The 144,179-nt window shown below is 44.8% G+C and overlaps 4 protein-coding genes and 2 non-coding genes across 7 annotated transcripts; 3 read left to right on the top strand and 3 right to left on the bottom strand.

The window, feature by feature from the left end:
- Window positions 1-9: 9 nt before the first annotated feature.
- On the bottom strand, window positions 10-75 carry LOC120914815. Its single transcript, XR_005743821.1, has one exon. It is a non-coding gene; the product is annotated as a small nucleolar RNA SNORD52 (small nucleolar RNA).
- Window positions 76-14,503: 14,428 nt separating this feature from the next.
- On the bottom strand, window positions 14,504-14,569 carry LOC120914814. Its single transcript, XR_005743820.1, has one exon. It is a non-coding gene; the product is annotated as a small nucleolar RNA SNORD52 (small nucleolar RNA).
- Window positions 14,570-26,502: 11,933 nt separating this feature from the next.
- On the top strand, window positions 26,503-70,667 carry DDX39B (DExD-box helicase 39B). Its single transcript, XM_040323090.1, has 11 exons — window positions 26,503-26,609; window positions 42,390-42,633; window positions 44,213-44,340; window positions 44,430-44,522; window positions 47,517-47,700; window positions 49,096-49,214; window positions 60,948-61,079; window positions 66,304-66,413; window positions 66,570-66,714; window positions 69,401-69,548; window positions 70,037-70,667. Exons 2-11 carry the CDS (start codon window positions 42,423-42,425, stop codon window positions 70,051-70,053), a joined length of 1,287 nt encoding a protein of 428 aa, XP_040179024.1. The 5' UTR covers window positions 26,503-26,609; window positions 42,390-42,422; the 3' UTR covers window positions 70,054-70,667.
- A 7,179-nt stretch (window positions 70,668-77,846) lies between these two features.
- DXO (decapping exoribonuclease) lies at window positions 77,847-106,849 on the bottom strand. Of its 2 annotated transcripts, none has more exons than XM_040323087.1 (7): window positions 106,749-106,849; window positions 101,139-101,523; window positions 96,284-96,510; window positions 94,669-94,888; window positions 78,551-78,686; window positions 78,372-78,466; window positions 77,847-78,295 (listed from the first exon to the last, which is right to left on the bottom strand). In XM_040323087.1, the coding sequence occupies exons 1-7, from the start codon at window positions 106,765-106,767 to the stop codon at window positions 78,184-78,186; spliced, it is 1,194 nt and encodes a 397-aa protein (XP_040179021.1). In that variant the 5' UTR covers window positions 106,768-106,849; the 3' UTR covers window positions 77,847-78,183. The 2 variants fall into 2 exon arrangements, with proteins under 2 accessions (XP_040179021.1, XP_040179020.1); XM_040323086.1 differs by having other exon boundaries at window positions 106,703-106,764.
- A 69-nt stretch (window positions 106,850-106,918) lies between these two features.
- Window positions 106,919-118,640, top strand: STK19 (serine/threonine kinase 19). The gene is made up of 7 exons (XM_040323089.1): window positions 106,919-107,025; window positions 108,486-108,637; window positions 109,514-109,659; window positions 112,648-112,883; window positions 114,857-114,954; window positions 115,397-115,544; window positions 118,413-118,640. Exons 2-7 carry the CDS (start codon window positions 108,529-108,531, stop codon window positions 118,456-118,458), a joined length of 783 nt encoding a protein of 260 aa, XP_040179023.1. The 5' UTR covers window positions 106,919-107,025; window positions 108,486-108,528; the 3' UTR covers window positions 118,459-118,640.
- Window positions 118,641-127,328: 8,688 nt separating this feature from the next.
- Window positions 127,329-143,698, top strand: NEU1 (neuraminidase 1). Its single transcript, XM_040323085.1, has 6 exons — window positions 127,329-127,565; window positions 138,535-138,727; window positions 140,971-141,233; window positions 141,415-141,597; window positions 141,714-141,933; window positions 143,372-143,698. Exons 1-6 carry the CDS (start codon window positions 127,473-127,475, stop codon window positions 143,587-143,589), a joined length of 1,170 nt encoding a protein of 389 aa, XP_040179019.1. The 5' UTR covers window positions 127,329-127,472; the 3' UTR covers window positions 143,590-143,698.
- The last annotated feature ends 481 nt before the right edge of the window (window positions 143,699-144,179 follow it).

The raw sequence follows: 144,179 nt of genomic DNA, 5'->3' as shown, positions 1-144,179 counted from the left end.
TAGACAAGTGTGTCAGAGCGTTTACTAAGGCATCAGAATCTATTCAGAGACTCTAGTCTAAGTGTCATCATTCACACTTGTTTCCAGTCAATAGTACGATTCCTTCCAGTTCAACCCACAACTCCTCTTAAACTTACTCCAAGCTGCTTGAAACCACTTTATAACCAAGACCTGATCCATTTGCACAGAATATAACACATTAAGTTGGGTTTCAGAATATACTGAAGACACATGGCCCAAAGACAGGCCTGGATTATAATTGTAATATTGTTTACAGCAAGGTCTTGGAAATGTACCTTTTAAAATAACCACTCCAGGCAGAATCTAGGGAAAAAACATACAAAAAAGAAAACCGTGTTAAAATGGAATGGAAATGCAATAATAAAAAAAAAACCAAAAAAAAAAAACCACTAAAATATAGAAGTAAGCCCTCGTTCACATGGAATGTGGCTTTGAAATTGTGTAAATTAATCTGAAATCGCTCGATTTCAAAGCCATGTCAGTGCAACGTGGACGACATCATGCACAGATGTCTATGCAAGTCACACCTGAAAATTGCCAAAAAGTAGTGCAGGAGCTTTTTCAAATTGATGTGGCACCGCAAAGTGAGCAGCACACCGATTTGAACAGTGCCATTGTTGACCAAGGAACTTCTAAACATTGGACATGTGTCCGACACCAGGAATCACTCCGAAAAACATTTCAGTAGGATTACCAACCATCTAGATGTAGGGGTGCAACGGATCGTCACCGATCCGTGATCCGAACGGGTCACCCCGTTCGGATCGGCACACCACACGATCCGCGGAGCGCTCCGGAGGCTCGGCCGTAGGAAAGTCCCCGGCTTAGGCCTAGCTCCGGAGCGGCGGCCATCTTGCTCCATTCCCGTGTGCTTGTCAGAGCACAGTGTGACACGCCTCAGCGCGCTCACTACAGACCCGGAACTGCCTACAGACATGTGGAGACAGCGTCGGTGAGCTCTGCACCTGCAGGTAGGAGCTACACCATCACCTGGGGAGCATGTCTGTACACCAGGGTGGAGGGGGTGACACCAGGGTGGAGGGGGGTGGATAGTGATTAGGTGGGTGTAACAAGATTTGTATTTTTTTTGCTGATCCGAGGATCGATCCGTGATTTTTTTGATCCGTTGCACCCCTATCTAGATGCCATCACATCCATGAGCATGGAAATGGGGGCTGCAGCGTTGTGTTTTTCTGCCAAAGAGATACTGCTCCTAGATGCAGTGGCAGTGGGGGGGATTTCTTGGCTATAAACTCCTGCGTGTTGATGGACACAAAAGCCAACATGCAAGAAAGTTAAGAGGTGGGGGGGACAGACACCTTTAAGGTGTATGAACTCCCACAAGGTAAGGGGAACCTATAACCTACAATGTGGCAGTGCTGGGCACAAACCACCATGTGTGGGAGGAGGCAGGAAAACCTGTTATATATAAAATTTGCTTTCAAGTCTGCAGAGTATTGCCAGTGCATAGAACGGGCTGTGCCTAGCCTCCTGCAGACCACCCAGTTAGATTTATACAGATCTATTGTGCTGGCAGAAGTGAATATATAGTACATGAACACTACATGTGGCTTATCAGAACGCTGCGGAAATGACATCAAAGTATATCAGTTCATAAATACGTCATCATGTAGAGACCACACAATGTAATGATAGAAACAGGAGGCAGTGTCACAAAGCTTACACCTACCCATTTATTCCAAGGTCATCATTTCTGGATCCTGACCTGCAAGAGAAAGCCATTAATCTCCCAGCAATGGTTATTTTATCAACAGCTGCAAAGACTTGTGTAAATATGCACCACATTGGGGTTTGACTCATGTAGACTATTTTTCACTAAGGTTCTGTATGTCATTTGATTGCACTTCAGGGCCCATTATGAGTGGTATTCTCAGACTTGGAGAATACTTGTGAAACTACATGTCTAGTTGAACAAATGTATTACTGCTATAAGACCATGTACTATGAGAATGGGATGAGGTCATTGTTTGTGAAACAATAATTTTACAATAAAAAAATCACATGCTTCAGTTTTAGAATGGTTTTCATAACAGCAGCCAAATGAACTACAGAGAACCTCAAGTGTGTTGCACACCTGGGATAAGGTAGCTTCAGTTGTCACGATTTACCATAAGGAATTGTGTAATCTGAGTGTATCAGAGCGTATATAAATGAACTTCACAAAGTTTCAGATATTTTTGTCATCACCTACACTCAGACCATCAAGATCCAGAACAGAAATTATGTGGGGGGGGGCAGAATCAGAACTGCTTTGCAAACCTCAGAGGAAAGATGGCAAAATCGGTAAGACTCATTGCAGAGTTCGGGGGAACTCTAAACTGCAACTCCAACCAAAATAAATTGGGTAGAACGATGCTGCAGGAATTCCACTGATGCCCAAGTCACATAATTTAAAGTGGAGTTCCACACAAAAGTGGTAGATTTGTGGGTGTTCCAGACTTCTTTTGCGCCTCAAAAGCAAAGGCACAGTCTGTTCAACTTTAAATATAAGGGGGGGGGGGGGTTGCTTTACAAGGCAGATATACATACAGTGCCAACATGTTCTTACCTTGGCCAAATCTGAAGACCGGCAGACTTTACAGCATGTACTAGTCAAGGAGACCTATAACAAGAACAGAATGTGTTAGCCACAAATGAACGGAGAGAACATGAACACAATCGTGTGCGTGCGTTTGGGGGCGTTCACCGTTAAAGCTCCCCCTTAACCTTGCAGCAATTGGTATTTTATTAACAGCTGCAAATGAAGTGCAGAGGCCAAGACTTGTGTAAATATTCATACATTTTTTAATTGTTCTTATTACAACCACAACAGCAGCCAAATTAACTACAGAGAACCTTAACAGTCTGTGTTGCACACCTGGGATAAGGTAGCAGCAGTTATAGTGTATCAGAACAGCGTATATAAAATTGAACTTCACAAAGTTTCAGAGCATTTCATCATCACCTACACTCAGACTATTTAGATCAGATTTTTTGGGGGTCAGCATCAGAACTTCTTTGTAAACCTTAGAGGGAAGACGGCAAAATCAATAAGACTCACTGCAGAGTTCAGGGAACTCCAACCAAAACAATTTGGGTAGAACGATGCTGCAGGAATTCCAGGGATGCCCAAGTCGCATATCAAATTTGTATAAAAAAACATTTCGCTTCCTGCATTTATGTGGCAGTTTCCAGCAAAGCAGAAGCTTCATAAGTCTGGAGTACAGGCAGGGGTAGATTTGTGGGTGTTAGACTTCTTTTGCTCCTCAAAAGCTCAGTCTGCTCAACTTTAAATATAACATTTTAAGAAAAGTGCTTCTGAAGCTTACCCAAGCATACAGAATGGGAAAAAAATAAAAAACTTTACAAGGCAGATCTCAGTCTGGCAACATCAAAAATCAGATGTTAGACTGAATATATAAAACCGTTCCAACTTGTTCTTACCTTGGCCAGCTCTGGAGACCGGCAGACTTGACAGCAGCAGGTACCAGTCAGGGAAACCTATTATGAGAACAGAATGGGTTAGCCACAAATGAATGTAGAGAACATGAACATCCCATATACAGGTGGCTCATCAGAACGCTGCGGAAATGACATCAAAGTTTATCAGTTCATAAATACGTCATCATGTAGAGACCACACAATGCAATGATAGAAACAGGTTTCACAATGATTTCACTTACCCAATTTCTTTCAAGGCCATCATTTCTGAATCCTGACCTGCAAGAGAAAGGCACAACATAAGATCTCAGCACAAGCCAAAACAGATCTGCAATGCATCACTTTAATATACAAAGGGGTAGATTTTCAGGGGTGCCCAACGGGGGCCACATGTGGCCCGCAGAGCCTCCTGATGTGGCCCGCAACCTTCTCTGGAATGGTGTGGTTAGCAAGCCCAGATTATAGTTTGCCAACCCACCATCCCTGAGCATTATAGTGTTGTGAATGAAGATGGCTGTAGAGGAAGCAAGCGGCATTATACCAAATGCTGGTTTAACCTGCAGGTTTGGTGCGCTTTAAGACAGTGCACCACACCTGCAGGATATAATGGAAGTCCATCGGAAAGTGCAGCTAACCCGCTGGAAAGCCACAGGTGCACTGCTCTGCACCTGTGGGTAAACCACAGCACATCAGTGTGAAAGCAGCCTTATGCCTCATACACACAGTAGGTTTTTCTGGCAGTGTGTATGCTCCATGGCAGTTTTCAAGACAGGAAAACAGCCAGGAATCCCAGCAGGAAGAATGAGAGCATGTCTTCTATTTTCCTGCCGGGATTCCTGGCCAAAGCTCTCGTGACAGTTTTCCTGCTAGGAAAACCAGCAGTGTGTAGGGGGGGTTTGGGTAGAGAAGCTGCCGAACAGGTTCTGTTTTCCCAGCCGTAAAAACTAATCATGTGTACGAGGCATTTGGGCCCTTTCACACAATCAGTTTGACCCAATCGGACCCTCCATTCATCTCTATGGAACAGCAGATGTAAAACAGACTTGTGTCGTTTACACCCACCTCCAATCCACAAAAAAAAAAAAAAAAAAAAAAAAAACCCACACAGAAGGGTATCTGTCCCCTACCATATGGGTGGATCGGAGAGCCCATATTGTGGCCCACGACCAATTAAGTTGCTCAAGTGGCTCTCGCTCTTCAAAGAGGTTGGGCACCCCCTGGTCCATGCAAACTCAAACAAGATGCTGAACTTTTTCAATGCACAGCTGTATACAGGGCTCGACAAACCCAGAAAATGCATCCAACACCTGGGCTTTGACAACCCATTCACTGTTGCATTGCCCCATAGATGCAGTTCTCAACACACCCCCCCATTTACGGCAGGCAAGCAGCAGGGCTCACTTGTCAGGTAGAAGTATTTGGGCAGCTCCTCTTGACAGATTGCTTCCACACATGCAGGTAAAGCAACTATACATCTCTATATCAGCATAACAGGTGCCACAGGGTAGAGGGGAGGGAGGAGAGTAACCACATGTGTGCACTCCTCCCCATCTTGTTCCTGACCTGGAAGCGACATGTAGGACGTCACTTCTGGGTCACTGTTGAGTTGCCCCAGCCAGCAGGGAAAGAATGTAATGCAGTGCGATATGCATTACATTCAGTGGAGCACAGGGGAGACATGCAGGGTCTTTTAGTCCCTGCATGTCTAAGAGAACCTGTAAAAAAAAAAAAAAAGTTAAGTTCTTATAAAAATGTATTGCTTTCAAGTCTACAGCGCATTGCCAGGGCAGTCAGTGTGTTGCGGGGGCTGTGCCCAGGTAGGTTCATGAACATCACATTTACAGGGTGTCTTATCAGAACGCTGCGGAAATGACATCAAAGTATATCAGTTCATAAATACGTCATCATGTAAAGACCACACAATATAATAGAAACAGGTGGTGCCAACGCTCAAACTTACCCATTTATTCCAAGGTCATCATTTCTGGATCCTGACCTGCAAGAAAGGCACAACATAAGATCTCAGCACAACCCAAAACAAACATGCAATGCAGCACTTTAAGAAACTATTAACATAGGGCAGGGATTGATGACCCCCAGGCCACGACAGCGACAAAGTTCAGCCCCGATGCCTGACTACTCCTCACCGCTATGTGAGCCTGGGCTCTGCTTGCCCATCTGATGCCGGGCAGAAGGGACGGACAAGAGTTGACACATCTGCTCTCCTCCCCCTTCTAGTTGTTGACCTGAAAGTGACATCACTTCTGGGTCCCCGTTGACAGTTTCCCCAGCCATCAAAACAAAGAATTGTAAAAATGTGGCTCAGCTGCCTGTTTTATGACCCCCCCCCCCCATGCTGCTAGCACTGGTAAAGGGACTGGAAATATTTACTTGTTTCATTTATTTTTAAACAAATTTCTTCAGTTACAGACCTACTCCAAAATGATGTCAACATCCCAGAAGTCTTTAGGAAGGGAGGGGTTTTCTTGGCTAAACACACCCTCCTGCCTGAGACAATGGCAGATGGATGACAGAAAGTAAATGCTACATGTACCAACCATCTGCCCCCATAAATGCTGGGGGGGGGGGGTTTAAGCAAACTAAAGCATGGAGACATGGACAAATGGGGACGTTGGCTTTGAATATTAAAATTAGTTCAATAGAATTTTTGGTTTGTGGAGCCCAGTGCAACCAAAAATGGTCTCAGGTGAGAACTTAATGAGTCTTTAACATGCCATTAGCTTTGTTAGGACCCGTTTACATCTCAGCGTAGCAAAACCATGCAATTCTGGAACAATCTCAAAATGTGCAACACGTGTTCAGCTGCCATCCATTGTTAAGTTATCATGCCATGGTTTACCATAACAATGAGATGTGTAATCTGAGTGCATCAGAGCGTTTACTTGAACATCAGAGATTTCAGAGACTCTAGTCAAGGTGTCATCACATAGACTCAGACCATTTAGAGAACAGATTTAGGGGGGTGGAGGATCAGTACTGCTTTGTAAACCTTGAGGGAAGACCAAACAGAAAAGGGACGGCAGAAAATAACTGGAGAAGACGGAGTCTACCCCCATTTTTTCCCCCTTCTCCATAAACCTTGTTGTCAGACTATAGACATGTTTATCCCAAGCATTTAGGAATTTGAAGTTGCCAATTTGTAGCTCCTGAGTAAAAAAATTCACGACTCGCACGATCAAAAGCACTCAGAAGACTGCTGCAGTTGGCTGGTCTATGCACACCATTTCCCACAGTAGTAAAGTAGTCTTTGGCTTTGTGCTAGCGGCTTCCAGCACTTCCTGGATGGTCCAGAAACCCTGGGGAGGTCAAAGCATGTGTGCTCCTTCATCAGGCCTGATGAGTGCTTTTTATCTTTTGAACTTGTAAGTTGCCAATTTGTTGTAATTAGGAATGAGCTCCGGCGTGTTCGCACACTCCATGTGCAGAGCCCGCCAGGAAGTCTGCACGGCGCTGCGCTGATCACAGGCAGTGAGTCCTTTCCCGATCTCTGCAGACGAGCATCAGGACAATGTCTCCCTGGCTGTGATTAGCACAGCGCCGTGCCGACTTCATGGCGGGCTCTGCACATGGAGTGTGCGAACACGCCGGAGCTCATCCCTAGTAGTAATGTTTATCTTTTTTTTTTTTTTTTAACGCAAACATGCTACACTCAGAAGGTGCTGCTTGCTCTCCTAATGCCTTACAAGAGGATTCTCTAGCTCCTCAGCAGCCACTGAGCCAAGCACTCCTATCAGATACAGAGACTGTATGTGCCAAAAAAAAGCAGATGTTAGACTAAACATAAACAGTGCCAACTTGTTCTTACCTTGGCCAACGCTGAAGACCAGCAGACTTGACAGCAGGTACTAGTCAAGGAAACCTATTACAAGAACAGAATGGGTTAGCCACAAATCAATGCAGAGAACGTGTGCGTGTATGCATTAAGCTCCATTTTAGAGGGGGGGGGGGGAGGAGAATAGAGTGAGGCTCCGTGCAGCCGCATTGCTGGACGGTGGGACAAGCAAGTGCGTTAAAAGTCAGCAGCTACGCTTTTTGTAGCTGCCGACTTAATGAAGAAGAAGAAGAAGAAAAAAAGAAAAAAAAAAAAGAAAAAAAAAAAGCCTGGAACTCTGCCTTAAGCACAGTTGTCTATATCAAATTGGCATAAAAACCATTTTGCTTCCCGCAAAACGGCATCTTCCATAAGCCTGGAGTAGAGGCAGGGGTAGATTTGTGGGTGTTACCAGACTTCTTTTGCCCCTCAACTTTAAATATAAAATTTTAAGAAAAGTGCTTCTGAAGTTTACACAAGCATACAGAAGAATGGGGGGGGGGGGGGGGGTTGCTTTACAAGGCAGATATGCCGAAATGTTCTTACCTTGGCCAACTCTGAAGACCGGCAGACTTTACAGCATGTACTAGTCAAGGAGACCTATTACAAGAACAGAATGGGTTAGCCACAAATGGAGAGAACATGAACACAGTCATAGTGTGCGTTTGGGGGGGGGGGGGGGGGTTCACCTTTAAGCTCCCCCTTCACCTTGCAGCAATGGCTATTTTATTAACAGCTGCAAAGGAAGTGCAGAGGCCAAGACTTATGAAAACAATTCTAAAATTGATGAATATTTACACTACAACCACAACAGCAGCCAAATGAACTACAGAGAACCTTAACAGTCTGTGTTGCACACCTGGAATAAGGTAGCTGCAGTTGTCATGATTTACCATAAGGATTGGTGTAATCTGGGTGTATCAGAACAGCGTATATAAAAGTGAACTTCATAAAGCGCCCAGAGGCGATTCAGTTCGCATGTGCCGCGCTATATAAGTTTTTCATTCATTCATAAAGTTTCAGAGAGTGTCATCATCACCTACACTCAGACTATTTAGATCAGATTTTTTGGGGGTCAGAATCAGAACTGCTTTGTAAACCTCACTGAGGGGAGACAGCAAAACCAATAAGAATCACTGCAGAGTTCAGGGAACTTTAAACTTCAACCAACACAATTTGGGTAGAACGATGCTGCTTCAGGAATTCCACTGATGCCCAAGTCACACATCTTAAGCATGGTTGTCTTATCAAATTGATATAAAAAAACCATTTCACTTCCTGCACCTGTGTCAGTTTCCAGCAAAGCAGCGTCTTCCATAAGGTTGGGATAGATTTGTGGGTGTTGGGCTTCTTTTGCTCCTGAAAAGCAAAGGGACAGTCGGCTCAACTTTAAATATAAATTTTAAGAAAAGTGCTTCTAAAGCTTACACAAGCATAGAGAAGAATGGGAATACAATTACTTTACAGGGCAGATCTCAATCTGCCATCAAAAATCAGTTAGACTGAATATATAAACAGTGCCAACTTGTTCTTACCTTGGCCATCTCTGGAGACTTGACAGCAGCAGGTACCAGTCAGGGAAACCTATTATAAGAACAGGATGGGTTAGCCACAAATGAATGTAGAGAACATGAACATCACATGTACAGGTGGCTCATCAGAACGCTGCGGAAATGACATCAAAGTATATCAGTTCATAAATACGTCATCATGTAGAGACCACACAAGGGGTTGTCAACCCTCCTTTTTCAACTTAATGCATCCTATGTGCTCTTCCTCTACACGCCGTTATCTGCTCTTGTTTGGATAGATTGAGTGCAGCGCAGCCATTGGCTCCGGCTGCTGTCAATCAAATCCAATGATGCAGGCGCTGGTGGGGCCCCCCCAAGTCGTACATTGGTGGCTATATCCGCCAAATGCTGGACTCATGAGCACGCCCGCAAGGTATCCGACTGCTGCAAAGCTTCGGATCTGGTAACCCAGAAGCGCCATGACATCACTTCCCGGATTACTGGCATAAAGTGGTTGTAAGCCCTTTTTTTCTAACTTTATGCTACAGGCAAGGCTATATTAAGGCTTACCTGTATCTACCCTGATATCTCCTAAACCTGCACAGTTTAGGAAATATCCCCATGTGTCAAAGTCATCGGCACATGCGCACTGGGGCAAACTAAAGCAATGGCACCTACGTGCCTTTACTTCAGTCTTTGCGCCTTTACCGGCAGCTCCTGCGCGAGTGATGTCATCGCTGACAATCACTGTGTTGGAACTGAAATACCCAGAAGCAACTCCAGGATGACATGTCGGCGGCCGGAGGGGGAGACGTGGACCGCTTCCATCGGAGGCAATACATAATGAGCTAGTATGCGATGAATACTAGCTCATTATGCCTTTGTCTTGCAGGGTGTTTTTTTTGAGGGTTTACTTCCTCTGTAAAGGCACCAGTTTTAAAAAAGAGAAAGCATTAAAAAAACACCCATCTTGGTTTTTGATATTTCCAAGTGCAGAGGAGGGATTGGGGCGGTCTTTATACACCCCCCCCCCCCCCCCCGATTCCTCCATAAAGAGTACCTGTCACTGCCTATTACTGTCACAAGGGATGTTTACATTCCTTGTGACAGAAATAACCGATTTTTTTAAATCTACAGAATATGACTGGACAATATCTGCCATCAGCCGGAGAGGTTGCTGAAATATTGGTATAATAGCGGTCAACCCTGCTTTAAAAAGGTGTTGTAAAGGTTTGTTTTCTAAATAGGTTCCTTTAAGCTAGTGCATTGTTGGTTCACTTACCTTTTCCTTCCATTTCCCTTCTAAATGTTTTTCTTTGTCTGAATTTCTCACTTCCTGTTCCTCCTCAGTAAGCTTGCCCCCATCATCCGAGTCATTCTGTTGGGGGTTAGTCAGCCTGCTCGCCCCCTCCCTTGGGACTACATCCCCGCAGGGAGACACTGAATACAGGGATGTAGTCCCAAGGAAGGGGGTGAGCACACTGACCAACCCCCAGCCAGGACGACTCGGGTTATGGGGACAAGCTTACCGAGGAGGAACAGGAAGCGAGGCATTCAAAGAAATAACATTTTTTAGAAGGGAAATCGAAGGAAAAGGTAAGTGAACCAACAATGCACTAGCTTAAAGGAACCTATTTAGAAAATAAAACAAAGACTCACTAGGGGAAATTACCGATCTTTTGTTAATACATTGCATGAACAGAAAATCAGCTTTTCCCTCCCTGACAGGACCGGGAGCTGTGCGTTTACACATACAGCTCCCGGTCCCCGCTCTGCAACGAGCGATCGATTATGCCCGCGCCCCTAGTGGCCAGCGCGAGAGCCGACGTAGAGCTACGGGCTCTTGCGCAGGGGAGCCAACCCGCCGCCGTAAAACGATGGCGGCAAGTAGTTAAATCAGTCTCCTCCCACAGCAAGATCACATCGTCTATGTATCTCCTGTAAAAGGATAAGGACTGGTTCCTATTTTGAAAAATACTTTCATGTTTCCATTTATTAAAGGGGTTGTAAAGACAAAAATATTTTCCTCTTAAATTAAAGTCTGACAGTAGCTGATAAAGTAAAAAGTAATGTTTTTCATTATAACTAGTTTGATACCTGTTGAAATCGAGCTGTTTTATTCACCTCCGTCACGCCTGAATCATTATTCTCACTGACTTCCTGGTTTGCGGTGCGCATTCATTCTTGCTACATCATGGCCTAATGAGAACTACAGTTCCCATTAGGCTTAGCCTCCATGCCTGTGAGGGATAAGAGAGCATCTTCACACAGGGCTGTAGTCATAGGGAGGGGGTGAGCACATTCTGCTTTCCACCATGCAAAACGGCTCAGATGCTGGTGGAAAGCAAGAAGAGGATGGAAAGGAAATGGCATTTTCAAACCTGGATTACTGTATTTTGGAGGTCAAAAGGAAAAACGAGGTAAGTGATATTTAAATGCTCTAGCTTACAGCAATCAATTAATGTTCCTTTAAGTACCACATTTGCAACACTGGGAGCATAACGCGCTCCCATAGCTACTCTAATTTGGCAATAGGTTATTGGCCCAGAAAAAATTATTACTCATTGCCAAATCCAAGCCTCTAATCAAATATTTAATCTGACCAAGCTTAGATTGTTTGATAAGTGCCCACTTCAATGCATCCACATGTCGAATGTTTGTATACAAAGACTCAATATCTACTGTGACCTTGAGTCGTCTTCAGTGGGTCGAGTGGACTGAAGTGCTATAATAAGTTCCGTACTCTGAGGTAGGAGGGATACTAGAGGTTTAAAATAACCATCTAGATATTCTCCCAACCGTGAATATAAGGACTCAATCCCCCTTATAATGGGTCGCCCTGGAGGAAGGTCCCTATTTTTATGTACTCTGTACATTACTGGCACTTTGGGAGCTTGAATCATAAGATATTTTGCTTCTTTCTGGTCTAAAATGTGTTTAACCAATCCTTCAGTTATCCAATATTGTAGTAATAACTTAATTGGACTGTAGGATTCGCATTTATGGGTCTATACGTAGTAGTGTCATCAAGTAGTCTCTGCATTTCTACATAGTAGTATTCTCTAGACAAGAGAAAGGCTGACCGCAGGTAGGAGTCAGGCCACATAAAGCCTGCCCTCCTTTCACCTCCTCCGTTGTCGTCTGGGTCTCGTGTCCCACCCACCCTTTCATTTATTCTTGGTATGCCCCCTTTCAGGCATACCGTCCAGGTGACCTCGGCACACTTTAGGTCAATGTTCTTGGGTTCTGTGGTCCGTTCCATCCACAGGTTGACTACGAGTACAACAATAATCCTCCCTGGTCAGCGGGTCTGACTACTATTTGCTTATTATCTTCAAGCGTCTTAATACCTCGCCTAATATGGTGACTAGAGAACAGTTTTGAGATTTCCATCTCCCTTACCTCATCTTGCACCATATTTCTATATGGTGATTAGTACCTTTTTTAGGGTTAAATACCAAATTATTTGGTAATACCACTATGTAGGTGGGTAGGGTTTTGACTCCCCACCCTTACACTTGTGGTCTGCCCTGCAAAATGTTTTTTTTTTTATATATTTAATTTGCAAATATATGTTTATCAATATTAATAAAAACTTCAAACTTATCAATGTTTTTGTCTGGTGAAAATTTTAGTCCTTTGTCAAGGACTTCCAATTCTTTATCTGAGAGATGTACTTTTGCCAAGTTAAAGATCCCTTCAATTAACTGGTTCTTTTTCATTCTGCCTCTTCCTAGTTTTCCTCTTTCCTCATATTCTTTTGGATATTGTTGGGATTTGGGAGGAATACCATGAGGCTCCTTCCATCCAATAAAGTGCCCATAAGAACCAGATCCGATCTGTTGCACTTACTTCCAATTTGATGGGCTTTATATACCAATTTCTTGCATTATGAAGGAATCAGAATTTAGAATAAAAAATAAATGATAGTCATAGGACCATACGCCTTTTTATGGGGGTGGAGGGTTGTCAGTCATCCTGTCTAAACACAACAGGGGGGAGATCACTGTACAAACATCACTTGTTTTAGTACAGCAGTTTGTCTTCTAGTTTTTTTTACCAACAATGAACAATCCATTCACAAACAAGACAATATAGATTAAAATTTGTTTATTACAGTTAACCCATTTCTCAGTGGAAGAGTTTCTCTATGCACTGCATCGTACACAATCACATGGTCTGGACTCCATTACAAGCTCAGCCTTCAAATGATGGGAACACCTATGGAGGAAAAACAAATCATGAACAGGCTGCATACAATTCTTGCTTATACAGAAGTTAGTATCTAGTCAAATTGTAACCATTGCTTAGAGGCAGTTTAAAAATTCTATGTTTTTTTTGTAAGGCAGTAGTAATTCCCATGGCATGTGTTGCTGCTTTCTGTCATACCCGATTGGGGTTTCATTCTATAGGATTAGAACACAGGTGTTAAAGGGCACCAATGCTGGCATTGCGATCACACCTCGCATGCATTCATTGCAATGCCATAGGATATGATGTTGCATTTTGAAACAAAAAAACAAAACAAAAAAAAAAACAAAAAAAAAAAAGTTAACTGCAGCTCGCTATGGGGGCACCTGAACAGACACAGAGCCCTGACCCCAATCCTCTTCCGATTGGTTAGCTGACTGACAGCAGGAGCCAAATGGCGCTGGTGTTTCTCAGCCAATCAGGAAGGAGAAGACAAACGGACACAGCAGGCACAAAGCCATCAGGAATATCCAGCTACCTAGGGGACCATCCATGTCCTGTCACTTTAGCACTGACCTAAAGTGTTATTACAAGTATATTCTAGGATTATGTTCCTAAAAAAAAGTAACACTGCTACTGCCATGTGTACCATAAAATCTGTCAAAAAGGCCCCAAACAATTCTTACACCAGGAACTGCAAAAAACAAAATATTAAAAACGCAGCCCAAGGTTACAGTGCTTGCTGCCAATCTGGATCCAAGTGCATGGTCATTTGAGTTTATGGCGTGTCAGAGCGTTTACTAATGCATCAGAATCTATTCAGAGACTCTAGTCTAAGTGTCATCATCCACGCTTTTAAAAAATTCTAAATTGGAGCAGGCGAGGAAAGTAGAATACTTACACTGACACAAAATATTCTTCTCCAGAGCCAACTGCTACACCTGGGGACACAAATGGAGACAATTGTTACAGCATGCATAATCCATTATCACAAATGGTCAGTCACTTTCATGGGAGGCAAAGCCATACCATCTGAAGAGGGAGCGTACTAACTTTTCAGCAACTGTCACCTGAAACATTGCCGCTAAGCAGCTACTGGAAATTGTATTTTAAGTCAAATACCATTTTTTTCTGTGCACAGTAGCTTTCCCCCCCCATCACAAGCTCATATGTTCTGTAAGCTACATAAGAGGCAGTAGGGGAAACCACTGTTACAAGGGAGCAAGTGGTAAACACCTGAACTGAGAAATATTTGCAGGGGCCAGGGAGCACCAAACCAGCAGAAAGTCAAATATATTCGCACAATTTTGATGAGTCTTTAAACAATGCCTGTGTATTCTTAAGGTCTATGGACCTGAAGTTGCATCAAAGGGGGACCAAAGTTGTGCAGGCACTACTTTAAAGACCGATATGAACGGTACAACTAGTGGAAACCAAGTCATAGAATGCAAGTTACTTGCCAAGCAACACCTCATTTGGCATTCTATTCTACTGGTGCTAGACAAGTGTGTCAGAGCGTTTACTAAGGCATCAGAATCTATTCAGAGACTCTAGTCTAAGTGTCATCATTCACACTTGTTTCCAGTCAATACTATGATTCCTTCCAGTTCAACCCACAACTCCTCTTAAACTTACTCCAAGCTGCTTGAAACCACTTTATAACCAAGACCTGATCCATTTGCACAGAATATAACACATTAAGCTGGGTTTCAGAATATACCGCAGACACATGGCCCAATGACAGGCCTGGATAATAATTGTAATATTGTTTACAGTAAGGTCTTGGAAATTTACCTTTTAAAATGACCACTCCAGGCAGCATCTAGGGAAAAAACATACAAGAAAAAAAAAAAGTGTTAAAATGGAATGGAAATGCAATAAAAAAAAATAAAAAAAACACACAAATATAGAAGTAAGCACTTGTTCACATGGAATGTGGCTTTGAAATTGTGCAAATTAATCTGAAATCGCACGATTTCAAAGCCAGCACAGATGTCTATGCAAGTCACACCTGAAAATTGCCAAAAAGTAGTGCAGGAGCTACTTTTTCAAATTGACGTGGTACTGCACCGATTTGAACAGTGCCATTGTTGACTAAGGAACTTTTAGACAACATTGGACATGTGTCTGAAACCAGGAATCACTCCAAAAACATTCAGTAGGATTACTAACCATCTAGATGGCATCACATCCATGAGCATGGAAATGGGGGCTGCAGCAGCAGAACTGTCAAGCCCAAGCAGACTTTGACATTGTCATTTGTGACCATTGAACATGCAAGCACTAAATGCGCTTTTGCATTTTATAGGCGTTGTGTTTTTCTGCCAAAGATACTGCTCCTAGATGCGGGGGGGGGGGGGGGGGGGAGAATTTCTTGTCTATAAACTCATGTGTGTTCAGACACAAAAGCCAACATGCAAGGGAGTTTAGAGCGGGGGGGGGGGGGGACAGACACCCTTAAGGCGCATGACCTCCCACAAGGTAAGGGGAACCTATGACCTACCATATGGCAGTGCTGGGCACAAACCACCATGTGTGGGAGGAGGCAGGAAAACCTGTCAATATATATATATATATATATATATATATATATATACATACACACACACACAATTTTGACATGTTTTCCTGCCTCCTCCCACACATGGTGGTTTGTGCCCAGCACTGCCATATGGTAGGTCATAGGTTCCCCTTACCTTGTGGGAGTTCATGCGCCTTAAGGGTGTCTGTCCCGTCCCCCCCCCCCCCCCTCTTAACTCCCTTGCATGTTTGCATATACAGATGTATATTGTGAAACCATCACTTCTAGTTGAACAAATGTATTACTGTTATACGACCATGTACCAAGAACGGGATGATATTGTTTGTGAAACAATTTTACAAAAAAATATAAAAATCACATGCTTGTTTTAGAATGGTTTTCATTACAACCACAACATCAGCCAAATGAACTGCAGAGAACCTTAACAGTCTGTGTTGCACAACTGGAATAAGGTAGCTTCAGTTGTCATGATTTACCATAAGGAATTGTGTAATCTGAGTGCATCAGAGCGTATATAAATGAACTTCACAAAGTTTCAGAGATTTTTCGTCATCACCTACACTCAGACTATTGAGAACAGATTTTTGGGGGTCAGAATAAGAACTGCTTTGTAAACATCACAGAGGGAAGATGGCGAAAGCAATAAGACTCACTGCAGAGTTTGGGGAACGCTAAACTGCAACCAAAACAATTTGGGTAGAACGATGCTGCAGGAATTCCACTGATGCCCAAGTCACATATCTTAAAGTGGAGCTCCACCCAAAAGTGCTAGATTTGTGGGTGTTGCCAGAATTATTTTGCTCCTTAAAAGCAGTCTGATCAACTTTAAATATACTTAAGAAAGGTGCTTCTGAAGTTTACTCAAGCATACAGAAGAATGGGGGGGGGGGGGATTGCTTTACAAGGCAGATATACATACAGCGCCGACATTCTTACCTTGGCCAACTCTGAAGACCAGCAGACTTTACAGCATGTACTAGTCAAGGAGACCTATTACAAGAACAGAATGGGTTAGCCACAAATAAATGGAGAGAACATGAACACAATCATCGCGTTTGGGTGGGGGTCACCGTTAAGCTCTCCCTTAACCTTGCAGCAATTGTTATTTTATTAACAGCTGCAAAGGAAGTGCAGAGGCCAAGACTTGTCAATATAAATCAATTTTAGAATTGCTCATTACAACAGCAGCCAAATGAACTACAGAGAACCTTAACAGTCTGTTGCACACCTGGAATAAGGTAGCTGCAGTTGTCATTTACCATAAGGATTGGTGTAATCTGAGTGTATCAGAACAGCGTATATAAAAGTGAACTTCACAAAGTTTCAGAGCATTTCATCATCACCTACACTCAGACTATTTAGAACAGATTTTTTGGGGGTCAGAATCAGAACTGTTTTAAACCTCACAGAGGGAAGACAGCAAAATCAATAAGACTCACTGCAGAGTTCAGGGAACTCTAAACTGCAACCAAAACAATTTGGGTAGAACGATGCTGCAGGAATTCCACTGATGCCCAAGTCACATATCTTATCAAATTTGTATAAAAAAAAAAAAAAAAAAAAAAACATTGTTTTCCGCATCTGTGTGGCAGTTTCCAGCAAAGCAGAAGCTTCATAAGTCTGGAGTACAGGCAGGGGTAGATTTGTGGGTGTTAGACTTTTGCTCCTCAAAAGCAAAAGGGACAGTCTGCTCAACTTTAAATATCAAATTTTAAGAAAAGTGCTTCTGAAGCTTACACAAGCATACAGAACGGGAATAAAAAAAACACTTTACAGGGCAGATCTCAGTCTGGCAACATTCAAAAAAAAAAAAAAAAAAAATCAGAAATGTTAGACTGAATATGAACAGTGCCAACTTGTTCTTACCTTGGCCAGCTCTGGAGACCGGCAAACTTGACAGCAGGTACCAGTCGGGGAAACCTGTTACAAAAATGATAGGTTAGCCACAAATTATTGTAGAGTACATGAGCATCCCATATACGGGTGGCTTGTCAGAACGCTGCGGAAATGGCATCAAAGTAGATCAGTTCATAAATACGTCATCATGTAGAGCCCACACATTGTAATGATGGAAGCAGGTTTCACAATGATTTCACTTACCCCAATTTATTCCAAGGCCATCATTTCTGAATCCTGAGCTGCAAGAGAAAGGCACAACATAAGATCTCAGCACAAGCCAAAACAGATCTGAAATTAATATACAAAGGGGTAGACTGTCTATGCAAACTCTGGAACAAGATGCTAAACTGCTCAACAAAGCCAGAAAATGCACCTGGGCTTTGACAACCCATTCACTGCTGCATTGCCCGATATATGCAGTTCTGGGCACTGGGCAGGTCACCTCCCCCCCCCCCCCCCCCCCCCAATTTAGCCCTACTGCAGGCAAGCAGCAGGGCTCACTTGTCAGGTAGACGTATTTGGGCAGGTCTTCAGGCCAGATTGCTTCCACACATGCAGGTAAAGCAACTATACATCTCTCCATCAGCATAACAGGAGTAGGCACATGTCTGCACTCCTCCCCATCTTGTTCCGGAAGCGACATGTAGGACGTCACTTCTGGGTCACCCTTGAGTTGCCCCAGCATGGCAGGGAATTAATGTAATGCAGTGCGATATTCAGTGGAGCACAGGGGAGACATGCAGGTCTTAGTCTCTGCATGTCTCAAAGAGAACCTGTCAAAAATTTTTTTTTTTTTATAAAAATGTAGTCTACAGCGCATTGCCAGGGCAGTCAGTGTGTTGAGGGGCAGTGCCTAGGTAGGTTCATACTGATCTATTGCGCTGGCAGAAGTAAATGTAGAATACATGATCAGATGTACAAGTGGCTTATCAGAACGCTGCGGAAATGACATCAAAGTATATCAGTTCATAAATACGTCATCATGTAAAGACCACACAATTTAATAGAAACAGGTGGTGCCAACGCTCAGACTTACCCATTTATTCCAAGGTAATCATTCCAAGGTCATCATTTCTGGATCCTGACCTGGAAGAGAACAAAGGTACGACATAAGATCTCAGCACAAGCCAAAACATGCAATGCAGCACTTTAAGAAACTATAAACATAGGGCAGGGATTGATAACCCCCAGGCCACAACAGCGACAAAGTTCAGCCCTGACTGCTCCCCACCGCTTGCCCATCTATGGGCCTAAGAATGGCCTAATGGGTGCTGCTGGGCAGACGGGAGGAATGAGTTGACACGTCCACTCTTCTCCCCTTCTAGTTTGGTGGAAGTGACATCACTTCCAGGTCCCCGCTAACAGTTTCCCCAGCCATCAAAACCAAGAAAGGTTTGTACAAATGTGGCTCAGGGGGGGGGGGTTTTAAGCTCAAACTAAAGCATGGAGACATTGACAGATGGGGAAGTTACCTTTGAATATTAAAAATTAGTTCAATAGCATTTTTGGTTTGTGGAACCCAGTGCAGTGCACCCAAAAACGTCTCAGATGAGAACTTAATGAGTCTTAAACATGCCATTAGCTTTGTTAGGCCCCAGTTTACATCTCAGCGTAGCAAAATCGTGCAATTGTGGAACATCCTCAAAATGTGCAACACAGCTAACATCTATTGTTAACAGTCATCATGCCATGGTTTACCACAACAATGAGGTGTAATCTGAGTGTATCAGAGCGTTTACTTGAACATCAGAGTTGTCAGAGACTCTAGTCAAGGTGTCATCACATAGACTCAGACCGTTTAGATAACAGATTTAGGGGGTGGAGGATCAGAACCGCTTTGTAAACCTCCAGGGAGAAACAAACAGAAAAGTGACAGCAGAAAATAACTGGAGAGTTACCCCATTTTTCCCCCCCTTCTCTATTAACCTTGTTGTCAGACTATGGGCACGTTTATCCCAAGCATGTTTGAAGTTGCCAATTTGTAGCTCAGAGGAAAAAAATTCACGACTTGCACGATCAAAAGCACTCAGAAGACTGCTGCAATTGGCCGGTCTATGCACGCCATTTCCCACAGTAGTAAAGTAGTTTTTGGCAGTGCTAGCGGCTTCCAGCACTTCCTGGATGGTCCAGAAACCCTGGGGAGGTCAAAGCATGTGTGCTCCATCAGGCCTGATGAGTGCTTTTTATCTTTTGAACTTGTAAGTTGCCAATTTGTTGTAATTGGAATGAGCTCCGGCGTGTTCGCACTTCCGCGAGGAAGTCGGCATGGCGCTGCGCTAATCACAGGCAGGGAGACATTTCCTGATCTCTGCAGCCGAGTATCGGGACAATGTCTGTCTGTGATTAGTACAGCGCCGTGCTGACTTCCTGGCGGGCTCTGCACATGGAGTGTGCGAACATGCCAGAGCTCATCCCTAGTAGTAATGTTTATCTTTTTTTTTTTACGCAAAAATGCTACACTCAGAAGGCGCTGCTTGCTCTCCTTAATGCCTTAGAAGAAGAGGATTCTCTAGCTCCTCAGCAGCAACTGAGCCAAGCACTCCTATCAGATACAGAGACTGTCTATGTGCCTTTAGCCCCATTGATTGTAAGCTCTAACGAGCAGGGCCCTCTGATCATTCCTGTATTAAATTGTACTGTAACTATAATGTCTTCCCTGATGTTGTAAAGCGCTGCGTAAACTGTTGGCGCTATATAAATCCTGTATAATAATAATAATTATTAACACTTTTACAGTGTTAACTTAATAGTGCACCAGATTACCCCTCCAAGAAAAGTGCTTCTGAAGCTTACACAAGCATACAGAAGAATGGAAGACACAGCAGATTAGCTCAGTCTGCCAACATAAAAAAGCAGATGTTTATTCTAACAGTGCCAACTTGTTCTTACCTTGGCCAACTCTGAAGACCAGCAGACTTGACAGCAGGTACCAGTCAAGGAAACCTATTACAAGAACAGAAAGGGTTAGCCACAAATCAATGGAGAGAAAGTGTGCGTGTATGCATTAAGCTCCATTGTCCCCATCAAGTTCCACTTTAACCCCCACAGCAATGGTTATTCTATTACCAGCTGCAAAGGCCAAGACTTGTCTAAATATTTATCACATGCGTCAATTTTATAGAATTGTTCTCATTACAACCATAGCAGCAGCCAAATGAACTACAGAGGAGCTCAACAGTCTGTTGCACACATGGGATAAGTTAGCTGAAGTTGTCAATTACCATAGGGAATGATGTAATCTGAGTGTATCAGAGCGTATATAAATAAACTTCACAAAGTTTCAGAGATTTTCGTCATCACCTACACTCAGACCATTTAGATTCAGAGAACAGATTTTTGGTGGTGGGGGGGGGTTCAGAATCAGAACAGCTTTGTAAACCTCAGAGGGAAGATGGCAAAAATCAATAAGACCCACTGCAGCGTTCAGGGAACTCTAACTGCAACCAAAAACAATTTGGGTAGAAAAATGCCGCAAAAATTCCACTGATGCCCAAGTCACATCTTAAAGTGGAGTTCCACCCAAAAAAAAACACTCCTTGCCTTATATGCAAAATGTGGCATGTAAATTTTTTTGTGTGTAGTCTTCCTGTCCCACTTCTGACTATGCACCACCTAGGCAGCCCCTCCCTCTCCGTAATCTTCCGAGACATGTCACAGAAGATTACCTGTCCACTCAGAGAGTGCAGCACGTGGCCCAGCCGTGAAGCCGCCACGGGTGGGTGCCCACAGTTTCAATGGAAGGGTCAGAGGGGGAGTGAGGTTCCATGTGGCCACATCGCTGGACTGTGGGACAAGCAAGTGTCTTTTTAAAGTCAGCAGCAACTTTTTGTAGCTGCTGACTTAATGAGAAAAAAAAAAAAAAAAAAAAAGCCTGGAACACACCGCTTTAAACATAGTTGTCTCTCAAATTGGTATAAACCATGTTGCTTCCTGCAAAGCAGCATCTTCCACAAGTCTGGAGTACAGGCAATGGGTAGATTTGTGGGTGTTACCAGACTTCTTTTGCTCCTCAAAAGCACAATCTGCCAACTTTAGATATAAAGGTTTTAAGAAAAGTGCTTCTAAAGGCAGATATACATACAGTGCCGACATGTTCTTACCTTGGCCAACTCTGAAGACCAGCAGACTTTACAGCATGTGCTAGTCAAGGAGACCTATTACAAGAACAGAATGGGTTAGCCACAAATGAATGGAGAGAACATGAAAACAATCATGGTGTGTGCATGTGTGTTTGGGGGTTCACCTTTAAGCTCCCCTTTCACCTTGCAGCAATGGTTATTTTATTAACGGCTGCAAATGAAGTGCAGAGGCCAAGACTTATGTAAATATTCATCAATTTTAGAATTGTTCTCATTACAACCACAACAGCAGCCAAATATACTACAGAGGACGTTAAGTCTGTTGCACACCTGAAATAAGGTAGCTGCAGTTGTCATTTACCATAAGGAATGGTGTAATCTGAGTGTATCAGAACAGCGTATATAAAAGTGAACTTCACAAAGTTTCAGAGCATTTCATCATCACCTACACTCAGACCATTTAGATCAGATTTTTTGGGGGTCAGACTCAGAACCGCTTTGTAAACCTCACAGAGGGGAGACAGCAAAACCAATAAGAATCACTGCAGAGTTCAGGGAACTCTAAACTTCAACCAACACAATTTGGGTAGAATGATGCTGCTCCAGGAATTCCACTGATGCCCAAGTCACATCTTAAGCATGGTTGTCTTATCAAATTGATATAAAAACCATTTCGCTTCCTGTACCTGTGTGGCAGTTTCCAGCAAAGCAGCGTCTTCCATAAGGTTTGGATAGATTTGTGGGTGTTGGGCTTCTTTTGCTCCTCAAAAGCAAAGGGACAGTCGGCTCAACTTTAAATGTACATTTTATGAAAAGTGCTTCTAAAGCTTACACAAGCATAGAGAAGAATGGGGGGGGGGAATACTTTACAAGGCAGATCTCAGTCTGCCATAAAAAAAAAAAAAAAAAAAAAAACAGATGTTAAACTGAATATATAAACAGTGCCAACTTGTTCTTACCTTGGCCATCTCTGGAGACCAGCAGACTTGACAGCAGCAGGTACCACTCAGGGAAACCTATTATAAGAACAGAATGGGTTAGCCACAAATGAATGTAGAGAACATGAACATCACATGTACAGGTGGCTCATCAGAACGCTGCGGAAATGACATCAAAGTATATCAGTTCATAAATACGTCATCATGTAGAGACCACACAAGGGGTTGTAAACCCTCCTGTTTTTTTCACCTTAATGCATTAAAGAGGTTGCAAAGGTTAGTCTTTATTTTCTAAATTGGTTCCTTTAAGCGACTTCCCTTCTAAAAAAAAAAAAAAAAAAATATTTTCTTTGTCTGAATTTCTCACTTCCTGTTCCTCCTTAGTAAGCTTGCCCCCATCATCCGAGACGTTCTGGGATGTAGTCCCAAGGGAGAGCACGCTGACTAACCCCCAGCTGGAACGGCTCAAATGATGGGGGCAAGCTTACTGAGGAGGAACAGGAAGTAAGAAATTTAGACAAAGAAAATTGTTTTTTTTTTTAGAAGGGAAGTCGCTTAAAAGAACAAATTTAGAAAATAAAAGACGAACCTTTGCAACCCCTTTAATGCATGAAGGTGAAAAAAAAAATTTAGAAGGGAAATGGAAGGAAAAGGTAAAAGAACCAACAATGCACTAGCATAATGGAACCTATTTAGAAAATAAAAAACAAACCTTTACAACCCCTTTAAAACGTGAACAAAACCAGAGCTCTGGCAGGGAAAGGAATGGAGGATAAGTTCACCTTTGGTAAGATGTTACACCCCTAAGATTTTATTATTTCTTTACCTTTTAAGCTGGCTCCAAGATTAAAGGAGTTGCAAAGTTAAAAGTTCTCACCTTAATGCATCCTATGTATTAAGGTGAAAAAAAAACTTCAGGCAATACCGCCCCCCCTCGTTATACTTACCTGGCCCCTCGAATGTCCCACGCTCAGCCCCGACAAGCTCTTCGCCGCTCAGCCGGGCCATTGATTGGCTAGAGCAGATGAATTGAAAGCAGCGCAGCCATTGGTTGGCGCTGCTGTCAATCGCATCCAATGATGTAGCACACCTGGGGGGCAGAGGGGATACAGTGAGCGGCTATAGCGGGATCACGCCTGCAAGGACTCCACATGGCCCCCCACATTACAATACAATTATGCCTATTATGTTTTTTTTATGCTGTACATACCTCGGTACAGCTAATTCACCCGCGGCTTCCGGGTTGCGAGTCCTGCGGGAGTGGGCGTTCCTAACTTGCTGGTGATGGACGTGATGACCAAAAACGAGCTCTCCCCGTAACGTAAGCTGCGTCACGATTGCCGAAAGGAGCCGAACGGCGGTGCGCAGGCGCAGTATAGCGGCGACTCGCCGTTCGGCTCCTTTCGCGACGGGGGGAGCTCGTTTTTGGTCATCACGTCAATCACCAGCAAGTTAGGAACGCCCACTCCCGCGGGACTCGCAACCTGGAAGCCACGGGTGTATTAGCTGTACCAAGGTATGTACAGCATAAAAAAAAACATAATAGGCATAATTGTATTGTAATGTGGGGGGCCATTGTAATACTAGAAAGTGGTTTTTAGGGAGAACCTCCAATTTAATGTGTGGAGTTCTAGCACGGGGGGGGTGTTAGGGGAAAGACCAGACAGCCGCCGAGGGACCCCCGAAGACGTGGATCGGGGCCACTCTGTGCAAAACGAGCTGCACAGTGGAGGCAAGTAGAACATGTTTATTTTATAAAAACAATTTTTTTTACAAACCCTTTAAAAGCAAACTTGCCACGCCCCGTCATAGGGGTAGACTGCATGCAATCTCAGGAGCAAGGATGCTAAACTGTTATTGCAGATTTCATAGGAAAGCTGGACTACTGTGACAGCACACAGGCACCATTTCCTTTAATGCCCCCCCCTCCCCAAACTGACAGGGGTGCATTGTCACAGTTTGCCGCCTATCCTAGAATGCTCCGGAAGTCACGTGGCAGCCAACTGCGCATGCGTTCCAAATGCATTCACGACAATGCACACCAGTGAAACCTCGGTCGGCATCCAGGCTCTTTCCTTAACATCCCCGTGGATTGGAGGATGTTAAAAAAAAAAGAGCCAGGAGGCCGAGCGAGCCATCCGAGCAAAGCGAGGACGTGAGGCCACTTTCCTCTAACTCCACGTCGCCCTGAATGCCGGATTCGCTGTTGTGTACTGTCGAAAATCCATTGGAACGCATCGCACTTGTGTTTGGAACGCATCCCGCATACGCAGTTGGCCGCCACTTGACTTCCGCAACATTCTAGGATAGGCAGCAAACTGACACTACAGGGGCAATGCCAGGTACACAACGATAGGATCTATACCAGGTAATGTCACACACTCCTAGGAAGGGAGGAGCAGGTCAGACATTGTTGAAATACGGATCTAGATCATTGTTTACTTGCTTTGTTGTCCAAATTGCACCAAATAAAAGTAAATAGTGATCAGGAAGCCAATAGAGAACATGCACATCTCTTAGGAAGCCATGTGATAAGCAGATCATGGAGGGAGAAGACACCTGGGGGCCCAACCACCTCAATACAAGCTGCACATCACACCCAGGACTCACCTACTGGAAATATCCCATGGGAAACACTCCCAGCATACATCTCCATCTACACAGGAGCCTAGCGAGGCGGCTCATGACCGGATGGTGGGGATAGGCGCATGGATTGGCCTGCAGGGCGAGCCCACCAAACCCTTGCAACGTCCATCTTTGTGCTCCACAGCCCGGAAAGGAAGTGGAAAGCAAGGTCTGCCTTTATATCCCCCTGCAAGGACCTCCCTCTTCTGACGGTGCAGTGTCATATTCTGCTCCCTATCGCAGAGTGCGGCGGAAGTCACGTGGCGGACAACTGCGCATGCGCAATGCGTTCCAACGGCAAATGCGATGCCCTGCAAGGACCCCCCTCTTCTGACGGTCCTCATTAATATCACCCTGCAAGGACCTTCCTCCTCTGACGGCCTTCATTAATATCACCCTGCAAGGACCTCCCTTCATAAACGGTTGCCTTTAGTTCGCCCTGAACGTACCCCCCACCCCAAAAGCTCCTATCTCCCCTGTCTTTTTTTTTTATCGCCCTGCAAGCTCTCTTCTGACAGTCTTCCTTTATATCGCCCTGCAAGCTCTCCTCTGAGAGCCTGTTTTTATATCGCCCTGCAAGGACCTCCGCTGTGCGCTTGCTTTTTTTTTTATTTATATTTTTTATCACCCTTCAAGGACCTTCGCTGAGAGCTGCCGTGTTCTATCAGATTAGCTGATCTTATAGGACACATGATCCCCAAGGAGGTCGTTGCAGGTGTTATAAGCTCAGTTTACTATTAATAAAATAAGCGTGAAATGCATGACTGAGTGAAACAAGATGTCCGCTTGCCGCCTTCTCACTGTATCCTTACTGTGGACGAGTGTGGGGTGTAGCAAGATGGCGGCGATATAACGTCACTTCCGTTACAAAATCTGACAGATCGCCTAAGCTGACTAAACCCATGATGATGTAGCTAGGCATTAGGCAGGCTTTCAAGGGAGGTCCTTGCAGGGTGATATAAAGGCGGGATTTCAGAGGCGGTTATTGTAGGGGAATTTACAGGCAGGATCTCAGAGGAGCTTATTATAGGGAAATATACAGACATGACCTCAGAGGAGGCCTGTGCAGGGCGATATAAAGGCAGGTGCAAACGCCTGTGTGTATATCACCCTGCAAAGACCTCTTGCTATGAGCGTTCCATCCGACCGAAGTGGATCAAGGATTTGTGACAGAATTTAGCTGTCTTATGTACTGCCTGATCCAAAATACTATGTAATAGTATCGTAACGCAGTAAATGTGATATTACCTCCAGATACCTGAAAGAGGATATATGTTTTGAAAAGAAAATGCCAAACCCAAATGTTGAATACGGCTTGTGTCTAAAGTCTACAGTACTCTTTTGAGCACTTATATTAGACTCCACAGCAATTTATGTTACAGGCACAACGCTGGGCAGTCTCGGTTGGCACACGCGTTCCGGGGTTCTTATTCGCTTTTGCCAACCAACCACTCCCCGCCGGAAGTAGATTCCCGGAGCTTGGCGCCGTTTTCCTGACTCCCTCCTCAGAGAAGAAGGATTAGAGAACAGGTAAGGGATGTGGAATCCGATGGATATCGGCGCCATCCTCACCTGTAGAGCGAAGTTCTCCCCCTGTGTACGGAGAGGAGGCTCTGTACTGCCTGGAGCACCATAGAGTTGTGTCAGGGGGATGATAGAGATCCAAGATGGAGGCGCTGCGGTTTTGACATTCCTAGAGGGGCAGACAGGCTGCCAGCTTGGTTATGACTATGGGGGGCCGCCTGGGGCTGTGCTGGGCTTGGGCTTGTATGATATGGTGGGAGGGGGAGGAGCCTAAGGATATGCAAACTAAAGAGGAACTGCAGTCTGCTCACATCATTTGTAATAAAAACATCTTTGCCATTCTGAAGCTTCCCTCCAAGCACTTTATATATTATTTTATATAAACTGCGATTCTGTACTTGCCACATATGCTGCAGAAATCTCCCTCCACTGAGTCTGGTTGCAGCCATTATAACTGTGGGCAGCAGAAGATGCTGCCTGATCACTTCTTGGATTTACACAGAGGCGCACACCTCCAGCTCTCATTGGCCCTCTTCTGACTCATCCCCCCCCTCCCTTCTTGGCAAGCTTGTGCAAATTCTCTGGCTAATCCCATACCTGGGCAGCCCCACCAATGACCAGTGGGGGGTGGTTCTACGTACCGATCTCCCTGTGTGGCTTTTTTTTTATAAAGCAGCTGACAGCATCTTCTCTCTCCTGCGGCTTTCAGCTGCTTTAATCACTTGCTTACTGGGCACTTAAACCCCCCCCCCCCCCCCCACACAGACCAAATTTCAGCGCTGATGCACTTTGAATGACAATTGCGCGGTCATACAACACTGTAAGCAGATTACACCCCCCCCCCCCACAAATAGAGCTTTCTTTTGGTGGTATTTGATCACCTCTGCGGATTTTCTTCTATGTTAAAAAAAAATAAAAAGTCTGAATTTAAAAAAAAAATATATATATTTTTTATATATTGTTATAAAATTTAGCAAACAAGTAATTTTTCTCCTTCATTGATGGGCACTGATGGGTGCTACTGGTGGGCACTGAGAAGTGGCACTAATAGGTGGCAGTGATAGGCACTGATCGCCTTTGGTAGGTTACACTGCTAGGTGGCACTGGTTGGCCCCAGTAGTGGGCATTTATAGGTGGCACTGGTTGGCCCCAGTAGTGGGCATTTATAGGTGGCACTGATTGGCCCCAATAGTGGGCATTGATAGGTGGCACTGATTGGCCCCAATAGTGGGCATTGATAGGTGGCACTGATTGGCCCCAATAGTGGGCATTGATAGGTGGCACTGATTGGCCCCAATAGTGGGCATTGATAGGTGGCACAGAGGCCCCAATAGTGGGCATTGATAGGTGGCACAGAGGCCCCAATAGTGGGCATTGATAGGTGGCACAGAGGCCCCAATAGTGGGCATTGATAGGTGGCACAGAGGCCCCAATAGTGGGCATTGATAGGTGGCACAGATTGGCCCCAATAGTGGGCATTGATAGGTGGCACTGGTTGGCCCCAATAGTGGGCATTGATAGGTGGCACTGGCAAGGGGTACAGATTGGCACACACGAGGCAGATGTGCCTCCTTCCACTTCGAGATCGATGTCCCTTGCACCTAAGCCAGTGATCGGCTTTTTTTTCCTCCTCATGCTGTTAGCATGAGGAGAAAAAAAAAAAAAAATTACAGAGGTTTGTTTACATCACATGATCAGCTGTCATTGGCTGACAGCTGATCACGTGGTAAGGGACCCGGACCTTTACTCGGATCCATGATCACAGCGCACGCGCAAAGGGGAGGACGGCTATAGCACGGACCCCTAGTGGTCAATTGAAAGCTATACAGGGAGATCGGTGCTTGTAACTACTGCACCGATCATCCCCAACTGTCTCCCGTGTCTTCCTCCAGTCAACCCCTCCCCTAGTCACAGATCTGTCAGAATGGAGAGCGGAGGAAGTAGAGTGACCACATTTCCAAACTGTCATTCAGGGACACACCCCCTCTCTCACCTTCCCCCAAAAAAGATGAGGGAGGTAGCAGGTTGTCAGGTGAATGTGCCACTTGCCACCAGATGCAGTGCCTCTTGCCGCCCATAGCCTGCCACCAGATGCAGTGCCTCTTGCCGCCCATAGCCTGCCACCAGATGCAGTGCCTCTTGCCGCCCATAGCCTGCCACCAGATGCAGTGCCTCTTGCCGCCCATAGCCTGCCACCAGATGCAGTGCCTCTTGCCGCCCATAGCCTGCCACCAGATGCAGTGGCCACTGTCACTCCCTCTGCATGAGCCTCGGGCATAGAAGAAAAGGAGTGGCGTCACTATCTGGAGAGTGAAGATCACACCAGTTCCTGCTGCTTGCCGCTGGGTGCCAGAGAAGGAGGAGGTGCCGAGGTGAGGACAGCAGTGCTGCTCTAGGCGCAGACCTCGCTCCTGGTCTCACTGTCTGAGAGTAAATTGTCACTGGCTGCAAGATACCAGGCAACACTGGCCCTAGCAACCAGTTCTGAAAATGTAGTTACTAGTTAGTAGGGGGTGGCTGTGTCCTCTATTTCATTCCGGGACATTGTATTGTCCCAGGAATGAAGGTGCCCGGGACCAGGGACAGACATGTCAATTGCGGGACAGTCCCGGGCAATCCGGGACATGTGGGCACCCTAGGAGGAAGGAGTCGGTAAATCTGTCATTTAGCGGCTCCTTCCTTTTCTGAATGATCAGTCACTGACACTGTCCATCCATAACCGAGCATCGTTAACTGTGCTTCATGTTATGAATGGAGAGGAGCCGCTGTCTCCTGTCCATTCATCTTCAGTGCAGCTGAGGCTGCAGGGAAAGTGACTGGGGGATCTGTGTCCTCGGTTCCTTTCCCTGTCCCAAGGGGAGATGTCAGGGGTCTGTTTTGAAACCTGATACCTCACCAAAGCCCCCCCAACAGGGCTGATAAAAAAAAAAAAGTTAAATTGTAAAAACAACGACATCGTCAACCCGTCCCCATAAGAAAGCATTGTAAAACAAATATATATTGTGTCAGATCCCACTGTCACTGTGTGATTTGGAGGGGGCTGTGGGCTGGCCTCCTACCCACAGACTGTGGCCCAGCAGAGAACGGGAGATTTGGAGGGCTATTTGCCGCCTCCCATCACCTGGAGAAGATGTCACCTCCAGACATTTGTGTCCGCGGTCGCCGGTTCATTGGAACCAGGTGAACGCGGTATCTGTGGCTGGGCTCATGGAGTCCTTTCCGGCTACCTAAATAAACCCTGTTGGCCCGGCTGGGCTAAATATATACTTTTATTCCACATACAATGTACTTTTAGCTGATAAAGGCATATAGAAGATGGCAGTGTTCCCAAAGCGTGGGGCTACGAGACTTGGGGACAAAATGGCGTTGGGATCATGTAATTAATGGTCCCGAGATCAGCTGCATCCCATCCCCCCTTTCCTTATTGTGGTAATTATGTTGGGTCATGACATGTAGACAAAGGATCTGGAGACGCCTCCCAGCAGGGGATGTGTAAGGAGGGGCTGACCGCTTATCATAATCCCTTGGTGTGTTTCAACTGTAGTTTCTCTTTCAATGTACAAGTGTTGAGTTCCCATTGGTTCTTCCTTGTCCCCCTACCCCCTCTATGACAAGGCTAAGGGGAGTGTCCCTAACTGTGTTTTAAAGGTGTATGTTTTGTATTTAATAAACATTTGATTCTCTGCATGTTTAACCCTCAACACCTGTGTGGTTTCCTTGTGATTGAGGGGTTAAAGCGGTTGTATACCCTGTTATTTTTTTTTTTACACCTGTAAAGGAAAATCCATAATGAGCTAGAATGCACCACATACTAGCTCATTATGAAATACTTACCTTAAAACGAGGTGAAGAGAACTTACCTGGTCATCTTGCTCCAGCGCGTTTTCCAGGTATCGCCACTCCAGAGCTGTGATTGGCTGGAGCGGCAATGACGTCACTCCCACGCATGCGGCAAACCAGCAAGGTCCGGCGGCAGCCGGCCCTTTAGCCGAGGATCCCCGCTGCAATCAGCGGTGCATTGCGGGGGGAATATCTCCTAAACTGCTCAGGTTTAGGAGATATTCTTTATACCTACAGGAAAGCCTTATTATAGGCTTACCTGTAGGTAAAAGTAAAAAAGTGGGGTATACAACCACTTTAACCGGTTAACGCCCGCCCACTGTATATATACAGTGATACCTCGGTTCACGAACTTAATTCGTGAACTGACTCTGGTCGCGAACCGAATTGGTTGTGAACCGAGGCACATTTTCCCATAGGGTTCAATGTAAATCCAGTTAATCCGTGCTGACCTTTTTTTGGGGGTTTTTGAAGCACAAAAATATGAAACAAATTACAATACACATTAGTACAGTATAGTAATGTATAAAGAGAGGACACTAACCTTGCTTGAGATGACTTCTGGCATGGAGGAAGGCAGGTGGGAGGCAGTTATTGTTTGGAGGGAGAGTCCCCCTCCATAAGGACATCAGGGGGATCTCCTTCAGTGAACTGTACAATACAGCAAGGACAGTACTGTATGTGCTAAAAAGCACACCAAAAATCAAAAAATCACTCAAAATGTTTGCAGAGTACTCACAGTACTTCTTTCTGTGTGTCTTCTTCTCTCCACGGTCTTCCTACAGAAAGTCACGACCATGTGACAGCCGGGAAATAGCATTAAAATGGCTGCGGCTCCTGTTCGTGAACCGAGGCGGAGTTCGTGAACCGGAGCATATTTTTATGAACTTTCCTGTTCGTGAACCGAGTTGTTCGTGAACAGAAGCGTTCGTGAACCGAGGTATCACTGTACGTCCTCTTTTTAAAGATGGATATCTCGGTAACGGCAGCAGCTGCTGCCACAACCGAGGTATCCATCTCTTCAGTGGGCGGGCGTGTAAACAATAACGGCGGTCTCCGCGGCGGATTCGCCTGTTTATATTCCTTGTAATAGGAATAAAAGTGATACATTTTTTTTTTATTTCAGTGTAAAAAATTATAAAATCAATAAAAATAAATAAGAAAACAAAAAAATTGTTTTTTTTAAAGCACCCCGTCCCGACGAGCTCGCGCGCAGAAGTGAACGCATACGCGATTAGCGCCCGCATATGAAAATGGTGTTCAAACCACACAAGTGAGGTATCGCCGCGATCGTTAGAGCGAGAGCAATAATTATAGCCCTAGACTCTGTAGCGCAAAAAATGCAACCTGTAGATTTTTTTAAACGTCGCCTATCGAGATTTTTAAGGGTAAAAGTTTGACGCCATGCCAGGAGCGAGCGCAATTTTAAAGCGTGACATGTTGGGTACCATTTTACTCGGCGTAACATTATCTTTCACAATATATTAAAAAAATTGGGCCAAATTTATTGTTTTATTTTTTTTATTCAAAAAAGTGAATTTTTTCCAAAAAAAGTGCGCTTGTAAGACCCCTGCGCAAATACAGTGTGACAAAAAGTATTGCGATGACCGTCATTTTATTCTCTAGGGTGTTAGAAAAAAAATATATAATGTTTGGGGGTTTTAAGCAATTTTCTAGCAAAAAAAACTGTGTTAGTCTTGTAAACGCCGAATCTGAAAAACACCTTCTGTCCTTAAAGCGGATCTCCACCCTCATTTAAACTATAGCTCCATATTTCTACCGCTGCAAAGTAATCATGAATCGGCTATTTTGATTTTAATTAGCAAATGTGTACCTTATTTATGAGCCATGCTTCCGGTCTGCCCCCCCTCGGGTTTCCGACGGGTTTTCTGCCGTTTCCTGCGCTGCGCTGTGCCTGCTGGGAGCCAGTGTCAGAGCTCTCTAATTGTAATATTCTGCTCTGTTATCCAACATCGCGGGACTTCAGTTCTGTTGCGATGACAACAGAGACGCTCACGCCGCCGGTGTTGTATCGAAGTTGGTTTCCCCTGGCTTTCGGCTGCGATCGGAACTCCGCCCCTCCAGCCTGATGCAGACCAGCTCCTCCCGGCTCTGCCTCTGTAGCCGATCGCAACTCCGCCCCTCCAGCCTCCCAGTTTACTCCGCTCCAGCTCCGCCCACTGTCTCTCCTTGTTTCATTGCCCCCTTATACAGCTAATGGCACAACATTGAAAGAGCGATATGTGCCTGGCTTGCGACTGATTTAACCCTTTAAATTGCGCACTACCATGCTGCAATAGTGTGCATTGCAGGTCCATGGGGCTCTAATGCAAAGTGAATGGTGGCTGCACTGTGATCAGCTCACAACTGCATGTAATGCACACCACTGCGATGTGGTCATGCGGCATTTATTGGGTTATATTAAGAGGAAGAGGCAATACATTGATATAAAATGCCTCTGAAAAGCAAAAAAAAAAAAATGTGTATCGCTCTTCACCGCCTGATTTAACCCTTTAAATGTCGCACTACCATGATGCAATAGTGTGCATTGCAGGTCCATGGGGCATGCACACCACTGCGATGTGGTCATGCGGCATTTATTGGGTTATATTAAGAGGAAGAGGCAATACATTGATATAAAATGCCTCTGAAAAGCAAAAAAAAATGTGGATCGCTCTTCACCGCCTGATTTAACCCATCAAGTGCCATGGAAACCTTATTGGATGAGGAAACCAGGTCTGATAGCAATAGGTAGCTTGTTATCAGAATTGGTTTCCCCTGGACAGAAAGTGTCCAGGGAAAGAAGGAAGAGTGAGGATGGTCTATAGGGGGTATGGAGCAGTCAGGGAAACCATATACAAGTGCTTTTAACCCATCAAGTGCCATGGAAGCTCTATTGGGTGGGGAAACCAGATCTGATAGCAATAGGCAGCTTGTTATCAGAATAGGTTTCCCCTGGATAGAAAGGGACAAATGAAAGAAGGAAGAGTGAGGATGGTCTATAGGGGGTACGGAGCAGTCAGGGAAACCATATACAAGTGCTTTTTTACCCATCAAGTGCCATGGAAGCTCTATTGGGTGGGGAAACCAGGTCTGATAGCAATAGGCAGCTTGTTATCAGAATTGGTTTCCCCTGGACAGAAATTGTCCAGGGAAAGAAAGAAGAGTTAGGATGGTCTATAGGGGGTATGGAGCAGTCAGGGAAACCATATACAAGTGCTTTTTACCTATCAAGTGCATGGAAGCCCTATTGGATGAGGAAACCAGATCTGATAGCAATAGGCAGATTGTTATCAGAATTGGTGTCCCCTGGATAGAAAGGGATACATGAAAGAAGGAAGAGTGAGGATGGTCTATACAGAGTATGGAGCAGTCAGGGAAACCATATACAAGTGCTTTTTACCCATCAAGTGCCATGGAAGCTCTATTGGGTGGGGAAACCAGATCTGATAGCAATAGGCAGCTTGCTACCAGAATAGGTTTCCCCTGGATAGAAAGGGACAAATGAAAGAAGGAAGAGTGAGGATGGTCTATACGGGGTACGGAGCAGTCAGGGAAACCATATACAAGTGCTTTTTACCCATCAAGTGCCATGGAAGCTCTATTGGGTGGGGAAACCAGATCTGATAGCAATAGGCAGCTTGCTACCAGAATAGGTTTCCCCTGGATAGAAAGGGACAAATGAAAGAAGGAAGAGTGAGGATGGTCTATACGGGGTACGGAGCAGTCAGGGAAACCATATACAAGTGCTTTTTTACCCATCAAGTGCCATGGAAGCTCTATTGGGTGGGGAAACCAGGTCTGATAGCAATAGGCAGCTTGTTATCAGAATTGGTTTCCCCTGGACAGAAATTGTCCAGGGAAAGAAAGAAGAGTGAGGATGGTCTATACGGGGTACGGAACAGTCAGGGAAACCATATACAAGTGCTTTTCACCCATCAAGTGCCATGGAAGCTCTATTGGGTGGGGAAACCAGATCTGATAGCAATAGGCAGCATGTTATCAGAATAGGTTTCCCCTGGATAGAAAGGGACAAATGAAAGAAGGAAGAGTGAGGATGGTCTATACGGGGTACAGAGCAGTCAGGGAAACCATATACAAATGCTTTTAACCCATCAAGTGCCATGGAAGCTCTATTGGGTGGGGAAACCAGATCTGATAGCAATAGGCAGCATGTTATCAGAATAGGTTTCCCCTGGATAGACAGGGACAAATGAAAGAAGGAAGCGTGAGGATGGTCTATACGGGGTACGGAGCAGTCAGGGAAACCTTATTGAAGAAGTGGTATCTCGCGCCAATAAAGTGAAGTATATAAAATGAAATATATTAATATGACATATATATTAGTGAATAGGCTGCTCCCCTGAAATTGAGACCAAGGTCAAAAGGTCAAAATTGGATAATAGTGGTGTGTAAAGGGGGCGCTCTAAATTAATTGTGTAATTTGAATAAACAAATGATCAAATAATCCGTCTGTGTCAATAAACAAAAATGGTGAACAAAATAATATATACAATAATTGAATAATACAATAAATTGGAATAAGAATATATATAATATAAAAAAGGGAGAAAAGTTGTAGTGACTAGATAAATAAAAAATATATAGATAAAGTCCATTCAAAAATTATTTGGGTGAAATCCATTCAAATATGTCCTAGGCAGATTAAACTGAGAGGACAATGTTGAAAGTTCATGTGAAAGGTGTCGTCCTCCACCAAGAAAATATCCCCCAAAAGTGCACTAATGGATGGCTTCTTACCACAAGACGTTGACCTGATTGTTTAGAAAAGGTCACATAAAGCGATTGGTCACTAAACCAGTTGAAGGATTCAGCTGTGTAGCTATATGTCTCCTAGACTCGGGTACTCTCATAAAAGAGGGAAAAGGAGAACCGCCATAGTAAAGTATTGTTTATTAAAATATACCAAAAAGATAACAGCGTAGCCAAATGGTCTCTTACTTTAGTAGTGCCTGAGACCCGGCACTGAGGCTAGTCGGCAAGGCAGATACACTGCAATGAAGGTTCCTCGCTGGGGAACTGGCGTGTGAGATGAAATTTCCTCGCTGGAAAGACAGCGTGCGTCCCAAGCACGGGAGCCAGCGGGACCGGAAGTGCATTGTTCGTACGTAACTAGGCGCCTCGACGTACGTTTCGTGGTAAACACGTCGTCAGGAATGGTGCTGACGACGTGTTTACCACCTAGTTACGTACGAACGACGTACTTCCGGTCCCGCTGGCTCCCGTGCTTGGAACGCACGCCGTCTTTTCAGCGAGGAAATTTCATCTCACACGCAAGTTCCCCAGCAAAGAACCTTCATTGCAGTGTATCTGCCTTGCCGACTAGCCTCAGTGCCGGGTCTCAGGCACTACTAAAGTAAGAGACCATTTGGCTACGCTGTTATCTTTTTGGTATATTTTAATAAACAATACTTTACTATGGCGGTTCTCCTTTTCCCTCTTTTATGAGAGTACCCGAGTCTAGGAGACATATAGCTACACAGCTGAATCCTTCAACTGGTTTAGTGACCAATCGCTTTATGTGACCTTTTCTAAACAATCAGGTCAACGTCTTGTGGTAAGAAGCCATCCATTAGTGCACTTTTGGGGGATATTTTCTTGGTGGAGGACGACACCTTTCACATGAACTTTCAACATTGTTCTCTCAGTTTAATCTGCCTAGGACATATTTGAATGTATTTCACCCAAATAATTTTTTAATGGACTTTATCTATATATTTTTTATTTATCTAGTCACTACAACTTTTCTCCCTTTTTTATATTATATATATTCTTATTCCAATTTATTGTATTATTCAATTATTGTATATATTATTTTGTTCACCATTTTTGTTTATTGACACAGACGAATTATTTGATCATTTGTTTATTCAAATTACACAATTAATTTAGAGCGCCCCCTTTACACACCACTATTATCCAATTTTGACCTTTTGACCTTGGTCTCAATTTCAGGGGAGCAGCCTATTCACTAATATATATGTCATATTAATATATTTCTTTTTATATACTTCACTTTATTGGTGCGAGATACCACTTCTTCCATTTGGTTTCCCTGACTGCTCCGTACCCCGTATAGACCATCCTCACTCTTCCTTCTTTCATTTGTCCCTGTCTATCCAGGGGAAACCTATTCTGATAACATGCTGCCTATTGCTATCAGATCTGGTTTCCCCACCCAATAGAGCTTCCATGGCACTTGATGGGTAAAAAAGCACTTGTATATGGTTTCCCTGACTGCTTCATACCCCCTATAGACCATCCTCACTCTTCCTTCTTTCCCTGGACACTTTCTGTCCAGGGGAAACCAATTCTGATAACAAGCTACCTATTGCTATCAGACCTGGTTTCCTCATCCAATAAGGTTTCCATGGCACTTGATGGGTTAAATCAGGCGGTGAAGAGCGATCCACATTTTTTTTTGCTTTTCAGAGGCATTTTATATCAATGTATTGCCTCTTCCTCTTAATATAACCCAATAAATGCCGCATGACCACATCGCAGTGGTGTGCATGCCCCATGGACCTGCAATGCACACTATTGCATCATGGTAGTGCGCCATTTAAAAGGTTAAATCAGGCGGTGAAGAGCGATCCACATTTTTTTTTTTTTGCTTTTTAGAGGCATTTTATATCAATGTATTGCCTCTTCCTCTTAATATAACCCAATAAATGCCGCATGACCACATCGCAGTGGTGTGCATTACATGCAGTTGTGAGCTGATCACAGTGCAGCCACCATTCACTTTGCATTAGAGCCCCATGGACCTGCAATGCACACTATTGCAGCATGGTAGTGCGCAATTTAAAGGGTTAAATCAGTCGCAAGCCAGGCACATATCGCTCTTTCAATGTTGTGCCATTAGCTGTATAAGGGGGCAATGAAACAAGGAGAGACAGTGGGCGGAGCTGGAGCGGAGTAAACTGGGAGGCTGGAGGGGCGGAGTTGCGATCGGCTACAGAGGCAGAGCCGGGAGGAGCTGGTCTGCATCAGGCTGGAGGGGCGGAGTTCCGATCGCAGCCGAAAGCCAGGGGAAACAGGTTTCCTTGGGGAAACCAACTTCGATACAACAGTGCGCATCCACGAGATCGAGCGGTGGATGCTGGGACAGCATCCACCGCAAATAGGAAGTAGCTCCTTGTGGGAATCGAGCGCCCAAAGCCAAGATGGCCACGGGACGCAAACAAGAATAAAAGTATTTATTATGGACGGAATAACAGCGGAGGGGCGGCCAGACACCGGAAACGTGAGTTTAGCACAGCAGTGCTAATACATATTTGAATAGCCCATAAAAAAAAAACGATTAAGCCGTGGGAGGTCCGCTTTAAGTGGTTAAGGGCTGGTTATGGTGAGTCTGCAGGTTGCGGGTGCGTTTGGAGGACAGGAGACACAGGTCTGGCGGAGGTGCCCAGCCTGGGGGAATCCAAGATCTGTCGCATATACAGTGGAACCTCGGAGTACGAGCATAATCAGTTCCAGGAGAATGCTCGTAATCCAAAGCACTCCAAAGCACTCGCATATCAAACCACGCAACTTTGGAGTCGCACAAATGTGAAGAGACCAAAGGCTCTAAACGTCTGATTTGCTTTTCTTGTTTGGAATAACTTAAACTGGTATTGTGCCACAGTGCCTAGCTTTTGATATTCTGTGGGGGAGATTAAGGCCCCTTTCACATATACGCATCCCGCGAGGATCTGTACATGTCTTATCCGCTTGCTCAGCAGGGATCGCTCCGCTGATCCCCACTGAGCTGGCAGATGACAGGGCAGTCCCCGCACACTGTACAGGGACCGCCCTGTCAGATCTCCGCACTCCTCCTCTATGTGGGGATCGGATGAACACGGACCGTCTGTCCATGTTCATCTGATCCGATCCGAAGACGGATGGAAAAATAGGATTTTCCTCCGTCTGCAGAAACGGAGCATTGCGGCCACCGATGAGATTGGGTGTCGGGGGATGTTCATCCCCTGACACCCGCCATCTCATAGGGATTAATGTATGTCCCTTTTTCATCCGTAAACGGTCTGCATGTCTGAAAGGGGCCTTAGGCTTCATGTAGACGGGACGTTGTTTAAAGCAGAGTTCCACACAAAAATGGAACCTCCACTTTTCAAAACCCTCCTCCGGTGTCACATTTGGCACCTTTCAGGGGGGAGGGGGGTGCAGATACCTGTATAATACAGCTATTTGCACCCACTTCTGGGCATAGACTCCTACGGGGGTCACGCCCCTTCCCGTTGTCTTTTGGGAAACACACAGGCCTCAGTAAGGCTTAATTTCCATGGACGATTTTACAGCCACTTTCTTTAGCCTTTTTTACAGCTTAAAAACGCCTGTCCATATTTTGTTTTTGTTTTTTCATTTTTTTTTTTTTTGAGCTGGAGCGTTTTTTAACGTCTGGCGTTTTTACAGCTCTAAGGCTGGAGCTTCAGAACGTACTGGTCCTGGGTTTTTTTGCAGCTTAAAAACGGCTCAGCCATCTACAGCTCAAAAACGTCATGGTGGGCATGAGGCCATAGACTAACATGGAGAGCCGTTTTTAAGCTGCAAAAAACGCTCAGAAAAGTGGCTGTAAAAACGTCTATTAAAAGTTAGCAGCTGCAGTATTTGTAGCTGCTGGCTTTTAATATTTTTTTTTTTTTTTTAGGCGGACCTCCGCTTTAACCTCTCCCAAACAACTTGACGGCTAGAAACCGACGCCTAAAAACATCAATTTAGCCGCGTTTGTGTCTAGAAGCTCGTGTAACAATTTTTTATTCTTTGTTGCAATGAAAATTGTCTAAACGAAACGCTGCTAAACGGGCAGCACTGTGGTGTAGTGAGTAGCACTCTCATCTAGCAGTAAAAAGGGTCGCTGGTTCCAATCCCGACAACGACACTACCTGCCTGGACTTTGCATGTTCTCCCTGTGCCTGCGTGGGGTTCCTCTGGGTACTCCGGTTTCCTCCCACACTCCAAAGACATGCTGGTAGGTTAATTGGCTTCTGCCTAAATTGGCCCTAGTATATGAATGTGAGTTAGGGACATTAGAGTGTAAGCTCCTTGAGGGTAGGGACTGATGTGAATGTACATTGTATATATAAAGCGCTGTGTAAATTGATGGCGCTATACAAGTACCTAAATAATAATAATAAACATGAGTTGCCACGTTTAGCTGCGTTCACAACAAGCTATTACAGACATTTGCCATTTTCAAATGTCTCTGAACATCTGTCCTGAATGCATTTTTTTTGGTGCGGCCGTTGAATTTTAATAATCCAACATGTTGGATATTTTTTGAAAAAACAAACTATTTTCTAATTAATGACGGGAGAATCGTGCGAGAAATGTAATCGAAAAAGAAATGCGCATGTGCAAGAAAAGAAAATTCCCGGAAAGAAAAGAAGATTCCCAGCCACGAAAATTGTTTTTTTGTAGGAACAGGAGGTGAAGTTGAAGGTTTGGTTGGTCAAATTTTGAAATCAATGGTGGCACCACAAAACGCACACATTTTCTGATTTTCAAAAGAAAGTTCTTTCGAAATTTGACCCGTGTGTGGCCAGCATAAGTCTGGGTTCACACACATGCCAACGCAGACATTGCATGTGATTCGCACCCGCACTGCTGTGCCGATCACATGCGATGTCTGTGCAATGGGAGTTCAGCCATACAGTTAGTATGGCTGAACTCGCATTGGATTCGCACAAAGGTGCATGGACTTTTTTTTTTCTGAACTGGAATTGGATCGCAGGGGTGATCCGAATCCACAGTTTGCACTGTGATCTGTGAACTGATCTGGGAGGGGGGGTGTCATTAAAGTGGTAGTAAAGTCTTTACTACCACTTTTACCTACAGGTAAGCCTATAATAAGGCTTACCTGTAGGTATAAAGAATATCTCCTAAACCTGTACGGTTTAGGAGATATTCCCCTCGCAATGCACCGCTGATTGCGAGGGAGTGACGACATCGCCGCTTCAGCCAATGCACAGCGGTGCATACTAGCTCATTATGCCTTTTGCCTTTCAGGTGTAAAAAAAAAATACAATTATTGGGTATACAACCGCTTTACCTTGTGTGAACTGCCTGCTGGGAAGATGCGATGCGGGAACCTGCACTGGAATCGCGTTGGTTCCCGCAACGCAAGGCTAAATCGTAAATCGCAGTAAAAATGCGGTGCGTTTTTGGTGCCCTTATCGACATTCTGCCGATTAACACCATTTTCGGCTGAAATGTTTTGGTGGCCGAAATTTCAGTGCATCTCTAGTAGTTCGGGATAAAGGTCTGACCCTGGATGCTGTATTTCTGTGCCCAGGGTCTCTCATCCGTCCCATACCAAAGATACCTGCTGGGTGTATGCATACATAACAGCTGTGGCTCCTGTCAGCCTGTCATTGCTTTGTACAGACTTCCTGGATGCAGCTTAAAACATGACCAGAAAACATGGTCAGAAAGATTCACTATGCTTTTAAAGTGCAGCCAAAAATCGAAAACAGAAAAATCAGCACAAGGGATATAACTTACAGTCAGTAGAATGTGATCCTTCTGTTTATTCCTCTGCTTTTAGTAGTAATTCTCCTCCATCCTGCCACTGTAATTTTCCTTCCTCTTGACGGGGTTAATACAACTTAAGGGGCTGTCACAGGCTCTCATTAACGCCTTCCTGACACCTCTTGGCCCTTTAAAGTGGTTGTAAACCCTTACAACACACTATGCTACAGGCAAGCCTATAATGCTTACCTGTAGCTACCCTGGGGGCCAGATCCACATAGAAATGGATAGGCGCAGCGTATCAGAGATACGCTACGCCGCCGTATCTTAGATACGCTACGCCGCCGTATCTTACCTGGCTTTAAGTCGAATCCTGGAAGAATTTGCGCCGTAAGTTACGGCGGCGTAGTGTATTTCTGGCGGCGGAATTCAAATCGGCGATTAGGGGGCGTGATTCATTTAAATGAAGCGCGTCCCCGTGCCAATTGAACTGCGCATGCTCCGTTTCGAAATTTCCCGCCGTGCTTTGCTCGAAATGACGTCGCAACGACGTCATTTTTTGAACTTAGACGTGACTTACGTCCATCCCTATTCACGGATGACTTACGCAAAAAATAAAAAAAATTCAAATTCCGACGCGGGAACAACGGCCATACTTAACATGGCAAGTCTATCTATACGCCGCAAAATAGCAGCTTTAACTATACGCCGGAAAAAGCCGACTAGAGACGACGGGCGCGCGTACGTTCGTGGATCGTCGGAAAAAGCTAATTTGCATACCCGACGCGGAAAACGACGCAAACTCCACCCAGCGGATGCCGAAGTATTGCATCTACGATCCGAAGCCGTACGCCTGTCGGATCGAACCCAGATGCCGTCGTATCTTGGTTTGAGGATTCAAACTAAAGATATGACGCGGGTAATTTGAAAGTACGCCGGCGTATCAGTAGATACGCCGGCATACTCTCTCTCTGAATCTAGCCCTGGATGTCTCCTAAACCTGCACGGTTTAGGAGATATCTCCGTGTTTGCATGTGCCAAAGTGATCTGCGCACTGAAGCAATGGCACGTCAGTTTAACACCTCCCTGCCCGGCTTATAGTAAAATGACGGCTGGGCGGGAGCACTGTTGTTCTGGGAGGACAGAAATATAAGAACACTCCATATCCTTCAGCTTGCCATCAAACCATTTATAAGCGGGTGAATGGATTTGGCCTTTAAAACAAATACTTTTTAGCTTTGTCATGTGGTTTGTTTTTAATCCTTTGTTTCTCTGTACCAAATCATTATATTTTATATAAACTTTATTTAGGATACTGTATCAGGTATAAAAGCTTAGAGCCCAATCCTGGGTAAATATCCACTGTCACTCTTGTCTGAATTTTAGAGTAAAGTCAACTATCACAAGTTTCCTGTTTGTTTAGGCGTATAAAGTGACTCTTAAGCTTTTTCTGTGCAGACTCGCCTGCAGATCCTTCCAGTACAGTTCAAGATGGCAGAAACAGACGTAGACAATGAGCTGTTGGACTACGAGGACGATGAGGTGGATAACCAGACTGGGACCGATTCCCAGGAGCTCCCGGTCAAGAAGGAGATGAAAGGTTCCTATGTGTCCATACACAGCTCTGGCTTCAGAGATTTCCTCCTGAAACCTGAATTACTTCGTGCCATTGTGGACTGTGGATTTGAACATCCATCAGAAGGTGAGTGAACGAGGCTAATGGGATGTACACTGTAAAGGATAGGGGAAAGCAGAATGGGACGTCTGGAACTAGATACCGTAGTAGAACATCCAACCTGGACTTTTTAGGCACACCGAAATTTCATGAAAGTAAATAATATATCTGTAATAAATAATAAAACATTGGCACAAACAGTTGAGTTTAAAATTGATGCTGAATATACTGGGCCAGATTCAGAGACAAGATACAACGGCGTATCTCCTGATACGCCGTCGTATCTCTGAGTGCGGTCGGTTGTATCTATGCGCCTGATTCAGAGAATCAGTTACGCATAGATTTCCCTAAGATACGACAGGTGTAAGTATCTTGCAGCCTGAGATATGACGCTGTATTTTCAGGCTGGACGCTAGGTGGCGCTTCCGTATGTTTACACGAGGAATATGCAAATTAGTATTTACGCCGATTCTGAAACGAACGACCGCCCGGCCCTTTTTTTTTTATGTCGTTTGCGTTTTTTCCGGCGTAAAGTTACCCCTGCTATATGAGGGGTATGTGCGGCGTATCCTATGTTAAGTATGGCCGTTGTTCCCGCGTCTAATTTTGTAAATTTTATGTGTGTGAAAGTCGTTCGCGAATAGGGCTGACGTCATTTACGTTCACGACGCATGCGGGGGATCCCTTCGGACGGATGGATCCGGTGAGTCTGTACAGACCAGCGGATCCATCCGTTGGGATGGAGTCCAGCGGATAGATTTGATAGCATGTCATCAAATATTTATCCGCTGGAAATCCATCCCAGGGGATAAATATCTGCGGAAACAGATCCGCTGGAGTGTACACACCATAGGATCTATCCGCTGAAACCCATTCGCTGGGATTTTTCAGCGGATGGATTCTATCGTGTGTATGGGGCCTACTACTCGCTTCTACTAATAAAACAATAAAAACATTTGAAAATGTGAAATGCCTTTTAATGACTGTACTGTGGAAGCTGTGCCCATCTTTTCCCCATTACTGGCTTACCATACTTTCTTCTGCACTGTGGAGGCAGCCATATTGATAGATAGGGTTCTGCTTTCTCATGTCAGAGCTGTCCACCTCATTACTGGTGGGAGAATATAAAATAAAAACACAGGGAAGGCACAGAAAGCTCAGATGCACAGGATGAATGAAGCTGAAGTGGAGAAATTTTTTCAGGCCCTCATGTACATCTTTCTCTCAGGAGAAGGTTGAGCGGCACAAATTACCAAATCTTAATCTCGCTCAGGGATATGCAATTAGCGGACCTCCAGCTGTTGCAGAACTACAAGTCCCATGAGGCATAGTAAGACTCTGGCAGCCACAAGCATGACACCCATAGGCAGAGGCATGATGGGAGTTGTAGTTTTGCAAAAGCTGGAGGTCTGCTAATTGCATATCCCTGCTCTAGATGAAATGAAGGTACAGGTAGCGTGCTGCTGTTTTTAGGTGGCATTTCAAGACAAATCTTTCAGGGCATTCCCTAGGCACAATAAGTAAATAGATGTTCTCTATAAGATGGCAAATCTTCATTTTTAAGTACAGACATGAACACTATTCTCTGTGCTTTTTTTGTCAATAGTACAACATGAGTGCATTCCACAAGCCATCCTGGGCATGGACATTCTCTGCCAGGCAAAGTCTGGCATGGGAAAAACTGCAGTGTTTGTCCTGGCCACGCTACAACAGCTGGAGCCTGTTACAGGGCAGGTGAGTGAAGTCTTGTCTTAACAATATGTACGTTTTCTGTGTGTGATATGTTGGTAGTTGCAACCTAAAACATTGTTATCTTTCTACAGGTCTACGTGTTAGTCATGTGTCACACCAGAGAGCTGGCATTTCAGATCAGCAAAGAGTATGAACGATTCTCCAAGTACATGCCATCTGTGAAGGTGAGGGAATATGGATATCCTTCATTTGATTTGTTCTTTTGTTTTGGTTCTCAGTTACAGTTAAAAGTTGGTGGTGGTAGTATAATCTCTACTGTACACGAGAAACATCTGCCATTTACAGTATATCTCTTGTAAGAAGTGTGGGTTTGTGTGTGTCATTGTGTGATACTCCTGGGTTGCAGTCCTTAACAATTCCCTGCTGCTAAAAAATAAAATAAGAGGCAGATAATTACCCCTCCTTTACGCTGTGCTTATGGATAAATACACCAAACCGTGCTAACAAAAGTCACAAATTTACTGCAGCAGCATTAAAGCGGGCATTCAGCCTCCCGAGGACGATCCCGCCTCTCCACCCCTCCTCCCTTTCTCTGCAGGAATAGGTCTTTGCTTTTTATTTTTTCCATTTAAAGTCTGCCTGCCTCCCTGTGCATGTCACTTGCCTGATGGGTACAGTGCCCGCTGTGCCTCCCCGGATATGTACGTCACATATCCCAGGAGGCATAGCCTTTCATTCAAGGGAAGGAGGAGGGGGTGGGTTTATCGGTGTGTCATCGAGAGGTCTGCCCGTTGAACCTTGAAGAGCCGACGGGCTTCTCGATGATGTCTGAGAGAACATAAGGGTGGAGGATAAAGCTGTGGCCAAGCGTGAAAGGATCTCAGCGGGACAACGCTGGATCCACTGGATGGGTTCGTTTTTGAAATGTACAGATAACACCATCGGGCAAGCAGGGTAAAAAAAAAAAAATTTTAAATGTGGAGGTCGGCGAGAGTTCCTCTTTGAACATCAGCAACCCCATGTTCATATATCAAATGATTAATTGCAGCGCTGTATAAAAAACAAAACAAAAAAAACTAAAATTCAATATAGTAAAAATGAATCCTAAATCTGCCCCAGTACTTTCATTATTGAGAACTTGTGCAATAAAATTCAAGTGAATGAATAAATATACTACGAAAAAAGAAAACGTTCAATTCATTCAATAAAGTGCTGTTTGTGATATCTTCAAAATGCTGTCTTCACAATTAAGTGTCCACCAGTGTTGCCAACCTACCAGATTGAAATTTACTGACACAACGCCCAAAACTTACTGGCACAGCCAAGTTTTTACTGGCATTTCCAAAAGTTAAAAATTTCAGTATTTAGGCTACAAACAAGTACACAATGCAATATGATTTATGGTAGATAATAAGGCAAAAAACATATTATTTTATTTTCGATATAGTAAGTAAGTAGCTCAGAGACAGGACTCGGGAGGGTAAGAAATTAGATTGGGTCAGGCACACACATGAGACCCTCACAATGACAGCAGTGTGCAGCGCCATAGATCACTGACACGACACGTCCTCTCCTGAGTCACAGTGACCGTCTCTCTCCAAGCCTGGTGGTCCTTTAGTCCACTCCAGTTTAAACAGTACTGCCAGTCCCGTTCCCGACCTGCCTTGCTCCCAACCACACACGAGGCTCTGGTTGCTCCCCTTGCACCATGAGATCACACCACATGCTCAGGCACCGCCTCCACCAAAGCCACTCGAACACACTGTAGCAGGCACTCGGATGGTCTCGGCCGGCTCCAGGCCGAGCATCGCAGTCATATTTTTTACTGGCAACCTTTTCCTTTTACTGGCATTTATTGCCAGTTTTTTACTGGCTGCCAGTAAAAATTCTGACGGTTGGCAACACTGGTGTCCACACCCTTTGTTAGAAAGTCACCAGATACATGCCTTTTTATCTAAAGATCGGCATTACTAACTTAAATCCAGGCTGTCAGCTTCTCCCCCAGGTTGTTGTGCACATTCTCATTAAGACATTAAAGTATACAAAAGAATAAGCAGCCCAATTGTGTAATGCAGTAAGATAAAAACACTTTTATTGTCCACAAATCACTACTCACAAGATCAGATAAAGAAAAATGTAAACGGCTTTCAGAGTTCCTTCACACATCACAGCTTTGCAGAGCCGACACCCGGCGCTGAAGGCAACACAATACCCAGTGATCCAGAGGCTGAATGACAGTCTGTGCACACCCAGCAGCAGGTGACGCCTCAATGCGTTTCGTCCAATCAGGAACTTTCTCAAGAGGATCAAATCTTACTGGATTACGCTACTGAGCTGCTTCATTCTTTTGTATGATTAATGTCTGGATGAGAATCTGCACAGAGACCTGCTACCAAGGAACGCTGACGGCTTGGATTTAAGTATGTAAGGCCAATCTTTAGAGAGGCACATATCTCTGGTGAGTTGCTAATAAAGGATGTGGAGCACAATGTGGACAGTACACCTTCCATAACATGTTACCGGTTACTCTCCTATTCAGGGTGTAACACGTAACTTGTTACTAAATCCGCAAAACTGAATGACTGCATTGAGTTCAGAATAGAGGCGGAGAATGGTACCAACTGCATAAATGGAGGACTGGTGGCTTTTCAGCGGTTGAACTGGTGCCAGTGTTTCTCTATACCCCCACGAAAAATTAAAAGTCAGCAACTACAATTACTGCATCTGCTGACTTTTAACATATGGACACTCACCTGTCCAGGGAGCCCGAGATTTTGGCACCCCAGGCAATCTTCGGTTAGCCTGTTGGGTGCAGCCGCTGCCATTCTTGGTAAGGGAACCCGGCAGTGAAGCCTTTCGGCTTCACAGCCGGTTCCCTACTGCGCATGCACCAACCACGCTTTGCTTTCTATTTGGCCCAGCGGCGGAAAGAGGAGGGGGGCCAAACTTCTGAGAGACCGCTTTCCTAGGAAGTGGTGAAGACTATAGCTTACCCCCATTATTAAAGCTGTAAGCTCACATGGGTGAAAATGTCATGAGGAGGAGGAGGAGAGGGAGGAGAAAATGACAAGGCATACAGTGGAAGTGGGAGGATTTGGGTCATCTAAGAGTACAGATATACTTCAAGGCATATTGTAACTTTTCATAGCAAAATTACTAGAATTATCTTTTTATAAATTGATACTTAGAAATGAAACTTGTTGCTTTTTGCATACTAGGTGGCTGTGTTTTTCGGCGGACTTGCAATTAAGAAGGATGAGGAGATGTTGAAGAAAAGCTGCCCACACATTGTGGTCGGGACTCCCGGCCGAATTCTGGCGCTAGCAAGAAACAAGACCCTAAACCTGAAACACATCAAACACTTCATCCTGGATGAATGCGACAAGATGCTAGAGCAATTAGGTGAGGATGGAATGGGCAAGAGGAACTTATTGCATGAAATGTTATTGAATGTTGCAGATAATCTTAGGATCTCCAAACTGATTGGAAGATCCTACCTGAGTCACATTTTTACAGCTTGTGCATTTATACCTGTCATATTGCCTTAAGGGCCAGTTCACACCAGACGCAGTTCCCTACAGATTCGTGTGCATTTTTTCTGCACTAAAAATGCATGCACAGTGTTTTCCATGTATTCCAATGGCTCTAGTTCACAACATGCAGTCAGTTTCCAGTGCAGAAACTGACTGCATGGTGTGAACTAGAGCAGGGGTGCCCAACCTTTTGAAGAGCGAGGGCCATTTAGGCGACTTGGTAACTGGTCGCGGGCCACAATGAGTGGAACGGGCGGATGACATGCATACTGCAGAGCGGACACGGGTGCAGCCCACTCTACTCTATGGGCCCTCTGATCTGATCTGCCCTTTTAGCGGATCGAATTGGGGGTAAGCACGTGTAAATAGGCACAAGTCAGCTTTCATCTGCCGCTCCATAGAGGTGAATGGAGGGTCCAATTGGGTTGGACTGAGCCTGTGAAAGGAGCCTAAGGCTACTTTCACACTGATGCGCTGCAGTTTACCCACATTGTGGGTGCAGTGCACCTGTGGGTTTGCTGCACTTTTCTATAGATTTCTATTATATCCTGCAGGTGTGGTGCACTTTCAGAAAGCGAACCAAACCTGCAGGTAATTACAGAAATCTATGGCTCAGTGCAGGTAACCCACAGGCACACTGCGATACACCTGCAGATCAGTTTGAAAGCGGCCCAGTAACCAATGCAGAAGATATGCCCATATATACACTGTGATTTTAGTAATGAACTGACCTATAATTACCTGAAAATAAGTCAGGCAGGGCACATTTGGTATCACTCCGCCTGTGACAAGAGTCGGTACTATACAGGAAGCATTGGCTTATGCGTCTCTGCTCCGCTGCTCCTTGCTTCCTCTACTTCTTGTTTCATTCACAACACTAATGCTCTAAGATAAAGGGCTGGGAACCCAAGATCTGGGCTTGCCAACCCATCGTCACAGAACAGGAGGTCGCAGGCCGCATCTGAGGGCTCTGCGGGCCACTGGGTTGGGCACACCTGAACTAGAGCCATTGGAATACATGGAAAACACTGTGCATGCATTTTGTGCATATAAATGGAACTGCATCTGGTGTAAACTGGCCCTAAAAGTAATTCTGTGTAGATAATGTTTAATATCCTAGCAAGATATGTAAACACCACACTGTTTGGATGCCATTGTGCTTATTTAGAACAACCACCTATAGTTTAAGGGCCTCTACAAACAGAATTTAACAATGAATGGACAGAAACGTCTTTGTGACACTGTGTGCTTATTATCATTGCAGATATGCGCAGAGATGTGCAAGAAATATTCCGTATGACTCCTCATGAGAAGCAGGTCATGATGTTCAGCGCTACCCTGAGCAAGGAGATTCGCCCAGTTTGCAGAAAGTTCATGCAAGACGTAATAACCGAATCTTCAAATCCCTCCTCTTCTTCCCTCCGCACCACCCCTTCAGCTGTCCCCGGCTGACACTGCTTCCAGAGAGATGCTGGGAACAAGAAGCTGCAAGCGCAATCGGTTGCTGTTTCCCTTTCATAGAAAGTGACATGGTCTGCAAAACTGTGTCAGACAGCTATAGCCAGCAGTAGGTCCCCGTGGCACCATTCGCACAAGTGTGTCACTGATATAGCAAACAGCCATTCACTGTGACACCATTCGCACAAGTGTGTCACTGACATAGCAAACAGCCAGTCCCTGTGACACCATTCACACAAGTGTGTCACTGACATAGCAAACACCCAGTCCCTGTGACACCATTCACACAAGTGTGTCACTGACATAGCAAACAGCCATTCACTGTGGCACTATTAATTCAAGTGTGTCACTGACATAGCCAACAGCCGATCCCTGTGACACTTATCATTCAAGATTCACCCCAGCCAGTAGCAGACATCCAGTTCATATGACACATCTGATCAAGTCTAACAGCAGTCAACAAACATCCAGTCCTCATGACAGTATCCACAGAAGTCTCACAATATCCAGTAGGCATTCTCTGTAGGGCTATCAATGCTTATAGGGAACACCCAGTTTCTGTGACACCGTCCACACCCAAGTGTCACCGTAGCCATAACCCTGTGGCCTTACACATTTTACAAAAGCCAGCTGCAAAGATCAAACCCCTGTGCCATTTACCAACACATTACCCAAGTATATAGCCAGCAGACAGTTCCATTGTGACACATTACAAAAGTTAACAGCCATTGCCAAATACATATTCCCTGTGTGATACACCACCAGTGTCACACAATAATGACCTTCTAAATGAAGTCGCTTAACACCTCATCACCAATATTTCACATATCTATGCAAATGCTGGTGTGATACCATTTAATTCTTATTTAACACACCAACACAACACACTATATTAACTTTTTTTATGCCTTTTTTTTTTTGTGGTACAAGCAAGCAAGTCAGTCCTAAACCACAGCATTGTTTTTGGCACAAGCTTTGCCCTTTGTTATGAAGCATTATAGAGCGATATTAACAATTCAATGCCAAGGTACTGACCTCTGAGTCTTTGCCACACTAAGGGCCACTATATTCAGTATTTTTTTTTGTGACTGCTGCACTTTTTGTATAGATGAATGCTCAACATTTTCAAGGAAAGACTCTCTTGTATAATTGAGAGCTTTTTTTTTTTCTTTTTACTTTTTGAAGCCATATCTTTGTCACATGAATGAGCTTTTCTATTATTACGTGGCAGTCACACTTTTTTGGCTTCCTCAAGTGACCTAATAGTAATTTTTCTTTTTTTTTTTAAGATTGTATTTTTTCTTTTTTTTTGCCTTTTTTTTGGCAGTGCTAATATATGGACGGGGAAAGGTGTGGTTTACTGCCAGTAGGAACTGGGCACAGTTGTTACTAGCAGTATTAAAGGGCCATTACGAAAGTGGGGGGGTGGGGTGGTATAGCAACGAGGGCTGTTAACTTCTGTTCAGATAGTCAAGCTTAGACAGGCTTTCACTTTGCTGTGGGACTATTGTCGGGTTAACAGATGTTTTATAATGTTTATAGAATGCTTAAAAATAATTATACTATAAAGTTAGCTCTGGGGGCTTTCGTCCTCATTGGGTAGTTAATGCTAAAAAGAGGGAAAGTTTGAACAAGAATCTGTTCACAAACTGGGTAGCTCAATTCAGAAGTGGTGATATGAGTGTGGTGTTGGGATGGCAGTCAGCAGGTCAGTTAAAATTCCTAATGATGGGAAACATTTGAGTTTTGCTATGGAAGTGATTATAAGGGGGTTTAGTGAAATTCCAGAAAGCAGTTTGATCCACGGGATAGCACCAGGGAAACTGGACTCCCCCCTCTCTTTCCATCTTTTTCTGCTCTTTTATCTTCTATGCTGCTTGAGTCAGTGTGAATGTCTGAAAAATATGTGCCAGTGTGTTCATTTTCCCATACACTGGGCATTTTCTGTCCTTGTTTGTAAGTTAGAATGTTGTGATGGTACATACACTGGCATATATTGGCTTTTATGTACAGAGTGAATGTATGAGACTTATATATTGTGGCTTATGTATGCATTTCTTATGTACATTTTGGAAAGGCTTATATATTTAATGTTCTGGTAAGTCGGAGTATGCCTCCAGTATGCCTGCACTTCAAATACAAGCTACTCTGATTTCTCAGGCCTTAGGACTTTGAAAAAAAGGTCCAAAGTGCAGTGATTATTGAAAGTACATAAATCCATAGCTGCAAATTACGGATCAGGTTACTAAGCTTTGAACAGTAAAATTTTAAATCTGATTAATATGCACTTCTGCACTTTAAAGTGGAGGTTCCCCTAAAAATAAACTAGTAATCAGAGGAAGCTTGGTATTCATTCACAGAATACAAAGCTGCCTATGAATGGCTGAACACCGCTCAGAACAACTCCATTCTGTTCCAGGTGTGAGATGGAAATTCCTTGTCTCATAGCTGCAACCCAGCACTGTGAACTGTATGCAACTGAAGATACATGCAGTAAATACAGTGCTTAGAGGCATTGCAGTACTTGGTGAAAGAAAATGTTTATTTGGACCACAGCTTGGTCCAAACAAACTATTTAACTCGACACGAAACCTAGAAATCAGCTTTAATAAGGCCCAGGCAATGCATTGTGGGATGGGAATGGGAAGTTAAAAATCTCTCTTCTGGGTGCACATTTTTCCATTTCAAGAAGCTGGAGGAACCTGTTGTCATCTGGCTAATAAGGTCGTGCTATTGACGAGGTTACCGGAATGCTCATGAGTCTTACCCGTGCCCAATTCCCAATGTGCTATGATTATTTAAAGGGGTGGTTCCCCTAAAAATAAACTTTTAACATTGCATTTCCCACATTAATGACAATTAGAATCGGCTGGTTTTATTAAAAAAAAAAACGTCTGTACGTACCGTTTTCTATATGCGTTCTCACCGCCACTTCCGGGTACGATGGTGGGGATGGGCGTTCCTAATTGATGGACAGGCATCCGACCGACGCATACATCGCGTCACGAGATGCCGCAAAAAGCCGAACGTTGGTGCGGCGCTATACGGCGCATGCGCACCGACGTTCGGCTTCTTTCGGCATCTCGTGACGCAATGTATGCGTCGGTCAAATGCCTGTCCATCAATTAGGAACGCCCATCCCCACCATCGTACCCGGAAGTGGCGGTGAGAACGCATATAGAAAACGGTACGTACAGACAACGTTTTTTTTTTAATAAAACCAGCCGATTCTAATTGTCATTAATGTGGGAAATGCAATGTTAAAAGTTTATTCTTAGGGGAACCACCCCTTTAAATAATCATAGCACATTGGGAATTGGGCTCGGGTAAGACTCATGAGCATTCCGGTAACCTCGTCACTAGCATGACCTTATTAGCCAGATGACAACAGGTTCCTCCAGCTTCTTGAAATGGAAAAATGTGCACCCAGAAGAGAGATTTTTAACATCCCATTCCCATCCCACAATGCATTGCCTGGGCCTTATTAAAGCTGATTTCCAGGTTTCGTGTCGAGTTAAATAGTTTGTTTGGACCAAGCTGTGGTCCAAATAAACATTTTCTTTCACCAAGTACTGCAATGCCTCTAAGCACTGTATTTACTGCATGTATCTTCAGTTACATACAGTTCACAGTGCTGGGTTGCAGCTATGAGACACCTGGAACAGAATGGAGTTGTTCTGAGCGGTGTTCAGCCATTCATAGGCAGCTTTGTATTCTGTGAATGAATACCAAGCTTCCTCTGATTGGTAGAGACTCCGACAGTGTAATGTCATCAGCCTGCCCCTCTGACTCCCATCTCACACCTGGAACAATGCAGAGTCGCTCTGAGGGTTGCTCTGATTGGCTGGGTTGGGCGGACAGGCTGATGTTGCATTCTCCAACCCAGCCAATCAAAGGAAGCTTTGTATTCATTTACAGAATCCAAAGCTCCCTATCAATGGCAGTGTGCCGCTTAGCCCGACTCTGTATTGTTCAGAGTCTGAGACGGGAAGTGTCTGCCTCACAGCCGCAACCCAGCACTGTGTACTCTATGTAGCTAAAGGTATATACAGTGCTTAGAGACACTGTTTCCTGTGACTTTAAATATTTTGTTTGGACCAAGCTGGTCCAAACAAACTATAGTCACAGGAAACATGGAAATCAACTTTAACTTTTCATAGTCCTAGACATTGCCGTGTATCTCCGGTCGACCGCTTATGGGGTCCTGGGACAAGCTGTTTTTACTTTATGCGAGTACCTAGCAGAACCGTACGTGGTTAACAAGCGTTTCGCAATACGAGCACTGTATTTCCTAAAAGCCTAACTTGGTTTGCGAGTGTTGTCTTGCAAAACGAGCGGGATTCAGGCCAAACCGGCGTGCAGTACCGCATTTGGCCTGAGGTTGGGGGGGCGCCAGAGCAGAACGGCACCGTTAGGAAACGGCCGGAAAGGCCCGAGGACAGTTCGGCTGACCTCAGAAAGGCTCGTGAACTGAGTCTTTCTGAGGTCAGCCGAACCGTCCTCGGGCCTTTCCGGCCATTTCCGAGGCTCTCCGGCGCCCCTTCGCCTCTGGCCGCATAGGGTATTGCGTGCCATTGAAGTCAATACGAAACAAATTTATTTTCGTTTCCATTGACCTAAATGGGGCAACTCGCTTTGATATGCGTGTACTTTGGATTACGAGCATTCTCCTGGAACAGATTATGCTCGTAATCCAAAGTTCCACTGTATATCCAAAAGTTTAGCTGAGGTGAAAGGGCATGCTAGTGACAAGTTTTCCTAGCTGTCTTGTCATGATCTTATGCAAATACCAAATATCATTGCCTGTAACACTTTTCTTCATAACGGATTGTGATTTTCATGCAACCTTTTTGTAAATATATTTTTACGTGCCCGTTTTCCAGTTCTAGAAGTTCCTAAATTTTTCCAAATTGTATGTATTTATTAAATATAAAGCAACCTCTTAGTATTTATTTCCAGGTTGTACATTGGACACGAACATCCGATGTTCTTACCGGATGGGGTTTTTTGTACACGGTCGTAATATTTACATGTGTTAAGACTTGAGAACACCCATTATTATGATTTTTTTTTTTGCCAATCCCAGGTTCTTAGGGCTAGTTTACACTTTGCCTAAAAACAAGGCTTCGGACACGCATTGTTAAAGCTCTCTGAACGCCAGTCAAAGCCCCGTTACTAAATAAAATGGTTAGCTTACAGTCCTGTTTACACCTTGATTTTACTTGGTGCTTTGATGAGGCTTTGGTGGCGCTTCAAGCAAGCTTTGCCATAGACTTCTTTGGAGGCTTTGAAGATGCTTTAAAGCACCACTGAAGCTACATGGGGTATAATTTTTGAAGCAAAAGCTAGGTGTAAACAGGACTGTAAGCTAACCATTTTATTTTGTGACAAGAGCTTTGACTAGCGTTCCAGAGAGCTTTAACAAAGTGTGTCCAAAGCCTTGTTGACGCCGAAGCAAATGTAAATGATCCCTTACTGCTCCTAGATATCTGCAGCATTATTAAGTCTAGACTTCAGACTTTTTTTTGATCATTGAATATATAAGCCTTTTCTATACAGGGGGGTTTTGTACTAATGCAAAGAAGCTGCTCAGCCATGCGGACGTAGAGAAAGGCATGAGCAATTAATTTCCTGCACAAATACCATCATACTGACTTCCCAATATACCATTACTTTGTTTTCAAAATTTGGCTATTTGTGACCAAAACAGACACAGAGGGGTAAAATAAATAATTTAGCAAACTGTGTCTCAGCTACAGTACAAATCCCAGAGCTCAGCTTTAAAGGATAAGTTCACTTTAGAAAAATAAATGCACATTTTAATTGCAGGTAAAAAAAAGTGCATTTATTATTATTATTGTTGTGTTTTTTTTGTTGGGAGCCTGTAAAGCATTGCGCCAGCGATCAGTAGATCACTGGTGCCATGCAGGTCTCCTGCAGACCTCTTAGTGTACATGTGTGCCCGCATGGGCAGGCAGATACACTGACGGAAAGAATCAATGAACTACCACCGCACTCCACAGCGCCGTGGTATTTCATTGAGAACTACAAGCCAACAGCTTTGCGTTCGGCTTTTTCCGGCGTATAGTTACCCCTGCTATATGCGGCGTATCCTATGTTAAGTATGGCCGTCGTTCCCGGGCCGAATTTTTTGAATTTTTTACGTCGTTTGCGTAAGTCGTTCGCGAATACGGATGGACGTAATTTACGTTCACGTCGAAACCAATGACGTCCTAGCGACGTCATTTAGAGAAATGCACGCTGGGAAATTTGACGGACGGCACATGCGCAGTTCGTTGGGCTCGGGGACGCGCCTGATTTAAATTTTACACGCCCCCTACCCGCGGAATTTGAATTCCGCCGGGGGATTTACGATACGCCGCCGCAAATTTACAGGCAAGTGCTTTCTGAATAAAGCACTTGCCTCAAAAACTTGCGGCGGCGTATCATAAATGAGATAGGTTACGCGGATCTAAAGATCCGCGTAACCTATCTGAATCTAGCCCATGGTGTTTACGCACATCAGACCATCAGTCTGCTTCATCGGTGAACCGATGAAACTGAACTTCAGTCCGTTTTCATCAGTTTGGACTGATCGTATGTACAGGGCCTGAGAGTTGTATTAATTGGCCCTACCGAAGTCGCTCTAACTTTAGAAAAGGTTCCTGTACTACTTCAAGGCGACTTTTATCCGACTTTTGCCTATAGACTTTAATGGAAGTTGCCTCCAAGTTGGATCCTCCACTTAATTGATGTGATTTGAATCGGACATTACAGTACGATTACCCCCAGACATTCCCTGAAGTTGTTTCAAAATCACACTGAAGTCACCTGGCAAAGTCGTGCAACTTTCTGTGTCGCGGCAGTTTGACCTGAGCCTCAAAGGTGACTTCATTTGCTTTCATGCTGCTGTGTTTTTATAGTCCCCAGGAAGTGAAGGTGGACCTGACATTGCCAGAATACATGGTATGTTTATTCTGCAGGTTAGTAAGAACCTGATTGGTTTATTTCGATCTACAGCCTACAACTGGTTGCTGTAGGCAGGCCTTATTATTGCAGGCTTCTTTTAATATCGATCAGCCTCTCTGCTCTGTACTTGTGGTCAGCCTTTACCGACCGCATTTGAATCTTTGTTAATTCTTCCACTCTAATAAACTGGGGGATTTTTATTATTAGAACTGCAACTTTCAGAATAACTTTACAATATTTAATGTTTACTATTATGTGGAGTATTATTGCAGTAAATCTAAACGCAAATTTTCAATAATCCTTTTAAAAAAGTTAAAGCGGGGGTTCACCCTAAAACATTTTTCTAACATTACATGGCACTCACTCTCTACATTGACAGTATGCCGATTTTTTTTTTTTTTTTCCGCTGTACATTCTTTCGTATGCTATTTTCCCCCACGGCTTCCGGGTAGTGAATCCCACGGGGCTGGGCGTTCCTATCCAGCAGGTGATTGACGTGATGACAAAAACTACCTCCCCTCGTCGCATAAGGAGCGTCACGAGTTGCAGAAAGAAGCCGAACGTCGGGGCGCGGTATAGCGCCGACTCGCCGTTCGGCTTCTTTCGGCAACTCGTGACGCTCCTTATGCGACGAGGGGAGGTCGTTTTTGTCATCACGTCAATCACCTGCTGGATAGGAACGCCACTCCCGCGGGAGGCACTACTCGGAAGTCGGGGAAGAAAATAGCTGTACGAGGTATGTACAGCAAAAAATAAATAAAAAATTCAGCATACTTTTTAATGTAGAGAGTGAGCACCATGTAATATTAGAAAATCGTTTTTAGGGTGAATCTCCGCTTTAAATGTCTTCTGTCACTTTTAGCAGATGCAAGTACTTTGTTGTGTCTGTGATGACATTTTGTGTTTAGGAGCTAACACCTAACCTAGATGTATGATCATAAATGACATTATGTACCCTTCTCTGCACTTGGGCCCCCCTCCTCTTTCTGTATTTAGTATCAGGATGGATTGTGAATGCCGTTAGAAAGTTGTATGTGCTGTGAGTGCATGTTTTGTCAGCCACCTTTCTCTTGTGGAAAATGTCATGTGACTTTGAGTTGTTAATCCCTTTCTGTGGAATAAGATGGCATTTTGCAGGAATAACATTCTCAGCCTATTCGTTTTTTTCCCTGTTGCTTCTTGAAACAGGTGGATGCCCGTTCTTGATGGCTGTTTCTCCCTGGTTGCAGCTGCCAAACAAACCTCATTGTGTTTTGAAATGGATAAAACAGACCAGCTGGGAAACCACTAGCTTTGACAGATGCAACAAAGAAGCAGTTGCTATCTACCTGTTTTAAGAGAGCCATATAAAAATAAAACCTAGGTGACAAATCCTAGCTAATTATGGCCAGTTACTGGGTAACGTGTTAAAATTATTTTACCAGCTTTGCTAATAAGACTCTGGGTGGAGGGGGGGGGGAGAACCAAGACACTTGTGTCTCAAAGGTCTGATGACAGCAGCTGTCCCCTGTTTCCTGCCACATAGGTAACGCGTTCATTGCTGATGTGGAATTCGGATGTGGTCTGTGGTTTTGGAATGGCTGCTTCTAGTCCCAGTGACTAAACAATCTTGGCAAGCTTGATATTTAGTTATTGTGTGACAGCAAATGTTCTCATTTCTGCAAGGACTACAGTAGCAAGGCTTCTTCTGGAGTTCCCCCTTTAGCATTCTGTGACTTAAAGCGGTTCTCCACCCTAAAGTGAAGTCCCGCTGATCGGAACCCTCCCCCTCTCCGGTGTCACATTTGACACCTTTCAGGGGGGAGGGGGGTGCAGATACCTGTCTAAAGACAGGTATTTGCACCCACTTCCGGCCCGGCATTCACGGGCAAAAGACGGGCATTGCGTCACATCCCGTCGCCCCGCCCCTCCCGTTGTGTGCTGGGAACACTCAGCTCCCAGCACACAGCGGGAGCCAATCGGCGTGCGCGGCGCGACTCGCGCATGCGCCGTAGGGAACCGGGCAGTGAAGCCGCAGCGCTTCACTTCCTGGTTCCCTCAGCGTGGATGGAGGGGGAGCAGCAGGGTGACGAGCGATCGCTCGTGCTCTGCTGCGGACGCCGCTGGACTCCAGTACAGGTAAGTGTCCTTATATTAAAAGTCAGCAGCTGCAGTATTTGTAGCTTCTGGCTTTTAATATTTTTTGGGGGTGGAACATCCGCTTTAAGAATTCTGCAGGTAGGTGGGCAACAGTTAGACCTGCTTCTTGTTTGAGCCCACACAGCTTTAAAACTGGTCTCTGGGTACAAAATTGTTTGAAGTATATCTCAACCCTAAAACAAAAATATTTGACAGTTTAAAGAGGAGTTCCGACCCCCAGATAATGAAGCTGCTGACTTTTAATATTAGGACACTTACCTGTCCAGGGATCCCGCAATGTTGGTACCCCAGCTGATTTTTCAGTCGGCTCTCGGGTGCTGCCGCCGCCATTCATTATAAGGTAAACTGGCAGTGACGTTGCCTTTGGGGATGGACTGGCAGAGGAGGGTGGGAGAACCTCTGGGGGATCTCGCAGCGGCAAGCTCATCTGGAAGTGGGGACAGGTACCCCCCCCCCGAAAGGTGCCAAATGTGGCAGTTGGGGGGAGGAAGCAAACAAGTGGAGCTTCCCCTTTTGGATGGACGTCCGCTTTAAAAACTTGATCACATGGGCGTACTTCAACGTACACCCTTGTAAGCGCTGTGTTTGGTGGCACAGGGATGCCCAGGTGTTCATGCAGGCAATCCCATTTATGTCAGTTGGGAAGCAGTGGCTGCACAGACACAGCTGCTGCTCCAAATTTGACATCTATGTGGGTACAATGGCCATAAACACACACTGTCGGTGTCTGGGGGGTCAAGTACTTGTATGGATATCAAAGTGGGAGCAGCGGCTGTGTCCGTGCAGCCGTTGCATCCCATTTGACATAAATGGGGTTGTCTTCACGTGGTTATATGGAACACCTATGCATCCCCATGTAGGCAAACACTCCGCTTGCATGGGTGTACACTGTAGTGTGTCTGTTTTTGTAAGATGCAGCACTAAAACAAATATCAAAATGAATGAAAATTGGGAAATATCAGCAGGAAAATAATGGTTAAAGGGAGAAGGGGAAGGAGGAATTAATATGAGTAGACTTAGAGCCGGTTCACACTGGGACGACTCGTCGGGCGGCTCAGCCGCCTGACGAGTCGCGTCCCATTCAATGCAATGGAACTGTTCTAATAGGAGCGACGCAAGTCGCTCCGACTTAGAAAAAGGTTCCTGCACGACTTCGGGGGCGGCTCGGGGCGACCTGCATTGACTTCTATACAGAAGTCGTTTTGCAAATCGCCTCTGAAGTCGTCCTCAGGACGACTTGCAGAGTCGCCCCCAAAGTCGTGCCGCTGCAGTGTAAACCGCCTCTAAGGGGTAAATGGACACAAAGTTTATTAAAAAATAAAATATATAATTTATAAAAAAAAATTATACTTGTCAGGTTGCTTAAAGGGGTTGTAAAGGTTTAATTTTTTTTTTTTTAAATAACAAACATGTTATACTTGCCTCCACTGTGCAGCTCGTTTTGCGCAGAGTGGCCCCGAACGGCATTTTCTGGGGTCCCACCGTGGCTGTCTCGGCTCCTCTCTGCCTCAGATCACCCTCTCTGGGAAGTGCTCTCCCAAGGGGGTTACCTTGCGGGCGCGCTCCCGAGTTCTGTATTCGGCGTCTATAGCCGCCTACTACAGGACTCAGCCCCGCCCCCTGGTGGCAGCGTCATTGGATTTGATTGACAGCAGCACGAGCCAATGGCTGCGCTGCGATCAATCTATCCAATGAAGAGCCGAGAAGACCAGGCAGAGGAAGAACGCGTTCACAACGCGGGACTTCCAGGGCTCAGGTAAGTAGAACGGGGGCTGGGGGGGCCCGCAAATCTTAAGATGTCTTTTCACCTTAATGCATAGGATGCATTAAGGTGAAAAAACATGATCCTTTACAACCCCTTTAAACTGAGACACTACAGATGGATCATCCAGATCTGTTACAGCTGCTGTAATACATACATAGCAACTCCTGGCTGTGGGGCAGGAAGGGGTGTACTATATTTGCCCTGTGTACTTCAGTTACAGTCGTGTCAGAACAAGTCTGATCATTGGAGGAGAGCAGGCTGAGTTTCCAGCACAACTAGAGCACTGACCACGCTGTGCTCTTATGCCTAGTTTGGTCAGTTTTTATTAGGAGAGCAGAGGGACTGACTGGATCACCAGGGATTTCACACAAAGGAAGCAATACAAAGAGAACAGGAGACTTTTTCATACAAATACATGGTACAGCAGACACATCGGGAATATGAAATGTTGGGCTTACGTAATGAACTTGCAAAGCTGTCCAGCTCATGGAAGGAAATCTTGACACTGTAGTCCTAAAACCCCCATCCAGTGTTTGCTATATAATTATTTTGCGGTCCCAATAGCTAAATCTGTTTAACTGGACCATAGCTTTTTAAATTGTAAGTCCTGGTGATTTTTGCCATAGCAATCTATGCAAGATGCCATCTTAGTCCATGTAAGAGGTCATCTAGGAATCCACCTCGATCACGCCTCACCCTGTAATAGGACTTCTCAAAAAATTTATAAGGAAAGCCGGCCCCTCCCCTTACTGTTTAACCCTTAATTTCCCACCCCCCTCCTTCAGCCAATGGAAATCTTTGTGGATGACGAGACCAAGCTGACTCTTCACGGACTCCAACAATATTACGTCAAGCTCAAGGACAATGAGAAAAATCGCAAACTATTTGATCTTCTAGATCTATTGGAGTTCAACCAGGTGAAAAAAATTTGTTGTTTCTTTTACAAAAGCTCAGTTTTAATAGAAATGGAAGTCATTTAAGAATGTCGTCCACGTATGGTTTCGTCTAATTGTCCACCAGAGAGAGATCCCATCGCCTCTGCACTGATGGGTTGTGAAGGGATTTCTCCAGAATAGGGACAAAGACCACAATAAAAACACATTTAAAGGGGTTGTAAAGGTTTTTTTTTTTTTTTTTTCTAAATCGGTTCCTTTAAGCTAGTGCATTGTTGGTTCACTTACCTTTTCCTTTGATTTCCCTTCTAAATGTTTGTTTTCTTTGTCTGAATTTCTCACTTCCTGTTCCTCCTCAGTAAACTTGCCCCATCATCCGAGCCGTTCTGGCTGGGAGTTAGGCGGCGTGCTCGCCCCCTCCCTTGGGACTACATCCCTGTGTTCACAGCATCTCCCCGCAGGGATGTAGTCCCAAGGGAGGGGGCGAGCATGCTGACTAACCCCCAGCCAAAACAGCTCGGATGATGGGGGCAAGCTTAGAGGAGGAACAGGAAGTGAGAGATTCAGACAAAGAAAAAAAAACATTTAGAAGGTAAATCGAAGGAAAAGGTAAGTGAACCAAACAATGCACTAGCTTAAAGGAACCCATTTAGAAAATAAAAAACAAACCTTTATAACCCCTTTTAACCACTTGTTGCCGACTTTCAGTGGTTATGCTGGGATGATTGCTGCAGCATCTCGATATTGTTCTTTGGAGCTGGTGATGCTGTTTTTCGTAGAAGCAATCCAAGCGACGTACCCATACATTGCCCAAGTTCCAGTGTTTATACTGGGGTGATTGCTGCAGCACCCTGATATCCTTTTTTATTTTATTTTTTTTGTGGTGCGGTTTTCAGTAAAAGCAATACGAGTGGCTAAATAGCCATTAGATTGCTTTTAAAAGCGGTGTTGGGGGTGTTGTCGTGCACTCCCCCCACTGCGCCTTCCTGGGCTCTCCAGTCCCGATGGTTCCGCTGGCTGACCATAGAGCTGATTGGGGACCGGAACAGCCTCGATCATCTCTTTAGTCTAAAGCCTTGTACACACATCGGACAAAGCATAGGACTTTTGTACGAAGGGCGTTGGCCATGAACTTGTCTTGCATACAGACGGCAAAGAATTATCAGCCAACAAACATGAAACAATGTGGTTTTTCAGCTCTAAAAGCTCCATTCAAACCTAGGCGTATTGTCGCCTGTAGCGCGACGCTATTGCAGCCTGCAATACGCTGGAGGGATGATTTAACATTGTCGGCTATGGAGATGGTTCACATCTCCACGCCGTACGCCTGAAACTCAAAACAAGACCCGGACCTTTTTTTCAGGCGGCGTTTGGCATAGCCGACAATGTTGATCACCCCTCCGGCGTATGTTAGGCTTAAAAAACGCAGCGGCAAATCGCGGGACAAAACGCCGCAATTTGTCGCGGTAACATACGCCGCGTTCAGGTGTGAATGCAGCCTTATTGCCACTGTTAGGGCAACTTCTGCTAATGTTGTGTTATGGTTAGCATTGCTTCTGAGCATGCTTGTTTGTACTTTGGATTTCTATTTCCGAAGGACTTCTGTACACACGATCAGATAATCCGACAGCACACATTTATTGTCGGAAAAATTTTAAGCATGCTATCCAACATTTGTTGTCGGAAAATCCGACAACAGTTGTCTGATGGGGCATACAATTGGCAGGAAAATTCCGATCGTGTGTACGCGCCTTAAGAAACTGGAACCAATGACTATTTTGTCACTTCTGATTTCACCGGTTGTAAACCAACTATTACTGTTTTTTAAAAAACATTGGTTCACTCTTGGTATGATCTGAACCTTAATAAGGATATAGGAGAGATCTGGGGTCCTCTATCGCAGGGGTAGGCAACCTGGGGCCCTCCAGCTGTTGCAGAACTTAAAGTCCCATCATGCCTCTGGGAGTAATTTTAACTGCCAGCCTTGCAATGCCTCATGGGAAATGTAGTTCCACAACAGCTGAAGGGCCCCAGGTTGCCCATCCCTGCGATATAGGACCTGTCGCTGCCTATTGCTATCACAAGGGACGTTTCCATTTCTTGTAATAATAGAAGTAATTAAAAAAAGTGTAAAAAAAAAAAGTAATTCTTTAAAAAAAAATTATAGAATGTTTGGAGGCTCTAAGTATTTGTCTAGCCAAAAATAATGATTTTGTACATGTGTGTCAGAAAAAGGGCTGGTCTTCAAGTGGTTAAAGAGGAAGTAAAAATCATGGAAAAAAACCCACCTGCAAGAGAAAGGCATAATGAGCTAGTATACCTAGCATACTAGCTCATTATAAATTACTTACCTGAGATCGAAGCGGTCCTCGATCACCTCCTCCACCGCCATCTCTCTGGGAGTGAGTTCCGGGTATCGCTGTGACTGGCCGGAGCAGCAATGACGTCACTCCTGCGCAGGAGCCGCTAGTAACGGCACGATCGCCTTCACTAACCGCACACTCAGGGCGCCTGTGCCATTATCAACGGCGCGCATGCACCGTAGACATCGGTGCTCCTTTGGAAAATATTTCCTTAACCGTGTAGGTTAACCACTTAAGACTCGGACCATTATGCAGGTTAAGGACCTTGCCCCTTTTTGCGATTCGGCACTGCTTCGCTTTAACTGACAATTGCGCGGTCGTGCGACGTGGCTCCCAAACAAAATTGGCGTCCTTTTTATCCCCACAAATAGAGCTTTCTTTTGGTGGTATTTGATCACCTCTGCGGTTTTTATTTTTTTGCGCTGTAAACAAAAATAGAGCGAAAATTTTGAAAAAAAATCAATATTTTTTGCTGTAATAAAATACCCCCAAAAAAAGATATAAAAAAAAACATTTTTTTCCCCTCAGTTTAGGCCGATACGTATTCTTCTACATGTTTTTGGTAAAAAAAAACGCAATAAGCATTTATCGATTGCTTTGCGCAAAATTTATAGCGTCTACAAAATGGGATAGTTTTATGTCATTTTTATTAATAATTTCTTTTTTTTGCTACTAATGGCGGCGATCAGCGATTTTTTTTTTTTGTGACTGCGACATTTTTGGGGACACATCGGACAATTTTGACACGTATTTGGGACCATTGTCATTTTCACAGCAAAAAGTGCTATAAAAATGCACTGATTACTGTGAAAATGACAATTGCAGTTTAGGAGTTAACCACCAGGGGGCGCTGTAGGGGTTAAGTGTGACCTCATATGTATTTCTAACTGTAGGGGGGTGGGACTGGACATGTGACGTCGGTGATCATCTTTGCCTATATCAGGGAACAGACGATCACTGACATTGCCACAATGAAGAACGGGGAAGGTGTGTTTACACACACCTCTCCCCGTTCTTCAGCTCCGGTGACCGATCGCGGGACACCGGCAGCGATCAGGTCACGGAGCTTCGGACCGAGTCGCGAGCACGCCGGCTGTCCCTTAAAGAGACACGTACAGGTACGTTGATGTGCCCAGCCGTGCCATTCTGCCGACGTATATCGGCGTGAAGGGGTCCTTAAGTGGTTAAGGAGATATTTTTTGGACCTACAGGTAAGCCTTAATTTAGGCTTACCTGTAGGTTAAAGTGATCTGTATGGGTTTACAACCACTTTAAGACTTATCTACTGTATCTGAACCAAAATAAAAATGTTGGTTGGAGTTGGGCTCATTCTGATAGGTGCTGGGACCCTTTGTCTGTGCTGAGCTGCTTTTTGCTGCATGTGCATCCACTTCAGAGCTGTGCATAGGCAGCGTCTGCAGCCATAGAGGCGGATGCAGCACCTGCATGTGAAAATTTAGATGTGATTAGGAGTGGGTGCACAGACCCGAATACAGACACTGCATCGGATCCATGCACCTGATCCTGACTGTTACATTTTGACATGTGTCTGTGCAGCTGCTGATGAGTCTACATTTACTTATATGGGCTGCCTTTTCAGCACAGAGGACTGGTCTTGGCACTCGTCTGAATGAGCCCTTAAAGTAGGGTGACCAGACATCCCCAGTTTCAGGGGACAGTCCGCTGATTGAGAACACTGTCCCCGGACCAAGTCTGTTCCTGGTTTTGTCCCCAGATTGGATTTAATAGGGGGCAGGGGCAATTTCAAAGACAGTCAGTGCAGAATTAAAATAAAAAAATTAGAATTGCACACCCCCGCTCCGCCGTGCCTACTAGCTTAGGGGGGTTGTATTTTTCCCATTATCTGTGCCCATTTCTGATGATCATGTGCTGGTCGGAGCGGAGGGAATATTTCTTCAGTTTCGGGCGCATGCCCATTCAGCTTTGCTCGCATGTTCTTCTGCCTTGGCTCAAATCCTGGCCAGCCACCTGCCTATCTCCTTGCCTTCCCTGGCAGAGTGATCTTCCTGCGCTCCCCAACCAGTAGTAGCCGTGGGCCCGAAGAGTAAGGGCCAGATTCTCGTAGATCGGCGTATCTTTGTTCCGGCGTAGCGTATCCTATTTACGTTACGCCTCCGCAACTTAGACGGGCAAGTGCTGTATTCTCAAAGCACTTGCTCTGTAAGTTGCGGCGGCGTAGCGTAAATAGGCCCGTGTAAAAAATATATTAAAAGCCAGCAGCTACAAATACTGCAGCTGCTGACTTTTAATATTAGGTGCTGTATTTCTCAAAGCACTTGCTCCGTAAGTTGCGGCGGCGTAGCGTAAATAGGCCGGCGTAAAAAATATATTAAAAGCCAGCAGCTACAAATACTGCAGCTGCTGACTTTTAATATTAGGACACTTACCAGTCCTGGAGTCCAGCGCCATCCACAGCAGAGGACGAGTGATCGCTCGTCACTCTGCTGCCCCCCCCCCCGCCATCCTCAGTGAGGGAACCAGGAAGGGAAGCGCTCCGGCTTCACTACCCGGTTCCCTGCGGCGCGAGTTGCGCTGTGCCACTAAATGGCTCCCGCTGTGCTCTGGGAGCCGAGTGTTCCCAGAGCACGACGAGGGGAGGATGGGAGGTGACGTTGTGCCCGCAGTTTACCCGAAACTGGCCGGAAGTGGATGCAAATACCTGTCTTTAGACAGGTATCTGCTCCCCCCTGAAAGGTGTCAAATGTGACACCGGAGGGGGGAGGGTTCCGATCAGCGGGAGTTCCACTTTAGGGTGGAGCTCCGCTTTAAATGGTTAAGTGTATGGCCAGATTTACTGAGCTGCTTGTTATAAGCTATAAAGACATACAAGGCTCTTGCTCATTTGTTTACACGGCTATTTGCAGGTGGTCATCTTTGTGAAGTCCGTTCAACGATGCATTGCTCTGGCTCAGCTGTTGGTGGAACAGAACTTCCCAGCTATCGCTATTCATCGTGGGATGCAACAGGAGGAAAGGTGGGACCTGTGATTCACTGCTTCATCTCAGCAGGAAATGAGTTGGAGTGTCGAGCCATGAAGGCTCAGAGATGTGCCTCGTAGGGGTGAGCGCTGGGATAAGGGTTTGCATGCTCTTCATAGATGAATAACGTAAAATCTTGTGTTCACTGACAGGCTTTCCCGGTACCAACAATTCAAGGATTTCCAGCGCAGGATCCTGGTTGCCACCAATCTTTTTGGTCGCGGCATGGACATTGAGAGAGTGAACATTGCCTTCAATTATGACATGCCAGAAGACTCTGACACCTATCTGCACAGGGTATGAACTCCATGCTTTTTGGATGTAAACCCAAATTTTTTTTGCTGTCACAATGTAGAGCAGGGATATGCAATTAGCGGACCTCCAGCTGTTGCAAAACTACAAGTCCCATCATGACTCTGACTCTGAGTGTTATGCTTGTGGCTGTCAGTCTTGCTATGCCTCATGGGAATTGTAGTTCTGCAACAGCTGGAGGTCCGCTAATTGCATATCCCTAATGTAGAGTATAAGATTTCCTATCATCTGTGCCCAGTCTTGCCACACAGAGTTAATCCAGTTCTGAGCAATCCTCTTTTCTTTTTTCAGTGAGATAAACAAACAGGAGAAAACTTTTGTCTGTTCTTCCCCCTTGCTGTGAGTGACAGGTCATTTACATATCTCATGCACTAGCCTGGAGACAGGCATTATTTTTTAATTCCCACCCCCACTCCTTTTCTGAAGTCATGTGGTTACTTTTCTGGATTTTGACTGGATGTTGATGATCATATCAGAATTTAGTGTAAGGAATACACAGGAAAAAATGCATGTTGACAAGGGGAGTGTAGAGGTGGGCGGGGAGTCTACTGACATCACAACTCCACCCACCGAGCTCCAGACAACAGACCCACCCACAGAATCTGCAGTTTTTCAGTTCTTATAACAGACAGAGGGGAGACATTTGACAGGTGAGGATACATGCAGGAGGCATCTATATCCCTATAGATCAGCACTATGGCAATAGATTAGAAAGGATGAGAGTGGCTTTACATCCACTTTAATGACAAACAGAACAGGCCAGGCTAGTGTTCTCATGTGATTTAGGATATTTGATAAATTGCAAATTGGAGGCCCTTCCAGCTCCGGATGCTGAGACAAATTTTTTAAAAGTGTTAGAGAATTTGTCACTTTTCCCATTCATGGCAAAAGGACAAGTTCTCCTTTAACCACTTAAGGACCGGACCAATATGCTGCCTAAAGACCCAAGGTGTTTTTACAGTTCGGGACTGCGTCGCTTTAACAGACAATTGCGCGGTCGTGCGATGTGGCTCCCAAACAAAATTGGCATCCTTTTTTCCCCACAAATAGAGTTTTCTTTTGGTGGTATTTGATCACCTCTGCGGTTTTTATTTTTTGCGCTATAAACAAAAATAGAGCGACAATTTTGAAAAAAATGCAATATTTTTTACTTTTTGCTATAATAAATATCCCCCAAAAACATATATAAAAAAAAAAATTTCCCTCAGTTTAGGCCGATACGTATTCTTCTACCTATTTTTGGTAAAAAAAATCGCAATAAGCGTTTATCGATTGGTTTGCGCAAATATTTATAGCGTTTACAAAATAGGGGATAGTTTTATTGCATTTTTATTAATTTTTTTTTTTTTTACTACTAATGGCGGCGATCAGCGATTTTTTTCGTGACTGCGACATTATGGCGGACACTTCGGACAATTTTGACACATTTTTGGGACCATTGTCATTTTCACAGCAAATAATGCATTTAAATTGCATTGTTTATTGTGAAAATGACAGTTGCAGTTTGGGAGTTAACCACAGGTGGCGCTGTAGGATTTAGTGTACACTTAGTGTGTGTTTACAACTGTAGGGGGGTGTGGCTGTAGGAATGACGTCATTGATCGAGTCTCCCCTATAAAGGGGATCACTCGATCGATGCAGCGCCATAGTGAAGGACGGGGAAGCCGTGTTTACATACGGCTCTCCCCGTTCTTCAGCTCCGGGGAGCGATCGCGACGGAGCGGCTATAAACAAATAGCCGCGCCGTGGTCCTGGATCGCTCCCCGAGGGAACCCGACCACCGCGTCTAGCGGGGGGGTCCCGATCGGACCCCCCACCCGCTAGAAGGCAGGGACGTACAGGTACGCCCATGTGCCTGTACGTGCCATATTGTGGACGTATATGTACATGCGGGGGTCGGGAACTGGTTAAAGCGGGGGTTCACCCTAATTAATAAAAAAAAAAAATTATTTGTCTACCATGCCATCCAGCATACTGGCGTCAGCTACAGTATGCCTTTATTTTATGTTTTTGTGCTGTACTCACAGTTTAATCCATTAGTTTAGTTTCAGACTCCCCGCGGGGAGTAGGCGTTCCTATGAAGAGGGGAACATGATTGACGGCCGGCTCTGGCGCGTCACGCTTCCCGAAAATAGCCAGAGTAGGACTCGGCTCTTCACGGCGCCTGCGCAGTCAGTTCCTAGTCTGTGCGCAGGCACCGTATAGCGCCGTGTAGAGCCGAGTCCTACTCTAGCTATTTTCGGAACACGTGACGCGCCATAGCCGGCCGTCAATCATGTTCCCCTCTTCATAGGAACGCCTTTCTGAAACGAAACTAATGGATTAAACTGTGAGTACAGCGGAAAAAATAAAGGCATACTGTAGCTGACGCTAGTATGCTGGATGGCATGGTAGAAAGTTGTTTTTTAGGGTGAACCTCCGCTTTAAGGAGTAAGCTTTCAAGGGCCATGACTCCAACAGAGTCACGAGGAAGTACTATATGCGGGCGCAGTATTCAAACTCATGGCGGGAAAGCGGGTATCGGCGTATATCGCGCACCCACGATTTTGCCCTGATTTTCAGGGCAAAATAGTGCGCGGTATACGCCGATAAATACGGTAACCAGTGGGGTTACATTTGCAGACCAGAGTTATTTTTTAAACTTCCATGTCTTTTTTTTTTTCATCACTAGGTGGCACGTGCTGGTAGGTTTGGGACGAAAGGTCTGGCAATCACGTTTGTATCGGATGAGCAGGATGCAAAAATCCTAAACGAGGTTCAAGATCGGTTTGAGGTCAACATCAGTGAACTGCCTGATGAAATTGACATCTCTTCGTACAGTGAGTGTTCTTTACCAATCATTTGTGCTCTGTAACATCTTCTCTATGGTGCCCAAATACAGCTTTCTGTTTCGGTTACATGTATGGAAAGTGTAAGCATTTCTGAATATTTTTGAGATAATGAAAATATCTTGAGAATTTTGCTTCCAATGAAGAAAACCCTCCAATGATTGAGTCCACTAAGTGGAATGTGATTAGAACATCCCTTATGATTTTCTTTTCAGCTCTTCTATTCTTAGCTATTCATATGTAAACTAAAACCAATCTATGAATATCTTTTGAAGTTCTACTGGTAGTGATTTCTACAGACTAGTGTGGGGGTATGTGACATATTGGGGGAATTGTGTGTGGGGGTCTGTAATAGTGAAAAGGTTGGGGACCCCTGAACTAGCTAATCGATTTTTTCTCAACTGCATCAGTTACCCTTTTCTGTACAATATCAGTCTACTCCCTATTTGTAATAAAGCTTTCCCTTTTACCTGTTTCAGTTGAACAGACCCGGTGAAGCCAGATCTCTCCATCGACAAGTCAGTGTGGCTGCCGAACGTGGTACACACCCGTGGTTCCTCTTGGCACCGGTTTGGGGGAGGCCGCCAACAGCTAAACTGTTTTAAAAAGGAGCTTGGTAATTTAATGCACCCAGCCTGTGTCCGTGTTTAAACAGGCAGAATACTGCTGAGATTGTTGCACCCTTTCCCTTCTGCTCAGCAATGTGGACTTGCAGAACCTCTGGCATTGTTTTACCAACAAGGAACTGGTTTTCCGTTGTGCGGGGATTAAAGGAAGAATGCAAAAAAAAAAAAAAAGTTGCATTCAATTTGAAAATAAATGTTCTGTTTGTCTTATATAGTGTATTAGAGGGCTTTACGGAATGCAATGAACTTTTTTCTGTAAAAGAATCAGAGTGGATTATGTGGAAATTTAGAGTTTAATGCCTGTAATTTGTGGTAAGACACTAAGATACTCAGCCCTGGTTGTTTTGGTTCTTTTCTTTTTTTTATATATAAATATCAGCTTTTTGTTTAGTTACCACCCTCTGCATAAGTGACCAGTGGTGTCACAAATTATTGTATCGTGACTTCTTACACCATGTCACAATAAATACTAAATGAAAAAGTTTACAGTGTGTGATCTTTCCTCTCCAATGCCTTGTACTTGTACCACCTTAACCACTTAAGGACCTTGCCTGTTTTTAAGACTCGGTGTTTACAAGTTTCAGCCCTGGTTCACACTGGGTACGATTTGGAACGATTTGAGATGCGATTTGACATGTCAAATCGGCGGCATTTGTCGGCAATGGCACTGTCCTAATCAGTGCGACGCCGCATCTGCGATTTCAAAAAGTAGTTCCTGTACTACTTTTTGCGATTTCGGGCCGCGATTTACATTAAATTGCGGCCGAAATCGCGGTAAAATCGCGCATTTTACCGCGATTTTGAATTCGCAGCAGTGTGAACCTAGGCTAAAACAGTTTTTTTGTGCTAGAAAATTACTTCGAACCCCCAAACATTTATACATTTTTTTTCTCTAACACCCTAGAGAATAAAATGGCGGTCATTGCAATACTTTTTGTCACACCGTATTTGCGCAGCGGTCTTTTTTTAGGAAATAATTCACTTTTTTTAATAAAAAAAATAAGACGGCAACGACGACATCGTTATTTGTACAAGGCTCTTCATGGCATGACTGAAAACAACTTAAAAAAAAAAAAATGACATTACCATAAGTGCAAATTTAGTGACGTGGGATTAGATCTACTTTAATAGACACTTACAAAACATTTTTACTAAAACAGCAAATATCTGATGACAGTGTGTTCATTTCTATACATGCAACAGTCATTGGAAGTTTCCAAATGTCTGAAAAAAGCAAAAGGGACTTTCCTTTCACCTGCTTCTCCATTGTGGTCGGCCACGCCCCCCTCTGCTTAATGCTCCAATCAGCAATGCTGCTCAAGAAAAGTGAGCGCTGTTGAAAACATTGGCTGGGGGCGGGTTTGACAGATGCTCTGCTTCCACAGGATATTTTAGACCTTGCTGCAGCAAATAAGCTGATAAATCAAGAAACTCTCTATTATTATTGCTTATGAAGCCTCTGGCTGCATTACAAAAATTGGCGATTGGGCTTTAAAATTAAAGTAGAACTATAGGAAAAACGTTTTTATTTTTTTGGACAGCGTAAAGCCTCGTACACACGATCGGATTTCCATCGGAGAAATCCTTGGAATTTTGTGCGAAGGTGAACTTGGTATGCATACAGACGGCAGAACTTTTTCAGCCAACATACACGAAACAACGTTGTTTTTCAGCTCTTTAGCACCACCCTTTGGGCAACTTCTGCTAAGGTTGGCATTGGTTCGGAGCATGGGTGACGATCGGATAATCAGACATCGCACATTTGTTGTTGGAAAATTTGAAAGCTATACTATAAAACATTCTGTTGTCGGAAATTCCGACAACAATTGTCCGATGGAACGTATAAAGGAACGGATTATCCGTCAAAACCTTTCCATCACACAATTGTTGTCGTAAAATCCGATCGTGTGTACGAGGCCTAAGAGGGTATGACCCCTGTTGGATTATTTTTTTGCCATCTGTGCCCCATTGGAGATATTTCCTCTTCCTTCCTTTGTCTCATAGCCAAAACAGGAAGTCCCTGCAATTTAACCATTTCAGATCCAGAAGATTTTACCCCCCCCCCCCCCCCCCCCCCCTTTATGACCAGGACATTTTTTGCTAAATGGCACTGTGGTACTTTAATCAGTTAAGGACTGCCCCATGTACATTTATATAGCGGCCCTTCAGTGCAAAATCACGTACCTGTAAGTGATTCTTGTGCACGGTTCTCTGTGGTGCATGCCGCCAGAGCCTCGCTCCTGCTGTAATTAGACACAGTGGGAGCCAATCAGCAGGTCCGGCAGCCACGATCACTGTCTGAAGAGATAGAATGGTGGTCTGCCTATGTAATCAAGGCAGACTCTCGTTCTGTCATACAGGTAGAGAGACATCTGTGGTTCCTTCTAATCAGTAACACAGATGTCTCTCTTCTTCAAGTCAGTCCATCCCCCCACACAGTAAGAAAACACTCACAGGGAACACGGTTAACCCTTTGATTGCCCCTGATGTTAACCCATTCCCTTCCAGTGTCATTTATAGTGACAGTGCGTTTTTTTTTTTTTAGCACTGATCATTGTATTGGTGTCACCAATTACCCAAAAAGTGTCATTTAGTGTCAGATATGTCCGCCGTAATGTCACAGTACCAAAAAAAATAAAAACGCTTATCGCCGCCATTACCAGTAAAAACCATTTAAAAAATAAATAAGAAAATAGTCCATAAATCTATCTCATAGATTGTGGACGCTATGGCCCAGATTCTGAAAGGGCTTACGACGGTGCAACGCAATGTACGCCGTCGTAAGTCCTCATCTGGGCCGTTGTATCTATGCGACCGATTCTTGGAATCAGTTACGCATAGATATCCATTAGATGCGACAGGCGTAAGGCTCTTACGCTGTCGGATCTTAAATGCATTTTTTTTTTCCGCCGCTAGGTGTCGCCTCGTCGTTTTCCCCGTCGAGTATGCAAATTAGCAAAATACGTGAATACCCGAACGTACGCGCGGTCGACGCAGTGAAGTTACGACGTTTACGTTAGATTTGCGACGCGTAAAGTTGCCCCTGCTATATGAGGGGCAACCAATGTTAAGTATGGCCATCATTCCCGCGTCAAAATTAAAAAATGTACGTAGTTTGCGTAAGTCGTCCGTGAATGGGGCTGGACGCCATTTACGTTCACGTCGAAACCAATGACATCCTTGCGACGTCATTTAGCGCAATGCACATCGGGAAATTTTAGGGACGGCGCATGCGCAGTACGTTCGGCGCGGGAACGCGCCTAATTTAAATGCTCTATGCCCCCTACCCGGCTAATTTGAATTAGGCGGGCTTGCGCCGGGGGATTTACGCTACGCCGCCGCAACTTTACAGGCAAGTTCTTTGTAAATAAAGCACTTGCCTGTAAAACTTGCGGCGGCGTAACGTAAATGACATACGTTACGCCGCCGCAGTTTTACGCCCATCTACGAGAATCTGGGCCTATAACTTTTGCACAAACTATTCAATATACACTTAGGCCCCTTTCACAATGAGGAGTATTTCAGGCATTTTAGCGCTAAAAATATCGCATAAATAATGCCCGAAGGGCTTTCACACTGAGGCGATGCGCTGGCGGGAAAAAAAAAATCTCCTACAAGCGGCATCTTTGGAGCGGTGTGTATACAGCTCCTTCCCATTGAAAACAATGTGATACCGTGGAAATACGCCTCTGCAGAGGCGCATTGCGGGCGGTATTACCCTTTTTTGGCCGCTAGCGGGGGTTAATACCATGGCAATTCCGACGGTATAGCGCCGCTAAAAATAGTGCTGCTATACCGCACATACCAAAAATATGTAGCGGAATACAAATTGCCCTAAATTGACACTACACAGGAACTAACTGACACTAATGCAGTGATCAATGCTAATAAAGTGCACTGTCACTGTATTAAAGCGGGAGTTCACCCATTTCTAAATTTTTTTTTTTTCTTCCCCTAGATTCCTGCTCGTTCGGTCTAGGGGAATCGGCTATTTGTATTAAAATAGGTGCAGTACTTACCCGTTTTCGAGCTGCATCTTCTTCCGTCGCTTCCGGGTATGGTCTTCGGGAGCGGGCGTTCCTTCTTGATTGACATTCTTCCGAGAGGCTTCCGACGGTCGCATCCATCGCGTCACTCGTAGCCGAAAGAAGCCGAACGTCGGTGCGGCTCTATACTGCGCCTGCGCACCGACGTTCGGCTTCTTTCGGAAAATCGTGACGCGATGGATGCGACCGTCGGAAGCCTCTCGGAAGACTGTCAATCAAGAAGGAACGCCCATTCCCGAAGCCCATACCCGGAAGCGGCGGAGAAGATGCGTCTCGTAAACGGGTAAGTACTGCACATATTTTAAAATAAATAGCCGATTCCCCTAGTAATAACGAGCAGGAAGCGAAGGGGGAAAAGTGCCCTCTAAGGGTGAACCCCCGCTTTAATGACACTGGGCAGGAAGGGGATTAACATCTGGGGCAATCAAAGGGTTAATTGTGTGCCTAGCAAGTGTTTGTGTGTTTACTGTGAGGTGCTTTTACTCAGGGATGTGACTGTTTTATTCCCTGCCATCAGAAGAGAGATTTGTGTTGTTTACATACACAGATCTCTCTCCTGTCTCCCACAAATCATTGGGCGAAAACTGGTGATCTGCCTGTAAGGGAGCCAATTAAGGCGCAGGCTAAACAGAATCACGTTTATATATACACGCGATTCTGTGCAGCCAGTAAAACTACAGTGCGCGGTCGGCAAGCAGTTAAGGGAATCCCTTGGGGACCCCCAGGTCACCAGAACTAGTGTCACCATTGGAAGATTTTCCCTTTATTACTTTTCTGGGGACAACCCAAGATTTGCGATGGTTTTACTTTCACTAATAGTAAACAGGATAAATAGAGAGGGCGATTATCCCCCATAGGGTCACAGACTGCAGTAAAAACTCACAGGGGTTCTAATCCATCTCCACTCTATCAAAACGAAAGAAAACGTTTTGCCTTTAGTTACACTTTAAAAATGATTAAACATGTTTTTAAATACAGCTAGTATTGCAAAGTAACTGGATTTGGCTTTATGTAATCCCTTCTACAGAAGACCTTATTTTAGAAGAGGAAGGATGAGTTAGGTTAGCCAATCAGCTGTGTGCCTACTCTTTTAGCTTTATCTGTACCATCCATCTTTCCATGTGGAATGTTTAGGACCAAAAAATATATATATATCCCTTGTTTTATCCTTTAAAAAATAAAATAAAATTGCAAGTATAGAAAAATCTGTGTTGATCTGTTTGAAGTCCATCGTGCGCCTAATTCCCCACTCCTGACTATCCCACTCTACATGCACAAAACTCATTTTTAAAATGTTTTCTTTATTATTATTTTTTTTTTTAAACCAGAAAAACAACTGTCTTGCCTATCAGATTTCTGCCCATACACTGTATAGGGAGATGTAGTTTTGTGGAGCATGACTACAGCTACAGGAAATAACCTGCAAGCATAGTATTGATGTCACAGGAAACAATAAAAGATGTTTTTTTTTCAGGTGAAAGGAAAAAAAGGCAGGGCTGGGAATTGCTTTAGGTCAGGGGTGCTGAACCATTTGTAGAGCAAGGGCCACTTAAGTGGTTTGGTAACCGGTCGTGGGCCACAATGAAATGAAATGGTTCAGAATTTCACATTTTTTATTTAGAATAGTAAAAAAAAAGAAGAAGATTTTAAACAACAAATCAGGATCATCATTTTCCATGGGACCAATCCCCGTTTGATGTTTACCCGCTGTTTAATCACAATCACAAAAATAAAGAGTGGATGCCACTAGTGTGAACAATGAACAAGGACTCTTTCAGCGGTTGCAGGAGATAAAATTGGAAAGGATTGGTTCCTGTATATGCCGCCCCCACCACTCCTTCCATCCAAGTGTAAAACAGAATGTGAAATGGAGGTCATAAGGGCCCCCTGGAGTATGGGATATGGTCACCATTGTGACCCCTGATACTATACCAGTGGTTGGAGGGGGGTGGTGGTAAAAACACTATGGGGTTTCCCCCCCAACTGAAAATGTAAACAACCCCCTACTGTCCTGAGCTCCCTATCCCCCTATAAGGCTGCTTTCACACGAATGCACTGAGGTTTACCTGCAACCACTGGGGCAGCGCAGTGCATCTGCGGCTTTCCTGTGGGTTACCTGCACTTTGCCATAGACTTCTATTATATCTTGCGGGTGTGGTGAACTTTCTGAAAGTGCACCAAAACTCCTGCATTCATGAGTTTTAGTGCTCTTTTAATAAGCACATCAAACCTGCAGGATACTATACAAGTCCATTGCTCAGTGCAGCTAACCCGCAGGTGTACTGTGCCGCACCCATGGATCAGTGTAAAAGCAGCTCAATAGTTAACCCTTCTATAGGTGCCAATATGCCCATTACAAAAAGCACTGGGCCAGATCCACAAAAGGTATACGACGGCGTATCTACTGATACGCCGTCGTATCCCTGTTTCTATCTTTGGAACGGATCCACAGAATCCGTTTCCAATAGATAGGGAGAAGATCCGACATGTGTAAGGGACTTACACTGTCGGATCTTAGGATGCAGTACCTCGGCCGCCGCTGGGGGCATTTCTCGTCGAAATGCCGCTTCGGGTATGCAAATTAGCACTTACGGAGATCCACAAAGCTTTTACGCTTCGTTTTTTCTCCGTAAGTATTAGTTTGCAAACGCAAAATTAGGGCTGCTTTTACAAGGCCTAAACTGTTTAGGCCTTGTAAAAGTAGACCCTTCTATCCCGCGTCGCCGTCTTTTTTTTTTTTTTTTCCGCCGCAACTCGTATTTTTTTTTTTACGCCCGTCACGATTCTCAAAACCCGGCGCACCGTAAAACCGCGCAAAGCACGTCGGGAAAATGACGTCGTGAGCATGCGCAGTACGTCCGGCGCGGGAGCGCGCCTAATTTAAATGGGACTCGCCCCATTTGAGTAGGAACGCCTTGCGCCGGCCGGATTTAAGTTACACAGCCGAAAATTTCTAGGTAAGTGCTTTGTGGATCGGGCACTTAGGTAGAAATTTTGCGGCAGTGTAACTTAAATGGGAATATTTAAGTTACGGCGGCTGGCTGTGGATCTGGCCCACTGTGTATGTGTTGTTTATTACACTTACACTGACCTTTTCCTCCTACAGCTTTTGCTAGCATTGCTCTCCAGGCTGCTAGAAAGGTCCCAGGCGAAGCGCATTTGGCATCAATCCACCTAGGACAGGGGTCGGTGCTACAGAAGAAGGATCCGCTTATGCAGCTCCAGCTTCCTCCCCTGCCGGTTTCATGAACTCTGATGCTCTGGGATGGCGGGTCAGCAACCCATTGATTGCAATCTGGGCTTGCCGACCTCCCATCCCAGAGCATGGAAATGTGCTTCCCTGGTTTGAGGTCGCAGGCCACATCAGAGGGTTACACGGGCCACACGTTGAGCACCCCTGCTCTAGACGAAGGTTTGGGGTACATTTGGGCAATAACTGGAGATACACTTTTAGTGTTCCAGCACACCCCCCTACATCTCACAGTGCAAAGATCATACCACCGTGGCTTACAGAGGGTCTTTCTCTTTGCACTGAGTGATACATGGGTTGTGCAAAAGGGTCATGCTTTAGAGTTAGTATATGGCACAGCTCAGGGGGTGCAGGTTTTGAAGGTATGGATACCTTTTCAATCTGCACGTTAAATGTAAGGACCAGCCTCTTTTTGTTTTCAGAAATTAAAACTTACAAAGCCACTTAGAAGACAGAGTGTACACTCGGATGAGTACAGTGAATGCAGTGTTGGCATGTCCTGACAGCTTGCTGAATGCCTCCAAGGCTGTAAGTACAACAATCTGTTATAAAAGTCATGTATTTTGACAGCTCCCTCCGGTTCTCATGTTAAGTGTGCACTTTCAGGCTATGCGTTCGCCAGTCTGGTCCAGATGTTTGTCCTCCGTAGAAGGCCTGACCCTGTCTTCTTGTCACCAGGCTACTTGATGCCGATCAGTACAAGTTTAATGTGAAAGTGCCTGCACATACCAGTCTGGAAGAACAGGATCAGATGGATTCGATTCAATAGTGAATATGATGTCTGAACCTGGCTCATAAGAGAACACATAGACGACCCTGTAGAAAATAGGAATCCGATTAGAAACCAGGGAAGAGAGACTGCCAAAAACATATCAGTTGCAGTGGCTCTTACCTTGGGTCATCCTTGGTGGCCACTTTCTTGATATGAGACAGAAAGGCATTGCAGAAGTTCATGCACACTGCAGGGTCCCAGCTCTGACTGTCACCCTGCCAAGAGACAAATCTATTATTAAGATACAGAAAATCACATCACGGGCACATAAAGGGAACGAAATTCTATCGTCAAATTACCCGCACTAGATGAGGGATGTCTGCCGTTCGATAATTCTGTAAGGATTCGATTTTTCCTTGCTGATTGCGAAAACCGGCGACGATTAGAGGAATCCCGAGGATAAAGGATTGACACCACCATTTCAGGAGCTTGTATCTAGTGGGTAGAAATTAGCACCTTTGACTATTGGATGACAGCTTCAATCTAAACTCCAGGCAGACATCAAAGACACCAATGCAGATATGCAATCTGTAATATATATTTATCCACTTCCCCTCCTGGGAGATTTTTTTTTGCATAAATGTAAAAAAAAATTGGCATTTTTAGCTAGACAATTACAAGATTATATATTTTCTGAAAGCAGAACTGTAGAAAAAAAAAGGATTGTAGTTTCAACTTATTTTGCACAACCGTTTATCAAATCTCTTATTTTCAGGACAAAAACACACTAAAAAGATAATTTTGTTGTAATGTAGCGATATAATTTTCTTTTTATATATATATATATATATATATATATATATATATATATAAAATATAAATAAAAGAGTAGGTTATGTCTAGTAAATAGATGCCAAATATGTCATTTGGTATTAAAAAAAAGTGCTTACGCCTGTGAAATGGCAAAATAAAAAAATAAAAATGATGGTTCCCAAATTCATCAATAGGCAATGGTATAAATGTTTACAGCTCATCAGTTTAGAGGTAACTTTAAGTGAGGGACCTGGAGTTATTCCTCTTACTCTGGCGTGGGTGGCAATACTCAATGTGTGTTAAACAAGCCTCATGCAAATGCACTATGTGTGCCAAGGACAATGATGTGCTTTTTTTTTTTTTTTTTTTTAAGTTTTACATTTTTAACCTCTTTTTGTGCTTGTTTTAACAACTTCAGAGCCTAGATCTACCAAATGTGTCTAAATAGCTAAAGCAGTTAAAATGGAATTCCAGTCTTACCCTAACTAACCCTAAATCTACCCCCACCCCCATTCTAAGACTATTCTATTTACACTTTAAAAAGTCACCCAAAGTCTTACTATGGGGCAGCCGTTGTCAGTTGTTCCTCCTCTATACTAAAGCAGACACTGGAAGCCAGTCATGTAACTGGACTGGGGTCAAAATAGGCAAGTATAGACATCATTTGTGTTCCATGTTAAAGACACGTCCAGTGATATCGACCCTATTACACACCTTCATATCATCAGCAAAAATACATACCTTACTCAACAAACCTTTAGTTAAATCCAGAGTCAGGACAAGGGGTGGGGGCGCCTTCCTTCTGTTGTAAGGCTGATTGGAGTAGTGACAGCGGCAGTGATTTTAATAAGTGAGTGACTGCTGGGTGTAGGGTCCCCTAAGCGTGCAAATCATGAACAGAGGAGGGTGCACAGTTTGGCATCTTTGCCCTGGGTGCTCGATGACCTTGTCCTGGCACTAGTTATATCACTTGCATATAGATTCGGACCCAGTACAGAGCCTTGTGGTACCCCACTAGTGACTCATGGCTGTTCCACGTGAACCCCATTTACAACCATCCAATAGTATCTATCCTAGCTTGTACAACTTTTGTATTAGATCATTATGTGGAACTGCAGCAGATGTAGACAGACATGTTTACTGCTCTCTTCCCAAAAAGATCCTACGTTTTATTCTGAGGGTGACCAGCTATAGATCCCGTTCTGCTTAATCGAAATACTGGAGGAAGTGTACAGTACTATAACATCTGTGGTGGCTCGGCTCATTCTTCTCCATTGCTTAAAAGCAACTTGCTTCTTCCCTGACCTGTTGAGTCAAGATCCCGCCCAGTCACAATGCTCCTTGAGGGATAAGTACAAGGAGGCCACACAGAAAGTCTCCTCATGGTCCTCGAAGGAATCCTCCACTCCCATCTCCCCTGGGGATGTTTTGGGGTGCTCAGTTTGAGGAAGATGACACAGTGCCTCTGGAAGATCCATCAGGCCCACTGACTGAGACGCATCAAATTCACCGGCCTATTCCTCTGCTGAGCCATCCATATCCCCTGGGGAAGGCCTGAAGCTCATCCTTAGAGATATTATGGTTACTAACTGCAATACATTGATTACAGTTCTCACAGGTGAGATTAAGGGGGGTGAAGGCTGAGGTCTCTTATCAGGCACGATGTGCAAAAACTGCAGGAAAGAATGTCTGCACTAGAGGGACATATTAGTACAGTGTAGGATGACATGGAACCCTTGCTGCTAGATGTTAAACATAATGCACCGCTTGCTGCCCAGCATGCTGCACGTCTTGACGATTTGGAGACTAGAACGAGGCGGAATAATGTACGTGCATTCGGCATACCAGAGTGCACAGAGGGGAAAACCCCTGTTACTTTTATTGAGAACTGGTTGCTCACAGTATTTGCAAAGGAGTCATTCACTCCCATGTTTTCTGTGGAGAGAGGGCACACAGAGTGCCAATGTGCCCCCCTGCCTCCAGGTAAGCCTTCTCACACTTTCTGGTTTAAACTATAAGAACAAAGACGCAATTCTTGCTAAAGCCAGGAGGTATGGGTGGAGTCCTGGCCATCAATGATACTAAAGTTTCCTTATTCCCAGATTACTCAATAGAAGTACAAAAACAAAGAGCTAAATTCATGGACGTTAAACGTTGTCTCTAGGATCTCAATCTGCAGTATGCCATGCTCTTTTGGGTGGTGGCTAAAAGGGTTCTTCGAAAAACCTTCTGCTGCATCCGAGTGGCTCGACAGGGAGGAAAGATCGCTACATGCCCATACGCCTCCATGGCCAGCTGCGACTTGACTTCTATAATCCCTCTTAAGCTGCTGTTATCTACAATTAACTTGTGTTCAGGTGGAATATAGATGGCAATTTAATGGATTTGTTCTTCATTTGAATTTCCTGCTGTTGTGAAGTTCGCTATTACATCTTTGAACCTCCACTGTCTCCCCCCCCCCCCAGTGGTCCCGGTTAGCCCCCGTTGAGTTTGTGGATTTATTTTCTTTTTTCATCTTTCTGTGCCTAACTGGATCGAGCCTCTGTTACCTGTTGGATCTGATTGTGCTTCTTCCTCCCAGACTATCTCTCATCTTCTGACCCTCCATGTGAGGGGAAATACAGTGTCATGTCACAGGTATTCTTCCATAGCTATGACAAAGAAAGGCTTTGGGAGCGTTTCCCTGAATGGCGGTTACCCATTGTTCTTTGTGCTGATTTATGGCCAATATCATCCGTATATTGTCCTGGAATGTTCAAGGTCTTGGTAATGCTGTGAAATGCCTAGCTGTCCTCAGAACTATAAAACGACTGAAAGCTGACCTCATTTGTCTTTAAGAGACGCATTTATCATCTAACAACCTCCTTGTCACCATGCCTGTTTAGTTACCAGTATCATTCAACATATTCTACCTATGCCAGGGGTGTGAGTATATTTCGTCAAGTGACCCAATTTTCATGTAACCAAGTGATTACCGATCCAAATGGTCACTATGTTTTTTTTACTGTGCACTATATATAGGTTGTCTTGTATAATTGCGGGTGTGTACATTCCCTCTCCATTCTCAGCCCAAGTGCTCAAAAGACTGGTGAGTTTCATTGCCAGTTTTACAAATACTTCCTTACTAGGTGTGGGATATTATAACAACTTCCTGGTTTCCCAATGGGATAAATTACACTCTACTTTTCAAAATTCCTCCTCTACAGGAGGACTCACTCCCTTTTCTCGCCTAATATGAGAGCTTAGTGATGTGTGGATATTGCACAACCCATTGTGTTAAAATGTATTCCTGTTATTTTGCTACCTATGATGGTTTGTCCAGGATAGATCTTGCTTTAGGTAACAGCTCACTCCTCTCTCTTCTAGCCTCTTCACAATATGAGCCCAGATATATTTTAGATCATTCCCCCTTTTAGGTGGAGCTAGCTTTCTTCTCCTATGCACTTTTGCTGATCCGGACCCCATCCCAGAGTTATTAACCTCTTTTTTCCATTTCGATATTGAGGGATGTGGGGGGACGATGTGGGATGCAACTAAGGCTTTTCTGAGGGGGGTCAGTTCATGTATCTCATTAATATTAAAACTTCTACAAAAGCATGGGAAACATATTGATGTGGAGACTGGAGGGCGTCCTGTCTAAGTTCACCTTACAGATTTTTCTGTTGAGATGGACTGACCCTTTAAAAGTATATAATGCTGCACCTCAGTCAATGAACAAAAGCAATTTTTGTGTTAATACTAAAACCAAAAAAAAAAAAAAAAAAAAAAAAAAAAAAATGCTTTACTAGCCGACTCGTATAGGCCCATCGCCTTGCCAATGTCAGACGTCAATTTGTTGGCTAAGGTTTTAGCCTCCAGATTGACGAAGGTCATACATAAGATCGTCCATTGGGATCAGTGTGGCTTTATTCCTTCCCTTTCCACTGCACAAAATCTTAGATGCCTTTTCTTGAATTTGCAAATGCCTATAGAAAAACTGTGGTACTAGGGCTATGTTTTCACTAGACGCTGCCAAGGCATTCAACAGTGTTGAATGGCCCTATCTGTGGGAGGTCTTGGAGCGTTTTGGAGTAGACACCACATTTATTGAGTGGGTTAGGGTACTTTATGCTGCCCCCTTCCACTCATATGAATGGGGAGCTCTCCGAACCCTTTGCGTTACACAGGGGCACTAGAAAGGGGGCGCCCTTTGTCACCTTTGCCATAACCTTAGAGCCTTTGGCTGTTCGTATTTGGGCTTCACCTGCAATAGTTGGGTTTAAGAGAGATCATAGAACTGATGATGTTGTCTCATTGTATGCTGATGATACCTTATTATATATGGGTGGCACACAGGGGTCATTGCAAGCAGTGATGGCACCTATTGATGGTTTAGAGGTTTGTCAGGATTTTCCATAAATTGGAACAAAATCGGTTCTTATGCCCCTTGACCCCATATCCTGCCCATTGCCTGAATGTGCGAGGTCGGTGGAGCTGGTTTTTATCTTTCCGATACCTAGGTATACAGATCACCACTGACCCTAATCTATATATATATATATATATATAAAACTCAACGTGTGTGTGTGTGTGTATGTATGTATGTTCCAGCATCACGTCCAAACGGCTAAAGATATTAACATGAAACTTGGCACACATGTTACTTATCAGCAACAAACATAGGATAGGTGGTTTAACCCTTACCCACCCCCATTTGCCATGGTTGGGGTTTTTCTTTAAAGTCCCATTCAACTCTATGGGAAATACATGTTACTTCATAACTTCCAAACGGCTGTACATATTTCAATAACACTTGGTCACATGTTACTTATATGTCCACTTAAACTATAGGATAGTTAATTTATCCCTTAACTACCCCCATTTGTGAGGGTCAGGGTTTTTGTTTAAAGTCCCATGCAAATCAATGGGAAATGTATGTTCCCACATAACTTCTGTACGCCTGGAGATATTTCAATAATACCTGCTACACATATTACTTATATGCCAAATAAAAATATATGACAGTTAAATTAGCCCTTACCTACACCCTTATATAAAAGATGGGTATATTTATATTACTATGATTTTCCTCCCCAAAAGGTTAAGATAGGAAGACCGGGCAACGCCGGGTATTCAGCTAGTGAGTATATAAAGTTTAACCTACTTCCGATGTTGCATTAATTCAGGGAGAAATGCACAGCGTGGTGTAAACTTTCCTTAGCGGTTGCCGGGTGAATTAACTTGGTGTGGGCACCACAGTTGCTGTACATATTTAATAACTCGCCAATTTGGATACCCAGTAATTGGTTCCTACACATAGATTTACAATTAGGGCTTTACTTAAACCAGGAGATTAAAATTATTCTGCTCTAGCTCATTTAAGAGGAGAGCTTTCCTCATCTACCATCTTATCTCCCAACTGTTATTTTGTTAAAAAATCTTTGGGCTTAGATTAAAGCAACTTTACATATTCATGGATTTTTATCATGTACACCGCTTTGGCGTAATTCCCATTATAGGGAGGTGCTTAAACTGGTAGGGTTTCGTGACTGGGAGAGGTTGGGGGTCAGATATATATTTCAATTATTCGAGGGAAACATACTCAAATCTTTTATTGAATTACAAAGGGAATAGAATCTTCCGACGAGACAATTCTATAAATACTTACACTTTAGACATGCTTTAAAGCTGGAGAGCGATGGACGTCTGCCGTGTGATGGGCGGGTCTCTCGTGTAAGGCTCCCAGCTCCATCCGTATGACCTCCGTCTATGTGAGATGCCAAGATATCGAGGGATTCTCCTGCTCTCCCCCTGAATCGGCACCCCTGCTGTGAGCCCGCTGAGTGGCTGTGGAGCGAGGGAGGTTTCAATTTCGGCGCCACCTGCCGTGCTTTCCGGTCGGCTTGTGCCAATTGGCTCATGGGGGCAGTGAAGGAGGAGTGGAAGCCCTTGTTCCCGTGCTGTGGTTCTCAGGCTGCGGGCGGTGGGCTGCCAAGCTGCCTGGCTCCGGATGCTTGTGCTCCCCAGCCTTTGATTCCTGGATCTGCCCGCAGCTTTGTCATCTTGGCTGCTAGCTAGCTCCCGGCAACCGGCTCCCTGCTGACCGAAGACATCAACAGTAGGTGACATTTTTCAATATTTTGTGGAGAATAGCAGGAGTCCAGGGAGAAAGCAAACAAGACTGGTGCAGAGGCAGAGCAAGGACAATATATGTCCAATATCAAAGCAGTAATAAAGCTAATTAAAGTGGCAGCTAAGTATACATCTAAATATACAGGGCAAGATGCAATAAACTTTAATTTTTTTATAGGGAACTTGTATTCCCATTCAATTTTCAGGAAAAGAGGCGATTGCGTCTTGCCCAGTCTTCCCTGCTTGTTTTTTTTTTAGCTTTCCATCTACTGCTCCAAAAACTAATTTATTTGGTCTGTAAGTTGGCTATAGAAGGCTGTCTATTACGTATCATCTCCGACTGATCCCCCTCCCCTCAGATCCGTGGTGCTGCAGGAAAGATACAGCTATAATTATAGAAAGGAATAGAGGTGAAATTTGGGTAGATACTTTTTATACAGGAGGAAACAGAGCCAAATGGCTCCTAAAGCATGCAAAGCCCAAATTATTACCCCCTGTACCTCCCCTTCTCATAAGTCAGCCAAGGCAGCAGAAAAAGGAGTGGTTGGATCCCCCCCAGATCGGATTACCAGTGAATACACCGAAGGTTACAGCTAAGGAAATGGAGCAGGAACATATACCATCCGGGAAAGCTATTGTGGCAGCTAATAAATTATGCAGCGAAACACTTACAGTAAAAATTGATGCATTAGCTGTAGATATTAACATCATGAGACATGAATTTGAGAAAGTCAAACAAAAGACTTCAGAGATGGAAGCCCGGGTATCAAAAGGTGGAAAATATGGTAAAAGCAGACAACAGTTGAATGCGCTAAAAAAAATTATATATATATATATATATATATATATATATATATATATTTTACAGGATAGAGTGGTAGATACGGAGGGACGTTTGAGGAGAAATAATATTAGGATTATAGGCCTACCGGAGAGAGTGGAAGGAGATAAACCGGTGGAATTCACAGAGAATCTATTGATAAATGTCCCGCACCTCTTGGACAGGTCTGCAACTTGTGGTAGAAAGAGCCCACAGAATCTCCTATCGAACACCAAAACCAGGAGCCCCTCCTCGTCCCTTCCTTCTAAGATTATTAAATTACAGAGATTGCGTCCGTATATTAATAATGGCTAGCTCAGGATCAGATCTGCAATACGAGAACGCCAAATTGCTATTTTTTCTGGATTACCCACCTGAGATACAGTAACAGCGTAGAACATATACTGAAGTCCGAAAAAGACTACGTGAAAATAATTTTAATTACAGATATAAAGAAAAAAAAGGGGGGGGGGGGGAGGAAGGTAAGGCCCTTTTTTTTTTTTCTTTTACACACTCTTAACCACTTAAGACCCGGACCAAAATGCAGCTAAAGGACCTTGCCCCTTTTTGCGATTCGGCACTGCGTCGCTTTAACTAACAATTGCGCGGTCGTGCGACGTGGCTCCCAAACAAAATTGGCGTCCTTTTTTTCCCACAAATAGAGCTTTCTTTTGGTGGTATTTGATCACCTCTGCGGTTTTTAGTTTTTGCGCTATAAACAAAAATAGAGTGACAATTTTAAAAAAAAATGCAATATTTTTTACTTTTTGCTATAAATATCATCCAAAAATATATATATTAAAAAATTCCTCAGTTTAGGCCGATACGTATTCTTCTACCTAATTTTGGTAAAAAAAAAAAAAAAAAACGCAATAGGCATTTATTGGTTGGTTTGCACAAAATTTATAGCGTTTACAAAATAGGGGATAGTTTTATTGCATTTTTATATAAAAAAATTATTTTTTACTACTAATGGCGGCGATCAGCGTTTTTTTTCGTGACTGCGACATTATGGCGGACATTTTTGGGACCATTGTCATTTTCACAGCAAAAAATGCATTGTTTATTGTGAAAACCGATCACAAACAGTTAAATTGTGTTGTTTCACGTCGGAAAAGCGCACAGTGTCATGTGGAGTCCCCCAAGGATCCCCCCTGTCACCGGTGCTTTTCAACATCTATCTTCGCCCTCTCTTTGATATTATCAGTAGCCAAGAACTACTCTATCACTCTTATGCAGACGATACGCAACTGTATTTTCGCATCTGCAACAAAAAGGATCATCATCTCAGTTTAGAGAAATGTCTCTCTTTGATAGAAAACTGGATGACTAAGAGTTATCTTAAACTCAACAGTTCAAAAACAGAACTCCTTATGTTTCACGCCAGCCGAAAGAGTCAACTGGCAACAACCTGGACACCCCCGCCCATTCTGGGCCAAATCATCACCCCTAGCTCCAAAGTCAAAAGTCTCGGGGTCATCTTCGACACCTTCATGACAATGGACGCACAAATAGGGTCAGTAGTCAGCGGAGCGCACCATCTGTTGCGCCTACTACGCAGACTTATTCCATTTATCCCCAAAGAAGACGTAGCAGTCGTGGTGGGAACAATCGTGAATTCCAGACTGGACTATGCTAACGCCCTGTACCTCGGACTCCCAAAGTACCAAATCTCCCGTCTGCAAGTCGTTCAGAATACGGCCGCCAGACTGGTGACTGGGGAAAAAAAATGGGAATCAATCTCACCTTCGTTGAGAACCCTTCACTGGCTGCCAGTAAAAGACAGAATTGCATTTAAAGCACTCTGCCCGACACATAAGTGCATCCATGGGAAGGCTCCGCAATATCTTTGTGACAAGATAGAACCTCACAATTCGAATCGCGTTCTGCGATCCACCGACCAAAATCTGGTCAGGGTACCAAAAACCAAATACAAGTCCAAAGGAGAAAGAAGGTTTGCTTTTCAGGGTCCTAGACTATGGAACGCTTTACCAACCAGCATTCGGTTGGAGGAAAACCACCTGACTTTCAGAAGACGGATCAAAACTCTGCTCTTTTGATGTCATGAGACACGAACAACTAGCGCCCAGAAGCGATTCAGTTCGCATGCGCCGCGCTTTATAAGTTTTTCATTCATTCATTCAAAAGGACAGTTGCAGTTTGGGAGTTAACCAAAGGGGGCGCTGATGGGGTTGTGTGTGACCTGAAGTGTGTTTACAACTTCTACTAGTACAGGACGTACCTGTACGTACATGTGCCCAGCCGTGCCATTCTGCCGACGTATATGTGCAGGAGGCAGTCCTTAAGTGGTTAACACACACATATATATATATATATATATATATATATATATATATATATATATATATATATATATATATATATATATATATATATATATATATATATATATATATATATATATATATATATATATATATATATATATATATATATATATATATATATATATATATATATATATATATATATATATATATATATATATATATATATATATATATATATATATTTAGCTGCGCCAATAGACGCCAAAAACACTATGTATTTTTTTTTTTCTTTTATTCTATATATAGAATAAAAGAAAAAGCACCAGGCGCAGATGGAATTCCTGTTGAATTCTATAAACAATATGATACCCTATTAGCTCCAAAATTAGCAGAGGTATTTACAAGTGAGCTATTGAAAGGGACATTGCCAGATTCAATGAGGCAGGCACATATAACTTTAATATATAAAGAAGGGAAAGATCCAAAAATATGCCCCTCATACAGGCCGATAATATTTTGAAATCTATATTCAGTAGTGCTAACAAAAATACTGACAATAAGACTACAGCCATTATTAAAAACTATTATAGATGCAGATCAGACAGGATTTATGACACAGAGAACAACAGGTGTTAATCTACGTAGATTATTCACAAACATACATGCTCACCATAACTGTGAAGGAACTAGGACAGTGGCCTCATTAGATATAGAGAAGGCCTTCGATACAATCGAATGGCCTTTTCTATGGGAGGTACTTAAAAGAATGGGGTTTCCACTAATGTTTATCAACTGGGTACGAACAATATATAGACAGCCCATGTCAGCAGGTAAATTAGGAGGAAAACTCTCACCCTTTTTTCAGTTATATAGTGGCACAAGACAGGGTTGCCCTCTTTCTCCAGCACTCTTTGCAGTAGCAATAGAGCCAGTGGCAGAGGCTCTGGAGGACTTCGCAAAACATTCAAGGACTTCGAGTGGGGGGGGTTGGAGGAGAGGGTAGCCCTGTACGCCGATGGATATGTTGTTTTTGAGGGATGCGGGTCCATCATTGAAGGGAGCTCTGGAACTACTGAATACTTTTTCAGTGTTTACAGGACTGAAAGTAAATTGGGGTAAATCATTGCCATGTGCCATTGACCAAGGAGCGCAGGATACGAGTTCAACTCTGCCATCAAAATATTGCGACAGGTGGAAGAATATAAAAGGATGAATTTGGACCCAGTATTACAGGAATATAAGAAAAAACTAAAAGGTATGGGAGACGCTCCCTCTGTCACTATTAGGACGCATAAATTTAATAGAAATTAAGATTCTTCCAAGGCTGTTATACTTATTTAGAAATTCACCACAATGGTTACCTAAGAATTTATTTAAACAGCTACACGGTATGTTATCATTTATATGGCAAAATAAATCAGCTAGAATAAAACTAAGTACACTTATTCGTCCGGTGGCACGGGGGGGGGGGGGGGGGGTTAGCCTTCCCAGATCTTTACAAATATTATTTAGCAGCACAGTTGATGACAGTAGGAAGGTGGTTGAACCCTGATGGATATGATCCCGCTACAATGGTGGAGGCCGCAGTGGTCCAGTCTCTGGAGGCACTACAGGCACTGCCATTTCGCGGGCTAAAATACAGGCGAGACCTAACCCTGTCAATGATATCACAGTAAAAGCATTGAAAGTCGGTATGGCAAGGGAGAGTAATTCAAAAACAGATCTATCCCCAAATACTCCATTATGGAGAAATCCTGAACTTACACATTTAGCATTTATTCAGGATCCTAGAGCATGGACAACATTTGAAGTCAAAGAAATATCACAAGTAATATGAGGGGAAAATATCCTCATTTGCATATATGAGACAAAAATGGAATGTGCCTGAGAACTATTTTTTTAGATATATGCAGTTGATACATGCTCTGTCAGCTCAGTTCCCTGAGGGTATCCCACAGTTAATAGAAACAGGTTTAGAACAAATGGTGAGAAAGAAAAAAGGAAAAAATTGATGATTTCAACTATATATACTTATCTAGTAGGGGTGCAACAGATCAAAAAAATCACGGATCGGATCGATCCTCGGATCAGGAGTCACGGATCGGATAATTTTCGGATCAGCAAAAAAAAAAAAAAAAAGACAAATCTTGTTGCACCCACCTAATCACTATCCACCCCCCCTCCACCCTGGTGTACAGACATGCTCCCCAGGTGATTGTGTAGCTCCTACCTGCAGGTGCAGAGCTCACCGATGCTGTCTCCACATGTCTGCAGGCAGTTCCGGGTCTGAAGTGAGCGCGCTGAGGCGTGTCACGCTGTGCTCTGACAAGCACACGGGGGTGGAGCAAGATGGCCGCCGCTCCGGAGCTAGGCCTAAGCCGGGGACTTTCCTACGGCCGAGGCTCCGGAGCGCTCCGCGGATCGCGTGGTGTGCCAATCCGAACAGGGTGACACGTTCGGATCATGGATCGGTGATGATCCGTTGCACCCCTATTATCTAGTAAAGACAGAACCATCAGATATGAATAAATTGTGTGAGTGCTGGTAAAGAGATGTCCCAAAAGAAAACTGGGGGGAGATATATAAATTTCCACTTCAGATTTTAGTCTCACTTTCGAGACAAATTAATTCAATTTAAAATAACACATAGGAGTTACTACAAAATATTTCCATCAAATTCTCAAAACTGTTGGAGATGTGCAGGCACCCCAGGAAAAACTTTATCCATATATTTTGGTCCTGTCCGAAGATAGTGTTATTTTGGAGAGAGGTCTTGAGAGTAATTGATAAAGTGACGTCAGTTCAAGCTTGACCTAGAGGCAGAGATCTGCCTACTGGGACTAGTAGCGGAAAACATAGCCCCTATAGAAAGAAGAACACAGGTGGGCCTGCTGCTCTTCTATGCAAGAAAGGCAATAGTGTTGAATTGGAAGAGGGTGGAAGCTCCCTCGTTGAAACATTTTAGTAAATAGCAATTTGTCACTGTATAAGGAGACATATTGTAATAGAGGAAATGGGGAGAAATATGGAAAGGTATGGGCAAATTGGATAGAGAATGTGACGACGGCTTCAGGGTAGGGGGGTATGGAAGTGGGATGGAACTACACCAATGGAAGAAAGGGTTAAGAAAGAGGTTAAATGCATAAATATAATGTATGTAATTGTAATGAAATGATTTGATTTGTATGATTTTATAGAAATTTGGAGCAAGTTGATAAATGTGAAAGATATATTTGGATATGAGAAAAGAGAAAATTTAATAAAGAGATTTATATAAAAAGACATGCTTTAAATGCCCAATCCTGAGTTTCCAGACTCAAAATTGACACACCATCCTATTTTAGATGAGGCCATATTAATAGCGGATAAGAGGGTCATGATCCCAAGGAGCCTGCGATCGAATCCGAGTGCATCGGATCGAGCTGAGGAAACAGCATACTGAGTGGCGTTTTCATGCTTTACTGAAAGCGGGGATTCGTGAGTGCATATGTCAATGCTCCGATTAAATTTTTGATCTGTCATCGAATATTGCGCAATGAGGTTTTTTCTCTTTTCTTTCATGCAATCCCTGTCTGTGAGTGCCTGTATCATCCGATCACAGCGGTGGAGGGCTGGATTAGCATTCAGGATTGAAGAGAGTGATTTTTTTCCCTGCATGGAATCCTGCTAATCACTGTGCACTAATTAAGGACATATTAGTAATTCACAGTTTATGGAGTGTTCTCCCTGATTAGTTTTATCACCTTTTAAGTTAATATTAGCGCATCTATATTTTATATGTTTAATTGCTAGATTGAGTGCTCACTAATAGACAATGGGTGGAGCAGGTGAATACAATGTATATTTTGGGAAAAACTCACATATATGCACAGAAAGGTTCCTAAAAAAATAAAATAAAAAAATCTTCTCTTTAAGGCAACCATGACTAGACGTTCCAGGTCTTGCACCACATCAACTAGTGCTGAACAGATTGTTGGAGGGATAGTGTTGTAAGGAGAGATATCTATCTAGGGAGGGGTTGGTACATGAGAACGTTCTCTTTTCTTTTAGGTGATCTTGTCAGTTTTATTTTTTATTATTTCTTATGGATGGGTCTTGTTATTTCAATTTTTTCCATTGTAACTTTCTACATTTTGGAAATTATACATATGTACTAATTTTATTTTAAAGGTCAAAAGATTACTTTGATTGTTTGCTGCTTAACAACTGTGGTTTAAGTGACTTACTAATTACTCTTACATGGCATATTGTAATGTAAAGAATATTCATGATGCAGTTGTCAAATTGTTGCATTTCTCTTTTTTCAATAAAAAACGTATTCTCCGATTCCGAAAATATAGTAAAAAAATTCAGATTAGTCGGACATGATCTGCCCTCAGTAAACCTACAGTGATGCATGAAAAACCACGCAAATTATAAATCAATCACTAAGAAATATCACAAGGAAATCTTCAAAGCAAAAAAAAGAGCACTTCTCAAACATAAATCGCAAAAGCCCGAAATTGTCCTCGAGAGCTCTTCAACCTAGTCGCTCAGACTATGAATTCAGCCTGCCTAGAGGCTCCAAAATATGAAACAAGATTTTTGCAATGAATTATCGGATTTTTTCATTAACAAAAAAAAACACAAACCTCACCCCTACAAATCAAAAAGAAAAATAGTAATAAACATTCTTCAATCAACAAAATTTTCATTGGAGCCAATTTCCATCGATACCACTAAAAATACCATCAGAAGTCTACGAGACAGTACATCCCCTAATGACATCATTCCCACAAAACTGCTGAAATAATGTGCCGATATTTTGGCACCCGCGATCACGCACCTTATAAACCAATCATTTAAAAGGCATTGTTCCGACCACCCTAATTAAACCCCTTGTAAAAAAAAAAAAAAAAAAAAAAAAAAACAAGATCGACCCAAAACACCCAAACAACCGTCGACCTATAACCGGCCTCAAGATCTTTTCCAAGGTTATTGAGAAAGCAGTAGTACAACAACTACAACACCATTTAGACACCCACAAACTTCTGGACCCATTATTAGAATCAGGCTTCCGTCCAGGTCTCGGGACAGAAACGGCACTTCTCAAAAATATGGGATGACGCTCTAGAAGCAGCGGACGACTGAGAATCTTGTCTTCTGATACTTCTGGACCTTAGTGCTGCCTTTGACACAGTAGACCACAAACTGTTGCTGTCTCGCCTCACAGAAGTAGCTAGAGTTGCAGACTCGGATCTATCATGGTTTTCATCATTCCTGGAAAAACGATCCCAGACAGTGAAACTAGGATCTTTCACGTCTGAAACACGTATCGTGTCATGCGGAGCCCCCCCCCCCCCCCCAAGAAAAACCCCCACTATTCAACATTTACCTCTGCCCACTCCTAAAAATTATTAGTAACCAAGACCTACTCTATCAGTCCTACGCAGACGAAACTCAACTTTATTTTATTTAACAAAAAGGACCAATACCCCTTATTAGAACAATGCCTCACTCAGATAGACAACTGGATGACAGAGAGTCACCTCAAACTCAATGGAGCAAAAACAGAACTCCTTCTACTGCATGCAAACCGAAAGAGACTGGCCAGGACTACTTTGTCACCACCACCCATCTTGGGACAAATCATCACCCCAAGCACCAAAGTCAAAAGCCTCGGAGTCATTTTTGACTCCGACATGACAATGGATGCACAAATAGGATCAGTAGTTAGCGGATTGCACCATCTTCTAAGAAGACTCGTTCCCTTCATCCCGAAAGAGGATACAGCAGTAGTGGTAGGGACAATTATTAACTTCAGGCTAGATAATGCAAATTCCCTCTACCTCGGACTCCTAAAATACCAGATTGCCCATATCCAGGTTGTCCAGAACACTGCGGCACGACTGGTGACAGGGAAAAAACCCTGGGAACCAATCACCCCGTCCCTGAAATACCTCCATTGGCTGGCCGTAAAGGACCGAGTCACATTTAAGGCCCTATGCCTGACGCACAAATGTGTACACGGAAGCGCCCCCTAATATTCAGTTGAGAAAATAAAATACCAAAACCCCCAATCGCGTTCTTCGATCTACTAACCAAAAACTACTGCAAATCCCCAAAGCCCGCTACAAGACCAAAGGAGAACGAAGATTTGCAGTCCAAGGACCTCGACTGTGGAACGCATTATCAACTAATATCCGAATGGAAATTGATCACCAGGCCTTCAGAAAAAAACTCAAGACCCATCTATTCTGAAGGATAAATAGAAGGAAAATGGATGCCAAGCGCCTTGAGGCGATTCAGTTCGCATTTGTAGCGCTATACAAGCTATTCACTCACTCAGTGATGCAACTTAGAGTGGAAAGTCTGATTCTTGATTGGATCTTTTTAAGGCAATTCTTACAATAAAACCCTAAAAAAATTACTATCTGCAGATTTACAATGGCTTCTCAGTTACCTGTTAAAGCTGCGTTGTTGGTGTGGGTTCTTTATTTGTGCGCTTGTCTTCAGCTCCACATAGCTAGATGGAGGTGAGGGGTTGGCAGCAGAAGCGTCCGTGCAGTCTACCTCTCCCGACAGCAGCAGAGAATGAGTGGCCAGACGACCCAAAAGAACACTGCAGAATGCTTCATTGGTGTTTACCACCTCAGACGGGCAGGGATCACTGTAGGGGGTGTCTGGAGATGGAGGGCAATGAACGTTAGTTACAAAAACTGTGGGGGGGGGGGGCAACACAGTAAAGAAAACAATTTGGATTTTGGAATGAATTTGGTTTCAAATCAGATGTCCAGCCAGCTTCTTGAAGTGAACCTGTGGTCAAAGTATGACAATTGATGTACACATACCTAATTTATTTAATTGGCCAATTAAATAAATTAACACCCAAGAGCTTGACGCACCTAAATACACTATGCGGGTTATTTACGAAAGGCAAATCCACTTTGCACTGAAATTGCACTTGGAAGTGCAGTCGCTGTAAATCTGAGGGGTAGATCTAAAATGACGGGAAGCGTTGCTGATTTTATCACCCAATCATGTGCAAGCTAAAATGCTGTTTTGTTTTGTTTTTTTTTCCTTGCATGTCCCCCTCGGATCTACAGCGACTGCACTTCCAAGTGCACTTGAAGCGCAAAGTGGATTTTCCTTTAGTAAATAACCCCCTATATGGGCTAGATTCATGTAGATTTTGGCTGGCGTAGCGCATCTCAGATACACTACGCCGCCGTAAGTTTGAGCAGCAGGTCCTGTATTCACAAAGAACTTGCGCTGTAACTTACGGCGGCGCAGTGTAACTGGGCCGGCGTAAGCCCGCCTAATTCAAAATAGGCTGGTTGGGGCGTGTTCTATATAAAATACTAGTGACCCCACGTATTTGACGTTTTTAACGAACGGCGCATGCGCATGCTCCAAATGACGTCGGCAAATCGTCATGCTTTCGACGTGAACGTAAATTATGGCCAGCCCCATTCACGGACGAGTTACGCAAACAACGTAAAATTAGAAAATTTTGACGCGGTTCCGACGTCCATACTTAACATTGGCTGCGCCATGTTTTTGCTGGTTTATCTTTACGCCTGAAAACCCCTTACGTAAACGGCGTATCTTTACTGCGACGGCCGGGTGTACATTCGTGAATAGGCGCATCTAGCTGATTTACATATTCTAGGCGTAAATCAGCGTACACGCCCCTAGAGGCCAGCGTAAATATGCAGTTAAGATACAACGGCGTAGGAGACTTACGCCGGCCGTATCTTAGCAACATTTAAGCGTATCTCAGTTTGAGCATACGCTTAAAGTTGCGACGGCGCGGATTCGGACTTACTACGGCGTATCTACTGATACACCTGTCGTAAGTCTTTATGAATCTGCCCCTATGTGTTTACATGTTTCTGCCAAAACCCTGCTGCCAGGGGGACAGACGTCTAGGAAAGATAGCAAAATGTCCTGTGTACATGAGGTTTTAGAACAAAAAGTCAATGCAAAGGACTTCCAAGAGGACAGATTAGTCTGCAGTAACCCTCTAAGAGCTTGGCATATAGGAGAATTGAGGAATATAAAACAGCCTTACTTACAAGCACATAAGTAGCTCTCAAACTTATAACCAGAGTACATGAGCTTCTCCTGCTCCACGGATCTCCCCTTCCTCTTTTTATATGCAGCTTCTGTCTCCCTCTCGCTGATGTACAGAGTACCTCGGAAGAGAGTGACCGCCAGGATCCAGCCTTCTTGTGTCTCAAACGGCGTACAGAGCATCTTAGTGAGATGGCCCCGCCAGGTGACAAAGTCTCGATCCACGGGTCTGTGAAAGAAGAGAAACATTAATCTTTTAATAAACCCGAGCAGATGATGTACGTGTCCTCCAAGACCCTCAATATACCTATGCTTGCTGCATGCTACACTCCATTAGCCACCATGCGAGCGTGTTCTAAACTTCAGAGCCACCCCTCTCCTCTCCCTTCATCATTTTAAACCAGGGTTTGACAAATTTGCTTGGAATCTAGGAGCCAGCTAAAAAAGTTAGGAGCCAGAAAACGCGCCCCGTCCCGACGAGCTTGCGCGCAGAAGCGAACACATACGTGAGCAGCGACCGCATATGTAAACGGCGTTCAAACCACACATGTAAGGTATCGCCGCGATTGGTAGAGCGAGAGAAATAATTCTAGCCCTAGACCTCCTCTGTAACTCAAAACATGCAACCTGTAGATTTTTTTAAACGTCGCCTATGAAGATTTTAAAGGGTAAAAGTTTGTCGGCATTCCACGAGCGGACGCAATTTTGAAGCGTGACATGTTGGGTATCAATTTACTCGGCGTAACATTATCTTTCACAATATTAAAAAAATGGGGATAACTTTACTGTGGTCTTATTTTTTAATTAAAAAAAGTGTAATTGTTTCCCAAAAAAGTGCGCTTGTAAGACCGCTGCGCAAATACGGCATGACAGAAAGTATTGCAACGATCGCCATTTTATTCTCTAGGGTGTTAGGATAAAACATATATATAATGTTTGGGGGTTCTAATTAGAGGGAAGAAGATGGCAGTGAAAATAGTGAAAAATTACATTAGAATTGCTGTTTAACTTGTAATGCTTAACTTGTAATACCAACGGCCACCACCAGATGGCGCCAGCTTACACGTCTGGTGGTAATTGTAATACCAACGGCTCACCACCAGATGGCTCACCCCTTCCAAGCCAATTTGCCAGGACAATATTTCTAGTCGCCATGGCGAACTGGCGCCCGGGATTTGTCGAGCCCTGTTTTAAACAATAATCCTAAAAAAACACGGTCTGATTTTTTCAGGGCCAAGCAGTGCTATTTGGGTTGCGAATTTGACCCTTCCAAAAGACCCATCCAAAGGAATCAAGGATTTACTCACACAATCGCACAGTTAGTAGTATAAACATTGTTATTTTCCAAATGTTGTGCAGGAATGCAATTTGGGGTATAGTGTTGAAGTACTAAAGAGAATAGAAGCTGGAGCCTCGGCATGGAAAGCACAGCCCATGCATGGGAAAGGTGAGAAGGGTAGGTTAGTATGTTAAAAGTTATCAGAGGGCCTGGAGTAGGGAGGCACTCCTAATACAAGTGAACATACCTAGAAAATCTGATCATCATAAAGAGAGTATACAAATTAAAAAAAATACATAGGCATAGGTAAGGTTCAAACACCCTGTGTCTGAGTGGTAGTCACCTAAGGGTATATAGAAAAGCCAACTTTAATTTGATGTTGAGCACAGTCCTATCCTCCAACCTCTGGATGGATCCATAAAAGTGTCAATCTTGATGGCCAAAAGGAATGCTCAGAAGGTGGGAGCATCAGCTGCCTGGATATACAAATGATTCTCACCAGCAGATTATCTTGCACCATCAGTGCATTCACTATGCACAGGGACGGTTTTCTAGCAATCTGGCTTGTTTTCCGGCTGTTTGTCCCCATCTGTAGTTTCTTTCCCACCTCAACCCCGGTGCTGAAACCCTACTCAGGGATTTCCCTAAATTTTCCATTTCTAACCTGAGCTGGGGAGTTGACCCGTAAGTATTAGTAAGGTTGTAATTCATTGGCCCCTTTTCCCTTAGAGCAGTGGTTCTCAACCTTCTACTGCCGTGACCCCTTAGTTAAATTTCCCAAGTTGTGGGGACCCCTAATGGTAAAATTATTTTTGTAGCATGGGTTGTCATCACCCAGGGCAAGACAAGTAGTTTGTGCCCCTAACCCACAGACATTTAGCGCTCCCCGAGTCCCTTCCACTCGTACAGTATTAAATCCCCTTATGGTACATTTTCGGATATACCACACTTTCTCTTGTTCTCCTTTCTTTCCCTTTTATCTTGCTCTATCCCAATTTCTCTCCCCCCCCCCCCCCATCCCTCTCTCTAGCCATATTTCTTGTTATTTCTCTTATTCTTTCTCTCCCTTTTTCTTTCTTCCTCCCCTTCTTTTGCACTCCCTTCCATGTATTCTCTTGTTATTCCTTCTCTTACTCCTTGGTGGGGGGAATGGGATGAGTGCCAGTGCTGGCAGGGGAGTTGGGATGAGTGCCAGTGCTGGCAGGGGAGTTGGGATGAGTGCCAGTGCTGGCAGGGGAGTTCTGATCAGCCAACTTATGTGCTCTTGATCAAGGTCATCTGCTGATCTGAGAACTGTAGTGGGGCCTTTTAATGGAAACTATAATCACAGGTAGTGTTACTCACGGTGTCTCCAGCTCTGTGGTGTCTCACAGCAGTGACACCTATGCCTAAATCAGGAGATAGGGTCTCCTCCAGCCCCTCCCACTTCACATTCCTCACCAGTCATGTGACCTCTAGTCTCTGCTCCCCAGCCATGCTGTGAATTGAGTGGATTCGTGACCCCTGGAAAATTGTCATTTGACCCCCAGGTTGAGAACCACTGCCTTAGAGGGTACTAACTGTTAATTCCATTTCTTAGTACAAACATGCCACAAAACTCCTTGATGAGTAGCGAAAAGCTATGAAACGCGTCGAGTTATGATCCAAAATGTCAAGAGAAGCCTGGCTCTAAGCAAGCATTTATTTATGCATTGTTCACGTTAGATGTACGAGTTATCTATGAAATGTTTTTAATAAATTTGTTAATCATGTGTATTGAGTTTTTGTACCATATGAGCCTATATATTTTATATGCAAGTCATTATGACCACTAATTTGTTGATTGGTTTTATAAATATGGCATATTCAACATGATTATAAAAATAAATCTTATGAATTCTGTTTAATAGATTTCATTTATCATCAGTTGCCTATGCTAAGCCTCATTTAAAAGTCCCACTTTTCCTTCTCCGTTCTTTGTATTTACTACTTAGCGATGGAGGCTTGCCATTATTGTTGTGTCGGGGGAACACTTTCTTATGATTCTCACAGAAAATATTCTTCACTTATGCATTCTTTCATCATTTGCTCAGATCAGTAATGTAGGAAGTGCTAAAACCAGGGACAGCCAATAAAGCTGAATTTCCAGAAGGCAGACAATGGAATCTCCATGCTTTTCCGAAGATGGGGTCATTAGATAAATTTATCTGACCCCATCTAAGGTAGGCACAATCTTTGTCTGCACTCAAGAGTCACAAACATGGCAGGTTTTACAAGAGCACCCAGTTCTGCCTAGTGGATTATTTATTATATAATGGAGAATGTGACATACGCATATGAGTGGGAACAGAGCTAGGTGGGTCTTAAGGCTCGTACACACGATCAGACTTTTTGACAACAAATGTCAGACGGACCTGTTTTAGCGGACAATCCGACCGTGTGTACACGCCTTAGGACAAACTTTTTTGCCTTTTCATCGGACAAATGTTCGCTGTGAGAAGAGACAAACTTTCCGGCAACAAATGTCATACGTCGGCTAATCTGATCGTGTGTACTAAAGTCCAAAAGTACAAACACGCATGCTAAAGTACAAACACCAATGCTAAAGATCAGACAACAATAGCAGAAGTTGTCCAAAGGGTGGCGGTAAAGAGCAGAAAAAACGCGTAGTATGTTTATTACGTCACTACGTTCGGGTTTGTTGGCTGTCGGACCGTTCTCATCGGATGGACCAACCGTGTGTACGCGGCCTAAGAGGAACAAGATGAAGCCTACAAGCAAACTAAACTGGAGCCTTTCCCCTGCAGTGCCTCATGCATGCATATTTCTCTTGTGTGAGAACTGCATTGGGAAGTACAGTGTTACTTGAACTGTATTCCAGCATTTGCCTGTCTTCAGCAGAGAGAACTTGCAATCATTTAAGACTTTAAGTCTCAGAACCTTTCCTTAAAGGTCTTCATGTTATATCATTTGAATACGATGTCATAGATATATCACTTATCATTGTAAAAAACATATTCCATACTTTGTTTTTTAACATAAAAAAAATTATGGAAAATAACCTGTTTTGTTCCCAATTTTTCCATTTTGCGCAAACCAATCAATAAACGCTTATTGCGATTTTTTTACCAAAAATATGTACAACAATACGTATTGGCCTAAAGTGATAAAAAAAAATGTATATCTTTTTTGGGGGTATTTATTATAGCAAAAAGTTGTCGTTCTATTTTTGTTTATAGCGCAAAAAATAAAAACCGCAGAGGTGATCAAATACCACCAAAGAAAGCTCTATTTGTGGGAAAAAAAAGGACGCCAATTTTGTTTGGGAGTCACATCGCACGACCGCGCAATTGTCAGTTGAAGCGACGCAGAGCCGAATCGCAAAAACTGGCCAGGTCCTTTACCTGTGTAATGGTCCGGGTCTAAAGTGGTTAATGCTAAGAAACCACTGCTTAGATATTGAGAGCCATAAAAGCATATGTATATGACCTGAACCATTGCCACCCACAAAATGAAATGCAACCATATAATAGGACCAGACATTGCCAAGTAAATGCAGTCATTTTGGTCGCCATGTATTTATACAGTTATGGTCTCACCTCTTGCTCTCGCCATGGCCGCTTCCTTTAATAAGTCCTTTGTTCTCCTTTATCCACGTGAGTATATGCAGGAGACCCTCCTTCTCATCTTCATTCCTCCGAACGTAGCGATCTTCAAATCCTTCCATCAGGTCCCACCCAAGAGAGTCACCATCCTTTTTCCCGCCCTCAGGTGGACGGTAATAGCGCAAGCGACGACCGTCAGCGTGGAAACCACGCTTTTCATCCAGCGAGAAGAAACCCACCTCGGAGGGCAGCCTGTAGAAGGGGAAGGAGGTCTGGTAAAGGGATGGATGGGTTTTCAGGGTTGAAGGTGAACCGGAAGGGTACTTGCATGGAGGGACATCAGATGGAGCCTCATCACAGCTTCTCTTGAGAATTTTCACTAAAATAAAAGAACATGAGAATTTTAAAATGCAAAAGCACAACATTTTATGCAGGTAAGAGAGCTGCCGCTCCAGGTGAGCTCACTAGGGTAATTGATGTCCACTCAGAAGCTGATGGGTGCTGGCAATGCACAGGATGTGCAAAAACAATAAGGATATGGACAGCCGCACTCCAGTAACTTGAAAAAAGACGTGCCCTTTATTGGGTACAGGAAAAAATGCACTACAGATATCAGCACACAGTGGGATAAACAGCTGACGCGTTTCGCATTGAGTGTCAATGCTTAATCATAGCTAAAAAAAATTGCATACTTTGTTTAACCTTTCCTTCCTTATTATATAGATTTCTAGTGCTAGCATTAGGAAACAGATGGGAACCTTACCATACTTTCCTAGGAAGCAAATGCTGCATTCATTTTTTGCCCTTAAGATGGCCATGGCCAAAAATGCTAGGGGGGTGTTTTTCAAAGTTATTTCTCAACAAAATAAACCATAGAAACATGGGTGGATTGGGGGGGGGGGGGGGGGGGTATGCTTTGAATATTAGAAATTAATTAAATTGTGACAATGTCAATAGACGTCCTCCCCTTGGCGCACTGCGATCACCCGAGTCACTGGTCCCGGCCCCTTACCACCCGAGTCACTGGTCCCGGCCCCTTACCACCCGAGTCACTGGTCCCGGCCCCTTACCACCCGAGTCACTGGTCCCGGCCCCTTACCACGTGATCATCTGTCAGCCGATGACAGCTGATCATGTGATGTAAACAAAGTTGGGTAATATTTTTTTTTTTTCTCCTCATGCCAAAAGCGTGAAAAGTATATAGGTTATCCGTTAACTCAGCGGTTATCAACTTTCTCGATCTGGAAGGGCCTCAAGTGCGGCCCTCAACATCACTAAAGTGCCACACATTGCAGACATAATACAGGAGATTGTCAGAAAATGCAGACATGGTACAAGGGATGGTCAGAGACTGCAGACGTGGCACAAGGGATGGTCAGAGACTGCAGACGTGGCACAAGGGATGGTCAGAGACTGCAGACGTGGCACAAGGGATGGTCAGAGACTGCAGACATGGTACAAGGGATGGTCAGAGAATGCAGACATGGTACAAGGGATGGTCAGAGACTGCAGACATGGTACAAGGGATGGTCAGAGAATGCAGACATGGTACAAGGGATGGTCAGAGAATGCAGACATGGTACAAGAGATGGTCAAAGAACAGGGTGGATACAAATCAATAATATTTTTTTTTATTATTTAAATCTGATTTTTTTATTTTTAATCAAATTTATTTTAATAGAATTCTTTAGGGGTAAAAATCTATCTAAAGATAGTTTTATATTTAAGCTACATTCATAATTTAGTTTATTCAGCATGAAATTGAGCTTAGTCATGTAGCATGAGGCTGTATATTCTGCAATATTTAAATATTTAAAGCTGAAATAACGTGCACTGCATTGATACATTCACACAATTTCACATTCACACAATTTCACAGTTACAATGAGATAAAACAAAGTTCAGGAATATTCCTTTATCCCATTGTTGTGCAATTCTATGTACACTACAAATTGTATGATTGAACCGGTTCCGATATTGCTGTTTTACTAACCTGACAGCTTATTATTTTAAATTAGAAGCCTTAATTTTGTTTGCAAATATTAAAGCAGAGCTCCACCCTTAAGTGTAACTTCTGCTCATTGGAACCCCCCCCCCCCCCCGGTGTCACATTTGACACCTTTCAGGGGGAAGGGGGTGCAGATACCTGTCTAAGACAGGTATGCCCGATTCCGTAGGGAATCGGGCAGTGAAGCCGGAACGCTTCACTTCCTGAGTCCCTCACCAAGAATGGTGGTGGGGGCAGCAGAGAGACGAGCGATTGCTCTTCTTCTGCTGCAGACGTCGCTGGACTCCAGGACAGGTAGGTGTCCATATATCAAAAATCAGCAGCTGCAGTATTTGTAGCTGCTGGCTTTTAACATTTTTAAAACAGCAGAGCTCTGCTTTAAAGATTCTAACTACCAGCAAGAATAAGTCTGTACATTTACAGACCTGTCATTTCCGATCCATTATGGCAGCCCCTGTTAGCCGGCATCCACTCGCCGCCACGTCCCTCACCTTGTTGTGTCACTGCCGCATCACCAGCCATCCCATTATAGTGATTGGGACTGTCGATGAGTAAACAGCAAGTCAGAGGAGGAGGAGCAGATGCAGGACAGAGATGACAGTTGCTCTTTAAAATCTAGGATTTAAATCAAGCCTTTTTACTAGTGATTTAAAGCGACTTGATTTAAATCAAATCCACCCTGACAGAGACTGTGGACATGGTACAAGAGACTGTCAGAAACTGTGAACAGGCTTCAGTAGACAGTCAAAGACTGGAGACATATTACATTAAACTGCTAGAAATCTTTGTTATAAAAATGCAATTGGCAAACACAGATTAGTGTCTGGAGGGGTCATGAGAGCTGCACAAAAAGTACCAGAGGGCTGCATGTGGCCCCCAGCTAGGCACCAAGGCTTCAACGCTTTTGCTGACAGACTTCCAATTTTAATGCAAAAAAAAAAAATCATTTTTTGCCTAAAAATTGCTTATAGCACCGAAAACGATAGCAAGGCTGCAAAATAAAAATAAAAAAGACGGTGGTTAAAACTTTGATGGCACCACACATTTGTGTGAATGAAAACTTTTTTTTCAGTTTGATCTTTCGGGGCTGGGCCAATCACAAAGAGCAGCACGCTTCGCACATGCCCAGTAGGGCACCGGCTGAGTGATGGTTTCCCTTACCCAGGATGGCGGTGGCGGCAGCACCCGAGAGCCGATTGCAGAATTGGCTCGGGTGAAGACACCGCTGGATTCGTGGACAGGTACGTGTCCTAATATTAACCACTTAAGGACCGCCTCCTGCACACATACGTCGGCAGAATGGCACGGCTGGGCACAAGCACGTACAGGTACGTCCTCTTTAAGTGCCCAGCCGTGGGTCGTGGCGCGCGCGCGCCCGCGACCCGCTCCATGGCCGCGGGACCCGATCGGTCCCCGGAGCTGAAGAACGGGGAGAGCTGTGTGTAAACACAGCTTCCCCGTTCTTCACTGTGGCGCCGTCATCGATCGTGTGTTCCCTAATATAGGGAACCACAATCAATGACGTCACACCTACAGCCACACCCCCCTACAGTTATAAACACAAATGAGGTCACACTTAACCACTTCAGCGCCCCCTTGTGGTTAACTCCCAAACTGCAATTGTCATTTTCACAGTAAACAATGCATTTTTTGCTGTGAAAATGACAATGGTCCCAAAAACGTGTCAAAATTGTCCAAAGTGTCCGCCATAATGTCGCAGTCATGAAAAAAAAAAAAAAAAATAGTAAATCGCTGATCGCCACCATTAGTAGTAAAAATAAATTAATTAATTAATTAATTAATAAAAATGCAATAAAACTAGCCCCTATTTTGCAAACGGTATAAATTTTGCGCAAACCAATCGATAAACGCTTATTGCCAAAAATAGGTAGAAGAATACGTATCGGCCTAAACTGAGGAAAAACATTTTTTTTTATATGTTTTTGGGGGATATTTATTATAGCAAAAAGTAAAAAAGATTGCATTTTTTTCAAAATTGTCGCTATATTTTTGTTTATAGCGCAAAAAATAAAAACCGCAGAGGTGATCAAATACCAACAAAATAAAGCTCTATTTGTGGGGAAAAAAGGACGGCAATTTTGTTTGGGAGCCACGTCGCGCAACCGCGCAATGGTCAGTTAAAGCGACGCAGTGCAGAATCGCAAAAAACTGGCCAGGTCCTTTACCTGCCTAAAGGTCCGGGTCTTAAGTGGTTAAAAGTCGGCAGCTCCAGGATTTGTTTCTGAAGGAGCCTGGAGCTCCACTTTAACTACTGAGAGTCAAGTTTTCATTCAAAATATGGACCGTTTGTCTGTTTACATGCGTTTTTTGTCTGGTCTGTTTATTATTTTTAACTGAAGAATAAATAGGTTTTCGATCCGTTCCAAAAAACCGATGCGGACAGAAGCAGATGTAAATAGACGATCATTTGTTTACATTCGTTATCCATAGAGATGCATTAAAGTGGAGTTCCACCCGTAAATATAACATTACATCAGTAGTTTTAAAAAAATGTCATTAGTCCTTTAAGAAAAACAAAATTTTTTTTTTAGATGCCTTTAAAGTGTTGTTGCTAGGCAGAATAGTTAATCTTCCCTCTTCCTGCACCTAGGTGCTTAATGCTTCCTAACCTACACTGCACAGACTCCTGGGAATGTAGTGGGTGTAACTTTCCAGGAGTCTGTGCACTCCCCAGTCTCAAAGAATCATGTGACTTGGACAGTACAGGTGCTGAAACCTGATCTGACACTGCTTGTGCAGCACTGAGCATGTGCCAGATCTGCAAGGCTGAAATCCAGGAAGTCATACAGTCTGGCTTCATGATGCCCACACTTAAGATGGCCCCAGTCAATTTCTATTTTATAAAGTGTCTAAATGCTGTAACAACCTAACAAAACGGACCTTAGTTTACAGACTAACTTTACTAGAATACATTAAGCTTGTGTATTACAGGGGTATTTATATTTAAAAAGTGAAATTGTGGCCGGAACTCCGCTTTAATGTCAGTTTTTCATCCATCAACAGGTGGATGAAAAAAAATAGGATTTTTGTACTCACCGTAAAATCCATTTCTCTTCCGTTCATAGACGGACACAGCATCCTTTCTATCCTTCTCCTAAAGGGAAGCGGATATAACCCCACTGTCAAAGGATGCTGTGTCCGTCTATGAACGGAAGAGAAATAGACAAATGGTCGGCATGTGTGACAGGGACCAGCCCCACCGCAAGGCGGAATTCTCATTACGCCTTTCAATTCTGTACACCAACAAAACCTGATACCCCAAATCCTCCATGTTATAACCCTTTCCAGATCTTCAGTGTAGATCTGACCCCCTTCCTCCCCCCTATGCATCAGCATTGACTAGGATAGTGTCACCTCACTCATTACACAATTATTCCACACAATGAGAGTTCTGAGACCAAGCACAGCCAGGCACACAGGAAACACATCAGCAGCCATCATACATACTCTCCTATAAAACGGTGACAGGTTCTCTTTGTTCCCTATAATGGCTGTACCAAGCAGCTGCCCACCCACAGCCCGTATGTACCAATCTCCTGCCCTCCATCCCACCACCGACCGGTACCAAACCCCACCTTCTCCATTGTCCTCCATCCTTCTTCTGTTTATGTTTCACTTCTATCGTGACGTCTAAGAAGATGAGCCGGAAGTTTCTCCCACCACTAGAGAACCACTTCCTGCAACTGGTCTCCGCCACAGACTCCATTTTGTCGTCTCCTATTCCCGTAGCGTTCTATGGGGCTCTGGTCTCCAAGAACATGGCCGAATATACCGGGGCCGCTGTACTTCTAGGAGACATCTCCCACTGCTGAGCCGGGGAACACCGGAGAAGGTGTATAGGAGGAAGAGCTGGTAAGTGTTGGCTGTGGACGTGGAGTTTGGTTCTATTTTGTGTTTGTTTATATCTATTAAAACGAATTCTGTGATTGTTACAGGAAGACTTCCTTTCTACATAGAATATTATAGATACAATGTGTTCTCATACATTCTACTAGGTGTACTGTCATTATGGTCATCAGAATGTAGGTAATTGTTACTAGGGAATATATATATAATTAGGAAATATATACTCCATAAAGCTGTAGATCAGCCATTTTCAACCAGGGTGCATTGAGGTTTCTTCAGGGGTGCATTGGCTAAAAACCTAAAAATTCATAAAAAATTGTATACAAGCCAGCAGGTTAATCAAGCCTGCCTTTTAGTTACACAAAGCCATGGGTTTTCATTATGCACCATTGCGACTTTTTAGACACTTAGGGCCAGATCCACAGACAGAGTACGCCGGCGTATCTACTGATACGCCAGCGTACTTTCAAATTACCCGCGTCGTATCTTTAATTTGAATCCTCAAACCAAGATACGACGGCATCTAGGTTAGATCCGACAGGTGTACATCCTCGTACGCCTTCGGATCTAAGATGCAATACTTCGGCGTCCGCTGGGTGGCGTTCACGTCGTTTTCCGGTATGCAAATTAGCTATTTCCGACGATCGTTTTCCGGTATGCAAATTAGCTATTTCCGACGATCCACGAACATACGCGTGGCCGTCGCATTCTCTTACGTCGTCTCTAGTCGGCTTTTTCCGGGATATAGTTAAAGCTGCTATTTTGCGGCGTATAGTTAGACTTGCCATGTTAAGTATGGCCGTCGTTCCCACGTCGAAATTAGAATTTTTTTTTTTTTGCGTAAGTCGTCCGTGAATCGGGATGAACGTAATTCACGTCTAAGTTAAAAAAAATTAGGTCGTTGCGACGTCATTTAGCTCAATGCACGGCGGGAAATTTAGAAACGGAGCATGCGCAGTTCATTCGGCGCGGGGACGCGCTTCATTTAAATGAAACACGCCCCCTAATCGCCGATTTGAATTCCGCCGCCAGAAATACACTACGCCGCCGTAACTTACGGCGCAAAATCTTTGAGGATTCGAAAGAACGCCAGGTAAGGTACGGCGGCGTAGCGTATCTCTGATACGCTGCGCCGATCTATTTCTATGTGGATCTGGCCCTGGCATCCTAATGACCAATTAAGTGATCGGTTAATAAGGAGGCATCCTTGTTTGACCCTCCTCTGCCCCTCTCTCTCTCATCACTGGGGTGACATTAGCTGGCTGATGGAGAAGAGAAACATTGGAATACTAGTCAGTACCAGCGTGCAAAAGTGTATTTTCTTTCTAAATCGCCTCTAACGTTGGGTGTCCTACGTGTGGATGTTGCTGAATTGTGTGAAACTATTAGAATAGTTTTTACATTTTAGATCATAAAGTCTAAACTCTAACCCTCTGATTTTTTTTTTTTCTCTGTCTTTTTATCAGGATTCCTGATCTCTCTCTCTCTCTTACCCCTCTCCCTTCCCCCATGGACCGCAAGCGAAGGCTAATTAGCGAAACATTCAAAGTGAAGAAAAAGCGCGAGGAAAACTGCGTAACCAAAACGTATTCTAGCGCGCTGCCATCACCTTATCCAGGTAATGAAGGTGGCAGAAAACTTTACACCTACCTGGGCAAGGCATTATAGAGACACAGATGACAATGGCCCGGATTCAGGTAGATTTGCCCCTTATTTGCGGAGGCGCAGGGCAGCGTTTTTGCCCTGCGCCCCCGCAAATTTACTGCGCTACCCGCGATTCACGGAGCAGTAGCTCTGTAAATTGCGTGTGCGCTGTGTAAACTTGCCCTGCGTAAGGGCGCCTAATGTAAATGATCCCGTAGGGGGCGGGAATCATTTAAATTAGGCGCGCTCCCGCGCCGATCGTAGAGCGCATGCTCCGTCGGGAAACTTTCCCGACGTGCATTGCGGCAAATGATGTCGCAAGGACGTCATTTGCTTCAAAGTGAACGTGAATGGCGTCCAGCGCCATTCACAAATCACTTACGCAAATTACGTAAAATTCGAACGTCGCAACGCGGGAACGACGGGTATACTTTAGCATTGGCTGCCCATGCTATTAGAAGGGGCAGCCTTACGCTAAACACGCCGTACGGAAACAACGTAAATTGCGTACGCAGGGCTTGCGCAACATTGTGAATCGGTGTTGGTATACAATTTGCATACTATACACTGAGCACAATGGGAGCGCCCCCTAGCGGTCATCGCTAGAATGCAGCCTAAGATATGCGTGGCATAAGAGCCTTATGCCACGCAGATTTTAGGCTGCAGTCGGTGTTACGATGTTCCTGAATCAGGAGCATTCGTAACGCCGGGGCAAGTAAGCAATTGCGCTGTGTAACCTATGGTTACACAGGCGCAATTGCTACTTGAATCCGGGCCACTGAAAACTTTATCCAAACCTAAAGAATTTTTTTTTACTTTTAAATATATTTTCATTTTTTTTATTTACTAGATTTCACAGATAACCCCCAGGATGCTTTGCCATACCTGTGTGCTCTCTTCCCCCGCAAACTGTTTAACGACACTTTGCCGCCTATGTTTCTGCGCCATCAAATGTACAGCATCATACAGGACCGCACATCTGTAGACCGGCTGCTGGTGGGTAATTTCTCAAACTGTTTTTTTAAGAATTCTATCATCCTGTTTTTTGTTGGGTAGCTAGAGGTATACGGATCATAGATCTGGGCACTCAGACAAGGACTATTTTACTTGGCTTCAGCTAATCCTATAGAATTGTTACTAAAGCGGAGTTCCGGCCACAATTTCACTTTTTAAATATAAATACCCCTGTAATACACAAGCTTAATGTATTCTAGTAAAGTTAGTCTGTAAACTAAGGTCCGTTTTGTTAGGTTGTTACAGCATTTAGACACTTTATAAAATAGAAATTGACTGGGGCCATCTTAAGTGTGGGCATCATGAAGCCAGACTGTATGACTTCCTGAATTTCAGCCTTGCAGATCTCGCACATGCTCAGTGCTGCACAAGCAGTGTAATAGGTTTCAGATCAGGTTTCAGCACCTGTACTGTCCAAGTCACATGATTCTTTGAGACTGGGGAGTGCACAGACTCCTGGAAAGTTACACCCACTACATTCCCAGGAGTCTGTGCGGTGTAGGTTAGGAAGCTTAAGCACCTAGGTGCAGGAAGTGGGAAGATTAACTATTCTGCCTAGCAACAACACTTTGAAGGCATCTAAAAAAAAATGTTTTTTCTTAAAGGACTAATGACATTTTTTTAAAACTACTGATGTAATGTTATATTTATGGGTGGAACTCCACTTAACTTTAAAGCCCAATTGAACGTCCAGTTTAAATCGACCAAATACGTTTCACGTGCATCAAAACAAAAACTGTAAAGTTATGCAGTAGGTTTTCTTCAGAAAGCAGCCACAGCCTGACTAGAAAAGTCTGTCCCCTGCCAGCATGCTTTAGAGAAAGATCCTTGCTCCCTGTGTGGTCCCTCTGCAGTGGTCTGTCAAGCCTCCTGTTGAATCCGGCCTATAGCTCTGTGATCAGCTAAACTCATGTTCCGTGTTTATTAACCACTTCAGCCCAATGACCAGGCCATTTTTTTGCGGTTCGGCACTGCGTAGTTTTAACTGACAATTGCGTGGTCGTGTGACGTGGCACCCAAACAAAATTGGCGTCCTTTATTTCCCCACGAATAGAGCTTTCGTTTGTTGGTATTTGATCACCTCTACGGTTTTTATTTTTGGCACTATAAACAAAAAAAGAGCGTACATTTTTGAAAAAAAGCAATATTTTTAACTTTTTGCTATAATAAATATCCCCCCAAAAATATATTAAAAAAACATTTCTTCCTCAGTGTAGGCCGATACGTATTCTTGTACATATTGTTGGTAAAAAAAAATCGCAATAAGCGTTTATTGATTTGCGCAAGTTATAGGATCTACAAAATAGGGCATAGATTTATGGCATTTTTATTGTTTTTTTACTAGTAATGGCGGCGATCTGCGATTTTTATCATGACTGCGATATTTCGGCAGGCACATTGGACACTATTTTGGGACCATTGTCATTTTTACAGCGATCGGTGCTACAAAATGCTGTGTAAATGACACTGACAGGGAAGGGGGTTAACCACCAGGGGGCCATCAAGGGTTAAGTGTGTGTCCTAGGGAGTGATTCTAACTGTGTGCGGCTGGGCTACAAGTGACACCACAGAGATCACTGCTCCCCATGGCAGGAAGCAGAAGATCAGAGTCCTGTCACTAAGCAGAACATGGAATATGTATATCTACGTTAGGCAGTCGGCAAGTGGTTTAAAAGCTCTGTCTTTGACTCCAGCTTGTCAGACCTCTGCGGGGAGGTCAGTGCTTCCAAATAGGGAGAAAGGGTCTTTCTCTGCAGCATGCTGGCAGGGACCAGGCTTTTCTACTCAGGCTGTGGCTGCTTTCTATAGAAAACAAAGTTTGCATGCCTTTTTGTTGTGATGTACCTGGAATATTATTAGCTGTGCGGTCATGCAACACTGTATGCAAATTAATTTGATTTAATTTTCTTTTTCACACAAATAAAACTTTCTTTTGCTTGTATTTGATCACCACTGGGTTTAAAATATAATTTTTTTTGATATATATATATATATATATATATATATATATATATATATATATATATATATATATATATATATATATATATATACACACGGACCAATAAAAAAAAATAAAAAAATTCTCATTTCTGTTATAAACATATCCAATAAAATCAAATTTATAAATGATAATAATATACATTTAGGCCAAAATTTATTCCGCTACATGTGTTGGGTAAAAAAAATTAAAAATACCCAAAAAAGTATATAATAATTGGCTTGTGTGAAAGTTATAGCATCTACAAACTTTGATAGATATAATATATAACTTTTATTTATTTAAAAATCGATCAGTCCTAATGTACTGATGGTCTAGCTAATTTTTTGAGGCAGCCGAAAAATCGGTATTGTATCGGCCCAGAAAAAACGAAATCGGCCGCCCCTAATTATCACTGTAACAGCAATGCTTTGAACTGTCATGAATGGGTTACATTCATAACAGCTAGTTACTAGTGATCTATGATTGGCTACAGGTAATTACATATTACAGGGTGCTCTGAGTGGCCCAGTACCATGTGATAGCTGTGGGCCAATCACAGCATCACAATACTAGGCACAACTGTTATGAATGAAACCCATTCATAACTTTTGTGCTGATGCTGAGATCATGTAATCGCACCGCGATCAAAAGTGGCCTGTTACTGAGATTGGCAATCCGCTGTGTCGGATAGACACGGCATTCCCGGAAGTGGTGCGCATGTGGCAAGCGACATACAGGTACGTCGCCTGGCCTGCATCTGCCGCTCACCCAAAGTAAATCTACTGTGGGCAGGTAGGTATTGATTAAAGAGGAACTAAAAATACTTCCCTTGTTCCAATGGTCAAGTGCCCATAAGGGCCTTTGCAGGTATTGCCATCTTTTGCCCACGTTCTTGTGGGTGTTGGTCTTTGTATGATTTATTATAACTCTGTGACAGTCTGTACCCAGCATGCTTTGCTGTATGGGTCTTTTCCTTGTCTTTGCAGAGCACTTTACAGCAGAAGGGTGAGGTGTGCCTAATTCAGCCAGGCTTTGATCCTGACACCTATTTAGTAGCGATGAGCGAGGATTTGCGCTCAACAGTGCTCCGAAGCATTGATGAGAGTTCCAGAGCCGCCATTGTCCAGAAATTCCTGGACTCCAGCCTGTTCTCCTCTTCTAAGATCAGCTACAACCGAGAGGAAATGATGCAGAAACACCGCTTCAGTGACCGAGAGATCACGTAAGAGAACCAACATTGGTTTACATATGGAGAGTGACATTGGGATATAAGAATGCAAATATATATGTTTTTGATATTAAAAAGAGTTCATAACTCTTCCCACATATGAATATCCCTGTCTTAGGTAATTCAATCTCATAAAATCAATCCAAACTAACTGAGTTTACAGATATACATTTTTGGATTAAAGATGCAGTGCGTAATGGGATCTTTATTTCTCTATGCCAGCTGTTAATAAATGGTGGCCCGCAGTCCGAACACGGACCGAGCGACACTCCTGTCTTGACTGTTAGGCCTGTCAGTGTAGTGCCACATCTCTGCAGTCATTGGTTGCTGGGACCATGGGCATCCCAGTGACGGTGTGTGTATGCCCCATCCCCATGCTGCTGGCTGCTGCTCCCGGCTCTCACTCCCTGCTGGGCCGCCAGTTAAGGCGTGCCGTCACGTGTGCGTTCCCCCCACCCCCCCCCCTGCTGCTCGCGGCTCCCGGCTCTCATTGCTTGCCGGCCGGTATGATACCTCTTAGCTTCCTCCCCCCCTGCAGCTTGCCACCTCTGCTGGCTCCTGCTCTGAAGGTATGTGGGGCACCCTAAGGGGTACATTTTCTGTTATGGGTCATGCTGATGGGCATTGCAAAATGTGCCCATCAGAGTGCCCCTTAACATGTGCCCATCACACCTGATGTAAAGGGGCACTCTGATGGTGACACCATATTTAAGGGAGCACACGAATGAGAGACACCAGATGTAAGGGGGCCTTCTGATGCAGAAACCTGATGTAAGGTGGCACTCTAATGGGGACACCTAATATAAGGGGGTACTCTGATGGTGGCAACTGATTTATGGGGGTAGTCTAAATGGGGGTGCCCGATGTAATGAAGTACTCTGGTAGGGGCACCTGATGTAGGGGGAACACTATTGGGGACATTTACAAAGTGTTACCAGAATGTGTTGAGGAAACAAAAGCACCAGAGAGCGTGGCTTGCACCAAAAAAAGGAAAGTAGACACGTACAATCTTTCATGGCACAGACTTGAGATTCAGACCTCGGCCAGAAGAAAATTTTAGTGACTGGACCACCTTGAATTTTAATTCGATACCCCTGCTCTACGAATTTCTTGGATATGCTTCGCTTCCTAAGGAGGATGAGAGACTAATAATGTATTATGTACAGGGCTTTTTTTCCTCGGGCAATAGATGCAGGTACTCCCTCCTTCCATATCACCCCTTGTCTCCGTCCCCTACCCACCTACGAGCACCGTCCCTTGGATCCACCCCCTAGCCACCTTCCAGTACCACCCCTTTTGGAGAATACAGAACCAAGTAGTATGTATAGAATTTGATACTGATAACAAAAAAAGCTATAAAAATAGATCCCCTGCAGCCAACAATAGACCTGCCAAACAACAGTAGACTCACCCAGCAACAATCGAGCCGCCACAAAAATACCCTAATTCCAGTAACAATTGACCCTCCCAGCAATACTAGACCCTCCCCCCTCTCCCCCCACACAACAATAGATTCCCCCATAGATCTTCTAGCACACTCTAATACCCTCTGCCATTACATACATTCCGTGCTGGAGGTGCCAGAAATGCGTCCTGTCACCCCCGGGTTCCCAGCTGAAAAAAAAAAAAAGCCCTGATTATGTATAGAAATAGTTACAAAAATATAGTTTCTAACAATGTGTGTGTGTGTGTGTGTGTGTGTGTGTTTGTGTATATAGATTGTTTGTGCCCCCCCCCCCCCCCCCATGATTTCATTCCCATGTCGCATTCACTAGTTTATCGTGAGACTACAACTCCATATTAGATTTGAGTTTGCATTAGAATAGGGATGGTCAATGCTCTTAGGCTGTGTAGCACGTATACAGTGCAGTGTATGTAAAAAACAAAGCTCACGGGGGGGGCCTATTTTGTCTTTGGATTTGATGGTCATAAGGTTGATTGTGATTACAGTCATGCTTTTCTTACAGGCAGCTGGTCAATGCTGGACTGCTCACAGTGAAGGATGCTGGGAGTTGGTGGTTGTCGGTGCCGGGCACAGGGAAGTTTATCTCGCATTTTGTAAAAGGTCAGAATCCTGGTCTGTATAATTCTGCATCTGCACTCTTTCTTTTGCCTCTTCACCAAGATTACACAGTGAGGCAATGCAATGGGTAGTGATAAGTACAAAGACCTTTAACCACTTCAAAACCACATGCCGTCATATGACGTCCAAAAAGGGGATGTCTTATTCCGGGTGGACGTCATATGACGTCCTGTACTTTGTGCAGTGATATCTGAATGATGCCTGCACCTAGAGGCATCATTCAGATATCATTTGTCCAGCAATGTGCACGAGTGCTTCGGCTATCCGGAACTCTCCCTCCAGATTGGCTGAGACACAACCGTGGCGCCATTGGCTCCCGCTGCTGTCAATCCAAAGTCGGTTATAATTTTTATTTTATATGTACTATTTCCTTTTTAATTCCTTTACCAAAAGCTCAGAAATGTTCTTACTTTGTGTGTTTCAGGACGGAAGGCCCTTGTGTCTCAGATCAACAAATCGCGGTATAAAGAAGTCCTCCTCGTGGACCTCTCCACCCGCAAGCCTCCTTCTGCCCTACGCTTAGGGATGGAATATCACATTCATGACATTATAGGCGCGGGTCTTGTGGACTGGTGGGTGTTTAAAAATATACAGTACTGATGATGAAGATCTCTGACTCAATCTAGTCTTTCCGTTTGACTTCTTTGGAAGACAAAGAATGGAGATAACACTTCCGCAAACCCTAAAAATTTGGTTTCTCTGCCACTCTCTACTGAGCGTAAATAATACTCAACAACTGTGTGGCCTAAGGTCTTAATTAGAAAATAAAGTGCCGAAAACCAACACGCTTTGACACTTATGCACTCCTTTCTTCAGGGCTAATCTCTGTGTTAATTACCTAAAAGAAAAATAAACCTTAATGGGGCAGTCCAGCCTAAAATCTCAAAATCTACTTGCAGGCACAATTTAAGACTAACCTATCTAACCCTGGAAAGCAAAACTTGCTATACATACTTTTTCTGAAGCTCCAGCTGCGGAAGCTCTGTGCAGGACACAGCCAACAACGGCTGGGAAGTGACGTCACCCATCGATTTACAATGGGGCTTGTGTTTTCGCTGCCTCCTCTGCACCCTCCTTCACAGAGGAGCCGCCGCTGATAGCTCAGCATGACATTGGATCGGCTTCAGAAAAGATATGTATATCAAGTTTTGCTTGACAGGGTTTGATAGGTTAGTCTTCGATTGTGCTTGCATGTAGATGTAGAGATTTTAGATTTAGGCTGGACCCTCGAAAGCCTAACGCCGCGGTTAATGTCAGGCTGGCCCAAACCAACTATTTGCTACACTAACAGGTGTGCTTTATTAAAAGAGAAGTAAAGGTGCTTTTTGTTTAGTTTTTTTTATTAACCCATTGTATTTGGGTGGATGCAACATCGGACCGATGCTGCATCTGTTCCCCGGCGCTGCATCTGTTCCCCGGCGCCTCTGCACTGAGAACCGAGCGATCGAACATTGCCCATGTCTTGGTTCTCTCAGCTCCCCGAGCGGAGAGCTGCTGTCTTGTCAATCAGGAGCTCTCCGCTCTGCTCCTCCACGCTCATTGGAGTGCTGATCTGTGGAGGGGTGGGGATCAGTCATCTCAGGCTCTCAGCGGCCCGCTGAGAGGCTGAGATGGGCATCATTCCAGGCACCTGGTGGATCCAGACTTGCAGTGCCTGGACTGATTACAGTAATGTCAACAGAGAGTGCGACTTCAGACAAAGCGGGACACAGGAGTGCAAAACGAATTGCAGTCCTGTGACCCATAGGAGAAGCCCAGCCAAATGAGCTCAGGCTGGACTTCTCCTTTTTAACTGTATGTATCATCAGCTACAGCAGGGATATGCAATTAGCGGACCTCCAGCTGTTGCAAAACTACAAGTCCCATCATGCTTCTGACTCTGGTGTCATGCTTGTGGCTGTCAGAGTCTTGCTATGCCTCATGGGAATTGTAGTTCTGCAACAGCTGGAGGTCCGCTAATTGCATATCCCCGAGCTACAGTATATAGCTGTGTGTTCCAGTAGTAGGACGGAGGGAAACAGTCATGCTGATTGCTGCTCAGCCATTCATAAGGAACTTTGTTTTCTATAAATGAATACAAAGCTTCCTCTGATTAGCTGAGGAGGAGAGGCGGGCAGATGATGTCACAATCAGAGGTAGCTTTGTATTCATTCATAACCACCCGGGAATGGAAAGAAAACAAATGCAGCCACCACTAAGAATTGGTAAGCTGCAATATATTAAATGTTTGCTTTTGGGTCTATAACTGCTTAAGACCCCTTTCACACTGAGGGCGTTTTGCAGGCGCTATAGCGTTAAAAATAGCGCCTGCAATCCACCCTTAAACTGCTGCTCTATTCACTTCAGTGTGAAAACCCGAGGGCTGTCACACTGGAGCGGTGCGCTGACAGGGCGTCAGAAAAAGTCCTGCCAGCAGCTTCTTTGGAGCGCATTAGCAGCGGTGAACTCACGGCTGCTATTTCGCTGCTACTCATTGAAATCAATGGGCAGCGCCGCGGTACCACCGGCAATACGCCTCTGTAGCAGCGCATTGTTGGCGGTATTAACCCTTTCTCGGCCGCTAGCGGGGGTTAAAAGCGTCTTGCTAGCGGTGGAAATGCGCCGCAAATCCGACAGTAAAACCGCTGTATTTTACTGTTCGTTGGGCGGTGTGAAAGGGGTCTTAAGCAACAGTGCCAAGAAATGGACCATTGAGGGATAACTTGCACTCTTTGTCAAAGACAACTTGAAAGCCTGAGATATTTCCTGCTGGTCTGTGAGAATAATTGGCCTTATTAATTCGCGTGATTAGGCCCAGTCTTCGAATACATGAAGCAGGTTTTTGCAGATGGAATCGCCTGTGATTATGGTCTAGCTGCGGTCACTCTTCTGTTGTGAATGAATGGCAGGCTGTGGCTGTCTGCGGGTAAATGAACATGCAGCAGTGACCTGCGACTAAGAGCAGATGATCGTTGCTGGACTAAAATAAAAAATGCATCTAGGCTTGGACATCCATCCCTAACACACGGATACACGTGGATAGTGACAGCTCCTCTCAGCCAGTTGTCACTTTTGTACAGACTAAGTGGCCGCCACTCTTTGTATACATCTTTGTATTCAGTAAATATTGCAAGGATCAAACCAAAAGTATAAAGCAATCAATCCAAAAAATATTGTAATAAAGTCAAATGAACTCACAATGAAATCTGCCTGCTATGGGGGTATTGTGCTTTTATTGAATAAGCACATACTGTATGTGTCTGTCCTACAGGTTGGCAAGTGTTCTGTGGGGCAAACTGCACCAATATAATGGCCACTTTTATTTTAAGTACTTTTATGTAGGTGTTTTGGTACAACTTATCTGCAAAACCCACATAAGCTTTCAATTATGGGTAAATAAGGAACAATCCAGGTTTATTTTTTTATTTTTTTCTCTCTCATATTTTATTGTTCTCTTTCAGCATTCCTACAGCGTCTGGGATGCTTCTTCGCCTATCGGACAATTAGCGCCTTCACCCCTACGTGCCTTCAGAATCAAATCCATAGTTCTCCTGTTGTATTAATTCCTGAGCTGGACCCTGGGACCCCCTGTGCACACGCTGTACTTCACATGCCACAAATCTCCAAATCAATCTGTGCCATTTTTATGTCTATATGTAATTATAATAAATAATTATTTATTTAAGTTATCCAAAGTCTCTTCTGCAAGTTTCTTCCTACATAATGTACATGAAGTCTTGTGTTTGGCCCTTTGGACCCTTTACCAGTTTTGTGTTTCTCTATGTTCAGTAGTAGTAGTAGTATATTGTGAATGGAGCTTTAAAGTGGTTGTAAAGGTTCGTTTTTTTCACCTTGATGCATCCTATGATAGAAAACCTAGCAATGACTGCCCCCCCGTTTTACTTACCTGAGCCCGTTCAGCCGCTGCGCTCGCCCCCGCATCCTCTTCTCCACTCAGTCTGGCCGTTGATTGGATGCATTTATAGCAGGGCAGCCATTGACTCGTACTGCTGTCAATCACATCCAATGACGTGGCATGCCGGGGGGGCGGGGCCGAGTTATACAGTCGGCGGCTATAGCCGTCGGCTGTATCACGGGAGCGCGCCCTCAAGAACTTAACCCCATGGGAGAGAGCTCCCATGAAGGGGGTTAGTTCTTACGGGGAGGAGCCGAGACAGCCGCCAAGGGATCCCAAAAGACCAGGATCAGGCCACTGTGTGCAAAATGAGCTGCACGGTGGAGGTAAGTATAACATGGATATTTTTTTTATAAACGGGAACCATTAGTGTCCCTTTAAGCTCTGGAGCAACTGCTTATGCAACTGAACAGTCTATTTTCCTTTAGTAAATCAACCCCTAAGGCCTTGTACACACGGTCGTTCCAAGAATTTCGGGGCTCAGGTAAGTAAAATGGGGGGGGGGGGGGGATGCATTAAGGTGAAAAAACACGAGGGTTTACAACCCCTTTAATTTAGATCAGCATCAGAATTGTGTTGGCAGTAAAACAGGTTCAGCTTGATGGCCAACCAGCTCCCTGCATTGCTGCATATTTTAGTGATATCAATAGTGTCTTCATGGGCTGTGTATCAGCCTAGCATACAAACTGCCCCAGGAGTGAATGTCAGTATTATGAGTATTATGCTAGGAATCTGTTAAAGGGAATTTCCATTTCTGTATGTCAGCTCTGTGGCCTTAAGAATTGTTCTGTTGTCCTAATAGAAAAGGAACCGATCCTTTTCAATATGAACGCATTAACCACTTGCCGACAGACGCACGTATATAAACAACACGTCAGCAAGTGGTTATTAGAATACTATGGTTGCAGCTGCAGCCATAATCTTAGGCCGGGTACTCACGACCAAACATGTATGGTGAAAGCGGTCCGTCGGACCGTTTTCACCATACATGTCTGCCAGAGGGCTTCTGTACGATGGTTGTACACACCATCGTACAGAAGTCCGCGCGTAAACAATACGCGGGGCGTGTCCGCGGTGTCGCCGCGTCGATGACGCGGTGTCGCCGCGACAATGACGCGGCGACGTGGGCGGCCCGCCTTTAAAATGCTTCCACGCATGCGTCGAAGTCATTCGACGCATGCGAGGGACGGCGGGCGCCTGGACATGTACGGTAGGTCTGTACTGACGACCGTACATGTCCGAGCGGGCAGGATTCCAGCGGACTGTTTTAAAACAAGTCCAGGAATATTTGTCCACTGGGAAAAGGCCCGGCGGGCAAATGTTTGCTGGAATTCGGCCCGCTCGCGCCCACACACGACCAAACATGTCTGCTGAAACTGGCCTGCGGACCAGTTTCAGCAGACATGTTTGCTCGTGAGTATGGGGCCTAAGTGTTGTATTTTTTCAGCCGTCGATTGGCTGTTCTGTAAAAGTGTTCTGGGTGGCTTTATAGCCAATCAATCACTTTTCCTGGTGCCTCCATGGCAGCATACCAATGGTCATGGCTCCGCCCCCGACCGACCCACAGGACCACTTAACTCTCTATAAAAAAAAAGGAGTTGTTCCCCCCCCTCAGGCATTCTTAGTAACTAGTCTTCAGAACTTATAGAATAACATAAAAGGGAGGGAGTATACTGCCATGGGTAGGCACCAGGAAAGGAAAATTACGGAAAGGTAAGTATTCAATTTTCCGTTTTACAGAGCATGTGGCCCCCCTACAGTGGTTCCTGTAGGGGGCGGCTTCCCACAAAGGAGATGGAGGAACATTTTTTTTTTCCCCCTATTCCTCTGTGGCGGATGATCCCAGACGGGGGGGGGTGTGGTCTAAGAAACCTGTAAGAGGCTGAAAGCTGCTTCTCCTGGATGGTGCACGAAATAGTAACATTTAGGATCCATTCACACCTATGCATGTTGCTTTTGAGCGTTTCTGCAGTGCTTTTTGCAGGATTTTAACCACGATTTTACTGCAACTTTGGTTCTGATGCCGCATACACACGATCGGTTTTCCCTTTTGCAAAAAGTCAGATGTGAGCTTTTAGATGGGAATTCCGACCGTGTGTATGCACCATCTGACTTTTTCTGTCACAATTTCCGCCAGCAAAAGTTTGAGAGCAGGTTCTCTATTTTCCCGACGAAAAAAATTCATAGCTGAAAAACCGTTCATCTGTATGGAATTCCAACGCGCAAAAAAACACACATGCTCAGAATCAAGCAGAAGAGCCGAACTGCCTATTGAACTTTATTGATCTCAGCTTGTCGTACGTGTTGTACGTCACCGCGTTCTTGATGGGCGGAATTTGGTGTGACCGTGTGTATGCAAGACCAGCTTGAGCGGAATTCGTCGGAAAAACCGACCGTGTGTACACGGCGTAAGACTTCATTACCTGTGTTTCTACAGGTAGGGCAGTGCATTGAAATGAATAGACTGCCCTACCTGCAGAACGTGGATCAAACAAGTGTGAACGTAGGCTCATTGCCCAACGCAGTCCCAACACATAGACATAGCAATTTCCCTTATGTCCCATTGTGATGGAGTTGATAAAATGATTATTTTATGTGTATGTTATCTTTCTCTTCTAACCACTCAAATATTGTTCTTCTTTATTATTTTTTTATTTATTAATTTATTTTCTTTCTTTTATCATTTTTATTATTATTTTCCTTTCTTGTTGCGATATATGTCTTGGTGACCATGTGAGAAACAGTAGTATTTTCCTTGACTGAGAATTATGACGGAGGTATTCAAAATGAGGAACAGATGTTTCTTCCACTCTCCACTCCTTACCCCCTCCTTTCTGCCCCTCCCACCGTGCAATGAAAGATGGCCCCCATATCCTGGAATGTTGTCTCGTGGCAAGGAACAGATGTCGACAGGAAAAAGACCATATACAGATGAACCAATCATATACACACATATGTGATGATGTTTGCTTATGTCACTTTTTTCATATAAGGGGCAGTAACTGGAATAAAAGGCCTGTTGTTGTTTTTTTTGTGCGTGTACTCGAGAGAGGAGCCGGACTGCAGGGGTTGGGAGTAGGCAGGTCTCCCCCAGAGGCAATCTGCCACCTTTCTCCATGCCCCGGGTGGCCATGGCGGGTGTGTGAGGGGGTCCTCCCACATAGCCTGCCCTACCTGCTCCGCTTTGAAGCCCAACGGGGCAGAGGGACTCCCTATAAGGGAGTGAGAGGATCTAGCCCGCTCAACCACCCCCGTTAGTCCTTCGCCTCTCTTTTTAGAGACCGCGTGGTCAAAGTGCGTGCATGTTAACCCAATTTCGAGTGCGTGTGTAAGTGTGGTGGTTTTTGTGGGAGGGGGGTGGGCGTACTAAGCGCAGGCTTACCTTGCATAGCACACCCACCGGGAGCCGGGCTGAGACCACCAAACTCAATTCACATGTAGCCGAGACCGGGATAAAAGGCCTGTTGATGGGGAAGAGCTCATACTGACCAGTGTGTCCCAGTGTGATTCTTTTCACATGCATGCATGCATTCACATTATCATAGATTTGGATCAGAGGCAGATTAGAAAAGCATCCTGGAATTGGACCAGGGAATCTATTACACTATTGTTTCAGTTCATACCAATGACTGTATGCAGGAAAAAGGGACATGTTGCCTTTTTTTTTTTGTGGTGTGTTCAGGCTTTGATGCATTGCAACACACAGAATTATGCCCCGTACACAGGATCAGAAATTCCAACAGCAAAAGTCCAATTTGAGCTTTTGAACGGAGATGCCAACCGTGTGTATGCTCCATCGGACTTTTGCTGTCGGAATTTCCGCCAACAAAAGATTGAGAGCTGCTTCTCAATTTTTCAGACGGAAAAAAATCCTATTGTCTGTAGCAATTCCGACACGCAAAATTCTGACGCATGCTCGGAAACAATTCGAAACATGCTTGGAAGCATTGAACTTCATTAACTCGGCTCGTCGTAGTGTTGTACGTCACCGCGTTCTTGATGGACGAAAGTTCAGAGCACTTTTGTGTGACCGTGTGTATTCAAGTCAAGCTTGAGCGGAATTCCGTCAGAAAAACCATCCAAGGTTTTTCCAACGGTAAATCCGATCGTGTTTACGCGGCATTAGGGGGTGAAAAAAAAAAAATGTGATACGTTGGTAAAATGTGTGCACAGCGCACATCAGTGTGGGTTTTTCAGAGAATGAGACCCCTATCTGAAAGAAGGGCAAAACTCTGGTGTAAGTGACACAGATGGAATAAAATGTGTGTATATACGCCATAATTTATTATTATTATCATTATACAGCATTTTCAAGGGGGTGTGGCAGGGGGCGTGTCCAATGCCTACATATGTTTGCAAGTAGGTGTCCCTCATTCCCATCTCAAAACGTTGGGAGGTATGGTGACCTCATTGTCATGTATAAGAAACCAGTGGTGAGATGATTTGATCTTTGTGACATGGTGCATTATCATGCTGGAAGGATCCATCAGAAGATGGGGACACTGTAGTCATCAAGGGATGGACATGGTCAGCAACAATACTCAGGTAGGCCGTGGTGTTTAACCACTTCAGCCCCGGAAAAATTGACCCCCTTCCCGACCAGAGTACTTTTGTGCGATACGGAACTGCGTCGCTTTAGGTGACAATTGCACGTCTGACGTTGCACCCAAACAAATTTTTTATTTTTTTAGCTTTTTGCTATACTAAATATCCCCCAAAAAATATATAAAATAAAAACACACATTTTTTTTCTCAGTTTAGGCAGATATATATTCTTTTACATATTTTTGGTAAAAAAATCTCAATAAGCGTTTATTGATTGGTTTGTGCAAAAGTTATAGCGTCTACAAAATAGGGGAGAGATTTATAGCATTATTTTATTTTTTTATTAGTAATGGCGGCGATCTGAGATTTTTATTGTGATTGCGACATTATGGCGGACACATCGAACACTTTTGACACTATTTTGGGACCATTGTCATTTATACAGCGATCAGTGCTATAAAAATGCACTGATTACTGTGTAAATGACACTGGCAAGGAAGGGGTTAAACACTAGGGGGCAATGAAGGGGTTAAGTGTGTCCTAGGGAGTGATTCTAACTGTGGGGGGATGGGTTACCACTGACATGACAGAGATCACTGCTCCCAATGACAGGGAGCAGTAGATCACTGTCATGTCACTAGGCAGCTCCGTGACACGATTGCGGGCCGCCGGCGGACATCGAATCCGTGGGTCCCGGAGGCACGGTTATGGCGCACGCAGCGGGCACGCGCGCGCCCCCACTAAGCCGCGATTTAAAGGGGACGTACCTGTATGCCTGCCCCCTTGCTGTGAGTGACAGGTTATTTACATATCTCATGCACTAGCCTGGAGATAGGCATTATTTTTTAATTCTCACCCCACTCCTTTTCTGAAGTCATGTGGTTACTTTTCTGGATTTTGACTGGATGTTAGTGATCATAGCAGAATTTAGTGTAAGGAATACACAGGAAAAAATGCATGTTAACAAGGGGAGTGAAGAGGAGGGCGGGGAGTCTACTGACTCCACCCACAGAGCTCCAGACAACAGATCCACCCACAGAATCTGCAGTTTTTCAGTTCTCATAACAGACGGAGGGGAGACATTTGACAGGTAAGGATACATGCAGGAGGCATCTATATCCTTATAGGTCAGCACTATGGCAGTAGTTACAACCCCTTTAAGGGGGCAAATCCTTCCGGGGCTGAAGTGGTTAAATGATGGCAGGTGTGTACTGACTCCTATTTAACATGAGTTTGAATGTGATTGCTTAAAGCGGAGGTCCGGCTTAAAAAATAAATTACATAAAAGTCAGCAGCTACAAACACTGTAGCCCCTGACTTTTAATAAGGACACTTACCTGTCCAGGGTGCCCGCGATGTCGATAGCCGAAGCCCCCACAGCCATCCTTGGTGAGGGAATCAGGAAGTGAAGCGTTGCGGCTTAACTGCCCGATTCCCTACGGCGCATGTGCGAGCCACGCATCGCTTTGTGAATGGGCGGATGTCTCCTGGGACACACACAAGGTCCCAGAAGACATCGCTCCCCATTTCCCAGGAGGCAGTGCGACGAGGAGAAGAAAGAAGACCCACCATGGATGAGGAAGTGGCAGATTAGGAGATCTGCCTAGTAAGGATGAGCTCCGGCGTGTTCGCATAGAACACGTGCAGAGCCCGCCAGGAAGTGAGAACGGCGCTGTGCTAATCACAGCCAGGGAGACATTGTCCCGATGCTCGGCTGCAGGGATCGTGAAATGTCTCCCTGGCTGTGATTAGCACAGCACTGTGCTCACTTCCTGGCGGGCTCTGCACGTGTACCATGCGAACACGCCGGAGCTCATCCTTACTGCCTAGTAACAGACACTTCTGGTAAGTAACTTTTATTTTTTTCATATTTTTTGTAGCCTTTTTGGCTATTTTTTTTTGTTTTAGGGTGGACCTCTGCTTTAATTCTGAATACAGCTTCATCCCCACTTACAAGGCTGGATTCACACCTACATGGGCGTCCGCTCCAAAGGGCAAGGGGTTTCGTTTGCCCCCCCCCCCTGGAATCGCCAGGGAGAGCCAGGAGCAGGGCCAAACTGGCCCTGGGGCCAATTTAAGCGGTGACTGCAGCGCTTCCCTCCCCTCTAGTTGTCCCCTATTTAGAGTGCCTGTCCATCTTCTGGAATAAAACCCATTTGGCCCTCATTCCAAAAGATTCCTCTTTTAGATCTGAAATAAATATACTGTCAATATAGTGTAGTGTTTCAGTCAAGGGAAAGGGGTGCTGTGTAATGTAAAGGGGTCCAGTGATGCAGGGTGCTGTATAATGTAAAGGGGTCCAGTGATGCAGGGTGCTGTGTAATGTAAATGGGTCCAGTAATGCAGGGTGCTGTGTAATGTAAAGAGGGCCAGTGATGCAGGATGCTGTGTAATGTAAAGGGGGACAGTGATGCAGGGTGCTGTGTAATGTAAAGGGGTCCAGTGATGCAGGGTGCTGTGTAATGTAAAGGGGTCCAGTGATGCAGGGTGCTGTGTAATGTAAAGGGGGACAGTGATGCAGGGTGCTGTGTAATGTAAAGGGGTCCAGTGATGCAGGGTGCTGTGTAATGTAAAGGGGTCCAGTGATGCAGGGTGCTGTGTAATGTAAAGGGGGACAGTGATGCAGGGTGCTGTGTAATGTAAAGGGGTCCAGTGATGCAGGGTGCTGTGTAATGTAAAGGGGGCCAGTGTTGCAGGGTGCTGTGTAATGTAAAGGGGTCCAGTGATGCAGGGTGCTGTGTAATGTAAAGGGGTCCAGTGATGCAGGGTGCTGTGTAATGTAAAGGGGTCCAGTGATGCAGGGTGCTGTGTAATGTAAAGAGGGCCAGTGATGCAGGGTGCTGTGTAATGTAAAGGGGTCCAGTGATGCAGGGTGCTGTGTAATGTAAAGGGGGACAGTGATGCAGGGTGCTGTGTAATGTAAAGGGGGCCAGTGATGCAGGGTGCTGTGTAATGTAAAGGGGGCCAGTGATGCAGGGTGCTGTGTAATGTAAAGGGGGCCAGTGATGCAGGGTGCTGTGTAATGTAAAGGGGGCCAGTGATGCAGGGTGCTGTGTAATGTAAAGGGGGCCAGTGATGCAGGGTGCTGTGTAATGTAAAGGGGTCCAGTGATGCAGGGTGCTGTGTAATGTAAAGGGGGCCAGTGCTGCAGGGTGCTGTGTAATGTAAAGGGGGCCAGTGATGCAGGGTGCTGTGTAATGTAAAGGGGGCCAGTGATGCAGGGTGCTGTGTAATGTAAAGGGGGCCAGTGATGCAGGGTGCTGTGTAATGTAAAGAGGGCCAGTGATGCAGTGACAAAGAGATATTGAAAGATGCAGGGGGTACAGTGGGTTGTTTTTCCATTTTAACGTGGGGAGGGGGGGGGGGGGTAGTGATTTGCACTACAGTCCATTTAACATGGTTTGCTATGGGTCAGGTTCTGTAGTGCAAATCTAAAATTGCCATAGGTGTGAATCAGGCCTAAGAGGGTGTACACACTTATGCAACCACATTATTATTTTATTTTTTTATCTTTACTTCCCTCCACCTAAAATATTTGAATTTGTTGTACAGTTTATAGGTCACATTAATGTTGGAGAAAGTTAAGAAATTATTTATCTTTGTTTAATTTATTTTACATCACAGAAACCCGACCTTTTAACAGGGGTGTGTAGACTTTTTATATCCACTGTATGTCTATTTCATCTACTATCTCTGCAGTTCAGAGACTCGGAATGCATTTGGATTCATATGACAGCCAGGTACGTGGTATTTCCTGGAGACAAGTATAGATCTCAGGATAACTTTTTAGCTCATCTCTTTATAAATATGTCATCATCATCAATCTCTTATCCCCCCCCTCCCTTCTCTCTGGGGGGGGGGGGGGGATGGAGATCACGTGATCACACCTTCTATAGATACAAAGTAACAAGTCCACTTCCTGCTGCTGTCAGACCGGGGAGACACGTGACTCTCAGTGATCAGCTGACCCGGACACTGTCACGTGAGTGCAGAGAATCCAGGAAGAGATCAGTGGTCGGTGATGTAGAATCCTCCCCGGTGCTGAGGAGCGGACACCACCATGGAGGAGAGGAGGAGGGGGAGAGCCGGCTGCTGCTGGGGGATCATTGTCCTGACACTGCTCGGAACTGTGTACTGTGCTCACTATAAAGAGGTATGGAGGCTTTGTGTATGTGTGTTGTGGAGGGTCAGGGATAGATTGTGGGTGTTCTGGGGGGAAGCCCTGTTGTGTGGGGGCTGTGTAAGTGTTTTGGGGGGCTGTGCCATTGTTATGGGGGCAGCTGGTGGTTGCAGCACTATATCCTGCCAGAGCCCCCATCACTCAGCATGCAGTTCATGTGCTCAGATCTGATTAGAGGTGTGTGGGCAGAGCGGTGTGTGTGTGTGTGTGTGTGTGTTTGTTTATTTATTTATGTATGTATGTATATGTATGTAGGGAGAGCGGGCAGTGTATATGTGCATGGGCAGAGCAGGCTGTGTGTGTAGAGCAGGTAGTGTGTGTGTGTGTGTGTGTGTGTGTGTGTGTGTGGGCAGAGCAGTGTGTGGGGGGGGGGGCAGGGTGTGTGTGTGTGTGTGTGTGTGTGTGTGTGTGTGTGTGTGTGTGTGTGTGGGCAGGCAGAGCAGGGGGTGTGTGTGTGTGGACAGAGCAGGGTGTGTGTGTGTGGACAGAGCAGGGTGTGTGTGTGTGGGGGCAGGCAGAGCAGGGTGTGTGTGTGTGGGCAGGCAGAGCAGGGTGTGTGGGGGCAGAGCAGTGTGTGTGTGTGTGTGTGTGTGTGTGTGTGTGTGTGTGTGTGTGTGTGTGTGTGTGTGTGGAGAGCGGGCAGTGTGTGGAGTGTGGGGGTGTGTGTGTGTGTGTGTGGGGGTAGGGAGAGCGGGCAGTGTGTGTGTGGGGAGAGCGGGCAGTGTGGGGGCGTGTGTGTGTGTGTGTTCCTTGTGTGTATGTATGTATGTATGTAGGGAGAGCGGGCAGTGTATATGTGCATGGGCAGAGCGGGGTGTGTGTGTAGAGCAGGTAGTGTGTGTGTGTGTGTGTGTGTGTGGGCAGAGCAGTGTGTGGGGTGTGGGGGGCAGAGCAGGGTGTGTGTGTGTGTGTGTGTGTGTGTGTGTGGGCAGGCAGAGCAGGGGGTGTGTGTGTGGACAGAGCAGGGTGTGTGTGTGTGGGGGCAGGCAGAGCAGGGTGTGTGTGTGTGGGCAGGCAGAGCAGGGTGTGTGGGGGCAGAGCAGTGTGTGTGTGTGTGTGTGTGTGTGTGTGTGTGTGTGTGTGGAGAGCGGGCAGTGTGTGGAGTGTGGGGGTGTGTGTGTGTGTGTGTGGGGGTAGGGAGAGCGGGCAGTGTGTGTGTGGGGAGAGCGGGCAGTGTGGGGGCGTGTGTGTGTGTGTGTGTTCCTTGTGTGTATGTATGTATGTATGTAGGGAGAGCGGGCAGTGTATATGTGCATGGGCAGAGCGGGGTGTGTGTGTAGAGCAGGTAGTGTGTGTGTGTGTGTGTGTGGGCAGAGCAGTGTGTGGGGTGTGGGGGGCAGAGCAGGGTGTGTGTGTGTGTGTGTGTGTGTGTGTGTGTGTGTGGGCAGGGCGTGTGTGTGTGTGTGTGTGTGGGTGGGTGTGTGGGCAGGCAGAGCAGGGGGTGTGTGTGTGGACAGAGCAGGGTGTGTGTGTGTGGGGGCAGGCAGAGCAGGGTGTGTGTGTGTGGGCAGGCAGAGCAGGGTGTGTGGGGGCAGAGCAGTGTGTGTGTGTGTGTGTGTGTGTGGGGAGAGTGGGGTGTGTGTGTGTGTGGAGAGCGGGGAGTGTGGGGGTGTGTGTGTGTGTGTGTGGGGGTAGGGAGAGCGGGCAGTGTGTGTGTGGGGAGAGCGGGCAGTGTGGGGGTGTGTGTGTGTGTGTGGAGAGTGGGCACTGTGGGGGTGTATGTGTGTGGGCAGGGTGTGTGTGTGTGTGTGTGTGTGTGTGTGTGTGTGTGTGTGTGTGTGTGTGTGTGTGTGTGTGTGTGGGGGTAGGGAGAGCGGGCAGTGTGTGTGTGTGTGTGTGTGTGTGTGTGTGTGTGTGTGTGTGGGGGGGGGGGGGGGGGGGCAGTGTGTGTATGTATGTAGGGAGAGCGGGCAGTGTATATGTGCATGGGCAGAGCGGTGTGTGTGTGTGTGTGTGTGTGTGTGTGTGTGTGGTGGTGTGGGCAGTGTGTGTAGAGCGGGCAGTGTGTGTGGGCAGAGCAGGGTGTGTGTGTGTGCCCCGGGGATCCAGACTTAAGCCGTTCATAGACGAGTCAAAAACCGAACGCTCTGTTGATCGGGAAAACGCAAATGGTGCATACGATTGTGCCATCATTTGTTTCAATTTACTAATCAAAATCCAGCATGTTGGATTGGACACTTGATTGCTGCACAAAAATCGCATTGTTGCAGCTGGCACCCTAATGATGGCCAAGATTTGTTTGGTTTTCGACTCGTCTATGGCCAGTCTTAGTCAAGCGCCCCCCCCCCCCCCCCCTCCTTGCTAGGGGAAGAGATGGATTCTCTTCCCTCTTGTCAGAAGGGGATCTGCCTTGTTTACATAAACGGATCCCTGTTCTGTGTAGTTTACTGCCGATCAACGGGTGCCAGAAGACATCGAGTCCCCGGCCCCCGCAGATCAACTTTTGCTGTGAATTATCACAGCAGAAGCGTCCCACCGTTGGCATGTGCACGCCCCTTGCAGGCGAAGTGCAGGATCACGTTATGTAAATTATATGTGTGTGATCTGGCGCACAGCTGCTGCCTGCTATAGGGTGCGATCCGCAAGCGGTTAATGTACACAGAGCCTCAGCAAACTACAAGTTATCCATCTACAGTTTTATATCTACTTTTAACATCTAAGCTGCAGTGATTGTCAGAAGTGATTGTTGTTCCTTCCGTTACTAAAGGGCGCTGACCCTTCTCTGCATGACGAGCCATTGGTAAAGAGAGAACATCAGCAGTCTGTAGAAGCTGGGAAGATCGCCAAGTTCTGCTTCAGCTTTGGGGTTTTGATGCTTCTGAATAAAGCGTGTAGTCACAAGGAGCGCGCCGACACCAAACGGACTTCAAAATGGAAGTGAAACGGAAGATGAGGAAGGACAGAAATATAAAGGGTATCGCACTTACCCATGTTGAAGATTCCTTTTTTTTTTTGTCATACACTTTCCAGGAACCGGCATCGTATGCATCATATGCTCCATCAGCTGTTTAGTGGATATAAAGAGATTTCTCCAGATATTGGGATCGCACTAAGGCCCCTTTCACACGGGCGGACCGTTCAGGTCCACATGTCAGGTTTTTTTAGGCGGACCTGAACGGACGCTCCGTGCAGGTCTATGGAGTCACGGATGTCAGCGGTGACATCCGATCCGCTAAAGTGTGACGGGTGGAAACCCTAATTTCCATCTGTCTGGCGGATCGGATGAAAACGGACTCTACGGTCCTTCTTCATGTGATTCCCCCATAGGGGAGAGCGGCACTCTGACAGGTCGGTCCCTGCACAGTGTGTAGAGACAGACCTGTCATCTGCCTGCTCAGCGGGGATCGACGGAGCAAAGCGGAGCCCGGACACGTCCGTGTGAAAGGGCCCTTAGGCTCCATTCACATCTGTGTTGTGTTTTGCATAGGTTTTAGGCGTGTTACCGTTGAACTGCATTTTTGTGAAAGTGCATTAAAAATGTAGCAAGCAGGACTTTTATTGACGCATTGCACCTTAGCCCAGGTTCACACTGGGCTGCGGGAATGAAGCCATGGGAGTTCAGCTGAACTCGCACCATTTCACTCCCGCTTGTCCGTCCCGATTTTCGGCGCTATAACTTTTGCGCAAACCGATCAATAAACGATTATTGTGTTATTTTTGATACAAAAAAAAACAAAACACAATTAGCGTACATTGATTAGTTTGCGCAAAAGACATTGTGGCCGCCGGCAATTCACAGGTCCCTTTATACTCCTGGATACATGTATAGAGCCATGGCAGGTCCTTTTATACACCTATATGCATGTATAGAGCCATGACAGGCCCTCTTTATACATCTATAGAGCCATGACAGGCCCTCGTTATACTCCTTTATACATGTATAGAGCCATGACAGGCCCTCGTTATACTCCTTTATACATGTATAGAGCCATGACAGGCCATCGTTATACATGTATAGAGCCATGACAGGTCCTCTTTATACTCCTATATACATGTATAGAGCCATGACAGGTCCTCTTTATACTCCTATATACATGTATAGAGCCATGACAGGTCCTCGTTATACTCCTATATACATGTATAGAGCCATGACAGGTCCTCGTTGTACTCCTATATACATGTATAGAGCCATGGCAGGTCCTCTTTATACTCCTATATACATGTATAGAGCCATGACAGGCCCTCGTTATAGTCCTTTACATGTAAAGAGTCTCGACAGGTCCTCTTTATACATGTATAGAGCCATGTCAAGTCCTCTTTATACTCCTATACATGTAAAGAGCAATGACAGGTCCTCTTTATACTCCTTTATACATGTATAGAGCCATGATGGGTCCGCTTTAGTTACCATGATATAAAATAATGAATGTGGGGGCCTTTTGGTGGGCGTGATTTTTTTTTCGGGGGGGGGGCAGCATTTCATTCTTGGTCCCAGGCAGCGCAATGTCTTGGGCCGGCACTGGCAGTTTTTAACCACTTGACACCCGCACGCCGTCATATGACGTCCAAAACGGGGACCTGTTATCCTGGGTGGACGTCATATGACGTCCTGGGCTTTGCGGGGGGGATACCTCAATGATACCTGCACCCGGAGGCATCATTGAGATATCATTTTTTAGCGGCGGCGATCCTGCGCACCGTAAGAACGATCATAGCGGCGGTTCCGCCGCTAGATCGTTCTTACAGGCGGCGGGAGGGGACATCCCCCCCCCCCTCCCGCCGCCATCCGGTGCTTCTCCGGGCTCTCCCGTCCCACCGGGGGCCCGGAGAGATGATCGCCGTCCGCCGGATGTTTGCCATAGAGAAGACTGGTGACCATCTGGTCACCAGTCATCTCTATGACCGTCGGAGGCCCGGGCGCGATGTGATGACGTCACGCCCGGGTCCCCGTAAGTAAACAAACCGCAATTGCGGCTAGTTTGAATGAGATCTGTGAATTTTTTTGCACGATCTCATTCTTTCCAGCCTGCAGGAGAGATGTGGGGTCTTATTGACCCCGCATCTCTCCTTAAAGAGGACCTGTCACACACATTCCTATTACAAGGGATGTTTACATTCCTTGTAATAGGAATAAAAGCGATTGAAAAAAAAAAATATATAAAAAAAAGTGTAAAAAATAAAGAAATAAGTAAAAGAAAAAATAATAATAAAAAAATTAAAATGCCCCTGTCCCCGGTAGCTCGCGCTCAGAAGCGTACGCACACGTAAGTCCCGCCCACGTATGTAAACGTCGTTCAAACCACACATGTGAGGTGTCGCCGCGTGCGTTAGAGTGTGTGCAACAATTCTAGCACTAGACCTCCTCTGTAACTCTAAACTGGCAACCTGTAAAAAAATGTAAGTGTCGCCTATGGAGATTTTTAAGTAACGAAGTTTGGCGCCATTCCATGAGTGTACGCAATTTTAAAGCGTGACATGTTAGGTATCTAGTTACTCGGCGTAACATCATCTTTCATATTTTACCAAAAAATTGGGCTAACGTTACTGTTTTGTTATTTTTTAATTTATGAAACCATTTTTTTTACAAGAAAAAGCCGTTTGAAAAATTATTGCGCAAATACGGTGCAAGATAAAAAGTTGCAATGACAGCCATTTTATTCCCTAGGGTGTCTGCTAAAAAAACATATATAATGTTTGGGGGTTCTGAGTAATTTTCTAGCAAAATAATGATGATTTGTACATGTAGGAAAGAAGTGCCAGAATAGGCCCGGGAAGGAGGTGGGTTTTAAAGCCCGGTATTGAAGGGGTTAATAAGAGTCCCTCTAGATCAGCATGATGTATAGTTGCGCACAGCTTTGTAGAGGTTGCACTGCGTTGTTATGTGAATCTTAGTCGGTATGATTGTGGATAATATGAGGAAGTTATATGATTGTGCAATCTTAGTTGCTGCCATTTTTATTATCATGCACTGCAGATGCCATTTTAACCTCATCAAGGCTGTTTTGCAAACCACGACTTACAAACGCATCCATGGGAAAATGATTGCTTTATATTTGCATGTCAGCAGATTTTACTGTGTGCATACACCAGTTTCCAGCGGCAAGAATCGGCGGATTTTTAGGAGCTGGAATGACCGGCGTATGTGAATAGCGGTCAGGGCTGGTGCAAGGTTTTTTTGACACCCTAGGTGTAACCTCATTTTGCAGCCTCCCCTTGGCTCCACCCCTGACTCCACCCCTTTTCCCTGCCCTTGTGCAGCCCTCACCAGCGCCCATCGAGTGCAGCCCTCACCAGCGCCCATCGAGTGCAGCCCTCACCAGCGCCCATCGAGTGCAGCCCTCACCAGCGCCCATCGAGTGCAGCCCTCACCAGCGCCCATCGAGTGCAGCCCTCACCAGCGCCCATCGAGTGCAGCCCTCACCAGCGCCCATCGAGTGCAGCCCTCACCAGCGCCCATCGAGTGCAGCCCTCACCAGCGCCCATCGAGTGCAGCCCTCACCAGCGCCCATCGAGTGCAGCCCTCACCAGCGCCCATCGAGTGCAGCCCTCACCAGCGCCCATCGAGTGCAGCCCTCACCAGCGCCCATCGAGTGCAGCCCTCACCAGCGCCCATCGAGTGCAGCCCTCACCAGCGCCCATCGAGTGCAGCCCTCACCAGCGCCCATCGAGTGCAGCCCTCACCAGCGCCCATCAATGAATGCTTGCTTGCATTCATTCGGGAGTCAGGACACAGACACAGTCCTCCATCACCACTGCACCTTCGACACTATGTGCGAATGGAGCGGCGCCTGTCTGCTGATGCTGAGACTTGGTTGCTTGCTGCAGTGAAAAGAGAGTAGGAACACCAGTGGCCGGGCACCCCTAGGCAGCAATGCACCCTAGGCGGCTGCCTAGTTTGCCTAGCAGTAATGTATTGACTTGTCGGACAGCAGCCCCCACCAGCGCCCATCGAGCGCAGCCCCCACCAGCGCCCAATCGAGCGCAGCCCCCACCAGCGCCCAATCGAGCGCAGCCCCCACCAGCGCCCAATCGAGCGCAGCCCCCACCAGCGCCCAATCGAGCGCAGCCCCCACCAGCGCCCATCGAGCGCAGCCCCCACCAGCGCCCAATCGAGCGCAGCCCCCACCAGCGCCCAATCGAGCGCAGCCCCCACCAGCGCCCATCGAGCGCAGCCCCCACCAGCGCCCATCGAGCGCAGCCCCCACCAGCGCCCATCGAGCGCAGCCCCCACCAGCGCCCATCGAGCGCAGCCCCCACCAGCGCCCATCGAGCGCAGCCCCCACCTGCGCCCATCGAGCGCAGCCCCCACCTGCGCCCATCGAGCGCAGCCCCCACCTGCGCCCATCGAGCGCAGCCCTCACCTGCGCCCATCAATGAATGAATGCTTGCTTGCATTCATTCGGGAGTCAGGACACAGACAGTCCTCCATCGCCGCTGCACCTTTGACACAATGTGCGAATGGTGCGGCGGCTGTCTGCTGATGCTGAGACTGGGTTGCTTGCTGCAGTGAGAAGAAAATAGGAACTCCAGTGGCCGGGCACCCCTAGGCAGCAGCGCACCCTAGGTGGCTGCCTAGTTTGCCTAGTGGTAGCCAGGGCTGTGGAGTCGGAGTCGAGGAGTCGGAGTCGGGGGAAATTTTGGGTACCTGGAGTCGGAGTCGGCAAACAATGCACCGACTCCGACTCCGACTCCTACTAAATTTAGATTGGAATTAAAAAAAAAAAAAAAGCAAGTTTAAATGTCCCAATTCACAAAAAGTTATAATTAATGACTTCTCTACTGTAAGAATAAAGACCAATGCATGCAGTGCCTCACGTAACCGCTAAACAAACACGTTAAGTGACCGTGAAGAAGCATGCTTTTCATGTGCTTCACTATATGGCACGCAACGCACAATTAGGAGCTGCAATACTTATACTTTCCATAGTGTTGTGTTCTGCTTTTACAGGGAACGCATGTTAGAGAACCAGTAAGTGTCCAAATAAAAGGAGTTTTATAAAGCACTAAAAGAAGTTGAAAAGTGTGATCGCTCATCAAAACTTACTGTTGAAGAAGCCATCCTTGTTTATCCAGAGATCGTTAGTGATGTGGCCAGAATAGTTACTGCAATGCCACCCACCCAAGTCAGTGTCGAAAGATTATTTTCAGCCCTAAAAATAATAAAGTCGGACTTAAGAGACTCTATGAAAGAGGATCTGGCAGAGGCAATTCTCTTCCTTAGAACTCTACATTGAATTGATTTGCATTTGCTAAGCCTATAACTACATTTCAAGATTAATATAAACCATTTCTAGGTTTTACACATTTTGTTTTTGGTTCATTATAGATAAGCTTTGTTTTTGTTCTAAAACAACCAAATAATGTGGTTTGTATTTTTGAACTGGTAAAGATCCTGTTCCTGATGTTTATGCCTGCTGCTACTATCCAGTCACTTGATTGTTTTCATTGTGTTTGTCTTTTGCTTAAACTGTGCAATACAGTAGACTGTTGGCTTCCCAGCCAGTAGTCCTGTGGTAGGTTGCGTTTCTTTCCCTCAAGGAATCTATAAAATACATTCGCATATTAATACAGAGGAGTCGGAGTCGGAAGTACATGAAACTGAGGAGTCTGAGTCGGAACATTTATCTACCGACTCCACAGCCCTGTTGGTAGCATCAGCCCTGATAGCGGCGGCGGCTCAGCAAGTATAAAGTATTGACTTAGCGGACAGCAGCCCCCGCTATTCACATGTAGCCACACACCAAGTGGTTCTCTGAGGATATCGGCTTGGATGCAGCTAACTGCATTCATACTCAAGCTTCCATCCTTAACCACAGGTAACTAATTGTGTGCAGCTACAGTGCCATTTGAAAAGCATTTATCATTTTCCTTCCACTTCACATTTATGTGCCACTTTGTGTTGGTCGATCACATAAAATCCCAACAAATTACATTTACGTTTTTGCTTGTAACATGACTACCTATCATCGTAGTGAACGGGGGTGGTGGCCGCACCTAGCCACTCGGAGTCGCAGCAAGAATCTGACTCCTTCCGCTACGACTCACAACTGCGGATGTGTCTGTAGTCTGATCATCCCTGCACAAGCTACGGGGCACAATTTTTACCAAAGACACTAAAGATGGGACACAATTTCTCCCAGTGACATCAACATCGGGGATCAATGACGGGGCACAATTCCTACCAAAGACACCAAAGTTGGGGCACAATTCCTCTCACTGACCCCGAAGATGGGGCATGGTTTACTCCAGGGCTCGACAAATCCCGGTCGCCATGGCGACTAGAAATAGTGTCTTGGCGACTTGGCTTGGAAGGTGGGCTGTGAGCTGGCGCCATCTGGTGGTGAGCTGTTGGTATTACAAGTTATTACCACCAGATGTGTGAGCTGGCGTCATCTGGTGGTGGCCCTTGGTATTACAAGTTAAGGATTACAAGTTAAAGCGGGAGTTCACCCATTTATTCATTTTTTTTTTTTTCTCCCCTTAGATTCCTGCTCGTTCGGTCTAGGGGAATCGGCTATTTGTATTAAAATATGAGCCGTACTTACCCGTTTTCGAGATGCATCTTCTTCCGTCGCTTCCGGGTATGGGTCTTCGGGAGCGGGCGTTCCTTCTTGATTGACAGTCTTCCGAGAGGCTTCCGACGGTCGCATCCATCGCGTCACTCGTAGCCGAAAGAAGCCGAACGTCGGTGCGGCTCTATACTGCGCCTGCGCACCGACGTTCGGCTTCTTTCGGAAAATCGTGACGCGATGGATGCGACCGTCGGAAGCCTCTCGGAAGACTGTCAATCAAGAAGGAACGCCCATTCCCGAAGACCCATACCCGGAAGCGACGGAGAGGATGCGTCTCGTAAACGGGTAAGTACTGCACATATTTTAAAACAAATAGCCGATTCCCCTAGAGAAAACGAGCAGGAATCTAAGAGGAAAAAGTGCTCTCTAAGGGTGAACCTCCGCTTTAAACAGCAATTCTAATGTAATTTTTCACAATTTTCACTGCCATCTTCTTCCCTCTAATTAGAACCCCCAAACAGTATATATATTTTTTATCCTAACACCATAGAGAATAAAATGGCGATCGTTGCAATACTTTCTGTCACGCCGTATTTGCGCAGTGGTCTTACAAGCGCACTTTTTTGGGAAAAAATTACACTTTTTTTTTTTTTTTAATTAAAAAAAATAAGACAACAGTAAAGTTATCCCCATTTTATTTAATATTATGAAAGATAATGTTACGCCGAGTAAATTCATACCCAACATGTCACGCTTCAAAATTGCGTTGGCTCGTGGAATGCCGACAAACTTTTACCCTTTTAAAATCTTCATAGGCGAAGTTTAAAAAAATCTACAGGTTGCATGTTTTGAGTTAGAGGAGGCCCAGGGCTAGAATTATTGCTCTCGCTCTACCAATCGCGGCGATACCTCACATGTGTGGTTTGAACACCGTTTACGTATGCGGACGCTGCTCCTGTATGTGTTAGCTTCTGCGCGCAAGCTCGTCGGGACGGGGTGCGTTTTCTGGCTCCTAACTTTTTTAGCTGGCTCCTAGATTCCAAGCAAATTTGTCAAACCCTGGTTTACTTCAACTGATGCTGGGACCTTTTTATACTCCTGATAGCCACAGTCTAGCCCCCCTAAAGCCTGATGAACAGTAAAGTGCTTAGAAAGTTTGGAGACCCCTGCATTAGAGAATGCATGTGCTTCTACTATGAAGGCTTTAAAAAAAAAAAAATGACAAGAGTTAGGACTGCAGATAATACCGGGGTGCCTTGGAGCTTGCGCATGTATTCGCAAATGTGTGCAGACTAAACCCTTGTTTTTAATGCAAACTAGACAGGATAATTCATTTAGTTGCAGACTGGCTGGGGAGTTGAGCTGGGAAGTTAGTTTTACAATATTAACAAGAGCCTTACACTGATAAAGTCTGAATGAAAAATTTTATTCTGGTCGATCGTACTTGCCACCAAAATCCTTTTTTTTTTTTTTTTTTTTTTTTTCTATAGGTCTCTCCGTTGATTACAATGGAACAATTACTCTGGGTGAGCGGTCGGGTGATTGGCGAGGTGGATACCTACCGCATTCCGCTCATCACTTACACCCCACGGGGACATCTCCTGGCCTTCTCTGAGGCTCGCAAACATTCCGCCTCTGATCTCGGGGCAAAATTCATAGCCACTCGCAGGTCACAGGATGGGGGTGAGTATCCTAATCATGTGTGCTCAGGAGCCTTTCATCCCATTCACATACATTGTACCGGGGACTTGTGTTGTAGTGCTGCCACCTAGTTGCAGTTTTAGGTTCTAGCAGGAAATAATGAAAAGATAACTGATGCAAACACAGACAAGGGTGAGATATATGGAAATAAGGGAAGCCCTTGCTGGGAGATAGATGGGAGGATGCCATTGCAGATCTGTTTAAAAAATGCTTTTTGCCTGGCAGTTATGCTGACGTAGGCCTCTTTCACACGGGACGGATCAGTAATGATCCGCCCCGTGAACCTCCGCTTGCTCAGCGGGGATCGCTCCGTTGATTCCCCGCTGAGCCGGCGGATGAGAGGGTGGTCCCTGCACTTAAGGACACATTCACGCCCATATACGTCGGCAGAAGGGCACGGCTGGGCACAGGCACGTGCCCAGCCGGCGCGCTCCCGACCTGGTCCGAAACTCCGTGACCACTCCCGCGGGACCCGATCGCCGCCTGTGTACCACGATCGGTCACAGGAGCTGAAGAATGGGGAGAGGTGTGTGTGTGTGTAAACACACCTTCCTCGTTATTCTGTGTGGCAGAGACACTGTTCGTCTGTTCCCTGATATAGGGAACGACGATCAGTGACGTCGCGCCTACAGCCACGCCCCCCTGCAGTAAGAATCACTCCGTTAGGGCACACTTAACCCTTTAGCGCCCCCTAGTGGTTAACCCCTTCACTGCCATTGACATTTTTCAGTTATCAATGCATTTTTATAGCACTTTTCACTGTGAAAATGACAATGGTCCCAAAAATGTGTCTGATGTGTCCGCCATAATGTCGCAGTCACAAAAAAAAATCGCTGATCGCCGCCATTACTAGTAAAAAAAAAAAAATATTAATAAAAATGCCATAAAACTATCCCCTATTTTGTAAATTTTGCGCAAACCTATCAAACGCTTATTGCAATTTTTTTTTTTCTTACCAAAAATAGGTAGAATATGTATTGGCCTAAACTGAGGAAAGAAATGTCTTTTTATATCTTTTTTGGGTATATTTATTATAGCAAAAAGTAAAAAATATTGCATTTTTTTTCAAAATTGTCGCTCTATTTTTGTTTATAGCGCAACAAATAAAAAACCGCAGAGGTGATCAAATACCACCAAAAGAAAGCTCTATTTGTGGGGAAAAAAGGACGCAAATATTGTTTGGGAGCCACGTCGCACGACTGCGCAATTGTCAGTTAAAGCGACGCAGTGCCGAATCGCAAAAACTGGCCGGGTCCTTTACCTGCCTAAAGGTCCGGGGCTTAAGTGGTTAAACAAAACAAACATGTCGCTGTGTTCGGGAGAAACGCAATCAATACTGGGGTTCAAGGGGAAGGGTGGGGATTTATAACAAGCTGTCAATTGATTGTGTTTCCTGTGGGGAGGAGCCCTCATCTCTCAGGTGTGCTGTCCTGGAAGGTGATAGGAGAAAAAAGCTTTGGCCGAGGTCATGCTTTAGTGATTATTAAGTTATTATTATTATTATTATTATTATTATTATACAGGATTTATATAGCGCCAACAGTTTACGCAGCGCTTTACAACATCAGGGAAGACATTATAGTTACAATACAATTTAATACAGGAATGATCAGAGGGCCCTGCTCGTTAGGCCCCATACACACGATAGAATCCCTCCGCTGAAAAATCCCAGCGAATGGGTTTCAGCGGATAGATCCTATGGTGTGTACACTCCAGCGGATCTGTTTCCGCGGATATTTCTCCCCTGGGATGAATTCCAGCAGATCGAATATTCGCTGACATGCTAAACAAATCTATCTGCTGGAATCCATCCCAACGGATGGATCCGCTGGTCTGTATAGACTCACCGGATCCATCCGTCCGAAGGGATCCCCCGCATGCGTCGTAATGATTCGACGCATGCGTGGAATTCCTTATGACAGCGTCGCGCACGTCGCCGCGTCATAATCGCGGCGACGACACGTCATCGCCAGAGGATTTCGGCGCGGATTTCAATGCGATGGTGAGTACCCTCCATCGCAGAGAAATCCGCTGAAATCCTCGAGAGGATTTATCCGCGGAAACGGTCCGCTGGACCGTATTCGCGGATAAATCCTCTCGTGTGTATGGGGCCTCAGAGCTTACAATCTAGAAGGGAGGGTGAAGTGGAACAGAGGGTAGTAGATGTGGGGGGTGATCAGGTGGGCAAAGTTTAAAATACAGTTAAATATTTTCTATACTTGCAGGTTACACCTGGGGACCCACAGCGTTCATTATAGATGATGGATCTGCTGCAGACGGGCTGAACTTGGGTGCTGTTGTTGTGGATGATGAGACCAAAAATATCTTCCTGGTGTACACGCTGTGTGCCCATTACCTGCAGTGTGGAGTCTCCAGCGTCATGGTCACCAACAGCTCTGATGATGGTATCACCTGGAGTACACCGAGAAACCTCTCCCATGAGGTCGGCACCGCAATGTTCTCCCCTGGGCCAGGCTATGGGATACAGGTTAGTAGAAAGTTGAAAGGAGCTGAGAAACATTTTTAAACAAGTCCCGCATTTGGTAAAGGTTAATTTGAATGTGGGTAGTGGTACCGCTTTGTTATTTGTAAGAGGGTACGTGTCTCAAGGGTCAATTTTTATATATAGACTGGGCAGCCACTTCAGTTGAGATTTTCTCTATGTACAGAAAAAGTATGAGCCAAAGAAAGGCCGCCTGATCGTGTGCGGTCACGGGACCCTGGATGAGGATGGAGTGTTCTGTCTACTAAGCGATGATCATGGGAAAACCTGGAGGAAAGGTGGAAATTTAGAGGGTCTGCCATTTAAGAAGCAAAAAAGAATGGGTGACTTCAGTCCTGATGAATGCCAGGTAAGACGTGCCCACCACTTGTGCATCTGACTCCCCTCCATACTCTTATCCATAATTCAGTTTGCTGTCTTGTCCATCTGAAGTCTTCATGTCTTACCTTTTCACCTCTCTCACAGCCCTACGAGCTTCCAGATGGCTCAGTGGTAATAAATACCCGGAACCAGTACTTCTATCACTGTCACTGCCGGATCATAGTGTACTCCACCGATGGCTGCGATTCTCTACCGCTGGAAAATGTCCGCTTCGACGAAGGTTTGCCAGATCCAGCTGTGGCTGCTGGAGCTTTGTATAAAGGTGGAGTGACCTACTTTGTGAACCCAGCACACCAGACTCAACGTAAGTGGAAAACGCACAATGATTGCCGCTTTCTATATAACAAAGTTTGTTCAATGCTGTCCATCGAACCATTCATGTCAGCCCTTTACCGTTGGTCTCTAATAGCGTGTTTGCACGCTCCACGTGCAGAGCCCGCCAGAAAGTCTGCACGGTGCTGCGCTAATTACAGGCAGGGAGACGATGCTCGGCTGCAGAGGTCGGGAAATGTCTCCCTGCCTTTGTATTTTGCAGGGAAAGGCTTCTGTCAGGTTTTTATTATTGGAGTTCCTATATAAGAGGTGGTAGATCTCCTGTTTAATATTTTGTATTGCGACTGATCCTTTTTATTGGTTTAAGCTGAAAATTAGTTTAGGTTGTTCGCATGTAAAGCAACTCCTGAAATAAATGTAACTAGTTAAACGGTGGAAGCACCACATCAATAGTCCAGAAAGGATTTTATTTGAATAACCTTAGGATGAGATGAAACGACCAAAAGGTTGAGGCACGTCATCTTAATTGGGGCATGTATGATGTAAATCCTTAAAGGAGTTGTAAAGGCAGAAGGTTTTTTATCTTGATGCATGAAGATGAAAAGCCTTCTGTGGCCCCTCTGCGCCCCTTAGGCTGCTTTCAGGCTAAAAATGGCGCCTACAATGTGCCCTGAAAGAGCCGCTTCTTTCTATCCAGTGTGAAAGCCTGAGGGCTTTCACACTGGAGCGTTGCACTGGCGGAACGCTAAAAAAAAGTCCTGCCAGCCGCATCTTTGAGGAGCGGTAAAAATCAATGTGGTAGCGATTCCAAAGCAGAGTTTTTGAGGGCGGGGTTAACCCTTTTTCGGCTGCTAGCGCACTAAGCGCCTCAGTGCGAAAGTACCCTAATACTTACCTGAGCCCCATCTCTGTACAGCGATGTTCCCTCACTATCCCTCCTGATTAGCTGAGACAGCGGCGCCATTGGCTCCCAATCAAAGTCAGATTGCCAATCGGGAGGGGGTGGGGCTGAACAGCAGCTCAGTGTCTGTCTGAGTGGACACATGGAGCTGCAGCTCGGCTTGGGTGCGCCCATAGCAAGCTGCTTGCTGTGGGGGCACTCGACAGGAGGGAGGGGCCAGGAGCCGCAAAGAGGGACCCGAGAAGAGGAGGATCAGGGCTGCTCTGTGCAAATCCACTACACCGGAGGTAATTTTGATTGTATCACTCGGCCCCGCCCCCGGCGCACTGCATCATTGATTTAAATTGACAGAAGCCAATGGCTGCGCTGCTATCCATCATCCAATGAAGAGCCAACTAGAGCTTGGCGAAAGATACGCGGGATCGCGTCCAAGAAGATTCGGGTCTCTTGTAAGTAAAACGGGGGCTGGGGGGGGACGAAGACTGCAAGGTGTCACTGCATTAAGGTGAAAAAACACAAAGCTTTACAACCCCTTTAACCCACTAACCTTACTTACACTTTTTTTTAGGTCTAAACCTCACCCTACGTTGGAGCTTTAATTCTGGGGACTCGTGGGAACAGAAGTCCTTCCAGATTTGGCCGGGACCAAGTGGCTATTCCACTCTCACCACCCTCTCCCATAGCATTGAAGACAATGAGAACCTCTTTATTGTGTATGAGAAAGGAAGACAACAAATTACAGAATCCATCTCTTTTGTTAAAGTTAATCTCTACGGCAGTCCCTGATTGGCTGCATCACTACTGGATCAATACAAGTGTACAAAATTCAAGGATTGATTTATTTGGTGCCAAAAATCAAACTCTTGAATCTGGAAATAAAACCCTGTTCTGCTTTTTTTCTCTCTTCATAAGAGATACAATTGAGCTGTTCCAGCTCCTTAAGTAGCCCCTTCTTCTCTTCTTTCTGCAGATTTACGAATGACAACATCCTATGGCAAGCCATTGCTGACACAATCTGAGGTTCCCTTTATGTAACTGAGTGGTATGAGATACAGATAAGCTACAGTGGAACTTTGGATTGCGAGTAATGTGGTTAACGAGTATTTCGCAATACGTGCACTGTATTTAAAAAAAAAAAAACCTGACTCGGTTTGCGAGTGTTGTCTCGCAACACGAACAGGATTCAAGCCAAAGCGGTGTGCAATACCATGTTTGGCCTGAGGTGGGGGGGGGGGTTCCTGAGCAGAGCCGATCAGTGCCGTTCGGAAATGGCCAAGGTTTTCCGAGTTCAGCGGAGGTGTCCTCAGGCCTTTCCCGAGTGATTTCGAGGCTCTCCGGCGCCCCCCACCTCTGGTCACATTCGGTATTGCATGCCA

Source organism: Rana temporaria, chromosome 9 (genome assembly GCF_905171775.1).
Source record: "Rana temporaria chromosome 9, aRanTem1.1, whole genome shotgun sequence".
Classification (NCBI taxonomy): domain Eukaryota; kingdom Metazoa; phylum Chordata; class Amphibia; order Anura; family Ranidae; genus Rana; species Rana temporaria.
The sequence above is the reverse complement of the archived record's forward strand: the minus strand, read 5'-3'. Positions and strand labels throughout refer to the sequence as shown.

Bases quoted from the DNA above. Each gene is read 5' to 3' on its own strand.
- DDX39B (XM_040323090.1), top strand. From the start codon at position 42,423: ATGGCAGAAACAGACGTAGACAATGAGCTGTTGGACTACGAGGACGAT. The intron at 44,341-44,429 runs GTGAGTGAAGTC...ATCTTTCTACAG, and splicing joins TGGAGCCTGTTACAGGGCAG to GTCTACGTGTTAGTCATGTG. The intron at 66,414-66,569 runs GTGGGACCTGTG...GTTCACTGACAG, and splicing joins GGGATGCAACAGGAGGAAAG to GCTTTCCCGGTACCAACAAT.
- NEU1 (XM_040323085.1), top strand. From the start codon at position 127,473: ATGGAGGAGAGGAGGAGGGGGAGAGCCGGCTGCTGCTGGGGGATCATT. The intron at 138,728-140,970 runs GTGAGTATCCTA...CTATACTTGCAG, and splicing joins TCGCAGGTCACAGGATGGGG to GTTACACCTGGGGACCCACA. The intron at 141,234-141,414 runs GTTAGTAGAAAG...CTCTATGTACAG, and splicing joins GGCCAGGCTATGGGATACAG to AAAAAGTATGAGCCAAAGAA.
- STK19 (XM_040323089.1), top strand. From the start codon at position 108,529: ATGGACCGCAAGCGAAGGCTAATTAGCGAAACATTCAAAGTGAAGAAA. The intron at 108,638-109,513 runs GTAATGAAGGTG...TTTATTTACTAG, and splicing joins GCTGCCATCACCTTATCCAG to ATTTCACAGATAACCCCCAG. The intron at 115,545-118,412 runs GTGGGTGTTTAA...GTTCTCTTTCAG, and splicing joins GGCGCGGGTCTTGTGGACTG to CATTCCTACAGCGTCTGGGA.
- DXO (XM_040323086.1), bottom strand. From the start codon at position 106,757: ATGGAGAAGGTGGGGTTTGGTACCGGTCGGTGGTGGGATGGAGGGCAG. The intron at 78,687-94,668 runs GTAACTGAGAAG...TCTACCCACTAG, and splicing joins CAACAACGCAGCTTTAACAG to ATACAAGCTCCTGAAATGGT. The intron at 78,296-78,371 runs GTAAGAGCCACT...TATTTTCTACAG, and splicing joins GCCACCAAGGATGACCCAAG to GGTCGTCTATGTGTTCTCTT.